Raw genomic sequence first — 144179 nt, 5'->3', positions numbered from 1 at the left:
AGATTTGAGAATGCTGCTTCCAAAATATCACCCATGGTTTGTTTGAGGTATGCTCATCTTTGAAAAATTGCCAGTCATCTTCAATAACGTTCCAGACTCAACAAAGCACTATAATCCTCCCCAGGAGTATTATTTTGGGAATCCACTCCCACATTTCTCCATCCCCAAAGGAAATGGTGTCATATAGGAATTGAGGTGACTTTTGTTCAGATGCTTTAGAGTCCTTTACTGGTTCTATCCAAGCTTTGGTGCCTATCATTTACCTTAAGTTCTTGACTTTCTTCATGGTTTAAAAAGCATGATTCCAAGAGATCTAGACCTATTATACTTATTCCCAAACCACATGTTTAACTTACTCTTTGATCTGAATTTTCTAGATGTCTGGCCTTTGTAACAAAACAAACATTATTCTAAATTGTATAGGCTGTTCAATAAAATCATCTTTTTTCCACCAGGGCACAATAATTACTTGTCTGTGGCTAGTCACATGTACATACATTCTATAAATTGACAAATATCAAACTGAATTGTTAGTGGTGTATCCTTTTTCCGTGATATTTATCCAAATCATAACCCAATATTTCCCATCTTTTGTCCTTAAATACTATTATAACAGGAGAGCCATTCAGATACTAGATAATTTGTGGTCCATTCACCAACCAATTCCAGATTTTCCTCCAACCAATGGGGACCAATGTCCTTTGAGGGCATGGGACAATGATCTCATTTTCTGTAACTACTTTCTGATGAGAATGGGTGTTGAGCTGGGCCATCTTGTAAGATCCCCCTTTTATTTTTTTTTAATATTTTTTGAGGGGGTGATAAGCTAAAACTGATTGAAGCATCCAATGAGTCCAGTCATACCTCTGAAGCTGGTTGATTAAGCTTTCTAGAATAAAAATCAAATCTAACAAATGGAGGTTAGGGGAGTCTGAGATAGAAAGAGGAGCTGTTTAGCCCTTTACCTGTGGGAACCTCCAGAAGTCACCTGTGTTACTGGAGCTACAGCTGTCCCTGTTACTGCTGTTGATTCAGTGCATCTAAAAGCTCCTAGTTTGCTGGAGCTCCTCTCACACCCAAATCTGACAGACCTTTCTGACTGATCTTCCAGGCCTTCCCAGATGTCCAAGGATGGAGAGGTCTGGATTGTTGCCCTTGCTGTGACTGGCTCAGTGGCTTCTGAGCTGTCCCCTGGGGGACTGTACTGGCTTGACCAGTGCCACAATTGTGCTACTGTCCCACTCCAGATTGACGGACCCTTCCTGCCACCTTCTAATCTCTCTTTGGCTGGAAAATTGTTTCATTGCATCTTTGTGGGGATTCTAATGCTCAAAAATATTTTATAGTCATTATTTAAAAGTATTTGGATAATGTGGGGGATGCTTTGGGGGAGTCTCTATCTTTGATCAGTAAATGGGGCTCTGTGTCCATACACATTTATAACAGGTAAATTTATTCAGTTCAGGGATATAATCTGACTTTATTTGTACCCTACCTCCTTAATTATTTATTAACATGGATCTTCTTTCTTTACCTTGGATTTCAGAATCTTTAGGAAGAGAATCAGAAAGAGTCAGGAAGAGGAAAAAAAAAAGAAACCAATGGTAAACTTTTGTCTTGGTGAATTTATCCTGTCCCAGGACTTCCGGCCAAGATGGAGGCGTGGAGGCAGACAGCTGCTTGAGCTCCTCGTTTTCTCTCAGAACTTACTTCATGACAAGCCTCTGACTTAATGCTTGACCCAGAAAGAAATCCACAAATTATCACCAAGAGAAGACATCCTTGAAAGTCGCCAGAAAAGGTCTGTGTTTGTTCGGGGGAGGGTCAATCAGACTGGGTGCAGACTGAGGGCAGACAGCCAGAGCAAGACAGGCAGCTCACACAGCTCAGACCGGAGGGGGAGGGGTGTGATCTCTGCCGTTTCTGCAAAAGGGCTTTTGCCCCAGTGTGGATGCTCCGTCTTGGCAGCAAGCCAGGAGCGGTGGAGAGGGTGTAAACACCAGAGGTGAAGATTAAAACCCCAGAAAGCCAGCGTCTCTCAGAGCTCAGCCACCCCCAACCCCCACCTGGACTGACTCGGTGCGATCTCAGAGCCTCAGAGCACAGACTCAGTACAGTCATTGCTGTTCTGTTAGTGGCTCTCTGCTGCCCTACCCCCAGTCTGTAGAGGAAGCCCATTAATAACATCCAGCCCTATCCCCCGCAAAACAGACCAATTGTTTCTCTTGTCAGTTTGTTTTCTTTGATTCCTACTCTGACAAAATGAATAAAAAATTCAAAAGGGCTCTAACCATTGACAGCTTCTGTGTGGAGAGGGAGCAGACTTCAAATGCTGAGGAGACTAGGAACAGACTGTCCCCAGATGTATCCCCTGGGAGGGATATAAGCTGCTCCTCAATACAAAAGAACCTCATAGAGGAAATCAAAAAGGCTCTCACAAGAGAGCTGGAAGAGAAATGGGAAAAGGAAAGGGAAGCTTTGCAAGAGAGCCTGGAGAAGTCATCCCATGCATTCAAAGACAGAATGGATAAAGAAATCAAATCATTGAGAAACAAGATTAGTGAGCTGGAAAAGGTAAACAACTCCAAGGAAAACAGGATTAGTGAGCTGGAAAAGGTAAACAACTCCAAGGAAAACAGGATTAGAGAGATGGAAAAAGAAATCAGCTCTCTAAAAAAATAAAATGGATAAAATGGAAAAAAATTCCATAGAAGATAAAAACTCAATTGGACAATTACAAAGAGATATAAAAAAAGTGAGTGAAGAAAATACATCATTGAAAATTAGACTGGAACAAGTAGAAATGAATGACTCAAGGAGAAACCAAGAGGGAGTCAAGCAAAACCAGAGAAATGAAACAATTGAAAAGACTGTCAAGTACCTTACCAGAAAGACAACAGACCTGGAAAACAGATCCAGGAGAGACAATTTGAGAATAATCGGACTCCCTGAAAAATGGGAGGAAAAAAAGAGCTTGGACACCATTTTCGAGGAAATTATCAAAGAGAACTGCCCAGACGTTTTGGAAACAGAGGGTAAAATAGACATTGAGAAAATTCATCGATCACCTACTGAAAGGGACCCTAAAATCAAAACGCCAAGAAATATAGTGGCCAAGTTCAAGAACCATCAGACAAAGGAAAAGATATTGGAAGCTGCTAGAAAAAAACAATTCAGATATGGAGGATCCACAATAAGGATAACACAGGATCTAGCAGCATCCACATTAAAAGAACGCAGGGCCTGGAACATGATATTCCGAAAGGCTAAGGAACTTGGTATGCAGCCAAGAATAACTTACCCAGCAAGAATGAGCATCGTTTTCCAGGGAAGAAGATGGACATTTAACGAAATAAATGAATTCCATCTATTTTTGATGAAAAAACCAGACCTACATAAGAGGTTTGATCTTCAAATACAGAACTCAAGAGACTTCTAAAAAAGGTAAAAAGAAATCTTGAGAACTATACTTCTGTCAAAAAAATATGTAAAGAACATATGTACAATTTGTCTTAGAAACTAGAGGTGGAAAGGAGATTATATCATAAAAAAGTATAAAGTGGTGGTACTACATCTCATGAAGAGGCAAAGGTAACCTATTATATCTGAGAGAAAGAAAGGAGGGAGATGAACATAGCGTGTATCAATAGACATATTCGATTTATGGTGAAACTTCTTCCACTTCATTGAAAAGTGAAAGGGAAGGAGTAAGCTAAGGGGAAGGGAATACAGTAATTTCGAGGAAAAGGGGTAAAATAAGGGGAGGATCTTTAAGGTGGGGGAGGGATCCTAAAAAGGGAGGGCTGTGAAAAGCAAGTGGTGTTTACCAGTTTAATACTGGATAGGAGGGTAAAAGGGAAGGAAAGGGGAAAAGCATAAGCAGGGGTTAATAGGATGGCAAGCAATATAGAATTAGTCCTTCTAACCATAAATGTGAATGGGGCAAACTGCCTCATAAAGAGGAAGCAGTTAGCAGACTGGATTAAAAGTCAGAATCCTACTATATGTTGTTTACAGGAAACACACCTGAAACAGGATGAGACATTCAAACTAAAAGTAAAAGGGTGGAGCAGAATCTATTATGCTTCAGGCAAAACCAAAAAAGCAGGAGTAGCCATCCTCATCTCAGATCAAGCAAAAACAAAAATTGATCTAATTAAAAGAGATAAGGAAGGGCATTATATCCTGCTAAAGGGAAGCATCAATAGTGAAGCAGTATCAATATTAAACATGTATGCACCAAGTGGTGCAGCATCTAAATTCTTAAAAGAGAAATTAAGAGAACTGCAAGAGGAAATAGATAGCAAAACTATAATAGCAGGAGATCTCAACCTTGCACTATCAGAATTAGATAAATCAAACCACAAAATAAATAAGAAAGAAGTCAAAGAGGTAAATAGAATACTAGAAAAGTTTGATATGATAGATCTTTGGCGAAAGCTAAATGGAGACAGAAAGGAATATACTTTCTTCTCAGCAGTTCATGGAACCTATACAAAAATTGATCATATACTAGGGCATAAAAACCTCAAAATCAAATGCAGTAAGGCAGAAATAGTAAATGCATCCTTTTCAGACCATAATGCAATCAAAATAACATTTAATAAAAAGCCAGGGGAAAATAGACCAAAAAATAATTGGAAACTAAATAATCTTATACTAAAGAATGATTGGGTAAAACAGCAAATCATAGACATAATTAATAACTTCACCCAAGAAAATGACAATAATGAGACATCATACCAAAATGTGTGGGATACAGCCAAAGCAGTAATTAGGGGAAGTTTTATATCTCTACAGGCCTACCTGCATAAAATAGAGAAAGAGAGGGCCAACGAATTAGGTTTACAACTAAAATTGCTAGAAAAGGAACAAATTAAAAACCCCCAGACAAACACAAAACTTGAAATTCAAAAAATAAAAGGTGAGATTAATAAAATTGAAAGTAAAAAAACTATTGAATTAATTAATAAAACTAAGAGTTGGTTTTATGAAAAAACCAACAAAATAGACAAACCCTTAGTAAACCTGATTAAAAAAAGGAAAGAGAAAAAGCAAATTGATAGTCTTGAAAATGAAAAGGGTGAATTCACCACTAATGAAGAGGAAATTAGAACAATAGTTAGGAGCTACTTTGCTCAACTTTATGCCGATAAATTCGATAACTTAAATGAAATGGAAGAATACCTTCAAAAATATAGCTTGCCCAGATTAACAGAGGAAGAAGTAAGTAGTCTAAATAGTCCCATCTCAGAAAAAGAAATAGACCAAGCTATTAACCAACTTCCTAAGAAAAAGTCCCCAGGACCAGATGGATTTACAGGTGAATTCTACCAAACATTTAAAGAACAACTAATTCCAATGCTATGTAAACTATTTGGAAAAATAGGGATTGAAGGAGTCCTACCAAATTCCTTCTATGACACAGACATGGTACTGATACCTAAACCAGGTAGATCGAAAACTGAGAAAGAAAACTATAGACCAATTTCCTTAATGAATATTGATGCTAAAATCTTAAATAAGATATTAGCAAATAGACTTCAGAAAATCATCCCCAGGATAATACACTATGACCAAGTGGGATTTATACCAGGAATGCAGGGCTGGTTTAATATTAGGAAAACTATTAGTATAATTGACCATATTAATAATCAAATTAATAAAAACCATATGATCATCTCAATAGATGCAGAAAAGGCATTTGATAAAATCCAACATCCATTCCTACTAAAAACGCTTGAGAGTATAGGAATAAATGGACTATTCCTTAAAATAATAAGGAGCATATATTTAAAACCTTCAGTAAACATCATATGTAATGGTGATAAACTAGAACCTTTCCCTGTAAGATCAGGAGTGAAACAAGGTTGCCCACTATCACCATTACTATTCAATATAGTACTAGAAACTCTAGCCTTGGCAATAAGAGCCGAGAAAGAGATCCAAGGAATTAGAGTAGGAAATGAAGAAATCAAATTGTCACTTTTCGCAGATGACATGATGGTATACTTAGAGAACCCCAAAGACTCTGCTAAAAAGCTATTAGAAATAATTCAGAATTTTAGCAAAGTCGCAGGATACAAAATAAATCCACATAAATCCTCAGGATTTTTATACATTACCAACACAATCCAACAGCAAGAGATACAAAGAGAAATTCCATTCAAAATAACAGTCGATAGTATCAAATATTTGGGAATATATTTACCAAAGGAGAGTCAGGAATTATATGAACAAAATTACAAAACACTTGCCACAAAAATAAAGTCAGATTTAAATAATTGGAAAGACATTCAATGTTCTTGGATAGGCCGAGCGAATATAATAAAGATGACAATACTCCCCAAACTAATCTATTTATTTAGTGCTATACCAATCAGACTCCCAAGAAACTATTTTAATGACCTAGAAAAAATAACAACAAAATTCATATGGAAGAATAAAAGGTCGAGAATTGCAAGGGAACTAATGAAAAAAAAGTCAGAGGAAGGTGGTCTAAGTGTACCTGATTTAAAGCTATATTATAAAGCAACAGTCACCAAAACCATTTGGTATTGGCTAAGAAATAGACTAGTTGATCAGTGGCATAGGTTAGGTTCACAGGACAAGATAGTGAATAAAAATGGCAATCTAATCTTTGACAAACCCAAAGATCCCAAATTTTGGGATAAGAATTCATTATTTGACAAAAACTGCTGGGAAAACTGGAAATTATTATGGCAGAAACTAGGCATGGACCCACATTTAACACCACATACTAAGATTAGATCAAAATGGGTCCAAGATTTAGGCATAAAGAACGAAATCATAAATAAATTGGAGGAACATGGGATGGTTTACCTCTCAGACTTGTGGAGGAGGAAGGAGTTTGTGTCCAAGGGAGAACTAGAGACCATTATTGATCACAAAATAGAACATTTTGATTACACCAAATTAAAAAGTTTCTGCACAAACAAAACTAATGCAAACAAGATTAGAAGGGAAGTAACAAATTGGGAAAAAATTTTTACAGTTAAAGGTTCTGATAAAGGCCTCATCTCCAAAATATACAGAGAATTGACTTTAATTTATAAGAAATCAAGCCATTCTCCAATTGATAAATGGTCAAAGGATATGAACAGACAATTTTCAGATGATGAAATTAAAACTATTTCCAATCATATGAAAGAGTGTTCCAAATCACTATTGATCAGAGAAATGCAAATTAAGACAACTCTGAGGTATCATTACACACCTGTCAGATTGGCTAAGATGACAGGAACAAATAACGATGAATGTTGGAGGGGCTGTGGGAAAACTGGGACACTGATGCATTGTTGGTGGAGTTGTGAAAGAATCCAACCATTCTGGAGAGCAATCTGGAATTATGCCCAAAAAGTTATCAAAATGTGCATACCCTTTGACCCAGCCATACTACTACTGGGCTTATACCCCAAGGAACTACTAGAGAAGGGAAAGGGTCCTGTGTGTGCCAAAATGTTTGTGGCAGCCCTTTTCATAGTGGCTAGAAGCTGGAAGATGAATGGATGTCCATCAATTGGAGAATGGTTGGGTAAACTATGGTATATGAATGTTATGGAATATTATTGTTCTATAAGAAATGACCAACAGGAGAAATACAGAGAGGCTTGGAGAGACTTACATCAACTGATGCTGAGTGAAACGAGCAGAACCAGAAGATCATTATACACTTCAACAATGATACTGTACATGGATGTATGCTGATGGAAGTGGATTTCTTCAACATAGAGAAGAGCTAATCCAATTCCAATTGATTAATGATGGACAGAAACAGCTACATCCAGAAAAGGAACACTGGGAAATGAATGTAAACTGTTATTTTTACCTTCTGAATCCAATTCTTCCTGTGCAACAAAAAATTCGGTTCTACACACATATATTGTATCTAAATTATACTGTAATATATTTAACATATATAGGACTGCTTGACATCTGGGGGAGGGGGTTGGGGGAGGAAGGGAAAAAATCTGAATAGAAGTAAATGCAAGGGATAATGTTGTAAAAAATTACCCATGCATATGTACTGTCAAAAAATGTTATAATTATAAAATAAAATAAAAAATTAAAAAAAAAAAAAAAATTTATCCTGTCCCTTTAACTGCAAAAGCCAAGGGTAATGTCAGATGTTGGAGTTGAAGCAAAGGACTTCTTAGGTTCATGTCAGGTCTCTAGGAGAGTATAGCATGGATTTTAATTAACCCTTTGAGGTATAATTATTTCTTCCCCTCCACCAATGGTTCTTGTTGCTTTTGCAACAAGGACAGTCTTCTTTTTTGGACTTGGGTCCTTGCCCCAAGTGCAACCAAGAAGGGCACTGGAAGAGAGCCTGCCCACGGACAAGCTGCCCCCCCAATGCCCTGCACTCCAGCAGAAGTTTGGAACTTGGTCAAACTCCCCCTCACTCCACCACAACAGCTGAATCCTAAATATCCTAAGATGTGGCCGGTAAGACCATTGAATTTCTTTTTGCTATGGGATCCTCTCTTTCTTTCTTGCTCTGGCTCTCTGGTCTCACTCGCCCCTCCCCTCATAGGATAATGGAGATTGAAGGGAAGCTTAAGAATTGTTTTGAGACCTTCCCTCTGCCTTGTCAGTTTGTTTAAACTGTTGTTTAAACACTTCTTTCTTATTATTCCCTCCTTTCTTGCTCCATTATTGAGGTTGATTTAATGGTGAAATTGGAGACCCAATTTTCCCTTCTCACACCTCCAGGTGACCTTTCTGTGCTTCTTTCAAAGCTCTCCCATATTCTCTCTGAAATATGGAAGAAAATAGATTTCTCTAGGACCAAAGAATCCCTGGACGAGTTGCCCTTGCTGTCCCAGCTTTAATATGGCTATGGGACCCCAGTGTATTCCCCCATGAATGCCAATACCCAATAAAGCAAGAAGCTAGGGAGGGACTGCATACCCTGATTGAGAAATTTCTTAAGCACAAACTTTTAGTTCCTACAAGTCTCCCTGCAACACTCCAATTCTTCCTGTTAGAAAACCAAATGGGGAGTTTTGCAGGACCTCAGTGTGATTAATAAGGCATTTATTCTGATTAACCCCTATACTATCTTTACTCAGATGCCATGGGACACAAAATGGTTTCCACTCTAGACCTTAAAGGTGCCTTCTTTTGTACACTTTTGCATAAAAACTCCAATTTCTTTTTGCTTTTGAATGGGTGAAGCCACAGGAGCATCCCGACCAATTGCCCCAGGGCTTCTGACATAGTCCACATATATTCACAAAGGCACTGGCTAAAGATTTAAGGGATTTGGAACTGCTTAACAGCAGTCTCATGCAGTATGTGGATGATATTTTGGTGTGCAGCCCACCTGAGAGGCTTCCTTAGATGCAGCTCTAAAAACTCTTTAATTTTCTGACCTCTAGGAGCTAGGATTTCCTTATCCAAAGCCCACATCCCCTGCCGATCTGTCCAATATTGGAACCACGAATTCATTTCTATCTCCCGTTCCTCACAGAGGAGAGAAAGCAGACCATCTTATGTCTCCCTGAACCTGGACCCTGAAACAGCTTTGCACTTTCCTGGGCATGGCTGGTTTCTGCAGAATTTGAGACTATTGCCAACCCCCCTCTATGATTCAATTCAAGGCCCTGACAACCTTCCCCTTGACTGGGCCCCAATCAGGCCAAAGTTTTTAAGACTCTGAAAGGCAAACTGACTCCTATCCCTTCCCTGGCTCTATCCAGTTTAGAAAAGCCTTTCACTCTGTATGTTGATGAAAGTCTGGGCCAGGCCCTGGGGGGTCTCAACTTAGGCCTTTGGACGTGATCCCAGACTGGTTGTCCACTTTTCAAAGAAACCGGATTCAGTTTCCTGAGGATGGCCCCCTGCCTTAGAGCAGTGGCTGCTAGGTCCCTTCTAATTAAAAAAGCCTCAAAACTCACCCTAGGGCAACAATTGGGGGTTTTTACCCCCCACCTTGTTCAAAGCATTTTAGAAGCCAAAGGGCAGCAGTGGCTTCTGTTGGGAGGCTTACTAGATCTAAGACTCTCTTACTAGACACCCCAGTCTGACTCTCAGGGTGTGTCACACTCTTGATCCTGCCATTCTGCTCACAGACAACACTCAGTCAGGAGACATTATTCATAATTAGTTGGAAGCTTTAGATTCTGTCTACTCCAGTTCATCTGACTTGAGGGACATTCCTGTTGACAACCCAGATGGTGAATGGTTTACAGATGGGTCCAGTTTTTTTGAAAATGGGGAAAGAAAGGCAGGTTTTTCTGTGTGACCTTCAATAGTAGCCTGTAAGCCAAATCACTGCCCCCTGGAACTTTTGCCCAGAAAGCTGAACTCATTCCCCTAGCCAGAGCTCTGGAACTGGGGAAGGGAATGAGAGTGAACATCTATATGATAAGGTTTAGATTCAGGGAACCAAAATGAGATTAGAGTTTCTACTGGTCAGGGAGTTAAATGATAAGGTCTAGTGGGAGGTTCGGGGTTCAGGGAACCAAAGGGAGATATTTGGCTCCCTTGCCAATCCCTTGGGATTCGGCCCAAGGGTAGGGAGTTTTGGGGAACTCCCTTCTGGAGGCACAGAGATTCTCTGTAAAAGAACTTACAGACATGAGAACCTAGATTGATAAAAGAGGTCTATTATGGGGATTGGAAGTAAGGTTAGAAATCCTGACAGAGAGGCATAAAGTCTGGTTAGGGAACTAGGTGAGGGTAAAGAGAGGATGGCACTGGAAAAGAATATTCCAGTGGACAGAGGTCCTTAGCATCCCAAGCACAAAGTTGGCATGTTTGGAACCTCTGCAAAGAGAGGATTTTAGTTTGGCTCTTTTATATTGAGTGTCCTAGTGGGGGCTTCAAGAGCTGAAGCAGATCAGAACCAGTGGGGGCTGGGCCAGCCCAAGTTGGCTCAGACCCAGTGGGGGCTGGGAGAGCCCAGATCTCCTATTGGAATTCAAAGGGATGCTTTTTGACCAGCATTTGTAATTGAATCAAAAGCTCTGGGATCCTGGAAAGAGAACTTGTCTGGGAGGATATGCCTCAGCCAGGACAGCTTGGGAATCTGAAGGGAATCACAGATCAATAGGAAATACAGTTTCTTAAAGCAGCCTGCTTCATATAGAGACTCTAAATATGCTTTTCATATTTTACATGCTCATGGGGATATGTGGAAAGAAAGAGGACTTTTGACAGCAAAAAAATTCTATTAATTATGCAGGGGAGATTATATAACTATTGCAAGTTGTCTGTAAACCTTGAGAGGTTTCTGTCATATTTCATAAACGACACCAGGAGCAGATTCACTTCAGACCAAGGGGGATAGGGTTGCAGATTCAGATGCTCAAGCTGCTGCTCATTTATCCCTGACTGTGGCACCTTTAATCCCCCAGCTCCCTGATTTTTACACCCCTTCATATAGCTCACAGGAACAAGCCCTGGCAGAAGAAAGGGTATAACACCCTTGCTCCTTCTGGATGGTTTCAAAAACTCTCAGTCCAGCTTTTAATTCCAGAGGCAAGTCAGTGGAAACTTATTTTTGGTCTTCACCACACTACCCACTTGGGAAGAAATGCTCTTCAATCTCGTGTGATTTTTACTGGTCACAAATCAACAATCAAGCAGGTCTGCCAGACCTGCCCACTTTGTGCCCAAGTAAATCTTGAAAGAGATGTTAAACCTCCCCCTCTCCTGAAGCCTGTTCAGAGAAGGGGCACATGCCCAGACCAGGGGCATATTAGCAAATAGACTTTAGGCATATACCCCCATGCAGAGGTTTCAAGTTGCTTTTGGTCTTTGTTGACACCTTTGCTAATTGAGTAGAAGCTTTATCCTGTAGGACTAAGAAAGCTCAGGAGGTATCAAAGTGCTTGCTAAAAGGAATTATACCTGGCTTTGGCCTCCCTAGCTCCTTGCAGAGTGACAGTGGCCTGGCTTCCCTTCTCAGGTAACCCCAAATGTGGCTGAGGCACTGAAAATCACCTACCACCTCCTCTATGCCTGGTGTCCTCAGGCTGCTGGGAAAGTGGAGAAAATGAATCACACTCTCAAGTGAGTCCTCACTAAACTGTACTTAGAGACTGGAGAGGATTGGGTGAAGAATCTCCCATTAGGGCTTCATAGGGTTCACATTGCACCTTTAAAGTTCTATATGGGAAGCCCTTCCTAACCTCTGACATTATTGTAGACCCAAAATAGCATCTTGTTACTCAGTTTGCCACACAGCTTGGTACAATCCAGAAAGCCCTTTCTGAATATGTAAAGGAGCATTACCCTAAACCTACAGATATTCATTCTCAGATTGCCTCCCCTGTAAATCCAGGAGACATGGTATATTTGAAATCTTGTTAGGCTCAAGGGGCTAAGCCTCTGGGTATAAAGTGGAAAGGACCATATAAGGTCATTTTGACTACTCCATCAGTCAAACTGGAAGGGTTGCCTAGCTGGACTTTCTTGAATTAAAAATGCTGTTTCTGTTACTTCTCATTTATTTCTGAATATTCCTGTGAAACCATAGAGAACCTGAAACACTTTGGAGAAAGAAGGGTGAAATTGTCTGTGTCCTTCTTTCCCTCACTCTAATCTTCTTTTTTTGCCATTTTCCACTTTAAGGATGAGAACTTTGCTCTTAGAATTTTCTCTCCAGCTTTCTTGATATCATCCTATGGCTCCTATGGTCGTTTAACTCCTTCTTAGCCTTTCAGGATAAAGAACTCCATGGGCAGTGGGGGCATTCAGGATTGTTGGGTGGGCTATCAGCACTTTCTCAGGTCAGCCCATAAATGGGACCTGATGCATTATTTGCAAAGGACTAATTCCCAAATGTCACCATCTCCACTCTGGTTTCCACCCCATTATTAACCTGCTTGTGAGATTTGTTTCCTCCAGGCTCCAAGATGCAAACTTCCTACTACTCATTCAGTCTGAAAATCATGAATTAAGTGACTCAGACACTCAACATCCCCTAGCTGCTGCTGCTGCTGCTGCCATCTCCAAATGGTGTACTTCCTCTTCCAGCCTGAATTCCCATTAAGCATAGCTCTACAGCCCTTGTCAGCCTGAAGCAGCTTCAAAAGATGAGACTCCATTCCTTTGTTCCAAATGAATTCGGGGTGACTGCTTGAGGGGGGAAAATGATATAATAGAATGTTTTGTCTCCTGATCTTTAGGGGAGGCGGGGGGGCCTGGGTCAAGAAACCTTGAATCTTCTGACTTTGGAATCTGTCTCAGAAAACTCTCCTGATTCTGACACTCCTTAGTTTCTAGACTCAGGAAAGTCCTAGGATAATTATCATCACCCTTAATTCACTTGGAGATAAATTACTCTAGTATTCCTTAACCTTGGGCTATACAAGACAGGAACCTAGCCTGATGAGAATCCTTAGTGTCAAAATAATCCTTTTTGCCAGTTTAACTTGGAGACTGGGACTTGTGAATTCTTTCACAATATCTGCAACACCAGCCTGGGGACCACCAAATGTTGTTAGGGTATCCCAAACCTCAATTCCAAGCAAGTGTCCAGGACCTACTGTCCTCTTTGTAGATATTCTTCAGAATTCATTAAGATAATTCAAAGGTCAGAATTAAATCAGGAGAGTTATCGAGTTCAAACCACCCTCCCTTTCTTAATTTTACTTGCAGAAGATTTCCAGTGAGAGTTATTTCCCAATTACTTGTTTGTCCAGTCTTCTCCATTTTCTCTGCTCCTTCCAGTCCAGGAATTTTTTTACCTTGGTATAATGAGTCCAACCATGTTTCTTTTTTTTTTTTTTTTTTTTAATTCATTTTTCAAAATTATCCCCTCCCTCCCTCCACTCCCTCCCCCCGATGGCAGGTAATCCCATACATTTTACATGTGTTACAATATAACCTAGATACAATATATGTGTGTAAATACCATTTTCTTGTTGCATATTAATTATTAGCTTCCAAAGGTATAAGTAACCTGGGTAGATAGACAGTAGTACTAACAATATACATTCGCTTCCCAGTGTTCCTTCTCTAGGTGTAGTTATTTCTGTCCATCATTGATCAACTGGAAGTGAGTTGGATCTTCTTTATGTTGAAGATTTCCACTTCCATCAGAATACATCCCCATACAGTATTGTTGTTGAAGTGTATAGTGATCTTCTGGTTCTGCTCATTTCACTCAGCAACAGTTGATTTAAGTCTCTCCAAGCCTCTCTGTATTCCTCCTGCTGGTCATTTCTTACAGAGCAATAATATTCCATAACCTTCATATACCACAATTTACCCAACCATTCTCCAATTGATGGACATCCATTCATCTTCCAGTTTCTAGCTACAACAAAAAGAGCTGCCACAAACATTTTGGCACATACAGGTCCCTTTCCACTCTTTAGTATTTCTTTGGGATATAATCCCAATAACAGCAATGCTGGGTCAAAGGGTATGCACAGTTTGACAACTTTTTGGGCATAGTTCCAAATTGCTCTCCAGAATGGCTGGATTCTTTCACAACTCCACCAACAATGTATCAGTGTCCCAGTTTTCCCACATCCCCTCATCATTATTTGTTCCTGTCATCTTAGCCAATCTGACAGGTGTGTAGTGGTATCTCAGAGTTGTCTTAATTTGCATTTCTCTGATCAGTAGTGATTTGGAACACTCTTTCATATGAGTGGAAATAGTTTCAATTTCATCATCTGAGAATTGTCTGTTCATATCCCTTGACCATTTATCAATTGGAGAATGCCAACCATGTTTCTTACAGCAGTTTCAGTAATGAGTAGAAACTGTAACTGCTGTTCCCAATTGAAATACAGCTTTTCTCCCTTCCAGGATTTTACCAGTACCAAATTCCCTGGCTTGAAGAGATGTACCACAATATCAAGAGATGGAGTCTGAGCAAGAACTCTGAAAGGGAAATGAATACTGCCAGTATTTTGTCAAGGAACCTGTTCTTTGTCTAAAGTGTTGATATCTCCCCTTCTCTCCCAGGATAAGGCATTTTATATAACATCTCAAATGATGCATTCCTATATTTCCCCCTAGAAACTGTCCTCATCCTAAAGAAGGGCTAATAGCAAACATTTAGTCATGATAATCTACTCTGGGATATCCCTAATTTAGTGATTTGAGTTTCTGATTCTTATTCATTGGCTCCACTCTTCTGGAATAGAATGGATACAGGGTGTATGAAGTTCCCATTTAATCTCTAAACAATTCATAAAATTATGTAATATTATGGCAGTGAAATGAGATTCATTTTCTGAATTAATCTTTTCAGTTAACCCAAACTAGGGAAGGATTTATATAAGGAGTTTTTTGTTAACCCTGCCTGCTCTGGCCAAGTTCAGAGGGTAGGCTTTCACCCACACAGTTAAGTGAAACTACTATTACCAACAAATATTTGAGTCTCCCATTCAAAGGCATCTCAGCGAGCACTTTGGAAAGACAGTGGTGAAATCTCTCACCCCCTACTTTATTTCCTCAAAACTTTCCTGTTGATTTTCTCAAATCACAGATATTTCTGTAATCTATTTTGCTACACATCCAAATTGTTCAAGAATCACATCACAAAAGTCTGTGTTCCTCGGTGACAACTTTTATGTAAAATCCCCATCAATTCTCTGATCATTCCTTTGCTTATCATTTTCCTCCCATATGGGAGAATCTATGCTCCCCCTTTTTATCTTTAATGGTCTCCAGTTTCAATAGCTCTTCTATTTCCTTCTGGCTAAAAACAGATACAGTCTTGGGGTGATCAAGTTGTGGGATTAGAATTAACATAGGAGTTTCCCTGCCTTAAACTAACTTCTTTTGCCACTTCATCTACCAATTAATTTCCCCTTACCTCCAATGAATTTCTCTTCTGATGTTCTTCAATACAGACTGCTGGTATTTCCTCTGAAAAATTCTCTAGTAATAGCAAATTCTGTAGTATTAGCCTAATTAATTTGTCATGAACCAAATCTTCTCTTTACAATTTGTAATATCCCCCCAAACCTTTCCAATGTTATATACTACCCCATATGCATATACAATATAATTTCATAACTATTCCTCCTCTTTCCCTTAATCATTGGGGAAGAGCAATCTATGAACAAACTCCTGTTTCAAAAGAAATATTGCTCAAGTCTGACTTAACTTTGATTTGGAAGTCTATCCCATTTGGACAATTGTGTTCAGATGCCATCTGACCTGATTCTCTTTTCTGGAGGAAGGTGGTTGGATTCACACAATTTTTGGTAATTAAAATTAAGTAATCCTTTTCTAATAATGATTCATATTTAAAAATTCTTTATTCAGTAAGCCAGTCACCTGCTCTTTGGTTCAGAATAGTCCTAACTTGATACTTGATTGCTCACTACCAATAGCTCTCATCAAAAGTTAATTTTCAGCTTTCTTCCACAACAAGGCAGTCTAGACTACTGTTTGTATACATTCAGGCCATCCCCTTGAGACTGGGTCAAGTAACTTAGATAGAAAGGCAACTGGCTGCCTCTGTATAGCACAAGATTAAGTTAAAATCCCCAAGATAGTTCCTTTAACTATAAGATTAACTTCTAAAAATTTAAGATCCACTGAGGCTTGAGATACTTCCTTCTCCTTTTTCTCCAGAGAGGTGTAAGTCATCTATATACAGTAATAAATGTATGCTCCTTGGCAATTTAAATTTTTCTAAAACACTCTAGAATCTGTCTAAAAAATTTTGGAGCTTCTGTAAATCCTTAGGGCAAAATTATCTACCTATATAGAATTCCAACAGGTTTCTGGATTTTCCCAGATGAATGCAAAGATGTCCCAGCTATCTTTAACCAAAGGGCAAGCCCAAAAGATATCTTTCAGATCAATGACTGTGAACCATCCATGGGTAACAGGTATTTGACTAAAAAGGGCATAAGGATTAGGGACCACTGGGTGGTGCCCAGAAACCAACTGATTCACTTTAACTCTTGTTGCAGACAATATGTTCTGACATATTTTCAAACTGGAAGCATCGGAGTATAAAAGGAAGATGTGTGGTAACTAGTTGTAGCCCCTTCCTCCTTTCTAATAGGATATTAGACTGGTTTGATTTCTTTATGGGTCTCTGTAGTTAACAAATATAACTTAATTGCCAATTATTCTGTATCACTTTTATCTCTTAATTCAATTTAAGAATTAAATCTCTTTCTAACAGGTTTACTCCTTCTTCTGGGACAAACAAAAACCTAATAGTGGCTATCTTATTTCCACACCTAAAGGTTCTCATTAAAAATTGGTATGTGAAAATTTTCTTCTTTTACTCTAGAGATCTTAAAGCTGTTCTCATTCAGCTTCATCCCCTTAAAAATGGGTGCTGAGGGAGAATCTCTCTGCCTCTGTATCCACAAGGAACAGCACATTTTCTCAGAAGCTTCCAACCTCTATGTTAATCCAGGGGCTCCCAGTCGTGTCTAAGGAGAAAGAGCCCCAGAATTCCATAGTCTTCCTCAAATCTCATGAGAGGTGCTACTCATTCTTCCCTTTGCAACTGAGGACAATTTTTCCTGAAATGTCACAGTTTTCCACATCTATTGCACTTGTTTTTTGTTTTTTTTTTTTCCATTCTATTCCCTACCTTTCCATTCTCTATATTTATCTCTTCCTTTCCTTCTCTGTTGATTGATATGTGTGCCCAGTCTAGGTTCCTGTTTAATTCCTTCTGATCTTACAACCTCCTTTACCAGAGAGGAGTAAGTCATTTAAATACACTAACAAATTCATGCTCCTTGGAAGTTTACATTTTTCCAAAAAATTCTAGAATCTGTCCAAAAAGATTTGGAACCTCTGTGAATCCCTTGGCCAAAACTGTCCACCTATATAAAATTTCTGTTTTCTGTATTTCCCCAGGTGAATACAAAGAGGTCCCAACTATATTAAACCAAAGGGCAAGTCAAAAAGGTGTCTTTCAAGCAATTTTTGTCTTTTGCCTTTATTTCTCATCTTCCCTTCAAACATATGCTTTCTGAGCTTCCCTTAGTAATTGATCCAGAGGTTTAGTGGTCCATTGTTCTAATTTTTGAAGTTTCCTATTTATATCAAGCCAAGAATTAGTAACAAAGTATGCCTTAAACATCTCCTCTCCTAGGAATCCTGTAGGTCCAAGTCAGAGTGTTTTCTAAAACTTTCCTTCATTCTAAAAACTCCCAAGAGACTCCTCCTTTTTCCAATGAATCTCAAAAACTTTATTCAAATTTTGAGATTTTGGTACAGCTTCCTTAATGACAATAACAATCAATTGTTTAACATCTTACATGTTACTTCGGTGAACTTGATTATTATGATCCCAGCCTGGATCCACTTTGGGATACTTGACCTCAGCTGGTAGCACTCTTATTGCAGAAGGTGCCTCCTTTTCCAGCCTGCCATTGGAGTTCTCATCATACTCTTCTCCACTCCAGTAAATAATATATTAAGCATTAAGCATTGACTCCAAACACATTTGGACTGGGATTTTTATTAGCTATTTCAGCTCCTTTTTTAAATACCCTCACTTCATTGGTACTTAGGGGAGCATTTACAAATCCCATTTTCCCCTTTCCCCCTGTCCTCCCATAGAAACTTCTCATAATGTATAATGCCAGAGAAACTGAGGCAGGATGGAGATTAGAGAACAATTTGATATTTTATTTAAAAGAGAGAGATTTATTGGGACCAAATGGATCTATGGTTTGGTCCCAGGGCTGAATGAGACTATCATCTCCAAGAATCCAGCAGTGAATGTTGGCTGCAAGATTCTTTTATAGGATAACAAGAATGATGACATAATAGGGGAGGTACCTGGATGGGGATGATCTAATGGGGGGAAAGCACCCAGGATGACATATTGGAGGATGGTAGCAGAGAGGCTCCTGATATTCTAATGTTATCTAAAAGATCTTTATCCCATCAAACACTAAGAGGGAATAAGGATAGCCTGAGATAAAAGACCTTTATCCTATCAAACATTAAGAGGGAATGGTTATAACCTGAGGCAGAGTAACTGAATAGAACAATTAGGGAAACTAGGTCAGGACATTAAAAGGGAACTGTGGCACAAGAAATGGAACACTGGGGTGGCAGTTGGAATAGAAATTAAACCTGACACTTTTGTGGTCTCTGTTTTTAACAGACTTAAACAGCCAATTCTGAATAAGTTGTTGGCACTGCTATAATTCCTTTCATAATCTAGAATATCGTTTTTCCTCCACCTTTCCCTCTACCAGAATTTAGGGGTTATTAGCTTTGGCTGTAGGGGATGGGAAGAGAGCAGAAAATGGGGGAAGTGGATCATTAGACAAAGGGGAGGTAAGGCAAGAAGAGGATTCCCATTAGAGGATATTTAATAACCTTCCTTTTCCTTTTCTTTTGTTTGATTTAGAAAAATTTCTTCTGCCTTTGAATTTTCAATAACCCAGCAGCTAACATAACTCTTCTCTTCTGTAACATTTTTCTTACCATTTACATACAGATTTCACAGTGGACAAATCTAATCCTCATCAAATGCAAATTTTCGTCAAAAAACAGAATTCCAAGATAGGTTCCTTTGTCCACTCTTGGAAACAAAATTTGATGATTTTTATCCTGTTTTTCCTCTTACTCCCAGGAATATCCTCTCAATTTCTCAGCATCCTTCTGAAAAAAAAAAAAAAAAAAAAAAAAAACTTTCAAAGGGAATATCTTTTGGGGGATTTTCCTTTTTTTAGGTTTAGAACCCACTCCATCCTTTAGCTAATCCAGCAAATCCTCAATTTTCACATGGCTCTGCAAGCCCCTCAGGGGCCTTTGCAAGGATCTCCCACAGTTTACCTGAGCTACCACAGGGGCTGCCACAAGGAAGAAACCATCCAATCAACAAAGGGTGATTACCCAATCCACCTATTCATGAAATAGCTCTGTCAAGTCCCAGGAAACTCAGCTGTTTATGCCACTGAGCTGGTCACAGGAACTTCCACACAGATCCACAAGAAATGACTCCCATGTATCCCTTACAACTGAGCTGCCAGCAGGATCCTCCACAGGGAAGGGACTCCATAGGCTATGTCTTACCTTTGTCTGATATCTTGGGTTGTGTAATCTGTGGGCAAACTTTCTTCCCCATATTCCTCTAAATTTTTCCACTCAATTTAAAATCTCAACTTTGTAACAGCAAATTCAATCCACAATACTATTGAAATTCAGCAGAAGCACTCTTCCCTCAACATTTTATCTAACTCCATCTGAGGCTCCACATTCAGCACCAATTGTTAAAAACAAGATGACCTTGAAAGTCAGGTAACAAAGAAATTTTATTGAAAAACAAAGTGAAAAAAAAAAAGTGCAGAGGAATTGGACATATTTTGGTCAGAAGCAGCTTCTATAATTCTACTGGCAAGAGGGAACACCAGGTATAGAAGCAAACAAGCTTTAAAATGCCATTAGTCTGTTGCTGTTCCCTCCCTCCAGAGAAAAATTGGTCAATTCCCCTTAGGGTTACATTCTGCTCCTAAACATGTTCCCCCTCCCCTGTCATATATCCCAAGTTCTGTTAATGAGATTTTAATTCTTTGCTGGGTGTGTCAGCTTATATGCATGAGACTTATTAAGCAAGGACAATAAAGAAAAGCCTTTTCCAAGTCTTGACCCTGGTCAATTTAAACTAGTTTCTAATCTAGACACATTTCTTCTTTTTCTGTGAGCTCCTTGTCAATGATACTTATTATCTTACATAACCTTGAGGCAACATTCTGTGGACATTTATCTGCTCAAGGTATTGGAAGAATCAAAACCTAACAATTCTTTAACTTTCGGTAGTTTCTCACAACTGAGGAATCCTGGAAAGATTTTATTTTACATTCTTTCAAGCTGTCTTTTATTTTCAATCCTGAAGCACAAATCTCTTCTGAATTTCCCATTGATTACAGAATGTGAATTTCTACCCCTCATTACACATCACAAATATCTCCTATTCTAATTCTTCATCCTTGATTACATCTTGTTATTATAGGCAGAACACAGTGCCAAACAAACACTGGGAATGTCAATACAAGCAAAAGGAGAGACAGTCCCTGCCCTTAAGGAGTTTATATTCTTATGTGTGTATAGGGCAAGACAAAACCAGAAAAGGGGAAAAGGGAAAAATCCAGCAAATTCTTTATCAAATCTAAAGCCTCCACATTCCTTTTTTGAGTCCCAATCTCCCATTCAGTTTTCTAATTTAAATTTCATTTTTCTGTATTTCTCCAATTCAATTTTCATAACTTTATGGAAACTAAATTCTCACAATGGTGTTCCATGAAACAGTCACAGGTGAGATATAACACAAATGCCCTCAGAGCTTCCAAATACTCAAAGTTTGTCATGATTTCTTTTTCATGTTCTTTTTCAATGGCTGGGAAGAAAATTGTAGAAAAAAGGTAGTCAATCCAAGATATAGTGATTCCTGCAATTTACTAAATGAGTCTGTTATGATTTTTATGATTTTCTGCCACCTAATTATTTCAATAAATCAAATCATATTGATGCAGATCTAGTGGTAGTGATTGAGGTATGAGAATCAATCCCGTCTGGTAGAAGACACAGATCCAATGTGAAAGAATTCGAGAACACAAAAAGTCTGAATGGCAAAAGGGATTTTTTGGGGCACTGAGAAGCCAGCTTTACTAGGAAGACAGACTTCTCAGTGGCAAAAGGTCCTGGCAGAGAAATAACAAAAGGTTATCACTGAGAAGAGGGTATCTTCATAGTGGGCAAGAGCCCTGGCAGGCAGCTGTGCCAAGAGATTCCTTGGCAAGGCATAATCCTGCTTTGGACTTATGCAGAGATTTGGAGTTCAAAATTGCCTTTTTATAAGAAGTCTGAGGCTGGGGCTTCTATTGAATAAGATTCCTTCAATGTTGGGCTTAGATTTCAAGTTGAAAAGAGTGTAGTTATCTTGGAGTTTCAAGCCACTCAGTAGGAATATCAGGCCTATATCTCCAACTGAATAAGACTACTTAAATTCAAACTACTGGGAGTGCTCATGGGCTAATCTTCAACTCAATGGAGGGGGCAGCTAAGTCCTCATCAAGATTTGCAACACAATGAAACTACTTAACTGCCCTGAAGGGTGGGTCTCTGTCAGAGACCCCCGCAAAAGTCAAGGGGGACACAATTTACATCAACATGACCATTATGAAAGACATATTAAATCCTATGAATAGGGATTCTGAAAGAAGGATGAAACCTTAGAATAAGGATCTTAAGAGAAAAAAAAATAAGATTTCTTTCTTTTTTGGGGGGAGGGGTGGAATTGGGAATCATACTGCAAATCATACATCTAGTTCTCTCTAGCATCTGCTATGGATTTGTAAATCTAATTGTCAGCTAAGAGAACCACAGTCCAAAATGGAATTGACAGATTGAGCATTCTGTGGTGGCCAAATATTATACTATACTTTTAGCTGGATGAGAAATGAAAAGTCAGGTTTCCACAGTATTTCAAGCTTTGAGATAGTGTGGGATAATGGGCACCACTGACCAAAGGATTTTCAGAATGTGAGAGCTTAAGGAAGGTTAAGATTCCACAGAACAATTAGGTAATCAATAGAAGCCTTGAGTAAACAAGAAATTGGGGAAGTAGGAAGGCACAGCTGGGTTCAGCCAATCAGAAAGAGTCTTGTGATTTTGAAGATCCACAAACTTAAGATAATAGCTGATCCAGCCCAAACTAATTGGGGCAATGATCTGATTTAACCATATCACTACTGTACTTACTTAATTGCCTAATTGAATATTAAACAACACACAGCATCAGTTTTGAACATGGGATGTATGATGAGAAGGGTGACATATTTGTTTGTACATACTTAGGGGAAAACATCTAGTGGGTGTATCAGAAAGATTGTAACTTGGAAGAAACAAACCAATCTGTTCTCTGAAGGAAGAGACTGTGCCAAACTAGCAAGTAAAAAGGTTCTTCCACTTCTGTTCTAGTGGTTCCTTCTTCCCAAAAAGGAGCGGAGCCTGCTTCTGGACAGAAACATTAAGATGATTCCCTAAGATTCTACTTTAATTAAGGTTCCTTGATAGCAGTTTTTCAGCATTAAGAATGTATTTCTAACAATTTTTGGCAACAAATATAAGTGATGTGAGAGATAGAAAATCCTATCCAAAAATGACTACTCAAGAGATCACTCATAGAAAAGCAGAATTATTTATTAGAATCTCGAGAAGTGGATCCCATCCTAGCTATATGCAGACCTCAGGTGGAGCAGGGTAAGACTCCTTGAAAGAGTACCTCTTTTGATTTCAGTGGTCCTGGAGGTTGAACCCCATACCTTTTGAACTTGAGCTTTCCAGCCATGAGCCTTGAGTTAGCCTGAAGAATCTTAACAGGGAGCCAGCTGGCAAATCATGCAAGTCGAAATATCAAACAAAGGTGAGAATCACCTTTTGTTGGTTGGATATGTTCCTTTCTAGCACAAAGCTGTGCTTTGGCTGTGCTGGCTTTGTAGAAACCATCTAGCAGGAATCCACACAGAACTTTTGAACAGGTAGCTTTGGGCTGTGCCAAAACTTGCTGCATTTGCAGATGGGAGGAATAGGTTCTAGGCCTAGGGAGAAAGGGAGGAATCTTCTACAAAATATTTTTTCCTGAAAGTCCTCTCAGGAAAATGTTAGGGGAATAGGAGTATGTTCCCAGGACTAAAGGAAAAGACAAGGTGGAAATAATCAAATTTTGTTGTTAAGCATCTTAGCACCCTCAGTATTTTGGCCAAAATTTGGATCTGATGAGGATTGGATTTGTCAATTACTAAACATATGTACATGATAAGAAAGGAGTCATAGAAGAAAAGGATCATGCCTTTTGTTAGGGTCCTGGGACTTCAACAGCTGCTAGAATTTTTCTAAATAGTAAAAGGAAAAGAATAAGGAAATTCAGGAGTCATTTTCTAAATGGAATACTCTTTTTGTTTTAGCGCCTTCATCCCCTCCTTATAATTTACCTCCACTTAATGCTGCTGGTTTTCCTGCTTCCTTCTTCCTTACCCTCTACTACTGCTACTATTGCTACTATACCAATTTCAGAGAAAAAGGAGGTGGAAGAGAAACTTTACTCAAGGCTAAGAAAGGAATTAGAACAGTGGAAACAAGACATTCAGAAGCTTCCTTTTAAGTGTAATGAGAAGGGTGGGATAGAATCAAACTCTTTTCCATTCTTACTCCTAATCCCAGCCCCATGTTTCCCTTAAAAAAGGTCCCAATGAGAGGCCCAGGGGGAGATATTGGATTTGTGAATTCTTCCTTAAGCACTACTAAAGGGAGAGTATTTAAGAAAGAAATGAAATCTTTGATAGAAGACCTGGTAGGGTTGTCTGAACAATTAAAACAGTTCTTAGGTTCAAATTTCTAAACTTGGAATGAATTAATATCAATCCTCAACATTTTTTTAACTGTAGAGGAAAAGAGTATGATAAGAAGAGCTGTGAGGGCAGGATGGAAAGGAGATACCCTCCCACAAAAGGAGTGGTTTCCAGTGGAGATCAAGTATCCCAATGTAGACCCTAGCTGGGATCATAATAACAGGCCCACTGGACTGATATGAAGGCCTTAGGGAATTAATTATATCTTTCATTAAAAAAGCAGTACCAAAATCTCAGGATCTGAACAAGGTGTTTGAAATTCACACACACACACACACACACACACACACACACACACACACACAAATAATAATAAATAATAAAAAAAAAGGAATCAATTTTTTGAAAGTTTGAGAAAAATATTTAGAGGGTATTGTGGCTTAGACCCACAGGATCCCCTACCAGAAATGATATTCAAGGCACATTTTATGACCAACTCTTGGCCAGATATAAATAAAAAACTCCAAAAATTGGAACAATGGAATACTAAGCTTCTAGATGAACTATTGAGGGAGACTCACAAAGTTTATGTCTGAAGGGAAGATGAGAAATAAAGACCGAAAACTAATATCATGGTACAAACAGTGAAGGAGATTGTAAGATCAGAAGGAATTAAGAGGGAATCAAGATCAGAACAGAGATACCAGCAGGGGAAAGAGAGAATAAAATAAGGAGAAATAATGGAGCAGTAGGAGGTGTTTAGTGATGAGGAGTAAATTGGGGCTCCAAGCCGAGGTGGATCAGCTCTTCAACTGGTGGTCTAATTATCTCTCTCTTTCCCAAAGTACCTATTCGGTATTCCATGCTGTATCAAAACAATGTCTTTATTGATAGTAAAGGGATAGATAGGCATTTGGCCTCCAGAAAGGCCAAACTGTCTGGCAAGGGGACGCCAGTTGGCAGGCACAAGGCAGGTATAAACCGAGTGTGAGGATTCCATTTTTAGAACTTCCTTTTATACATAACTAGGGTCATAAAATAACGTTTGCACAGAAATGTTATCCAAGAGGTTCCAGAGATATTTGTAAATAAGACAGGAATTTCTCTTAATCATTTGTATCTCAAATTATCTCCTTTTAACCTCTCCCAAGACAAGAATTTTCCTGTTAATTATTTTTATCTTGAACTATCTCTTTTTTTTTTTTTTTTTTTTTTTTTTGACCTTATCATTTCGGAGAGAATAAGTGTTATAGTTATGGAAAACCAAGGTACTTCAAGAGAAATTGCCCTTGAATGGGAAAAGGAGTGAATAAGCACCCTTTATGGCATTTGAGCAAGAAGACAGGGAATTCAGGGTTTCTTTCTCCTTATATCCAACCAAGAATCCCTACTTAATAGAGAGGTCAGGAACTCCAGAGAAAATATGCCATTCCTTGTAGATCCAGGGGTAGAAAAATTCTCACTCAGCACAAAACCTGAGGGGATGAAGTTTGAGTGGGGACACCCTTAAGATCACTGGAGTGAAAGGAGAACATTTTCAAGTATCAATTTTTAATGAAACAACTCTTTGGTGTAAAATTAAACAAATTACTGCCAAATTTTTATTTGTCCCAGAAGCAGGAATAAACCTGTTGGGAAGAGATTTTAATTCTTAAATTAGATCTAGACATAGAAGTGGTACAGGAACATTTGGCTGTTAAATTACATTTGTTAAGTACTGAAACTTATATAAAGATATTAGATCAGAATTTTGAGTAGGAGCAAGGAATCATGGAGGGATGAAGGTTAATCCAATGGAAATTAAACTAAAAATCCTGTGATAGACAGTATCCTTTGCCAATGGGGGGAAGGAAACTGCAAGCTTAAATGTTAAAAAGACAGGATTTTGGAACCATGTATGTCTCCCTTTAACACAGTGCTCTTAGTCCTAAAACCTTATGGGACATAATGGCTGCTACTAGATATGAGGGAAGTAAATCAGTTGGTTTTAGTGCATCACCTAGTGGTTCCTAATGCTTATACACTACTTAGCCAAATACCTACAAAACAAAACAAAACAGTTATTGAATTGAAGAATGCCTTCTGGTTTTGTCTGTTAGCTGAAAATAGTAGTGATTTATTTGCCTTCACTTGGGAATACCCAGGGATGAGTGGGAAAGAGCAATATAAGTGGATGGTTCTACTCCGAGGAGAATTCACTGAGTTCCAAATCTTTTTGGGCAAATTTTGGAAAGTCTTCTGAAAAAATATGAACTCCCAAAAAGGTCTAAGTTCATTAAAATATGTAGATGAATTGCTGGAAAAAAGAAGAGGGAAATCTCTAAAACCTTAGTGAATCTTTTAAACTTTATAGGAGATGTGGCTTGAGAGTATCACCCAAAAATTAGTTTTTGGAAAGAGAGGTAGAATATCTAGGACATCTGATCAATAAAGGAATTTTAAAAATTAATCCTGACACAATTAACAGAGATTCCTATGTCCACGATTGAGGGAATTGAGAAAATTTTTGAGATCGACAGTCAAGGAATATAGCTTCTAGAGGAAACAGCAGTAAGGAGGTTCCCTCTTCATCCTTCATCCTAGAGTGCTTTTGTTTTAACAATCTGTCAATGATTCAAAGTCTTCAGGACTTAGAATAGTGCTACAAACATTGCTGACTGTCAATTTGTTGGTCAGTGATAACCAAATTTCTGAGACCATTCCTCAGTTCTACTTCTAGGCACAAATTAGCACATCAATGACATAAAAAACTGGATAAATATGTCTCCTCTTTCTTGGTCCTTTGCTAAATTCTTTTGGAATTTAGTCCACTTCAATTGGCATTACAATTACAATAAACGTTGTCCCATGTCTTGAATATGGGTTCAAGCCTGAAAATTCTTTTGAGATATCTCATGGACCCCAAGCTTTTGGGATCCCTTCCCAACATGATATTGTAGCCTATGGATTGACTCACATGTACAATTTAAAAAGAACTTGTAAAAGAAACTGTAGAGGAAGAGTCAGAGCAATTAGAATGGTTAAAAGAGGGGAAGGAAATGTTTCAACAGGTAAAGCAAGCTCTGGTTACAGATCCAGTACTAGCCCTGCCTATACTTAACAAATCTTTCCATCTGTTTGTTACTGAAGATAAAGGAACTGCCTTGGGGGTTTAAACTCAGTTATGGGCCAGACAAAAGCAACCAGTTGTCTTCTTATCCAAATTACTTGATCATGTCTCAAAGGGATGCCCTGAGTGTACACAAGCAGGCTTTTAAGGGAGCATTGATAATAAGCATGCCACATCATGTTAAAACTATCCTAAATCAAAGAGTAGGTTGTTGGATGACTTAAAATATGGATCATTATTGTTGAAAAAAAAAAAGACTTGGTTTTAAACACTGAGAACTATGTCAATTCAACCACCTTCTTAAAGAAAAGTGAATCAAATGAACATAGTTATCTGAATTAATAGACTTCATGGCCCTAAGTGTCTCAAAAGAATTTGTAGACTTAAACCCATCTCCAAGTCAAGGGGCAAAGTTTACTGTAATGCTGTGCCACAGTTCTCTTTTAATGTCCTGACCCAGTTTCCCTAATTGTCCTATTTAGTTACTCTGCCTTAGGTTATCACCATTCCCTTTTTTATTATTATTATTATTAATTTTTATAATTATAATATTTTCTTTGGCAGTACATATGCATAGGTAATTTTTTTTTTTTTATGACATTATCCCTTGTACTCCCTTCTGTTTTGAGTTTTTCCCCTCCTTCCTTCCACCCCCTCCCCTGGATGGCGGGCATTCCCATACATATTAAATATCTATAGTATATCTTAAGTACAATATATATGTGCAGAACCGAATTTTGTTGTTGTTGTTGTTGCAAAGGAAGGATTGTATTCACAAGGTAAAAATAATCTGGGAAGAGAAACAAAACAAAACAAAAAAAAAAAAAAAAAAAAAAAAAAAACAATGCTCCCAGTTTACACTCATTTCCCAATGTTCCTTTTCTGGATGTAGCTTATTCTGTCCATCATTGATCAATTGGAATTGGATTAGCTCTTCTCATCAGAATACATCCTCATACAGTATCATTGTTGAAGTGTATAATGATCCCCTAGTTCTGCCCGTTTCACTCAGCATCAGTTGATGTAAGTCTCTCCAAGCCTCTCTGTATTCCTCCTCTTGGTTATTTCTTACAGAACAATAATATTCCATAACATTCATATACCATAATTTACCCAACCATTCTCCAATTGATGGACATGCATTCATCTTCCAGCTTCTAGCCACTATGAAAAGGGCTGCCACAAACATTTTGGCACATAGAGGTCCCTTTCCCTTCTTTAGTATTTCCTTGGGATCACCATTCCCTTTTAATGTTAGGATAAAGGTCTTATATCTTTTTATTTTTTTATTTTTTTTAATTTTATTTTATAATTATAACATTTTTTGGACATTACATATGCATGGGTAATTTTTTTACAACATTATTCCTTGCACTTACTTCTATTCAGATTTTTCCCTTCCTCCCCCAACCCCCTCCCCAAGATGGCAAGCAGTCTTATATATGTTAAATATATTACAGTATATTCTAGATACAATATATGTGTGTAGAACCAAATTTTTTGTTGCACAGGAAGAATTAGATTCAGAAGGTAAAAATAACAGTTTACATTCATTTCCCAGTGTTCCCAGGTAGAACTGAGGAGTGGTCTTTTCACTATTGTCTTAGGAATTTGTTCATCACTGACTAGCAGATTATCTATTTGACATTCAGCAATGTTTGTAAGACTATCCTAAGGCCAGAAGACTATAGAATTAGACTTTGTTAGAACAAAAGCACTCTAAATTCAGAGGACCCCATCACTGCTATGTTTCCCCTAGGAGTTGTACCCCATGAGATCCTCACGAGTGTTTGAAGGAAAGAGAAGGAATGGTTATGCAATCATAAATGGGAAGGATTGGTTAGTACAACAGTCTGGATCTCTGCCAAAGAATTGGTCATCACAACCATGTGAACTCTATGCTCTAATTCAGGTCCTTGAGTGGGAAAGAAGGAACTCTGTGTGTGTGTGTGTGTGTGTGTGTGTGTGTGTGTGTGTGTGTGTGTACATACCTAGGAGATAGTAAATACTTTTAGAAAAATTTGGGAGGAACAGGTCTCATAAATAGCAAGGGAAAGGATTTGGCTCATGGTGAACTAATTAAACAAGTATTAGAAAATTTACTGTTACTGTCAGAAATAATGGTGATACACATCAAAGGGCACCCAAAGGGAAGTTCACTAGAAGCGAGGGGAAATAAGCTTGCAAATGAGGAAGCAAGTTGGGCTGGGTTAAGTGACAGGGAAAACCCCATGTAAGTCTTAATACTTCAGATAGGTCATTTCAAAGTGATCCCTGTCTTTCATCAAAGAAACAGAAGAGTTGTCTAAATTAGGGGCTATTAAAAATGAGAAATGAGGGTGGGTACTCCCAAATGGGAGAAAATGTTAAGCAAAAGGATAAAAAGAATTGATGGGAATTCTCCATAGGGGGATTTATTGGGGAACCCAGTCACTGTGTGATGTGATTCTGAAACAGTTTGGGCATATTGATATTTCTACAGTGGCAAAACAAATCATAGGAAAATGTGTGATATGCCAGAAGGTTAACAAAAGGTCCTGAGGAACAAATGAAGGGAGGAAGGGAAATCTCACTAAGACTTTTCCAAAGTCTTCAGGTGTATTTCACTGAATGCCACTAATGGGCAGACTTAAACATTTACTTAAACATTTTAAACATTACTTAACTGGGGGGGAAGAAACCTATCCTCTGAGCTTAGCATCTGGAAACAGCAAAATCCTCCTTAAATGATCATTTCTTGTTTTGGATTAGCTGAAAGGATTGGCTCAGACAATGGGAACCCATCTTACTGCTAGGGTATTACAGAATGCCATAATATGTTTAGGAATTAAATGGGAATTCCATATCCTTTGGCATGCACCTTTCTCAAGAAGATTAGAGCAAATGAATCAAACTTTGAAATAACAAACCAGGGCTTGAAACAAGGTTATTTTGGGGCAAAATTTGAAGATTTTGGAAGGATCATATGTACAGCTGGTTGATTTATTCATCTCAGGACCACTCTGCTCTCAATAGGAAGAAGGAATGAGACAGTTATAGGTGAATAAAACTTTGGCAGCAAAATACTTTTGTTTCTATCACCACCATCCATACCAGCTAATCATTTCTACTGTAAGATAGTTTTTTAAAAACCTAAACATTTCTTATTAGGTTGTAAACATTTTAATGATTTGTCAAATGTCAGGAAATAATACTTTTTTTTTTTTTTTTGAGGCATTGGGGTTAAGTGACTTGTTCACGGTCAAACAGCTAGGAAATATTAAGTGTCTGAGGCCAGATTTGAACTCAGGTTCTCCTGACTTCAGGGCTGGTGCTCTATCCACCAAACCAACTAGTTGCCCCAAAATAATATAACATCTATGGAGTCCAGGTTCTTGAATCATTAGTAAAAGGACAAAAACAAACCTAATAATGAATTTCTCAAAATATAAAAACAGTATTGTGGCAGACTGATGCAGATGAGCATCAAATTAAAAAACTACCAAAATAAAGTATAAATGAATAACTCTGAGGTATGAAAGTATGCTATTAATTGATGAATGCTTATTAGCAGTTTAATTTTCACCAAAATTTAAGAAACTCATAAAGGAAAGTGAATTTCTTCCAAGATAGCCCATTCTCTATAAACCCTCACTGTTGTGTATAACGCTGCTTGGGCTGCCAACCTTAGGTTGGCATTCCTATGCAAGGGTGATGGTGGTGGCTGCACAAATGAAAACCAAACATGGGAGACAGATTACTTTCTCTCTAAAAGTAACTGGAATTTGAATTTAGCCTCTTTTGTGGAAAAGAAAAAATCTGTATAGTACAGTAGCAAAATGTTCAAGCTTGAAGTTAAAAAACCTGCATTTACCTACCTACTCTGCCACTTCTTACCTCTGTAACCTTGGGAAAGATCCATTACTCTTGTGGAGCCTCTGCTTCCTTATCAATAAAATGAAAGATTTCATTGAGAACTTCATTGAACTCTAACTTTATAATCTAATTATGTCCCTAATAGTTCATATGATATGCCAGAAAGAATTTGGGCAAGTACTTATAATCAAGAGCTTTAAAGCCTATGAGTTAAATTTCATTTGTGATGATTCTTTCAAGACCTCTTTTTATTAAAGTCCAGGATTTTCAAAAGCCAGTTGTGATTCATTAATAATTATAAATTAATAATTACTTGGGTTTAAATTGAATGACTTTGAGTGGCTTGCTGAAATAATAAGTAATAATCTCCATGATAAAAAGGAAAGGGAAGTAAGGTAGAGATTGGAAGCAGCAGAATTATCCTATGGGGTCTTCTTGAAACATTTCATTTAGCTACACTAAGTGAAAATATAGCAAATCTTTAATTATCATGTGATTAAAAATTTAATGGAGGGAATCCCAAAATTCTTACTACAGGTTTAGGATTAAAACACACACACACACACACACACACACACACACACACACACACACACACACACACATTTTTAACTTGAATAGTATTTTTTTTTCCCTTCTAGATACAATGTCAAATTTTTGCATAGTAGAAAAATGAAAAAGATCTAATCTAAAGTAGAACTTTGAAAACTCTGGAGATAAGTGAAAATACCATTTTTGATTCTATGCAAAATCTCTTCCAAATTTAATGCAATTTTATTAGGGTAGAATTTCTACAACTTAAAGGATCCTTTATGGGTCCTCTGAAATGTGTATTCAAAGATTTAGGGAGTAATAGATAAGGATCAGGATAACAATACCCATTCTGAAATAAATTTAAATTTAAACCATCATTAACTGGAATGAATGAAGACTGAGTATTAGAATATAAGCAGGACCTCCAAAATTTTGGGGTTCCAGACAAATGTCACAAGGTACAAGAAGGTATATTTACAGGGAAAAGTGGGAAGGACCTGTGTTTCATATCACTAATGTGCTATTTTTATGGCTTAGAGGTGAAGTTGTCTGGTTCTAGCTTTGTGCTCAGGTTTGATTTGGGGGAGTGGGGTTGCAGAAGAGGAAGAAGGGGAAGAAGAAACCTTCAGGAAATGTGTTTTTAGTACTGAACTATCACCAGGTCAAGTTGTGAACACCCAATTTTGTTCTGCACCTGTGTCAACTTTAAGCACTTCATTATTGTTACTCATTAGTCTCACAAACCAACAGACTATTATCTGACAACCAGCAACATTTGTGAGCTCAGCATCCTGGTCATATAGAGTAAACTAGAATGGGATAGCCTAAGGGAAGAAATATATAATTTCTAATTTAGGGAGGCTTTTGTGTGTGTATGGATGCATTGAACTTTGAGTCAGGAAGACAGGTTCAGATCTTGTTCTTGGTGACACAGACTGACTTTTTAGTAGTTAACTCTTTAAGACTGTAAGTTTCAGAGAAAATGCATATCTGCTCAGGTACGTGTAATGGGCCAGAACTCTGAAGAAATATCCTTGAGGAAAGGATTCTTACAACAAGGTGTTAACTCAGTGGAATTGATTAGACAATGGTTATCTAGTTTAGCATGGTGATTAATAGTTCTCTAGTTCAGTATGATTGATTTAATCTTACAACAAATAATGGTTTCCTAATGATATAATTAATGACTGGCTTATACTCTGTATGATGAATGAATTAATTGTAATGGAGTATGTAAGAGATCAGAGTCAAACCTAGAGAAGGACTCAACAAACTAGAAGACAAAGAGCCTTGTGGTGGCTGGTCTGTCCTCCTTCACTTCTTCACTAAGATCAAGGCCCATCTGAAGATCCCCCAGAAAGCTAACCTGGCCCCCAGCAAAGGAGACAGACTATGAAAGAGATAATAAAGACATTGGACTTTATTCCTGACTATTTTTGTGGTGATTATTCAGCTGAAACCAAGGCCCATTCGGAGGACCTCCAAAGAGCTAGCCAGAACATTACAAGTAGAAATTTCTGAATCCTGAAGTTCTCTCTATCAATAAAATCAGAGACCTGGTTTAAAAATACACACACATATAATGCATATGTATATACACATATTTACATATATATGTGTAGAGGCTAGGAGGTAGGAATCTTACAATAACTTGGCTCATCAAAACTCCCTTATTGAAATAGACTGCTTGTCAATATAATAAATTAATAATCTAGCAACTAAAGTAAAATGCAAACATTACTCTTTGGATTAAAGGCAAATCTTTGAATTTAAGACAGGAAAAAGAGCCAACAATGGAGACTAAAGGCATTTGGGAGAAAGATATTTGAGACAGTGGAATGATAAACTTTATCCTGATGTGTATCTCAACTATTTGCAGAATTAATTAATTCTGTAATTAACCAAGCTCAGGGCTTAATCATTTACATTTCAATAGATCTTGTTTGTTAGAGAAAACTTTAGGAACTTCAAAGAGTGTATTTTGTATGAACTCTATGAGCATTTGAGGTATATATATATATATATATATATATATATATATATATATATATATTTGTCTCTCTGATCAATAAAGTGAGAAGAGTTCATATTCAAGACTCTTTCTGCCTGGCCCTGGTAAAAGTCATACCCTTCATCTCACTACAGGAGCTGGACTCCCAACACACACACACATACATACACACAAACATATATATATGTTTAATGCAAACATATATATATATATATATATATATATATATATATATATATGTTTTTTCTTTGAAACTTTGTTTATATATATTTATAGAATTTCTATATATGGCATATGTATATAAAGTTTCCACAAAAATATATAATTTAACTAAATTTTAAATTTTCTTTAAAACTATATATGTTAAAACTATATATATATGGTACAACATGTATATGACCATAAATTGATATATGTGTATCTATATATGTATATGCAAATACATACATATATAAATATGGAAACTATGTGCATGTGTGTACAATATATATGTGCATATAATACACAGTATATGTGCATACATATGTACATATGCACACACATATACAGTTTCAGATAATGTGTTCTATAGAGATTATTTTTTTCACCTAGAAATTTCCTATATCCTTGAAATCATAGGTCCCATTCCTTTCCTGACTTATATTCTAGTTCCTTACTACCAGCATGCAAATACTAATATAAGCTAGAATTTTTCAATATGTTGGTTAATTTTATGAAACTGTTTTGCTACCTCTTGTTATAAAGGATCATGTTGTGGGAAGTGGAGAGTAGAGAGATATATTAGGAAATGTAGATTATGTAAAAGCCAAAGATAATTTACTAAAAAAAAAAAATTAAAAAGAAAATGAATGTCAGAAGGTGGAGAAACTTTGCACTTTGTTGCTGAAGTTAGAGATCATATTTTCATTTTATATCTAGAAATGGAAATAGAATATCGTTATTCCTTCCACATCTCAAGGCTAGGGACAGTTTCCCCATGATCTGGAAAATCCACATAAAATATTTTTAGTTTTCCCTGCATGTCAGAGAAGAAGTCTGAATTTGTTCTTTTTCCTTTATGGGGTGTTTATAGAACCTTATTGTAAAATTTGGGTTATTATTCTACAATATTATGCATATATTTTATGTATTTCTAAACTTTTTTGGTGTCATCTGCTGGGCTTTGGGCTTTATGTGTCATCTGTATCTTCTGTGAAACCTCCCCAAAATTCCCATTTAATTCCTTATGCCAACCTGTGATATGTCAATATAGGAAATATATATATATATATATATATATATATATATATATATATATATATATATATATATGAATCTGCAATATACGGGTAAAGTTGCAATGTGGACAGGATAACCATTTTCATAAACACAATTGAATCATTTAGAGCCAAAAGTTGCTATTATTTGTCATCTCCAAAAGACAGAATCATAATCAAGGCAATATTTTTGTTTCAGGGAAATAACGTGCAGCTATGTGAAGTCCAGACTAGTTTCCTGAAGGCCTCAGAATCAGACAGAGTCAGGATAAGTAAAAGTCCTTGGTCATCGGGGAGAAGTGAAAGAAGCACGCAAATTGCTTTGATGCTCACCAAAGATGTATCCTGGATTCTTGAGACCAAAGTCACCAACTTCTCTCCTCCTTGTCCTGCCACAAAGTCACTCTCTGGCCCCTCTCTCACTCTGCCCTCAAATCCTTGTCTATGATTATCTTAACACAAAATATTTAGTAAGCACCAAACAGTGAGAAGAGCCATTTATCCAAAACATATGCCAATAGAGTCATTGTCTCACGTCTAATAGGTAATTAACCTTAAGTATTCAGTTGTCTGATTCAAGCACACCTTTTTCAGAGTTTCAGCCCTTTACACAGATGTGTGTGTGTGTGTGTGTGTGTGTGTGTGTGTGTGTGTGTGTGTGTGTGTGTGTGTGTGTGTGAAAGAGAAATATGTTGCTTTGGGTCATCATTCCTATAAGGGACTTCACCAATGGGCTCTTTTACTCAATCTTACCCATAGAAGTCTGTTGACTACGACATCTCTCTCCTGGAGCCTGCCTTATCTCTTAATTCATACAGAATTATGAGAATCTTTTTTTTGGGGGGGTGGCAGGCTACATCCTGTTCCAAGTAAATGAACATACATTTGACAGTCTCATGCACTTGTTCTGGCAACCTATTTTTGCTCTAGGAACCCTAGTTATAGTTCAGCAAAGGATTACAAACTTTTCTAAAATATCACATCACTTGGTTTTATTCACAAAGAAGTCCAAATATTGTTACATGCCTTATGAGATGGGGTAATGATCAACATCTCCCTTCCTTCCCCCATCTTCCATCCTTCAATTCTTACTAAGTTAAAAAAACCCCAAACTTGCAATGCTGGACATTCCAGAGATTATAATTTCCTCATTGTTTCTGTCCATGAATAATGAAGTATTAGATTGTGTTTTCTGAGGTTAAATTTTGAGGATAAATGAAATAGAAAGTTAGAAGCTTAGAATCATAGATCCAGAAATAAAAGGGATCTTAGAGATCATATAGCTCAACTTTTGCATTTTACGGATAGGAAACTGAAACCCTAAGAAAGGACTTGCCTAAGATCATATAGGTGCTGAATAAAAGGCAAGGAATTCAAATCTTCTGACTCTAAATTCAATGTGCTTCAGCAACTATATGAATCAATAGATAGAACACAGGACCTGAAATCAGGAGAACTTGAGTTCAAATTTGACCTCAGACACTTACCAGCTGTGTGACACTGGGAAAGTCACTAAATCTGTCTAACTTAATTTTCTCAACTTTAAAATGGGAGTAATAAGATTATCTACCTCCCAAGATTGTTGTGAGGATCAAGCAATATATTTGTAAGGTGTCTGGCACATAGTAAGTGCTTAATAAATACTTGTTTCCTTCCTCTTTCCCTGTCATCATAATGAATATTTATTTTCAGTTTTGTCCAAGTAGTATATTATTTCTTAATTTCATTTATTCATTGGAAAATTGAATAACATAATTTTAATTATCTCAGAGGACTGCTATGAAGATTGACTAATGAAAATGGCAGGAAACACCTTGAAAATACATAAGCTGATTTTTCCTGTGCCCAAGATCTTTCCCTTATAGTAAGATATTAATTGTAGGATTGAAATAATATAATTTTAGAACTGAGAAGAAGATTTAGAAATGACCTAATGTAATGTCTTTATCATATGAAGGATGTGAGGCTCAGGGAAGTTAAATAATCTGCCCAAGTGATGTGGTGTATCCCTTAGGAAAGATGTGGCAATGACCCCAAGATCACCTGGCCTTGGGACTGATATAGTTAGAAATTACATATTTCTTCCCTTAGGTTATCCTGCTCCAGTTTACTCTATATGACTAGGATGCTGAAACCACAAATATTGCTGGCTGTCAGATAACAGCCAGTCAGTGATAACAGGTTTCTGAGACTAATAAAGAAGAAGAATGTGGTGCTTGAAGTTAATGCAGACACAGAACAAAATTGAATGCCGGCCACCTGACTTAGTAAAATTCCAGGCCTAAAACACACATCTCTAGATTTCTCTCCCCCATCCCTCCCCCAGCCATACCCCTGAGCTATGTGCACCTATGCACAAAGTCAGAACCAGACCACTCCTCAACTCCACCTCCAAGGCATAAAATTAGCATATCAGAGACTTGAAGCACCTGTTTCTTTTACTTTTCCTAATAAATGTACCTTCAGGTTCCTGGCTCTTGGCTAACTTCTTTAGGAATTTAGCCTACTTTGATTGGCTTTTTAATTATAATAAATTTTGCCCCTTGACCTGGAGATGGATCTGAGACTACAAATTCTTTTGAGACACTTGTGACACCAGTCTGGAATTTCAACGTTTTTGGGATTCCCCTTGAAGCTCAACAAATATCATAGAACAATTTTTTTTTTATATTTTTATACACTATACACATCAAATAGATTTCTACAGCACTCCAATGATTCTTTAAAATTCTTTAATTATGAAAGTAACAATATACAAACACAAACATTCCAATATACAAAGTACAAATATATGATTACATTTAAAATCATAAACATGTTTTATATATTTATATAAATTTAAATCCAATAAGATAATAGCTATGGTGAGCTATGTTCTTCATTGTTAGAAGGAACATTGGAATTGATAAGATAGAAGATTCATTTGAGTATTAAGATATTTAAAAAGTTAGCCTACTGGTGCCCTCTTCTGAACAGTTTTTTTTTTTTAAATGGTGTTTTTTGTTTCTTGTTTGTCTTCATTACTATTCACTAACTCATTCTCTCCTTACCCAAATAAACTGATAAGCTAATAATAATGTGTCACCAACTAATTAATACTGAAGTACATGGGAGAAGGTCAAAAGTCTTTCTCTAGTTAGTATTTGTAGCCATAGTTAATGTCTGTAAAGTTGTAAATTTTCCATTGTCAGTGTTGCTGTTATTCTAAGATAAAATAGGAGAATATTTTGAGTATAGGATTAGTGCTTGCAAAATAAAGATGAATTCTAGAACATATATAGGACTTATGTTGTCTTTGGCAGTCTAGAAATTTAAGTCTGTAGCCTATGAATCTAACCATTCACTATCGAAATCTATATAGAGATAGATTCTGGTTCAACTGAGAAATACAAGCTTTCAGCATCCTCTATATTATTGAGTATGACTTGTCATAATACCATTACACAAATGACTATGTTTAGCTCTTTCATACAGACTGAGATTTTGAATACATAAAATATTACAAGGTGATAAAGAAAGGGTAGAATATTTTCCTTGGACATAGATTTCCATAATTTCAACCAAGGAATATATTGTATGGTTTTATTTTTCCCTCATTCAATAGTAATTTTTTTCAATTATGGGTAAAGATAGTTTTCAAAATCATAGAGCATTTTGTTGACACAATTTTTTAAAGTTCTAAATTTTAATGTTTAAACAAATATGAAGAAAAGAATGAAACAAGAGTTTGGGCTCTATAAGGGCAAAGACTGTTCAGTTTTTGTCACTATATCCCTAGTACTTAGTTAGTAAAAGTTTAATAGATCTCTGCTAAATGAAAGAATTGCCTTCAATTTATATAGAAAATCTTATTTAATAAAGCACTTTATTTCATTCAGTTCAGTCCTCACAGATCTTCTCATTTTATCCCATTTCTTTTTCTACAACATCAAAGGAAAACACTATAGTAAATTTTCACTTAATTCCCTACCAGTATGATATAGAATAAGTATTTTCTATATACATGGAATATATATATCTGCACACAGATCAACATAGATATTTATATATCTATACATGATATCTACATAGCTATATGTATAAAGTAGATAAATAGAAAAACAGATTTACATAGTAAGATATATATGTATCTAAAGATATAAATATATCCTTACTGACATAGATATCTGTATAGATATATGTGTCTATGTAGGCCTGTCTTTATCTATCCTTCATTGGGATGGTAGATATACAATACATTGTTGAAAGCAAAGTCCAGAGTCCATCTATATATCTCAACCATCCCTTGAATTATAAATGAACTCTGGACTCTTATTCAGTCAAATGATTTGACACAAAGCATAATTTCTTCAAGTGTCAATTCTGGCCAAACAATCAGGTCTTCCATAGCTGGCTAAACATGAGAGTTCATTTAGAAATGCCCAGTCTCTCTTCTCTTTACCCCTCTATGCCTATCTTGGTTCTAAATCTGTTTAAACTTATCTTTTAAACTTAACTATCCTACACTAGGCCTTCCAGCATGGACACCCAAAACAAACAGAATGAATGTCTGGTATAGACAATTACATAAGATCAACATTTGCATTTCAAATAAAGGAACAGGATGCAAAATAGAAAACCTTTTCTTCTGGCCCCAGAGCCACTCTATAGAGATCAGACTATAAAAAGATTTGTGCAATTATATTTTGTGTTGCAGAGCAGGTGGCGTCTATTTTACCCAATTTTTTTCTGGTTGGATAGGTATGCTTCCTCTTCTCCTCACCAGTCCCTCCTTCAAGCACACACACCTGGCATGCTTTTTGTTTGCACAGTCCACCTATTTTTCTTCTATTTTCCAGGTCATTTTTCTTCTGTGACTTGCAAACTAGGTGAAGACTTCTTTTGCTTAGAGATTTGGTAAAATTCTGTCCTGCTACACAAAACCATCAGTATATCCTCTTGGATACCAAAATATTACATTTTGCTCTCCTTTCATCCTCAAAGGTATAAACTGAGAATTGCGACATCAGGGACAAATTCATCTTGATATTGGTTGCCTTGTTGATCCTGAACAACACAGATATGTTAGGTCCTTAAGGCAATTCAACGAGATCAGTTCCAATGCAATAATGACAAAAGGAATCACAAGGACATTAGAGAGATGATGCAATTGGAAGATTATGGCTGTTTGTTGTTATTTGTCCTCTGTTCTTGAAGAAGACCATGACATCAGGGAGATGATGTCATGACATCCAAATGAATTAGATTTAAGTGAGGTTTTGCAAGCTGATTTGCCTCATTTTATCCTCCAGAATCATATGAGTCCAGTGGCCATATATAAATCAAGATGACTGGAGATGGCCTTGTGTGACTTCTCCAAAGTTATATAGTAAACCAGTGATATAATTGGGACTAGAATCCAGATTTTTCTCACTACCAGTCCAATGTCCCTTTCCCCCAAGTATTATAGCTCTGTTTCTCACTTTTTCCCCTTCTGCTGTAGAAAAATCCTTGGATTGGGGGAAAGTCTGTGAGTTTATTTACTATGAGATCTATAACAAATGAACTCAAAGATCTAATCCATCTCCCTCTCCACTATTTTTTTCTCTCTTTTTATGCCCTTTATTTTGTGTTACCATTTTAGAATATCTAGGTCTTATACCTATACCCTAACTTTAGGGCTTTGCAAACAGAGATGACCAGATTCCTTTTCCTCATTTACTCTTAGCTTATCATCCCCTCCTATCATCCCCTCCTTTTTTTCCCCTTCTCATTGCCCATTATCACCATATTCACTTTCAGTGGTTCATCTCTGCATATTATTTAGCTAAATGTTCAAGTTGAAGACTTAGGTGTAGAAAGACATGTGTCAGAAAACTTAAACCACATCAAAGACCCAGTAACACACACACACACACACACACACACACACACACACACACACACACACACACAAACAAAAAAACCTGATTTTACCTTCGGGAGTATGAGAGACTGAAAATTGTCAGATCTAGTGGCTGCTATAAGAGCAACTTTATTGCTGATCCAATGCAATAATATACCTGATGCCACATTGTATTCTTGAAGGTTCTACTTAGAGTGTAGTTTTTCTCTTGTTTTCTCATAGAAGATGTGTAATATGCAAAACAAGGAACTCTCAAACCACGTCCTCCCATGACCACTGAAATTAACCACAATACAGACAATCTGGCCACATGGTCAGCTTGTCTGTCAGCCATTGGTGAGCACCCAACATTGATTGCTCATGACTTGGAACAGAGGGCTGCTTGTGCCTAGCTACTGTCTTTGCCACTGAAAAAAAAATGCCTGGTTAGTCATTTTATCAGGAAACAGTTTCAAGTGACAGATGGCAAGGAAAAATACTGGCTATGTGAGCACAAAAAGTCATATAATCATGGCTTCAGAGACATATAAAGAGATTGGTGGTCACCTGGTTTAACTCTCTCATGCCTAAGAAAAGGGCAAGAGTGGAGGTTGTATCTGGCATGTCAAGGGCTATGAACATAATCCTATTGAAGGAGAATCTGTAGGTAAAATAGAAGTAGGAGAGTAGTTGAATGTGAATGTGTGAATGGCTGTTGGGAAGGAAGAATTTTTCCCTTCTTCTCCAGATTAAGAAATGTTCAATCTCTGACTTCCTATCCAGAAAACAAGACTGATTATTTCATACTGCTTTCTTTGCTTTTCCTCTTTTTCTATTCAAGAGTCCATCCTTTTGAAGCCCACAGGGTATTTTGTGCCTGGTGTAACAGGAAGTATTCCCACTTTAGCTCAAGTTTTAGTAACTTTCTCTAAAAAAGAGATCTACTGACTCTACTGCCAGCACAGGAAACATCAATCCATTTTCAGACCTGAAAAAGACGGGCTTTTTACCTTAATTTCTTCACACTCACCTCTTATGAGTATCAGCTTTGCCTTTTTGGCTCACATACCATCCTTAAAACAAACTTTCCTGCCTTTGCAAACAGGCCCGGCTGACTCCAGTTGACCCTTCCCCCTGTCCACTTGACATTGATCGGCCTGACAGTGTCCTGGCAGAGAATAAACTTTCCCTTCTGGTCTCTGAGCTATCACTGAAGAGTGTATTTTTACCTAGGAACTTCCTTAATTTCTGATGAAACTCTTTAGAGGCAAAGTAGTAAATGAAGGGATCCAAGCAGTTGTTGAGGCAGCTGAGACAGAGGGTAAGCTTATAAATGTGGTAGTAGCTCTTGTTGAAATATAGGCGGCTGACCATGTGCACTAAAAGAATGAAGTTATTAGGAGCAAAACAGGTGACAAAGGCGAGGAGGACAATACCAGCAAGACAGATGGATCGACTTTTCTGTCCATTTCCATACCTTCCAGAAGTCCGGATTAGCTTGAGGATGGTGGCAATATAGCAGGCTACAGTCACAATGAAAGGAATAAGGAAGAGAAAAATGAACAAGGTGAAGAGGAAAATGCCCCACATTGCAAGGCTAGGCAGCATATTCCACTTGAGGACGTCAAAACAGGTAATGATCTCCAGGGCTTTTACTTCATAAGTCAAGTCTGTGATAGCCAATGGAGACAGGGAAAGCAGTAAAAGAAGCCATATACCTACACAAGCTAAAACTGCATATCTCTTCCTTCTCCACCTGGTAGAGGTCAAGGGGTACACAACCCCCAGGAATCGCTCTACACTAATGCAGGTCATGGTCAGTATGGAGGAGTACATGTTGGTGTAGAAAACGACTGTCACCAGGTTACAGAGGAACTTTCCAAAGGGCCAGTTATTGCTGTTCAAGTGATAGAAGATCTGAAAAGGGAGAGCTACAGCTAACATGAGATCAGTGATGCAAAGGTTGATCATAAAAATGACAGAAGGTGATTTGGGTTTGGTGTGGCAACAGAGTACCCAGAGAGAAAAAAGATTCCCAGGGATGCTGATAAAGGCCACCAGTGAATATACGATTGGGAGGACCACAGCAATGGTTGGGTTCTCAAGCATCAAGATTGTTTCATTATCTGGTTGGGATATGTTGCTGATCATAATTCATAAGATTGTTGATCTCTCAATAGCAGAAGAATCATATCCCGAATGTTCAGTTGAAAGTCTGAAAACAAAAATAGAAATAATCAAAAACACATTGAAAGAATGCTGAATGAATTTGATCCTGATTTATTTTGATTTTTATTAGCATTTATGTAGCACCTTAAAGTTCACAGAGAACTTCCTGAGTATCATCTTACTTTAACCTCACAATAGCCCTCTGAAGTTGGTATTATTATTATCTTCATTTTACAGATAAAGAAACTGTGGCAGACAGAAACTAGATTTGAACTCAATCAAGTCTTTCTAATTCCAGTTCCAGATCTTTATCCATTTCCCCCTAGCTACATATTTGGGATTATCTTTGTTAATGCTTTCATGTGTATAAAATAAATTATATATGATTACAGAAAAAAATTTGAAATGTTAACAATTTTTTCAAAGTTCATGAATTGTACAAGATATATGTATCCTTATTGCAGAATAGATATGCCGATGTATTAATAAAGGGAATTTCTTATGCCAATGATATAATATTTTTTTAATTTTGTGGGAGGGGGGGATGGAAAGTAATCAACACCATTAGGCCTGCAACTGGCTTAAACTCTACAAAATTTGTTAAGTAGTGAGTGAAATACTCCCTTACTTTCCTCTACCTTCTTTCCTACTTGTAAATAATCCTTGTTGCCCAACCCACAACTTCTCAGGCTTCCACACTGCTGTAATTCACAAAGACTACTTTCCTTTATAGTATCCCATTGCTCATATATGATTCATGTTCCTAAGAAGCTTGCAATCTATTTAGAACTACATACATGAAAAGCTCAACTAGCAATATTAGACAAAATTCAAAAATAGAGAGAAATTTGAACTGGTACTTGCAGTAGGATTTAGTTAACATGAAGAAGAGATACAACATTCTAGATAGAAGAATGGAAAATTTATTGGGATTTTTTTTTTTTTTTTAGGTGAGACAAATGGGATTTGTCCAGGGTGGGCACTTAATTAGTAAGTGTGTCTAAAGCTAGATTTGAACTCCTAACTATAGGGCCCATGTTTTATCCACTGTGCCATCTAACTGCCATGGAATCTTTTAAAAGAGTATTTTTTTTCCCCCGATTACATGTCAAGACATTTTTAACATTCATTTCTTTAAAATTTCTTTTAGCTGAGGCTATTGGGGTTAAGTGATTCACCAAGGGTCACAGAGTTAGTAAGTGTCAAGTGTCTGAGCTCAGATTTGAACTCAGGTTCTCTTGACTTCAGGGCTGGTGCTCTATCCATTATACCAACTAGCTTCCCCCTTTAACATTCATTTTTACAAGATTTTGAGTTCTAAATTTTTCTTACTCCTCCTTTCTTCCCCTCCCATCTTCCTAAAATGATAGGCAGTTTGCTATAGATTATACGCTATCATATAAAATGTATTTCCATACTAGTCACAGTTGTGAAAGAAACAAATTAAAAATAATAAGGTAAGTGAAAAAAAAAAGTGTTTCAACCTGTATTCAGAGTCCTTCAGTTCTTGTCTGGATGTTTTCCTTCATACCTAAATTATTGTGTTGCTAAAAAGAGTTGAGTCATCCATAGTTAGTTGATCATCACACAATGTTGCTGTTGTATATACAATGTTTCTTGTTTCTGTTCATTTCACTTTGTATCAGTTGATACATGTCTTTCCAGATTTTCCTGAAATCTTCATTGTTTCTTGTTGCACAATAGTATTTTCATTTACTGCTATACCTCAACTTGTACAGTCATTCCCAATTGATGGGCAACCCCTAAATTTCTAGTTCTTGGCCATCACAAAAATGACTGGTATAAATACTTTTTTTGATCTCTTTTGTATACAGATCTAGTAGTGGTATTGCTGAATCAGAGATTATGTAGTTTGGTTGCCTTTTGAGTATAGTTCCAAATTGTACTCCAGAATAGTTTGGATCAGTTTACAACTCTACAAACAGTGCATTAGTGTCCTGATTTTCCCATATCCTCTCCTGCATTTATTTTTTTATCATATTGGACAATTTGAGAGGTGTGAAGTAGTACCTCAGAGTTGTTTTAATTTGCAACTCTCTAATCAAAACTGATTTAGAGCATTTTTTTTCATATAGATACATTTTCATATAGCCTTAGATAGCTTTGATTTCTTCATATGAATACTGCTTGTTCATATCTTTTGATTATCAATTGAGGAATGACTTGCAGTCTTATAAATTTAAATTTTTTTCTTTATATATTTGAGAAATGATGCCTTTATCAGAGATGCCTGCTGTAAAGACTATTTCCCAGCTTTTTGTTTTCCTTCTAATCTTTATTGTATTGGTTTTGTTTGTCCAAAACCATTTAAATTTAATATAATTAAAATTACCTATTTTCATTTTATAATGTTCTCTTTCTTTTTTAGTCATAAATTTGTAACTCATTTTAATTCATTAAGGACAGAAAATGGTAAAGCATGTCAAGGATACCATAGATTGGCCCATTTGGTTGGATCAAAAGTTTCATAGAGATGGGAAAATTACTCTTGAAAGGTCTATGTGAAGCCAAGAAATTCTTCCCAAAAGTTGAGTAATTTGTTCCACCTAGCCTATAAGAAAAAGTCAAAACATAGAAATCCACCATTCTATCCTTTCCTATGGGTCTTTCAGATTAGTTATAAAGGAGATTGAATGAATGTACGTAATTTCATTGTATCAGAATTACCCATAGAAAATATGAAATCTCAACAACTTATACATTATTCCCATTTCTTATTTGAAGCCTTTTCTATTACTCAGAGCTGCTAGTTCAATCCATCTCCATTCCAATTACTTAATGTTTGTTTCACATTTATTCTGAATATAATTCTATGTAGACAAACTGTCTCCTTCCCTTAGTAGAATTTCAATTCCTTGAGAGCAGATAATATTTAATTTTTGTCTTTGTCTCTCCAGTACCACGTACAGTGTCCAACACTACTTGTTCAGTTGTATCTAATTCTTCATGGCCTCATTTGAGGTTTCCTTGGCAAAGATACTACAATGGCTTGCCATTTCTTTCTCCAGTTCATTTTACAGATGAGAAAACTAAGGCAAATGGACTTAAGTGATTTGTCCAGGGCACACAGCTAGTAAGATGACATTTGAACTGGGGTCTTCCTAACTTCAGGCACAGTGCTTTATACATTGAGCCAGGTAATACTTAGGAGAAAATTAATAAATGTTTCTTGATTAATTGAAGTCATCAAAATACACTGCATTTAAAGTTAAAAACCAGAATGAGAAAATTTCTAGCAGTTAAGGCTTGATCTTGCTTGCCTAAAAGGAAGGAAGTTGCTTTGGGAAGCAATGATGACTATCAGAATACACAGATTTACTTAAGAAATTATCTTCTCTCACATATTAGATGTTACATAAGCTGATGCAAGGATACATATATGAACACAAACAAATGCAAAAATATGTGCATTGGGCAGATAAATCAGAACAGAAGAACAGAACCCAGAAATAATAGAATATTTAGGATGTTAGCTTCTATTCTAAAATTATAAAAAATTGTTTGGAGGATTAAATAAGATCACACATCTAGATACAAGAGGTCAATGTTCAGAAAATTACAATCTGAATGCTGGTTTTGCGCACAAACCATCTACAGAAATTACTTGTACTATAGATCATGGCAGGGGTGGTAAAGGGTTAACAACCTGCTCTATTGGGGGGGGGAAGCCCAGTATATATTGTCACACCTTTAAGTTTCATAATTACCATTTTCTTTATCATTAAGTCTGGACTTAATCAACAAAACAATAAATCAAGCCCTGGTATACAGTACTTACTGATTTCTAAGGTGTGAAAATTGTAGGACACCCCTGAGTAATAGGTTATAGTTAAAGGTGGAAGAGACATTAGAGACTAGACTTAGCCTCTTGTAAATGATTGAAACTCTGAGTAGGTGCACTGGAATCAGACTAATTACTCTATTAGCATATGCTTGGAAAAATGGCCCTTCCCACTATTCTGTGCTGGGTTGATTTTTGGGGGTATACAGCTAATTGTAGGAGGAATTAGGGGGTGGAGTAAAACAAGCCAGGGTCACTTTTTGCAATGGACAAAGAGAAGGGAGGTTGTGGAGAGCTTGTGTCCATTTCCTTTCACTTCTCCCCCTAAAGACAAAGAATAAAGACCAAGGACTTTTGCTTATCCTGACTTCAGCTGATTCTAAGGCATCCAGGGTGCTAACCTGGACATCACAGCCTCTCATTTACCAGATGAGTAAACTGAGGCACTGAGAAGCTAAATTCCTAACCCCAAATCACAGTTAAAAGGGACAGTTTTAATCTCAGCATATTTGAATTCCAAATACAAGATTACTTCCACCAAGATAGTAGTCCAGATACCTTTCACTATATATTTCTTATCCTCAAATACTAGTTCTGTGACAAGATTTTTTTTTTAATTTTTCCCTGCTTCAGTTTCATCATCCATAAAATGGAATAATAAAAACATTTAACAGGGTTGTTAAGAGACTCAAATGTACTAATCTATGTAAAGTGCTTTGCAGACCTTAATGTCCTAAATAAAAGACAGGGTGGCTTTTGTTTTTGTTTTTTGCTTCTATTTTTACTAATTTTCTCTTTTTCCATTCATGGCCCTGATTCTAAATCAGACCTCTCTCCATAGATGAACTCACATCCTGACCCAAATAAATACTTATTGATTTGACTGGACTTGGATCCTCTAAAATCTATCTAAAATTCAGTTATGGCTATTTCTCACATTAAGGATATTCAGAGACATTGTCCAATGTCCCTTTACTCTTCCCTACCCTCCCAACCTATTTATTTATCCAAGTGACATGTCATACAGAATCTTGGCTCTTAGGACTTGGAGTGAAAAGGAACTTCCAGCTTTCACTTTAAACCTTCTGACAACCTGGAACTTGTAAAGGAGCTCATTTCACTTTTATGTCATTGAGGTTGTTATGAAATTTTTTTCTTATATAAAATCTCTCTATTTTCCCCCCACTTTTATCCCACGATCACCCATTGTATCTAGTTCTGCCCTCTGAGACCAAACAGAGCATACCTAATGGTTCCTCAGCCTTCAAATAGTTTCATACAATATACAGTTAGAAAAGAATCTTACACAAACATTTTTTTTTAATTTACAGATAAGGAAACTGAGACCCAGAGAGGTTGAGTGAATCCCTTGAAGTCACAGAAGTCATTAGTGACTGAGTCAGAATTCAAATCTAATCTTCTGACTCCAAATTTAATATTTTTCCCCTACTATGTCCCTAAACCTTCAGACTAAACATCTCTATTTACTTCAACTGACTCCTTCATATCATAGTCTCCTCTGGTTAGTCTTTAGAAGGGAACAACAAAGTCCCCAAAAATCATCATATAGCTTTAAGGACTTTTATCCATAATTTCCATAGTTTAATGGTACCCTGAGAAGTCTGTAGATTGGTTGTATGAGTAAGAGGTACCTATTTCAATTTGAAAACCTCAATGACATATTTTCATCTCCCCACTCCTTAATTTTCTCAATTATTAAGATTTCCTAGGAGAAGAAAGTGTACCATAAATGATTTTCTCTTCCCTAGACTTGTCCCAACCATAAAAATCATCAAGTTACAATTGTTTAATTGGATTAACAAGTTCCTTTTGGTGGGGGGAAATGGGAACATCTACACCTTTGATTTCATTGGTGAGGAACTCTACAAGTTGAAAATTCCTTCCACTAATGCAGATCATAATTTCTCTGTAACATATATATATTTTAGGATTGGGTAGAACACTGAGAGATCCATGGTCACATGACTAGTATATATTAGAGTATATGTAAAACTTGAATCCAAGTATAATGATTCCAAAATCAGTTCTCTGTCCACTATGATCTATTATTTTTCATTTAGACTTGTATAAGTTATGTAAAGTAATTAGATTACACTTACAATTATTCATTTCTTTACCTACATTTTCCCTTTCTCAACCTATTTCTTTAGGTTTATTTCTTTAAGTTTAGCAACTATTTTTACCAAAATTTTCAGGACAGGTGGCATAATCAGTAAAGAAAGCATACTTCTAATGAGATACTGGGCATATCAAGTACTTCATATAGCATTGTTTATAGGATCAAAGAAACATAGATTTATCTATTTGTCCAAACATATTTCCACTTGTTCCCAGATATCATGCAATAATGTTATAAATTCTTTTAATTCTCTTGCTATTTTGATTATGTAATTCCTTTATTCAATAAATATTTATTAAGGAATAATGCACTGTGACAATGGAGATACAAAGAACAAAATCCCAGTCATCCCTATTTTCAAAATGCTTACATTCAGAAAATAAATATAAAGTAATTTCAATGCACTAACAACTTAGGATGGCTTTTTGTAAAATGAAGTGACATCTGAGCTGAGACTTTAAGGGAGCTAAGTATAAGAGACAGTTGAGATAAAAACATAAAAACAAGAGATGAGATGCCAAATAAAGGAAAAACAAGGCACTTTAAGGCTTTGGAGAATATCTCTGAATATTTTCCTCTTGATTAAATTACTTGAGACTCTTAGCTAGTCAGATAGCACTTTTTAGCTAAAAAGAAGTCAGGTCTTACCTTTTTATTCCAGCTTTTCTTTTGAACCAGTGGTATGTGTTAAAGACACCTCTCTGTTGTTTGGTTTAACAAGGCATGATTTTTCATGCAAGAATGCAAATGCAAAAGACAGTTCACAAATGTCCTGAACCAATGAGCAGAGAAAGAATGAATTTGTGGTTTGATGCCCTGAATTCATGTCTTCAGCAAATGAGTAAAAAGACAATTCTGTTTTGACAAGTTTTTTTTGTTTTTTTTTCTTCTTCTGATCAACATAAGATTGTCAGAGAGACCCTAAGAGAGGCAGATAAAATCATTAATTGCACCAGATTAGTATTCAGAACATAAAGAAAACTAAACTGGTTGATCCCTGGGATCTAGTATTTCATAGGGTGGAGTTTCCAAGTCCAATCTTTAGGACTTTGACAAATTTCACTCACAATATAGTTCAAAACTATGTGGCTAGAGAATCCACATGATGAGCATTGTTAGAGCATGGAAACATTTTTGATCCATTTTATTTTTTTCAGTTATGGAATTCCACCCCCACCCCCATCTTCTCCTAACCAGAAAAAAAGAAAAAGAAAAGTGACATTCTTGTAACAATTGCAGTGAAGCAAAACAAATACTATGGTAACATTTTGAATTGTATGACAATGTAACATTAGATAAATCATTTCCTTTTGATTCAAGACAATTCCAATAGACTTGGAATGGAAAATGCCATTGGATTATCTAGAAAAGGAATTATAAAGACTGAATTGTGGATTGAACCATAGCATTTTGTTTGTTTCTTTGTTTACTTTTTCTTTTTGGTAGTTTTTTCCCCTTCCAATTTTTCTTGTACAACATGACAAATATAGAAGTATATTTAAAAGAATTGTACATGCTTAATCTTTATCGGATTGCTGGTTTGGGGCGGGGAGAGAGGGAGAAAAAATTGTAACACAAAGTCTTTCAAAAATGATTGTTAAAACTATCTTTACATGTATTTGGAAAAATAAAATACCACTGAGAAAAGAAAACAAAATGAGGACATTGGCCTAAAAATAAATCATTATCTTTGAATATTTTGTAAGATATTCCTTTTGCAGTTAGTATAACTGGCCAATATTTTTCATAAATTCTACTTTCTGGTTTTGATCTTTCAACAAACTAATGTTGATTGACAGTAAGAAAGAGTTAGCTGCAGAGCCTTAAGAAAGGACACCTGGAGCTTTGTCCTGGGGCAGGAAATTTAGAGAGTAGCAGTTTTGCCATTGGGCTCAAAGTGAAAGTGGTGATAATCATCCCAGAAGATCTTTCCTCTCTTATTTATCCCTTCCCCAGTAGTGGCAGAAATGCCCTGGGCTATCTTTCCTTCCTCCTACCAACGGTATAAAAGGCTTTTTATTTCCTAGGAGAAGAAAATACATCCCAAATAAACCTCTCTTCCCTAGACTTTCACAAGCAAGCACAAACATTGTCAGACAAACCCAAAGACCCCAACTTTTGGGATAATCACTCACTGTTTGACAAAATTGCTGGGGAAATTGGAAACCAGTATAGCAGAAACTAGGCATTGAACAACATTTAACATTGTACACCAAGATAAGGTCAAAATGAGTTCATGACCTAGGCATAAAGAATGAGATTATAAATAAATTAGAACATAGGATAATTTACCTTTCAGACCTGTGGAAGAGGAATGAATTTATGACCAAAGAAGAACTAGAGATAATTATTGATCACAAAATAGAAAATTTTGATTATATCAAATTGAAAAGTTTTTACATAAACAAAACTAATGCAAACAAGATTAGAAAGGAAGCAATAAATGGGAAAACATTTTTACAGCCAAAGGCTCTAATAAAGGCCTCATTTTCAAAATATATAGAGAATTGACTAATTTATAAGAAATCAAGCCATTCTCCAATTGATAAATAGTCAAAGGATATGAACAGACAATTCTCAGAGAAGAAATTGAAACTATTTCTAGCCATATGAAAAGATGCTTCAAGGCATTATTAATCAGAGAAATGCAAATTGAACTGTGAGATACCACTACACACCTGTCAGATTGGCTAAAATGAAAGGGAAAGATAATGCGGAATGTTGGAGAGGATGTGGGAAAACTGGGATTTTGATACAATGTTGAAAGAACTGAACACATCCAATCATTCTGGAGAGCAATTTGGAACTATGCTCAAAAAGTTGTCAAACTGTGCATACCCTTTGAACCCAGCAGTGTTACTACTGGGCTTATATCCTAAAGAGATTTAAAAGAAGGAAAAGGGGCCTGTATGTGCAAGAATGTTTGTGGCAGCCCTCTTTGTAGTGGCCAGAAACTGGAAACTGAGTGGATGCCCATCAATTGGAGAATGGATGAATACATTGTGGTATATGAATGTTACGGAATATTATTGTTCTGTAAGAAATGACCAGCAGGATGATTTCAGAAAGGCCTGGAGTGACTTACATGAACTGATGCTGAGTGAAATGACCAGGAGATCATTATATACTTCAACAACAATACTATATGATGATCAATTCTGATGGACATGGCCATCTCCAACAATGAGATGAACCAAATCAGTTCCAATAGAGCAGTAATGAATTGAACCAGCTACACCCAGAGAAAGAACTCTGGAAGATATCTATGAACCTCTACATAGAATTCCCAATCCCTCTATTTTTGTCCGACTACATTTTTGATTTCCTTCACAGGCTAATTGTATACTATTTCAAAGTCCGATTCTTTTTGTACAGCAAAATAACTGTATGGACATGTATAGATATATTGTATTTAACTTATATTGCATATTTAACATGCACTGGTCAATCTGCCATCTGGGGAAGGGATGGGGGGAAGGAGGGGAAAAGTTGGAACAAAAGGTTTTGCAACTGTCAATGCTGAAAAATTACCCATGCATATATCTTGTAAATAAAAAAGTATTTTAAAAAACAAACAAGCAAACATTGTCAGATTACAATTGTTTAGTTGTATTAACAATTAAGTTCATTTTGGTGGAGGGGGAAGGGAAGAGAGTCTGGACCCTTAATTTCCTTGGGGAAGAACACTACAATTCTTTCCACCTATGCAGATCTGAGTCCTCTGCAACATACATTCTTAGAGGATTGGGTAGGACACTGAGAGGTTAAGCAATTTTCCCAGGGTCACAGGACAAGATTTGTCAAAGCATAATCTGAATCCAAGTTTTCCTGATTCCAAGACCTCTATGCTCTGTTACTTTTCATTTAGGTTTATTATAAATTATATAAAACAATTAGGTTACATTTATAATTACTCTTTTCCTTTCCCATGTTTGCTCTTTCTCACCCTGTTTCTTATAAATTTAGCAACTATTCCTCCCCAATTTTCCAGGACAGAGACCATATTCACTAAGGAAAATATATTTTTAATGAGACACTGGGCACAATCAGGTACTTCACACTTTATAGAAACATAGATTTAGAGCTGGAAGTGATTCTAATGGCCATGTAGTTCATCCTCCCCATTTTATAGAGGCAGAAACTAAATTCATTTTGAATCCAGGTCTTCTGAGTTTTAATCCAGTTTTTTTTTCTACTGATTCAAGAATGTTGTATGAATTTATGGATACAACCTTTAGAAACCTGCCACCCAGAACCTTTGGTTAACAATTTAAGCAGAAACAGAAGGCAAGTGTCTCTGAAAATGTATTGTAAAGGTTATTTGGTCCTCTTTCTGTTAGAATTCTTACACTGCAATTGATAGAGACAATAATTATCTTATTTAGCATGGTACTTAACAGTTCTCAGTTCCACAAGACTCACACCTATAAGGAAGAGCCCAATAAAGGACAAGCCCACTCTTGGAAGATGAGACAGATTCATACCAACTCCCACCTTTGTGCTGGCTAGAGACATTGGGAGGACTAGAGGCAGAAGGTGGCAGAGGCAAAGGACTAGCAGCAAGAGCTCTTGGAACCAAAGAGAGAGATAGGCCTCTAAGAAAACTAATCAGGACCAAAGAAGGAGACAATACTTGAAAAGAGAAAATAAAGGATCTGAACATTAACTCCTGGCTGCATTTGGGATGATTACACTGAGCTAAAACTAAGACTGCTCCAAGAAGCCCCCAAGAAACCTGCTCCCAGAGAATATAATATTTTAGAGAAGAACATTACATCTTTCCTTCTCTTTAGAAATATTAAGAAAGTAAAGTTAACCTAATTTAAAGCCTAATTTTAAAGAAGAAAGCATATCTCTTTAGCTATCCATTCCAAAACAATATCCAGATCTCATCTCTCTGATAAATTCAAGAAAGACTTTTCTCTCTAAATAAATAGGACAGGGATTAGACAAAAACAAAGGGCATTTAATTCTACCTACGAATAGCAGCCTTCATGCCCTGAAGGATTAGAGTAATCTCCAACTTTACCTAGAGTCCATGTTCTCCAATAGGTACATGGAAGAATTCAGGGGATTTGTGACTTTGGAGGAGAAAATTTTATTTTCACCTAACTGCAACTGAAAATTGGTATTTCCTCCAATAATGATATATTAAAAAAAAAAATTCCAAGGCATTCTTGAATTTATCAACTGGCCAAAGGAGTCCATGAAACATAACACACACACATACACACACACACACACACACACACACACACACACACACACACAAAGTTAAGAACCTCAAAAAGAAGGAAGAATTCTTTTTAATTGCTTTAGTTAATGGTGGTATTGACTAGTTGGAGAGTGGAATCTTTGAAAGGAAGAATCCAAGAGAGATTTAATGATTTTAGGGGGAAAAAATAAAATGGAAAATAAAACAAATGAAAAAAATAATTCTTCAAGGATGACTAATTGATGAAAAAAAAAATAGCTGAATTTTTGCCTGCCCTCTGTTAAGATGGTTTATAATAATGTCAGATTTTGTCTGTTGTTCAGGAATGCTATAATTGGAACTCTGAATTTTCATGGGAAAAAGATTTCACTTATATAATGGCTCTATCCATCTTTGGTTCTATCTCTAAGCAGAAATCCTTAGATTAGGATAATATAAATTAATTTTTTAAAAAGCATTTCTGATAGGCATATTATATATATATATATTTCACACCTTATGATTATTAGGGTTGTGGTTTTTGTTTGTTTGTTTTTTTGAGAGGATCATAGGATTAAAGAAGTAGACGTATCTTTCAGGTTATCTAATGACCAATTCCCTCATGTGTGCACACTTTGGTGATGCCAGTGAATCTTAAGACAAATATATGTCAGTTTTTGGTCTGAATTTATATATATATTTTGGTTTTGGTTTGTTTTTTTGCTTCCATTTTTTATTTTGCTGTGATAGCATAGATATGAGAGAAATTGTATTCATATTTGTTTTGATGTCAGAAATAAGGACTTTGAAATTTCATTTGCCAAGAATATGATAAATATTTTTATAATATTCAGAGAAGTTATCCAAATTTAACTCAGTCACATGGTAGTAAAAATGGAAGGGAAAAACCAAGTATAAAAAAAACTTTTATGCACTTAAGAAGTAAGCCCAGTATATTCCATGTGATTTGAAAAGTTCCTTGCTTTCAAGTAACTTACAGCTCCTAGGAAACCACATAAATGTTACTTCTTAAGGTTGAACTGAAAATTGACTTTTCTGAGAGTTAAATTATAGTAGGTGTTGATATTACATTGCTAGAGAGAGCTTCCCTGTAGGGAGTTGCTTATGCCAATAAACTCTCAAATCAAGTATTAAAAAAAAAAAAAAAAAAAAAAAAAAACCCATGAAGCAGGAATCACTAGGGATTGCTAAAGGTTATCTAAAGGTTGGAAAGGACCAAAAATCTCAACCAGAAAAAGGATCCCCATTTAATGGGACTGATTAGATGAATTTTTCTCAGTTTGAGATTAAGTCACATGATCCCTATTCCCAGAGCCAGAAGATGAGGTCTTGAACCTTAGGTGGCAGGGAGTCACATGTCTCTAAAGGTCAGACCTTCAGGAAGTGATGTAACCCAGAGGGAGCAGAAAACATTGGTGACCATTGGTCAAGTATGATTATGTCCTTTTAGTCTATCTAATGAAAAGGCTTGGGTCTTTTGCTTTTTAAACCTCTGACAAGCCAGAAGCTAGTCAGGTTCCATGAGCACATGGTGGGAGTTGGGATGGCTCCCAGGAGTGTGCGTGGGCCTCTCCCTCCAGGGACTAAATAAATGCTTTATCTTTGTACCTGAAGATGTCTCTGATTAGTTAATTTGGAAAAGGGGGTCTAGCACCCATCCCACATACCATTATAACATACTCAGCAGTATGATGATTAAGATTTAACAGCCAGATCTCTAAAGAATTGACACAATATTAAGTTTAATCTTCACAATTAACATTTTCTCCATCACTTTAATCTAGACAATCAACAAAATAATATGTCAAGCCTTAATTTTTACCATTTGATGATTTCCTAGGTATAAATATTTACACTGAAAATTTAAGTCAATTCTGCTATATTAGTTTACTTTAGTACATTATTAGTCTATTAGTATTAAACTTTCACTCAGGTTTTTTATTTCTCATTTTAATAATATTTTATTTTTCCAATTACAAATAAAGATAGTTTTCAATATTCATTTTTATAAGATTTTGTGTCCCAAATTTTATTTTCCCTCCACTCTTACTTTTCCCCTTACTAAGACAGCAAGTAATCTGATGTAGGTTATGCCTGTATAATAATTTTTTTTAACATTTCCATATTAGTCATGTTGAGAAAAAAAGCAAATTAAAAGGAGAAAACCATGAGGAATAAAAAAACCCAAAACAAACAAAAAAGGTAAAAATAAGATGCTTCAATCCATTTTCAGTATCCATAGTTCTTTTACTGGTTGTGGATGGCATTTACCATCCAAAGTCAATTGGAATTGTCTTTGATCACTATATTGCTGAGAAGAGCTAAATCTGTCATAGTTGATCATCATATAGTTTTTCTATTACTGTATACTGAAATTAGCCTGCTTATAATTTCTTATAGAACAATAATACTCCATTACATTCATACACCATAATTTATTCAGCTATTCCCCAATTGATAGGCATCCACTCAACTTACAATTTTTTGTTACCACTAAAAGAACTGCTACAGACATTTTTGCACATGTAGATCCTTTCCTATTTTTTATGATCTCTTTGGGATAACAGATCCAGTAACAGAACTGCTGGATCAAAGGGTGTGCAGTTTTCTAGATTGGATCAGTTCACAACCCCACCAGCAATACAATTGTGTCCCAGTTTTCCCACATCCTTTCCACTATTTATCATTATCTTTTCCTTTCATCTTATCCAACTAAAAGGTGTAAAGTGGTACCTCAAAATTGTTTTGCTTTATATTTCTCTAATCAACAGTGATTTAGAGCATTTTAGATAATTTTAGATGGCTTTAATTTCTTCATCTGAACATTGTCTGCTCATCTCCTTTGACCACTAATCAATTGGGGAATGACTTGTATTCACCTTTGTTGGTGGTATATAGAAATGTTGATTTATATGGGTTTATTTTAAATCCTGCAACTTTGCTAAAGTTGTTAATAATTTCAAGTAGTTTTGTAATTAATTCCCTAGTATTCTCCAAAAATACCCTCATATCATCTGGAAAGTGTGATAATTTGATTTCCCCATTGCCTACTCTACTTCCTTCAATTTCTTTTTCTCTTCTTAATGCTAAAGCTAACATTTGTAGTACAATATTGAATAATAGTGGTGATAACAGGAATCCTTGTTTCACCCCTGATCTTATTGGGAATGTTTATAGCTTATCCTTATTAAGTATAATGCTAAGTAATGATTTTAAATGAATCCTGATTATTATTTTATTAAAATTCCATTTATTCCTATGTTCTCTAGTGCTTTAAATAGGAATGGGTGGGCGTATTTTGTCAAAAGTCTTTTCTGCATCTATTGAGATAATCACATATTTTCTATTAGTTTTGTTATTGATATAGTGAATTATGCCAATAGTTTTCCTGATATGAAAAGAGCTCTGCATTCCTGGTGTAAAAACCATTCGGTCATAGCGTATTATTCTGTTGATAAATTTATGTAATCTCTTTGCTAATGATTTATTTAAAAATTTTCAATAATACTTATTAGGAGCATTGGTGTATAATTTTTGTTTGTTTTAGCTCTTCTTGGATTAGGTATCAGCATAATAATTGCATCTTAAAAGCATTTGGCAGTATTCTTTTGCCTATCTTTTCCAAATAGCTTATATAATTTTGGAATTAATTGTTCTTTAAATATTTGATAAAATTCACTTGTACATTCATATGGCCCTAAAGATTTTTTCTTAGCATGGATGGCTTGTTCAATTTCTTTTTCTAAAATAGGGTTATTTAAGTAGTTTTTCTAACTTCTGTTAACCTGAGTAATTTATATTTTTGTAAATATTCATTCATTTCAATTAGCTTGTCAAATTTATTGACATGCAATTGGGAAAAATAGCTCTTAATGCTTTAATTCCAACTGCATTGGTGATAAGTTCACCCTTTTTATTATGCTGATAACTTGGTTTTCTTCTTTCCTTTTTTTCTAATAAAATTAACCAAAGATTTATCTACTTTATTGTTTTTTCTCATAAATCCAACTCTTATTTTCATTTATTCAATAGTTTTCTTACTTTCAATTTTATTAATTTCTCCTTTGATTTTCAGAATTTCTAATTTGTTTTTTTTTTCTAGCTTATTTATCTGCATACTCAATTCATTGATCTCCTCTCTCTATTTTATTATCTCTACTGATAGATATTTAAACATCTCTATATTATTAATTATAAGCATTTAGAGTTATAAAATTTTCCCTAAGACCTGTTTAGCTGCATTTCATAAGTTTTGGTATTTGTCTCATTATTATCATTCTTTTGGATGAAATTATTGATTTTTTCTATGATTTTTTGCTTGACCCACTCATTCTTTAAGATTAGATCATTTAATTTCCAATTTAGTTCAGCATATTTTGTCTCTGTCCCTATTAGATCTCAATCATAGGATCTCAAAATTCAAAGGGTCCCAGAAATTATCTTGTGTAGCTCCTATCCAAGTAGTAGGTAATTTTTTTTTCTTTTCCCAGACAAGGTATATGGCCTCCATTTGAAGCTCTAGTAGTGAAGATCTCATTATCTCTCTAAATTCCACTTTTTTGGATAGCTGAACATTGTTAAGAAAATTTTTCCCTGATAACAAGCCTTCTCTACAACTTTCAAAAACTCATTCTAACTTTATTTTTTGAGGTGGGGAAAAAAAAAACAGGCCCAAACAAGACTAATTTATCTTCCACTTAACAGTCTTTCAGATACTTGTGACTAGAGTAGGAATGAGTATAGGGAACCTACAAGGTCTACAGCCATAGCACCCTTCTCAAGGGGTTGCCTTCCCATTAGATTATATTATTCCCTTCTCCTCCCTCTCAATTGTACTGCCTGTCCTTTGGGTTGAGCCAGATTGTGGTGGAGCTGGCATTAGTGGCAACATTTCATCACACACACCCCCCGGCTCCTAATTAATAATGCTTAATAAATGCTTATTGATTGATTGATTAATTATAATTACCACTTACAAATTATTAGCAAATTCTAATTTCCTGCTTCACTAAACTCTTAAGATTTAGAACCATTTTCTTCCTACTTCCTATTGTCTCTCCTCATAGTTTCAACTCTATTTAACTAAACCCTAATGCTTCCCAGTTCTCATTCTTGGCTTTTCATCTTTTCTACTATGCCTTTCTCTATTAAAATAACATCCACAAACTGCTTCAGCTTAGATCTATTTTTCTCATAGGCCTTCCAATTTCTGGTACCTACTGAGATACAGCTTTTTCTTGGCATCATATCTTCCCAAGGTGGCTTCTATCCTTACACCATTTTATACAAGGCCAGGAGGCTCAATTGCCATATCCTTTTTCCTTATTTCCAGATCTTCCTTCTGCTACTATCTCCTAGCAACTACCTTTTCATTTTTATAGACCTTGATATGATTTTCTCTCTATCAAAATAAGTTCAGGATCTGGTTCACAGTTTTCTTCTATATCCTAGCCCCCCCTCTCCTTTGAATACTTTAATTTCTCCATTTCTCAGCTTATTTATCTACCATGACCTTTGTTTCCAGTCTATGTAAACCAAATGAATAGTTGCTCAGTTTTCCTCCACATTCATCTGAATTTTTCCTGGGTATTAAAATTAATAATTACTCTTCTAACATAAAGAGGCACTGTGGTATAATGGGAAAAGTACTGGATTTAGAATCGGGAAGATCTGAGTTCAAAATCTGATCCCTGTCCCCTAATAGTTGTATGATCATAGGCAAAACTACCCTTTAATTTCCTCATCTATAAAATGATAATTATAATAACTTAAGCATTTAAGCATTTTCTTCATAAAATTGTTGTGAATGTTAAGTGAGATAGCATATGTAAAGAATTTTCTAAACTTTTAAGTGTTCTATAAATGCCCATTTATTTATTTATTTATTTACTTTTTTCTCTAGGCTAAGCAGTTCCTAGCTTTTTGGATCAATTTTAATGTGACAGTTTATAGTCAACTCATCACTAAGTTTGCTGCACACATTCTAATTTGTCAGTATTCTTCTTGAATTGTGACAATCAGACATGAACATTTTACTCTACAGTCAGCATAATATTGGGGAGAAGTGTTGGATTTATAGTCAGAGAACCTGGGTTCAAATCCCGCTTTTGAAACTAACTACCTGTGTGGCCTTGGCAAATCACATCATTTTTCTGATCTTAGATTTATTTTCTGTAAAATAAGAGAATTAAACTAGAGGATTCCCAATGTCCCATTTACCTCCAAATCTATGAAACTCTGAAAGGTATGAATATAATAGAATAGTACAGCTGAACTAAAAGAATCTTCCTCATCCTGACATTTATGTTTCTGTCAGCACTGCCTAATATCTCCTTAGTATTTTTAGCTATCAGATCATGCTAGTAATTTATATTGAGTTTGTAGTGCATGAAAACCCCTGGTTTTTAAAAAAGAAAGTTTTGTTGATGTTCTTCATTTTTAATACCACAGCTACTCCCCAGAGATTCCCCTCCTGTTCTCTACCATCACCTATTCTTCTGGTTTTATAACCACTAAATCTTTTGTAAAGAACTAGTACAGTATAGCAAAACATATCATTTGACAATCAATTCATCAATAAACATTTATGAAATGGTGCTAAAGCATGCCTGATTCCAAACCAAATCTATTACCTCTTTCCCAAGAAGTGGAAATTATGCTTTTTATAGTCACCAGAACTTTTGTCTTATGAACTATCTTCTAGTTATATTTCCCTAAACAGTCTTGGGTGATTGATTTTTTCTTAATTGGCTTTACATAATAAGACTTTGCATTTATTTCTACTAAATTTGACCTTAGTTCTTGCTCTAATTCAATCTGGCTCGCCATTTTTTTCTTAAAAATCTTTTTTAAATGCTGATTTCAATTTGCTATTTCTAATCTGTTGTAGCCTTGAAAATCAAGAAGTTTTTAAATTGTAGGATATTGTAAAATAAATAGGAGTAATTGGGGTCTGAATGAGAGCCTGAACATCTCATGAAGATTCCATATCAAGGGTTTAAGGACTTCCTGCTCTAGATCATCTTTCCAGAAATTCCAGATCCTTCTTGGAATAGATTCAAATACATTTGCCCTTTAGTCCCTAATCCTGTTGGGCTACTTGAATTCAGAGACACTGGCCTCCTTGTTTTTTTTTCATGTACAGGACATGTCATTTTGTGGCTCTGAACACTGTCTCTGGCTGTTCCCCATTTTGGAACACTTTTTATCTTGTTTTCACTACTGACCTCCCAGGCTTCCTTTAAGTCCCAACTAAAATCCCACCTTCAGCAGGAAGCTTAGGATGGCTAAATTTCACAATGGATAAGGTCTGAGGTCAGGAAGACTCATCTTTCTGAGTTCAAATCTAGCCTTTGAGAATAGATTTGTGACCCTGAGTAAGCAACTTAGCCCTGTTTGCCTTAGTTTGTTATCTGTAAAATGAACCTGAGAAAGAAATGACAAACTGCTATCTTTGCCAAGAAAGACCCAAATAGGATCATAGAGATTTTGACATTAATTTGAACATTTGGACTAAACAATAATAACAACAGAAAGCCTTCCATAATTCTTCAATTCCAGAAAAAGTTTTCCTTTGTTATGCTATGCTTTCCTTATGTTAATTATTTCCTATTTTTCTGTATATATCTTGTTTACAATTATTTGTGAGTCTCTGAGGGCAGGGACTATCTCTTGCCTCTTTTTCTATCTGCAAAATTCCTCATAGATCCTAGCACATCTTAGAGATATTTAATAAATGTTTACTGACACAACTGATAACTAATTACCATTTCCTCTTCCTTCCCCCATTACTAATATTACTGGCTGCTCAAATTTTGCATCCAGATTTCCCCACTGTCCTTATTTCCTTGCTATGATGAAGATATAAAAATAGATTTCTAATGGTTTATTAAAGGCAGTTTAAATTAAGGCATTTACCAGAATTATGAAGGATGTCTTGTGTAGAACTCAAACTGGTTATATTAACAGATGTCCTTGTGTTTATTTGCATTGAGCACTGGAACACTACAAGGCCCTCTCAATAAGATCCACAGTTATTCAAAAGAGATTGCTCTCTCCATTTATACTGGAAAATCAAAGAAGTGGATGAAAATAATTTATTGCCATATTGGATATTTTGGATTAGAATTTTTGGATAAGTGCTTTTTGAATTTGTCTTTCAGTATGTATACTTGAATAGGTAGTAAAGACAATAAGTTGATCTTAAAATTGAATAGAACAATATCACTATGTATTTTTTGGGGAAGTTTCTTAATCTCTGTCGCAGTTTTCTCAGCAATAAAGTGGTGATAATAGCACCTATCTTCCAGAGTTGTGAGGATCACAAGAGATAATGATTGTAAGACACATTACAGTGACTGGCATTTAGTAAGTACAATATAAATGTTAGCTATTACTATTATTGTAGTTGCTTAAAAAAAAAAAAAAAAAAAAGAGGGGGCAGCTAGGTGGTGTAGTGGATAGAGTACCAGCCCTGAACTCAGGAGGACCTGAGTTCAAATCTGGTCTCAGACACTTAACACTTCCTAGCTGTATGACCCTGGACAAGTCACTTAGACCCAGCCTCAAAAAAAAAAAAAAAAAAAAAAGAAAAGAAAAAAAGAAAAAAAAAAAGAAAGAAAGAAAGAAAGAAAGAAATCGTTTAAGGCTTTCCCCCATTCAAGCTGCTTGATGTTAGAAAAGTACATCTTTTTTACTATATTTCAGGCAAATAGCTCTTAGTTTCCCAATATTTTTCCAGTGAATGGATAACTGAAAATCACAATTCACCATAATCTCAAACAAATAAAAATGCAAGTAATACAGAAGACAATGACAGATTCAGGGTGGGTGAAAGTATATCATAAATTTCCTCTGGATTTGCATACCTAAGACCAATTTTAGATTTTGGTAATAATTTATTTATTAGCTGAATCCCAAAGTCCCAGAGCCTATACTATCACTATGTTGCCACATTCTATTCTCTGTAGCCTTGATGAGCCAAATGCTAATATGCTATTTAATATTTTAAAATTTTGTTCTTCCTGGCCAATTGAAAGGTAAAATATCCATTATCAAAAGGTAAAGTAACATCACTGATGGTAGCAATAGTCAAGAATGATTAAATCTAATCAAAGTTCATCTTTTAACTCTGAAACTATCAAATTTCTGGTGATAACCAATACATTAATATATATTAAACAATATCATCAATGATATGTATTATCTGAAGAGGAGATGAACTACCTATATAGCAATGGTAGGACAACCAAACTATTAGTATCTGTCAATATTAAAAGAGAAGTCCTTTGGAGTATTAATTAGATCTTCTTTGGAGGAATAAACAACAAACAAACAAACTCATAAAATAGGAAGGAATGAAGACAAGGTGGAACAGCAAATAGAGCATTGGCCGGTCACCCTAATCCTCTGGACTCTATAACTCTTAGTAAAAATCATTTATTAGTCCTTGGCCTCAGTTTGCTTATCTATAAAATCTTATCTATAAAATGAAAGATTTTGACCACAATGAAAGGTCCTTTCCAGTTCTGTAAATATAATATTATATGAGGTTATAATTCATATCAGTAGAGAAATTACCACTTATCAACATATCAATATATTAACATGTCAACATATTTATCAAAATAAAATATATAAATTCAGAAATAATATAGCAGATAAAATAATTAGAAGTATGGGTAAAAAAAGTTATAGTTCTCTGAACCCTTATATCTCAGCTCAAACATCATCTCATTCAAAAGGATTGAATTTGCTACCATAGTTTACAATGTTCTCCAAATCTAAAATTAATTTAAATTTTATTTGTAAGTGTTTGATATTTATTCATCATTTTTATTGTCTGTGTTTTCCAAGTGCCTAGCACATAATATATACTCCCAGTGCCAAGTGCATGGTAGACAATCAAATACTGCTTGCTAGTTTGAATTGAATTGAATTATAAACTAAACGGTACTTAACTATTCTAACTATTCTAGGTATTTTCAGTTTTCTGGGTCCAATTAGCTATATGTTATCCATGAATTTCTAGCTTCTTTGTTATCTCCCTTCCCCAGCCCCTCCAGAAGAAAATGTCCATTCTCTATGAAAGCATACTGGTATGCTACCTGGAGATTTGCCTGCCACCCAGGGGTTCTGGGTGTAACCCTTTCACTTGTTTTATAATCCCTGACTCCCTGTCAGTCAAGCAGAAATTCTTCTGTTGGTATACTAAGCTTGGGGAATATTCCACATGCATTACTACCTACTTAATAATTATTCAACTTTCCCTTGTTTCAAAGAAGGAAAAGACAAAAATATATATATAATTTTTACACACACACATGCACACACACACACACACACACACACACACACATATTCTTTACATAAAGTATTACCATAACTTCAGAAATAGAATACCACTCACTCCATGCCCCAAAGGCAAGACTATCCATTATAATGCTATTTTATGTATCATGGGTGTAAGCTTTAGCAATGGGTTTTGTCACATATATTTTGACTTCTCAGAGATCATTACATTATTCCACTTCTCCTCACCCCCTACCCCTGGTTTTTGTCTATGTTTTGATTAGCTTAGGAGGCAAAAGAATTGGAGATCCAGGTAAATGAAGGGTCATAGTCATTTTAATTACAGTCACAAAAAGTACAGATTTTAGGAGATAGATAAGATGAGAAGAGCCCTTGTAGAAATCTCACTAATTTTAGCAGGTTACTCACTCTTTATTTTGTATCTTTTCATAAAACAGACCATACTTCATTCTTTCCCTTTCACTTAAGATGACAGTTACCCACAGGGTTGCCTTGTTGTGTGATATGACTCATAAAGGTTTCCCCCAGTGGAAATTGAATGGACACATTAAAATAGATCAACACTTAAGATTAAGGCTTACCTCTGGAATATGAGCCATCTTTAGTCAAAGTGCATTGAATTTCTCCATCTTTCTCCGTAACTGTCCTATTATCTGTTACAACTCTGATAACTGTTTTAAGGAACCTATGAGGAAGCTTCCTCAAACTAATTTTAAAATGTTCAAGGTTTCACTTTGAATATGGATTTTCTGCCCAACTAGTTAATACCCAGGTGTAAAAGCTACCATAATTGATAACTGACCAACATCTTCAAGTTGTCTTGGCTTGGAGCCTGCATTTTTTCCTTATTTTCAGCATACATAGCTCATAATTAGCATGCCTTGTTATGGATACATGGTTCAAGGATGATAAATCTTTTTCCTCTTCTTTCCATATATATTTTTTCATTTCATTTTATTTCAAGAACTTAAATATTAGACTAGAGGCTTCAGTACATTTTGAATCAGTTGTTAAATCCTTTCAGTTTTGCCTCTGCATTTTTCTGCATTTCTTTCTTTCTTTCTTTCTTTCTTTTTTTTTTTTTTGCATCCATCCTCCATTCCATTTTCTTTGTCACTACTCTAATTCAAGCAGAACCCAAATCTTTCACATGGGTTATTATGATGGCTTCCACACTGTTCCCTCTCCTTTCAGACTTCCCTCTTCAGCCTATATTTTCTGTTTTGCCAAAAGAATCTTCTCAATCAACAGGTCCAATCAAGTCAATCCTTTACTCTGAAAGCTATAATAGCACCCACTACCCCAAACTCTTTAACATGGCATTCAAGGCCCATCCTAGGTTTATGTTCTTCAGATTTATTTCATGCTACTTATTTTCATATATTTAACATTTCAACCAAATTTTCCATTCCTCAATATCATCTTGTCTGTTCCCATTAGCTGAAACTTCTCTTTTTCTTACCCTCCACTCTCAGCCTGGGACCAATTTTTTTTGGTATCTTCTTTTCTATAGATTGTTAGAACTAAAAAGTACCTTAGAAATCAACCTCTTTATTTACACAGATGAGAAAAGAGGTCTCCAAGTTAGGGTTAGAAGTGCCTTTTCTAGATTCATAGAGCCAGTAAGTGGGAGAAGCACATTTCCAACTGAGGTCTTCTCACTCTTCTCACTAGTGGTCCCTCACATTGATCTCTTCCATTTGTGGACATGAAAACTTATAGCTTCAACAGCTCTTTCTATGGGCTTCAAGTTAACAAAGTTTTCTGTATAAAAACGCAATGAAATTTAAAAAATTCAGATATTCCCTCCCCTGAAAGCTTTTTGGTGGCACAATGGATAGAGCACAGACCTTCATTTAGATATAGCCTCAGACACTTCCTAGCTATATGAGTCTGGAAAAGTTGTTTTACTTCTACCTGTTCTACTTTGGGGTAGCTAGATGGCAAAGTGGATAGAATGCAGATCTTTGAGTGAGAAGAATTCAAATTCAGCCTCAGAAACTTGCTGTATGACCTTGGACAAGTCACTTAACCTTATGTGCCTCAATTCATCTTCATCTAATTCTTACCTGTGGCTCCAAGAAGTTCTAGCACATAGAATGGCCACAACCTCGTAAAACTATCTCAGTGAACAGGGTAAATTGAATTGAGGATAAGTTAAAGGTCTAAAACCTGTCAGTGAGTTAGGGGGATGACTATACCAAACAAGTGAAGATGTACCTAGTGGAATGATGTAAAAGAACATTTTGTTCTAGTGGCCATGAAGGTGGCTGAAGCAGGTGCTGTGGAACACTTAGAGCATGGTCAAATCAAAAATGCTAAGATCACCTACTGGATCCAGGACCATCACCTGTCATTCTGACTTAACTTCTATTACTCTGGAAGAGAGAGGCTGATGATTTTGTGCAACTCTGTCTCACTATAATTCAATTTATGTATCACACCATAATATCATTGCTCCTCTTCAAAAACAAAGAGAGAAAAACAACATTAAGTGCCTACTTTGTGCTAGGAAATGTATTATGTGCTCCTAAGTATTATGCCTTTAATAATCTGTAAACTTCGAAAGGACAATAATTAGTTATAATAATTTGCAACTGATCTTCCCTTCATCCCTCACACATACCACCATCTTTGTGCTTGCTTTTGCACCAGTTATTTTCTATGCTTGAAACTTCAGCTCATAGGATCTCTCACTTCCTTCAAGACCTACCTCAAACACTACTTTCTATATGAACTCTTCTAATCCCCTCAATAGCCAGTGTATTTTCTCCCTAGCTTCTACTTAACTACCTTTCGTTTCTTTTATATTTATTTATATGTACATATATCTAAACTCATTTTCTCTCCTGTAGCTCTTTAGCTCTTTAGGAGCAGGAATTAGTTCATGTTTTATCTTTTTTTTTTTTTTTTTTTTTTTTTTTTTTTTTTTTTTTGGTATCCCCAGTGCCTAGAACATTGCTTGGGACATAATAAATTATTTATTATTATTATTATTGCTTTTTATTTACAGATATATGCATGGGTAATTTTTCAGCATTGACCCTTGTAAAACCTTCTGTTCTAACTTTTCCCCTTCTCCCCCCTACCACCTCCCCCAGATGGCAGGTAAACCAATACATGTTAAATGACATAATACATTCTTAATAAATGATTTTTGATCTTTTGAGCACGTAGAGCAATATCTTGGACGTAACAAAGTTTCATGAATATTTGTGAAATGAAAAGGCAGCATGATGTAGTACATAGAAAGGTAGCTTTGAAGCCAGTAATACTTGGGTTCAAGTCTCAATTCTGACACACACTGGCCATATGACCCTGAACCTTTCAGTGTTATCACCAATCTCTAAGATAATACATCCAAGAAAAAGTACATCAGTAGAAGGGTTTTCCTTGTTTCAAAGTTCCCTGTACTAATATAATCACAAGTCTGAATCCTGCCTTTTGTTAAAGTAAAATTGAAATACAGAAAACATACAATTATTTCCTCTTAGAAATCCACTTCATATTACTACTTTTAGTAAAACCCTCCCATAGTTAAGAATTATCTTTCCTTCTTTAGATTTTGCATAGTATTCTGTACCTTTTGAAATTTCATCATGGTCTGTTCTACTCTATTATTGTTATCGTGAAACTATGGCATTGTGATAGCATTTTTGCGTATGTGTCATAACCCTCTTTCTAGACTCTAAATTGTTGTTGCTATTTGTCCTTTGTTTTCAAAGAACACTGACATCATGGACTGATATCTTGAGTTGCACACAAATTGGATTTAAATTAAACAGAACTGCATTTCATTAGCTTCATTCTTTCTTCCAAAAGTCATTGAAGTTTAGTGACAAAAGAAAAGTCAGGATGACTGGTGATAACCTGGTATGCAGTGTATGACTTGGCATTTTTGATTTCTGATAAAGTACTAAGTGCTCCATCGTACCTGTTCCAGCCATTTTCATTGCCATTGGAACAAATTGTTCTCATTCAGTCGTACCACCAGGAAAGTCTTCACATGCTTGGGATAGACACCCATCTAATTCACTGACAGGTTTGAAACCTGTCCCTTACCTGCAACCTGACTTAATCCCTGAGAGATAGTTTATCAGTTTACCAGGGTATAGCCACTGCACATGCCATAGCTTCTTGAAATCACAGGTAAGAATTGGATGGGTTTAGACAACAAAAAAGAATGAGCAATCTTGAAAAGGGCTCAGTAATCCCTCCCACCAGAGTTGCTAGTCTTTCCTAAACAGACTATAAATTATTTGAAGACAGATGACAACATTTTAACTGTTTTATATTATTCCTGTATTTTTTTCTTCCTCTTCCACTCTCACATACATACATCCACTATGGTGTTGTGCTTTTAATAAAATGGCCATTAAATAAATGGCCATTGCATGTATAAATGATGAGAAACACTGTAATGAATCACTTTTAACTCATAAATCAAGGTGATCTTTTAACAAAACAAGACAAAAGTCATATAAAACTTACCCCTCCCTCCAAAAAAAATACCAACAACAGCATTTTCACAAATGACTAATATTAACTTAAGTTTTTTCTGAATATGTCAGTACCATATGGTACTATGAGCATTAATTGAGAGATAAGCAATTGTTAATTATTCCATTTGTGTAACAGTTCCCTGACCTAGGTATTAGTCTTTAAGTAGAGGTTTTCTTTTGTATAAAATACTCACCTTAGTCAATACATTATCATTTTTATCTGTTAGTACATTTTATCATCAATCTGTAGGACAAAATGCATCCTGGCAAGCATCTAGCTTGTATTTAGCTTGTACTGTCTCAGCTAGCAGAGTCTTATCAATTATTACTATTTTCCTCAGCAACTTATTCAAAAAAAGTTGAATTTTGATCTATCAATAAACATGAGTTAAGTTTACACTAGCCCTATAGTACCAGAGATATAAACATTAAAATGTGACAGTCTCTTCTCTCAAGGAACTTACATTATAATGAGAGAGACAGAAAAATAGATTAGATGGATTGACATATAAGTAGATAGATAGATAGATAGATAGATAGATAGATAGATAGATAGACAGCTAGATAGAGACATAGAAATAGATAGATTTAAAGATGGACAGAAGAAAAACAGATAGGTAAAAATAGTTACAAGGTGATTTTTTTTTAGGAGAAAGGCAATAGCAGCCAAGAGATCATGGTAGCCCTTGAGCTAGGCCTTGATGGAAATCAGCATTCTAAGAGGTGATTACTAAGGAGGGAGAATATTACAGGTATGTGGGGAAACCAATACAAAGAAAGAATATCACAATACCATTTTCCATTAACATTTTACTTTTTCTAATTAAATATCACACAGAATAAAACTATCAACTTAAGATTTATCAGACTTTTTTTTCTTTTTTAAACACAGGCTAATGGGATTGGCTAGTCCCTTAAATTAGGGAGAGTAAATATTGATTATCTAAAATTGAGAATAGAGATTTTATTCCTGTCATTTTATACATGTAGGAAAAGCAAGGAATTTTCTTTATCAATGCATATCAGAATATCTTCTATATTTATAATCTTAGAAAGTGGCATAAAGCATTGAAAGGATAAGGGACTTCTCTATGGTCACACAGCCAGTATATATCAAAGGTAAAGCAAGACTTGTACCTACATTATCCTGGATTCATCCACATCTGGCTGCCTTACTATTTAAAGTGACATTTAATGAAATTTAGTGCCATAATTTTGATAAATTTCATTTGATTTAACAAGCTTTTATCAAATACCTGATACATATGCAAGACATTATGACAAGTCTGGGAATTTAAAGACAAAAGGAAAAGTGGCCTCTGCTCTCAAAGAATTTACATTCTCCTGGGATGTGTTAGTTAATCTGCTTTAAAGGTCTTCCCCAAAATCTTAGTGCAGTGTGTAGCTTTAAACTTCAAAAGTTTAAAATTTGCAGTAGGACTTCTGGAACATTCTATATGCAAAAAAGACCTTATTCCATTGTACTAAATGATAATAAAATATTTTCTTATTGAGAAAAACAGATGATTAATAAAGAAAATCATGTTGTTAACTGTCACCAACTTCCCCCAGCCCATGCAGTGCTTGTGGTCAGAAACTGTCTGACGGAAATCACATTATGAGATGATTGATCTCTATTTCCAGCTGTTTCAGCAGCCAGCATGGATTGCAACAGAGCTGATCGTAAGCATTGTGTAACTTAAGGTGACATTCAAATGAATCAATTGAAAATAGTCAATTCAATTATTCTGTATAAACAAGATATGGTTAAAAAATTCATGCTCACAAAAGTAAGTTAATTAAATTAAACTAGTATTGTTTCTTTACCCCACTTCCCCACTCCCAATTCTCCAATAGCTACATTTATTTATTATAAGTCATTATGGAAAAACTCAGCAAGAGCAGAGGGATACAAAGCCAAATGATAAAAACAGAATAAAAAACAAAACAAAACAAACAAACCCTCCTTTATATCTAAAATCAGAAGCAATCATAAACTATCCAGTCCTCTCATTTTATAATTGAGGAAATTAAAATTTAGAAAAGAGAAGAGTTGGAATATCACTTATATATCATCTTCTATTAATATTGTGCTTTTTAGTTTTTCTTTTTTCTAAGTGCTATCACATATGAGAAAAACTGTCAAATAAGGTTTGTCTTAAGGTTTAGTTAGTAGGAAAGGGCAGCTAGATGCCACAGTAGACAAAGTACTGGGCCTGGAGTCAGAAAAACTTCTTTCTGAGTTCAAATCTAACCTTAAACACTTTTTAGCTCTGTGATCCTGGGTAAGTCACTTTGACTCAGTTTTCTCATCAGTAAAACGAACTGGAGAAGAAAATGGCAAACCACATTCCACTATCATTTCTGAGAAAACCCCAAAGGGATCATGAAGATTTGGACATGACTGAAAAATAACTAACAACTAAACAAGTATGTAGGAGAGCCAGAATTTGAGCCCAAGGTCTTTGACAATAGATTCAATGAGCTTTCCATTATATTATAGCTATGATGAGGTCATACAATTTCAAAGTTGAAAGGAACTCTAGTAGTCACCTAGATTAATCCATAACTAAACAGGATTTCCCTCTCCAAGATTCTTGACAAATAATCATCAAATCTCCAGTGATAGGGAGCTTATTATTTCTCATTACAAGCCATTAAGTTACTCTTGGAGCAGCTCTATTTGTGAGGGAATTGTGAAGATATTTAACTGCCCATTTTGAACATCCCTTCCTCCTCTGTTTCTAATTGTACCCTTTGAGGTCAATCCCTCTTTCCCCTAACAATTCCTTGATATCTGTTGCTATTTTATATAGCAAGTCTTTATAAGGAAGTAAAAACTAAGCCCTAATCCTTTCTATCATTTTGCTCATTTATCTTGATAATAAGCCCTTTAGACTGATTCTTCTTTTTTAACTTCAGGGGTTTCTAATACTATAAATCCTCTAAAGTAGAAAAAAATATTTAAATCTTCCATATGCAGATTCTGTTTTAAAGAAGATGTTGAACCATGTTTAGATGGCTTCACTGAACTTTAGGTTCTGGTTCACATAAGAGAGATGTAGACTATCTCAACCAGAAGGGACTCTTTTTGTTTTGTTTTGTTTTTCTCAAAAGCATCCCATTTTAAAAAACATGCAAAGACAGTTTTCAATATTAATTTCCACAAGATTCCACATTACAAATTTTCTCTCTCTCCTGTCTTCTTCCCTCCCAAGACAGCAAGCAATTCAATATAGGCTAAACATGCACAATCCTTCTAAATACCCATATTTATCATGTTATTCAAGAAAAATCATACTAAAAGGGGAAAAAAAACACAAGAAAGAAAAAGCAAATAAACAATACCAACAAAAACAAAAGGTGAAAATACCATGCTTTGATCCACATCCAATCTCCATAGTTCTCTCTCTGGATGTGGATGGCATTTTCCATCCTAAGTATTGTAATTGTCCTGGATCAGTCCATTGTTGAGAAGAACTAAATCTATCATAGTTGATTATCACACAATCTTACTGTCATTGTGTACAATGTTCTAGTTAATATCTGAGATTGGATTTGAATTCAGGCTCTCCTGAGTCTAGGGCCATGCTCTATCCACTCAATCACCTATCTTCTTCCTCAATTTCTTTAGTTAACAAAAAGTACATGTTGAAGATCTGTTTTGAAGAAGGCCCAATAAAACTGACCTTGTTGTCAAGAAGACTGAATTTGAATCCTGCTTCTGTCTTTTACTAGTTATATGTTGTTGAACATATAGTCCTCATCTATGTAATAGAAATAATAATAGTACCTTCCTCATAGAATTGTTATAAAGGTCAACTGGAAGAATGTAAGTACTTTATAAACATTAAAGACTACATAAATGCTAGCTGCTATTATTATTGTTTTTTCTGAATAATAGGAAAATTCTAGAAAGAAATACCTTTTATCTACTTCTTCCTTCTTTGGGTCAACACCTCTGTTACGATGTCATCTATTTCTTTTCCTACTTGTCATCCAGAGCAGTACAGTAGGCACATATGGATTCAGTATGGGATATTTAATTGCCTTAATTAAGTTTATTTTCTTAACAGCTGCATACTTAATTATTGATGGAGTAAGACATTTGCCTTGTACTCTACGTGGAAAACTGCACTTTTTGTTTTTAAAAAGATTCAGGGAGAAAGGGAATTTATTCAATTGTCTCATGGAAGTAACCCCTTAATAAACTAAGGCAATAATATAGCCTGAATATTATTGGCCTTCATATTATCCATTTCTGATATCACTCAGTGAAATAACAACAAATTCTGTTGAATGGAGAACTAAATTTGTAGGATCCATTTTTAAAAAAGGAAGCAATTTATAAACCACTTGAACTATTGCTCTTAAGGACATAATGAGTCTGGGTGGTACTTGGGGGAAATGGAAACTAGGAAGCACATGGCCATAAAGGTGGGGTCATTATAGTTAAGGCAAGTCGGGGCCAGGAAAGTTGTAAGTGGCTTTGGGCAACACACATTAAAGGAAGCTCATTTCCAGCTGGTACTTAATTGACTTCTATTTCAGAGGGAGCTGGCACTGATGCCCTATGAAATGTAAGCTCATGGAAAGCAGAGACTTTGTTTTTTATCTTTTTATTCTCCTGAACATAAGAAGCATTTGATAAATATTTATTTAATTCCTATAGGAAAGATACCTGCTAGAGGAAAATGATCACAAGGCCTGAAGTTAGAAGATCTGGATTCAGAGATTCCAACTCTGCCACTTCTGATTGTGTGGCCAGAGGCAACTCAATTAATTTCTTTGATCCTCAGTTTTCTCATATGTAACAAATGATATTTCTAATTATCTCTTAAGGTTGGTGTGAGGATCTAGTTACATATTACATAAACTTTGCATAGGTTTACATAATGATGGTAAATTATTATTTTTCATTTACCTTAAATCTTCTCATTTCTGAAATTTCAGTCAAATTGACATTCAGTGTAACATAGTGCCTTATTTATGCCAGCTATATAAGTTACAGATTTTTTTTTTTTGAAGCAGGTGCTGATTCTACTTTCTGTCTCACATCTCTGTTTCACATCTTGGCATGTGCTGTTCATAAAGACTACAAAGGAAATTTAAAGCATGAAAGAGATGAGCAGATTGCAAAGGAGAATGAGAATATATCCATTTGAGGCTCAGCATAAACTTGCGATTACATGCCAAATACCCTTCTCACACAGATAGGGTAAATGTACATGAAAAAAGTCCTTATCTTTTTCACCTGTTAAATTCTCACTTATTGCAGAAGTAAAGCTTACAGTAAGTTAGGGTTGATTTGCATATAATTGTGTATTTTTGAACTTTTGATCTTCTCAAGTGAGAAAATATTGAGAGTTGCCTTTTTTAAAAAATCTTTTTCCTTTTTTTAGTGTCACATAAGTCAGCACAGTTTTAAGACAGGTTTCATGCATTTCAGTTTCCATATTTGTGATAGAACAGACTCTACTAAAATTATACAGCATAATTTTTCCATTATAGTTCCATAAGATTTGACATCTTTTGAGCAGCATTGATACACTATTAAAAAAGTTTTTTCTTAATGTAATTGTGAAAGATATAGGCAGGATCAATAAGCCAAGAACAATTAGTAAATTCATTTATTGATAGTTTATTCCTATGTCCTTTGGGAATAATGATTCCTTGTTAAACACACATCATGCAATAGAAAGAATTCTGATCTTGAGTTAAAAAGTTGGGATTTGGGAGATTGAAGATCCTTTTTCTTTACTTTCTTTCCTTTTGTATGTGTTTTCTTTCACAGTATAATTGACATGGAAATGTATTTTGCATGACTATACATGTATATTCTATGTCAAAATTGTTTGCTTTCTCAATAAAGGGGAAAGTGGGGAGGCAGGGAGAAATTTGGCAATCAAAATTTGAAAAAAGAATGCTAAAATTGTTTTTACATATAATTGGGAAAAATTAAACAGCAAATTAAAATCTTTTTTTTTAATTAAAATCTTTCAAAAATGAAACAAACAAAAAGAGATTAGAATTTGAGTCCTAGTTTTCAAATGGGTTACCTGTGTGTCCTTAATTTTTTTGGAGTTCAATTTCCTCATTTGCAAAATGATAATAATATCACTTGCATTAATTAACTTATAGGGATGTGAAGAGAGTAGTGTTAAATCCTGCAGCCACTCTATAAGTAGAGGCTATTGCTAACTTACGTATTTCCTGAACACTATTATTCTGTGAAAATGCCTATTGAAGTTGAGTTTTATTGTTGTTATTCAGCCATGTCCAAATCTTCATGATCCCATATGGGGTTTTCTTGGCAAAGATGTTAGAGTGGTTTGATATTTCTTCTCCAGCTTGTTTTATTGGTGAATAAATGGAGACCAACAGGGTTAAGTGACCTACCCAAGGTCAGAGCTAGTGTCTGAGGCCAAATTTGAACTCAGGAATTTTAGTCTTCCTGACTTCAGGCTTGACACTTGCCCTTCATACTGGAAAGTGAAAAGGAGGAGATTACCTTCAAAGACCTGTTGTCTAAAACAGAAAAATGACAAGCAAAGTCTGAAGGGGAATGAATGATTCCAGGGGCTGGCCTAAGCTCCTCCTCAAAATGGAGATCCTGGGAGGTATTCAAGATCAAGGATTGTTACAGGATGAGGAGGCCCCAATAGCTAAGGCACCCAAAGTCAGGAAAATCAGAAACAAAGATGGGAAGGGAGTAAAGGATGACAGTTTTGGAATAGTTGAACAAATTATTTTTAATGAATATAATGGAATGCAATCATAATAGCATGAGATAAATTCAGAGAAACTTGGGAATACTTGTATGAATTGATACAGAATGAAATGAGCATTACAAGGAGGACAATTTATAGAGTAAAATCAATTAGAAAACAAACTACTTTGAAAGCCTTAAGAATCTAATCAACCTAAAGATTACTCATGATTCCTTAGGCTCCATGATGGAATATGCTACTCACTTTTTTCTTGATAAAGAGGTGATTGGTTCAGGTGCAACCTGAGATATATTTTTTTCTGAACATGGCCATGAAGGAAATTGTTTTGCTCGATTATGCAAATTTATTATTTGTTACATTTGTTCTTTTTTTTCTTTTTTTAACATTTGGAAATGGGAGGAGAGAAATCTATTCCTCTTTATTAAAAATATTATTTATTTAAAAATTGTAAGCATTATGTGTAAATATGTGTATATATACATATATATACAAACAAGAAGTTTTCATATATATGGATATATAAAACACGTATATAAACACATACATACAAAATGTATATATATAAAATTTTGCTATGTAATTATATACATACATACACACAGAATTGTGGGGGGGGTGTATACCACATCTATCAAGACCTTGCTTAGAGAAGTTTTTTTAGTTTTGTATGGCAGGAAAGGAAGGTTACATTGAGCAGAAATTCACAGAAATTTAAATCATATACATTTCTTTTTTACTTTCTGTACCAGCTACTATACAAAGTTCAAAGAGTACATATATAAAATTGAGACAGTTAAAGTTACTTGGCAAACACAATGTTGATCCTTAAATATATGTATGGGTGAGAAAAAAGGAAAATTATGTGAAATGTTATTTAAATGTTTCTTTCAAGCATTAGAAAATTCAATTTGGAACAGGTATATTTAGTAATCAACTCCAAAGTAGCTATTCAAAATTTAGCTCTAGAGTTTTTTTTTTTTTTTTAATGAGTAGACATTTTTCCAGCCTCATTTTGACAAAAATACTTTTGTCATCAAACCAATAGAGAACAAATCTGTTTAAAGAAGAATGTGTAAATTTGGCATTTCCTAGTTTTGGTTTTGTGACACCCTAGGGTGTATCCAGTTTTTCCAAGGAGAATCACAGATATGAAAAAAAAAAAAAGCAAAAACTGAGTTTAATTCATCTATTAAAAATTGATTGTATATGACAGTATATTGTGCTGATGAGGAAAGTAAATTTGTCTTGAAATCAGTGACATAACATCACAGTTCTCAAAGAAACTGCAAATTATTGAATCTTTAATATGTGGAGCCATACTTTACCTTTTTTAATAAGTAGGCATGGCCAGTATAGTGGCATTTGCCTATAGACTTTGCTGCTCGAGAGTTTGGGGCCAGTAGATTGCTTGAGTTTGGGAGTTTTGAGCTGTGGTAGGACTAAAGCAATCAGGGATCCTGCAACAGTGCAACACATTCCCCCAAGAGGTAGGGATATTGATCTGGTTAAGGAGATCAGCACAGAGTAGCAAAATGGAGCAGGTTAATGCTTTTGAGTCAATAAGTATTGATATCTGATCTGTGAGCATATAATTTTAAGCATCAGGGGGAGGAAAATGAAAGAGGGAAGGGGGAAAGAGACAGAGACAGAGAAAGACAGAAACAGAGAGACAGAGAAAGACAGAGAGAGAGACAGACAGACAGACAGAAAAAGAGAGAAAGGGAGAGGGAGGGACAGAGGAAGGAAGGGAAAAAATAAGGAAAAGAGGGAGGGAGGAAGGGAGGGAGAAAGAAGGCTTATATTAACTCTTAAAATTAAATGAACATTTGTTCTATCTTCCCATCAACAAGTCAGAATTAACTTTGTGATGTATAATTTTATTCTAAATATGTTAAACAGTCTTTATATTAGCAACTCTTTCCACATGTTTTAAGATCCTCTTACATATAATACAAGTTTTCTGCCTTGATGTGTACCACATTTAATTCAATTCAGCAAACTTACTTAACTCCTACTATATGCAAAATATTCTAATAGAAAAAATTTCCTAACTCTGATCTCTGTAGCCTGTCCTTGATGTTTATGCTCCATTCAGATATACCATTCCTTTAGATCTGCAAAGTCTCTAAGCCTCATTTATTATGTTTACCTGAAAGAGGATAACATACTTCTTTATCTCTATTACCTTGCACACAACTATAGTGAGGGACTGTTTCAGGTTAATGTAATAGAGCATTATAGCACAGACATTCCTGTTTTGACTTTACTGAACTTGTTTCACTGAAGTTTTGGTCTGTGGTTGGGATTAACTGATTTATTCTCCAGTTGTGCTTGAATCAAGAGGAAGAGATGTCACAGACTATTTTGATTGATTAGTTAACTCCTTTCATTCAGGAAATGACAGTTTACTGGTTGAAGATATTCAGAAAGATATCATTTTCCTTAATTTCATTATTTTTTCCCCTTCAATTTGTGCATTTTAATTTGAACTGGACTTAAATCTGCATACAGGTCAAGCTCCCTTTCTCCCTCAAGTACTGACCCGTCTTATTTAACTCTTGCAGAGATTCATGTTGGAGTATATGGAGGGAAAAGAGTGGGGCATAATAGCTCTGACAATAAGAGAAAAGGGGACATGTATTAAGATAGAGTATATTAAAAAAAAACATTTTAGAAGGATTACACAATTTACATTTGTGCAATTTAACTACCCTCTTCCTTCCCCTTTCTTTATCTAGGTTTATGTAATTAACTCCATTTTATGGAGCTGGGCAGCCTTCAAAGAGGCAAGCAACTCCCTGTAAAAGTGTACTACAAAGCAACCAAATGTAGTCCTGAAGATGCATTATGAAGCTTTGAAAGTTTGCTCCAACATACTTAGACTTCTCATTTCCTTCACTATTCTATTTTTGAAATTTTTGAAAATTTTTTGGTTTGAATAGCTCAGAGTAAGTGTAAATAGTAGTTGTTTCTGCTCTGATAAGAAACTCTGAGAGTCTTCTTCTCCCTGATGGACTTTTTTTTGTCAAAACAAAGTAGGCCATCTTTTATTTCAATTCTTACCTACCCCTAATCAATAATCTGGGAACAACTTTAGGTTAAAAAATACAAGGTCTCTCACTATACCGGGGACTCCAATAAGTCTGAAGTAGAGAGTGGGGCTGATGATTTTCCATGACCCTGCCTAACTTAAATCCAATTTATTTGAAAGTCAAGACATCACCAACCTGATGTCATTGGTCCTCTTTGAGAATAAAGGATGAACATCAACAATTTAAAATCTTGGTTAAAGGGGGGGGGGAAGGCCCAAAGCCAAAAATAAATAAATAAATAAAGCTATGCAGATCTCATCTCTTTTGGAACAATTATTGTGCCATGTTCTTTGATGAAAAAATAAAAGCAACCTCTTCCTACCCCTATCTATCTATTTAGACGCATTTGTGATAGAAAGAGGAGATCCCAGATTCATCATATTCTTACTTGTTGATCCACATCTGCTGAAAGGGAGATAGGAAGGAGCTAGACTGGAACCTCCCTTCCAGATATCGTACTCTAACTGATATGGATCAGTGATCTTGATTTTCATTGTTTTAGGGTTGTAATCTTCTGTGTTCTGTCAACAAAGTCTAGGTATGTAACTGTAATATCAGACAATATAGTCAGGTCACTGTTAGGGTGAATAAGAAATTCCATGAAATTACTGAATATTTGTACTACTGAAATTATACTCATATAAAATATGGTAATTTGTTCTATTTCAATGGAAATATAAAGTGTTCATTTGAATAGGGCAGCTGCTTCAGGGGATAAATTATTGGCACTAATTGTGACCTAATTACTGGCTTTTAGGCCGTTATGGAAGTCAGAATCACATTTCACTATTGAGTTGTATATAATTACTTGTAGTACAACAGGTCTCCACACTTAAGAAAGAGAGTTGGAAAAGAGCTTCTGAACATCTGAATCTTTCATTGTCATTGAATGAATTGTCAGTAAATGCCATTCATTGTTCAAAGAGTTAGATGCAGTAGTTTCCACATTCTGTTCTAAGTTTAGAACAACATAGTACAAAGCTTCTTGCTGCCAGATACAATTTCCCCCTCACTGTGTTAGTGAAATAGCAATCTCTCTTCTGGATCTTCATGAAGTAGTCCATCACGCCAGCCAGAGCCAGATGAAGGATGCCATAGGGAAGACCATAACTTTAATAGATAGGCACAGAGTGGCACTACCACTGAAATCTTTTATAATACCAATGATGTGCTTAGATGAATGAATATAGCAAAGTCTGGATGGTTACATCCATGTCTGAAACATTGAAGTTCTCAAACATTATCTGTGTGATTTTTTTTTCTCTAAAGGCTTTGGAATTCTGAAAGGAACAGGATGCTTTTGGATAGAATCATCACCACATTTCAGAAGTTTCCCCAAACTTATGTACCTCTGCCTATATTCTTTAAACAGGTTGACACTGAGAAGGCAAAGAAGAAGACAATTGTGTTATGATGTTAGGAAAACTAACACAAGAAGACCCCACAGTTCAACTAACTTTCAACCAATTACTGATGCATGAGCTCTCAGTATTTTTTAGTTTAAGGCTCTGATACAGAGTATGCTAGTTAATGTGTTACCACCAGTTATTAAAATAAAATAAAATAATGTATCCAGGACATTATTAACAATGTTCCCATTATTGCAATTTTGATACTTTTCTCATCTTTTTCTTAAATTGACACAGTCATAAAAACAATAAATCAAGTTCTGATTTGTAGCATTTGCCCATTTTTGAGGTGTAAAAGAGTGAACTTTGAAAATATAGCAATCAATTCCATAGCTAGAACTGATTCCATCTTATCCCTGCTTCACTCACTGTTACAATACAAATACTTTCAGATAGATTAATATTCAAGGCTATGAGTTCATTTATAAGACACACTTCATATGATTGAATAAGTACTGGGTACTTATGAGGATGGAAAGGATTCTGCTCCACAAAAGGAAAGAGGAATATCAAAGACATTTCATATATTTCACAATTCTATCTTTGGCTAATCCCCACCCCTAGCTTCAAGGTTGACTCTATTGTCATTTCTTGGAGTCTAAAGGACAGACGAAATTAAAACCGTTTATACCGGACCTGGAGAGACAGGGTTTAAAGTCAAGGTCTAGAATTGTGTGTATGACTCTACTCCTAACATAATAGATTGTCGCTACCATCATTCTATAGTTTTTAAGGGTCTTAATTTGGAAACTGTGAACTTGTTTTCCATTTTTTATAACTACATTTCAATATAATTATCTTCCTTTATAATCCTATGTATTCTATTTTATATATTTACAAACATTATTTTGAAAAGGATGCATAGGGTATCAAAGAGATTGACAGCACAAACACATTCAGAGAGGAAAAAAAATCACTGAGACTTCTTGAGAGAAATGATTATTAATAACTAATGATTTCAGGAAATTCATATTTCCCTCTTTTTCTTTTATCTTCATTTCAAGACATGGGTCTCTGAAGATAGAGCTAATATTTTCCTCTATCCATATCCCATCTAGGTGGGGTAACCTTTTTGTTCTACTGCATTTTGGATGGAGATAAATTCTTTGAATAGATTACCCAAGGCTAGTGTTAATTTAGAAGTAAATGTCATCTTGGAACATTCTTCTTCTAATGGGTACATAGTGAACCCACCCCACTCTGATTGCTTTTGGTCTAAGAGAGAGTCAAATGATCATCCTTTTATTCAAATGTTAGCATTAATAATAAAATCATTAAATTATCTAGAAATCATTTCCTTGAACTTTGTTGTTGTTGTTTTGCTGAGGCAATACAGGTTAAGTGACTTGCCCAGGGCCACACAGCTAGGAAATATTAAGTGTCTGGACCATATTTAAGCTCAGGTCTTCAGGGCTGGCACTTCTCTTGAACTTTTTAAAATGCCACTGTCTAGATTAGAGGAGTCAAATACACAGCTCCAGAACTACATGCAGTTCACAATACTTCTGAGTGCAAATGTAGTTTCTATTTGATTTTAATGCATTGATGCAGTAATATATGCATAGAGAGAGAGAGAGAGACTTACAGTTTGCTAAATCAACATGCGGCCTTCAGGGATATGTAATATACACAAGTATGGCTTAGTCATCCTTGTTTGTTTTTTATTATATTTTATCGGCTTAGACTATTGTATTGGGAAGAGATTCGTTGTGAAATTCTTTTTAGTGCTGAAGACTCATTTGTTAACACCAATTTGTTCTTAATACCAGTGTTGCTAAGTCATTTCAGTTGAGTCTGACCCTATTTAGGATATTCTTGGCAAAGATACTGGGATGTTTTGACATTTCCTTATCTGACTTATGAAACTGAGACATTTTAAAGATTGCCAGGTATTTTCTACTGCTTAAGAACCAGGGATTGTGCATTTCTGCAACAAAGTTGTTTGAAGTTAAGGTGTGAAATGTCTAAGAAAACGGACATGGTAGTTTTGTTGCTTACCTGTTCAAACATCTTAAGATGCATGAAAAAAACCTCTCATACAGAAACCTCAACTGAAGTCATAGGTTTACCAAATAAATTTTGTACCCGCTTTTCCACTTCTTTGTCTGGTTATCTCTCAGCTTTTCACAGTTAGTATTTAGGTTATATGAATAAATTAGAGTTTACTGGATGTGCATATAGAGTATTAAAAAAAAACACTTTAATTTGGGACTAGCATTTAGACTATTTCCCCTCAAATATGAAAACTATTTTCTTTCAAATATATGTCCTTAAATGATGAACATATTCTCCATATTCTGCTTATACTGTTCACTACAATTAAGGTTACATTATCTTCCTTAGATTAGAAGTCAATATGGTGGTCAGCTCTAGAACTTATCTGAATTTCTGTGAAAGACATCCAGAGAAAAAGCTTTAGTGGTTCAGTGGCTATATTTTTGGCAGTATAGCCAGATTCTTCCATGTGTGGGTACTTAATGGCTTTGTATCCATTTAAAATCCATTAACTAATGAGCTTACACTGAAATACATTCTTACTAGTCTAGTAAAATCAGAGGATATATAGGTGAAACAAAGTATATTTACTTAAACTGCCTAAAAATGAAATAAAAAAAAGAAAGAAAGAAACCCTCTGTGACCACATGCAAATACACTCTCCTTTAGTCTACTAGGCAATGAATGAGAGGCACACATGTAGAGAATACACACCTGGAAGGTATATACATATTTATGTTTATGTGTGTATGTATATTTCATGCATGTATGTGTGTATTTAGATTTAGTAACTCCAACTCCCTTCTTAATCACCATGATTTAAAAGGAATGGGAACGATAAGAAAATTTGTTGGTCCTGTATTATTTTTTAAAAGTTTAGTTTATTAGTTGAAATTATAATTTTGTTTCAATTTAATAATTTGTGATTTTATAGTTCATGTTCATTTTAAACAATGAAAACAGTTCTTTCTAAACTGGAAAAACAAAACTTATCTTAGCTCTAGCTCCATGGTAGGAAAAGTGGTATATGGTGTAGAGCAGAAAGAAAAACTTTCCTTCACGACCACCTTTGAACAACTATAAAATAATTGTGTTATATACCAGTTGGATATCTAGCCTCTAAAAGAATACAGTGAGGGCATGACTAAGGCAGAATCACTAGCCTGATGACCTGGTTATTTATTTATTTTCTTAGAACTTTTTAGAGTGATCGTTATACTTATATTTAATGACAGAATGCCTCTGTTGGAGACTACTTAGATCATTGGGTAGCTGCTCAATAAAATTCCCCTTCATTTAAGATTGTGGTTCTTAATCTTTTTTTAATTCAGAGACTGTTTTAGTAGTCTAGTGAAGGAAATAAAGCATGATATCAAGTATTTATTAGTTTCCGACTATGTGCGAGGCACTGTGCTAAATTTTAGGGATACAAGGAAAAAGAAAGATAATTCCTGCCCTCCATAAACTTATATTTTAATGGGTGAAGACAATAAACAAAGATTGGATTTAGAATTTTGAGATTGAGAAGACCATAGTATACTTCTTACAATAAAGTTGGGCATCATATGACATCTTTTATATTTAGTTCTTTTTCATTTTGCTCTATTTGATGTCATTTGGCTTATTAATTAATATTTGTGTATATATATATACATATATATGCATTTGTATATATGTATATATATATATTTATAAAGAGAGAGAGAGAGAGAGAGAGAGAGAGAGAGATGTGTTTACATATGCTCCTTTAAAGCAGATTCTATTATTTTTCTCATACTGCATATGAGGAAATTGGAATTGAGCAGAATTAAGTCACACAGCTATGTTTCTGAGACAAAACTTGAACTTAGGTCTTCTTGATCCCAAATCCAATCACTGAACTACCTAACTATATACAAAGTCAAATTAATTAATTTGTTTTTGATCTTACAAATTTAAACATACAAATATCTTCATATTGAATATGGAATTAAATTATATTTTCATTGTGTGATTTTTTAAAGTATAATGAGAAGATTAAGGCACTTTAGGGGAGTTGATAGGTATAAAGGGAAAATAGGAATATTTTGTGAAGTGTACTAAGGTTTACTTTGAATGTTTCTAACTCTGAGGGGAGCTATTCAGGCTTTCCCCTGGTCAATTTAAGGAAATCATAGATTAGGAATGGGGATGATAAACAGTGGTTTGATTGTATGTAGAGATTACCATATATCTGGTATGAGAGAATGTGGTAGTAAGTGTTTGATAGGATTCAGTATAATTCCCATTTAGAAGAATCTTGTTCAGTCTGGGATGCAAAAAGTATGTGTAGTACCTACTATGTCTGACTCAGTTCTTCTTTCCCATATTATTGTGGTGTGTGGGAATGAGACACATGACTGTGATTCATGTTGCTCCATTGCTCACACATAATAGGCTCCAGAGTTGGGGAAATAAGTAATAATGAGATATGGGATCAGATACAATATTATGCTGTTTAGCTGAATTTTATTGTCTATTCATTTCTGGTTTCCCATATCTCCAGGAGATCAGATCATATAGAAGAGCAGATTCTCATATCCAAAGATTTCCACACCAAAGTACTGGAAATACTTTCAGAAGAGGTGACAATAATCATCTAGAGGTAATGACAAGAGTTACTCTCAGTGGCTTAAAAAGCAAATAAATATTACTTTTAGGTGATTTCCAGAAGGATCCCTTATGTAGTATTAATGGAAATGTCACATTTCCATCCTAAAATGCCAACTAAGTTTTAAATGAATCCTAATATGCACATTAACTTTAAGGTCCCTTTCAGCTCTTTCAGAGCTTTGCATAGGGGAGAGTGAAATTTCATTTATATATATATATATATATATATATATATATGTGTGTGTGTGTGTGTCATATTAAATATATGATATAAACATACATGTTATTTGTGCTGTATTTTCTACACAATCATATATTATTATGTCGTATAGCATATGGTTATACATATATAATCCAATATATAATATACATTATACATATAGATGTATGTGTATATAAAAATATACATATATATACACAAATACATACATCATTAATTTATCAATCTATCATCTAACTATCCATCTATCCACCCATCTGCCTATGTATCCATCTATCTTTTACATGTCATATATGATATATTTTAAAATAGGTTGCTATATAGTTATAATAAGATAAGACAGTTAGATGGCACAGTGGTCAGAATATCAGCCTGAAATCAGGAAGACTTATCTCCCTGAGTTAAAATGTGACCTCAGACATTCATTAGTTAAGTGACCCTGGACAAGTAATTTAATTTTTAATTAATAATAAATAAATATAAAATAAATAATAAGCAATCATTATTAATTAATTAATTAAATTTGTCTCACTTACATCTGTAAAATGAGCTGGAGGAGAAAATGGCATATCACTTTAATTTTTTTCTTAAACGACAACAACAACAACAACAAATAAATCCAAATAAGTCACAGAAGTCAAATGTGACTGGAAAATGACTGAACATAAAGGATATGAACAGATAATTTCTCAGATAATAAAATTGAAACTATTTCTACTTATATGAAAAGGTATTCCAAATCATTATTGATCAGAGAAATGCAAATTAAGACAACTCTGAGATACCTCTACATACCTGTCATATTGGTTAAGATGACAAGAAAAGATAATAATGAATGTTGGCAGGGATGTGGGAAAACTGGAACACTGATGCATTGTTGGTGGAGTTGTAAACAGATCTAACCATTCTGGAGAGACTATACTCAAAAAGTTATCAAACTGTGCATACCCTTTGATCTAGAAGTGTTATTACTGGACTTATATCCCAAAGAAATTTTAAAGAAGGGAAAGGGACCTGTATGTGCAAAAATGTTTGTGGCAGCCCTTTTTGTAGTTCTAGCAACTTATATCAAGGTGGATCTTTCCAATGCTCCAAAATTTATGTGAAAATGTTCAAAAGAGGAAAATAATAATTAACTCTTACTGTGGAGGACTAGTAATCCACATCTTTCTCCTTTCAGTAATACTCTCAGTAATACCTCAGATATTTATATAACACTTCAGATCTTAAAAGACATTCTTTACACATTAGTTCATTTAATTCTCATAATACTTCTGTGAGATAAATGCTATAAGTGTTACTAAACCCATTGAACAGAAGAGGAAACTGAAGCTGCAAATGACTATGACTTGCATATTCACCTGGCAAATTCAATGGGGTTATTAGGAAATAAAAATAGTATAAAACATTTTTAAAAAACATTGTATTTACAATATCAAGCTGACAAAGTACAAGAAACTTATTTTTTCTTGAGTATCACCAACTGTCATACAGTTGTCCCTACTGTTTCATTTCCCCCATGCCAAAGTCAAGGTTTGAAGTGGCTTTTGGGGGAGGTGTCCATAAGACATTTGTGATGGTGGTCTATGCTGTTAAGTCATAGGTTGTCCCTCAAAAACAAAACAAAAGAAAAGAAAAAAACAAGATGAATTTGAGGTATTTTTAGCTCTTTGCAAAAGGTTGAAGTGATTCATTTGGAGAAAAAAACCTATGCACAAAACTTAACTCAGATGGAGAACCAGAAAAAAGGAAGCAAACCCCACCCAGGGATTCCCAGCCTTGGCTTAGTTTGTTTACTTGGAAAAGATCATAACCTTTAGAACTAGAAAAAGGCTTTAGAAATCCCCATCTCTTTTATTTTACAGATAAAAAACCTGAGATGATCTGTAAAGATAAAATCTCTTTAGTTTTGCTTAGGGTCACACAAATAATAGTAAATGGCAAAATAGAATTCATACTCAAACTCTCTGATTACAAATCCAAGACTATTTTCATTTCATAACACTTGATTTTATTTTTGTATCCCTAGTCTATAGAATATAAGATTAAGAGTTAAGGAAAACAAAAATTGTATAGTCCACCCTCCCCACCTTTTAAACATATTTTATAGAGATATAATTGAGTTCTGGACATCTGATTTCAAATTTTGCCTCAGAAATTATTAGTCTATGATTTTGAGCAAAACACTTAATTTCTCTTGGTCTACTTCACAAGTGAAGATCAAATGATATAATATATATAAAGAGCATCCTAAACATGCCAGTTATTGCTATTATTGTTGATGAGGAAACTGAAGTTAGAGAAGTCATGTGAACTTCCCAAGATTAGAGAGGTAGTCAGTAGCAGAGCTGGTATTCAAACTCAGCACCTCTGAATCTAATGGCTGTGCTTTTCCATTATAAATTATCTGAGTATTGTAAAAGCTATATTTTTTAAAAATTCATTTTAATTTTAATTGAAAATCTACATTTTTTATACAGTATTTCTGTCTAGCTCAGGTCTAGCTCAGGATGCAACACATCAAGATTGAGTATTATGTCTTCCTTCAAATTGGTAATTTTTGATCCCTTGACAAATATCTGCACCCAGAGTAAAAAAAAAAAACAAAACACTATAGTTAATCAATTGATCAATTAATTAACAAGCTTTGAAAATCAATAAAGCTAAGCAAGTGTGGTTCTATATTCTCTATCAATCCCCTTCACCTTTATTATTAATCTTGTCTACACACAGATTCACTTAATTGGTTACTAAAGACATGTCATAATTAAAGCCATTTCTAGTCATATGGAAAAAAATGCTCTAAATCACTATTGATAGAGAAATGCAAATTAAGACAGCTCTGAGGTACTATTTCTCACCTTTCAGATTAGCTAAAATAATAGGAAAAGATGATGATAGATGTTGAAGGGGATGTGGGAAGACTGGGACACTAATACATTGTTGGTAGAATTGTGAACTGATCCAAAAATTCTGGAGAGCAATTTGGAATTATACCTAAAGGGCTATCAAATTGTGTATACCCTTTGATCTAGCAGTATCTCCAGTGGGCCTGTATCCTAAAGAGATCACAAAAAAAGGAAAAAGACCCACATATGCAAAAATGTTTGTAGCAGTTTATTTTGTAGTGGCAAGGAACTGAAGACTGAGTAGATACCCATCAGTTGGGGAACAGCTGAATAAATTTGGGTATTTGAATGTAATAGATTATTATTATTCTATAAGAAATGATCAGTGTGATGATTTCAGAAAGGCTTAATATGAACTGATGCTAAGTGAAGTGAGTAGGACCAAGAGAACATTGTACATAGCACAAGATTATGTGATGATAAATTGTAATGGACTTGGCACTTTTCAACAATAAGGTCATTTAGGGTAATTTCAATAAATTTGTAATGGAGAGAGTTATCTGCATTGCGAAAAGAACTATGGGGACCAAATGTGGATCAGAACTTAGTATTTTCACTTTTTTTTTCCTGTTGTTGGCGTTTTTTCTCTCATTATTTTTCCTTTTTGATTGGATTTTTCTTTTGCAGCATGACAAATAGGAAAATATGTTTAGAAGAATTGAACATATTTAATCTATATTAAATTACTTGTTGTTTAGGAGATGGGGAAAATGGAGAGGAAGGGAGAAAAATTTGGAACACAAGATATTGCAAGGGTAAATGTTGAAAATTTATCTTTACATGTGTTTTGAAAAATAAAAAACTGTTAATATTATGTTAATATGTCTTTTTAAAAAGACATATAATGGCACTTTTTGTCTGCTTTTAATATCTAAGTTCTTTTGCACCAGAATTTGGTACTCAAGTTATTTTTTATTCAAGCCAATTGATATTTATTGAATACTTGATAGGTATAGGGTAATGTGTTGTGAGACATACTGCCCCTAAGGGATGTCTAGAATCATGAAACAGCTGAGTTAGGAAGGAGATCAGAGGGAACTAGTTTAGTTAATCTGTAGTTGAACAGAAATCTCTACAAAATCTGTAAGAAGTGGTCATTCAGTCTCCTCTTGAAGCTATCTAGGAGTGGGGAACTCATTTTCACTCCAAGGTGATTCATTACACTTTTGAAGAGTCCTAATTGTAAGAAAGGCATTTGGTTATGTTGCCTTGTTATGATTAGGGTTTAGACAGGATTTCCAATTTGGAATTTGGAAGTATTCCAGAATAATGACTTGTGAGTTGATAAGTTGTATGAATATAGTATCCTGGACCAAGACTGAGAATAGACTTCAGAGGCCATCTCATCCAAACCCCCATTTTGCGGAAGAGAAAACTGAGGCCCAGGAATACCTTAATCAGTTGAATTCTGATTTATTTTTTAAATCACTGGAAAGGCAAGAAGCCCTGAAAGACTCAATTGTAATGTGAAATCAAAATGAATCAAAGAGTTCACAGTAATTCAGAGGGCTGGAATGGGTAGGTAAAACTTGATGGGGGAAATAGAATTCTTTATAGGAAAAGGGTGTTTGGATATAAGTCTGTAAGGAAATGCTGAGTAAGAGAAGCCAGTACCCAGGAAGTAGGCAAGAGCAGAGGAAAATTAGGGAAGCTTCCATGTGTTTTGTCACTGAGGTAGAAAATATAAAAGTTGACACTTGAGCAGAGAAATATTGAAACTATCTGTACTGGCTTCTTTTGCCCAGCACTGCTAGCTGAGTGAAGAAATTTTTGAAAGAGGAAAGGGAGAATATTTTATTGCTCTCAATAAAAAAACAAAAACAAACAAAAAAAAAAAAAAAAAAAGAAAGAAAGAAAAAAAAAAAACCTTATGTCAAAAATGTAGCTATTTTGGCTGTGAATTTTCTTTTCTTGCTTCCAAGGCTCATGTGGGGGGAGGGGTATGCAAGTGCACTCATATCTGTGTGTTTTCTGGCTTTATTAAACATGTAATCATTTCACCACTTGGGCAAAGGATTTGGTTTTCTCTCATCAGAAATGGAATAACTATTTCAAGAAACCACAAACCCAGCTCGTCAACTAATCAAACATATATTTAAGCAGGTCAAATACTCCAATTAAAGCTAGATTTTGAAAAGGCTTAGTGGTTAGAATTGAACGTTGTTTGCATAACCATGTCAATGAATGAAGAGGAGATAGGCAAAGCAATTACTAAAGGGAAGCAGAAGTAATAACTCAAATTCTTACATAATCTTAAAAATTATGAAATATTTTTCTCCTGATAAAATGAATTGTATGAGCATTATTATCCTAATTTTAGAATGATATAAATTTTCCCATGGTCACAGAGCGGATAAGTGTTGGAGCTAGTAGAACACAGTTTTGGGAGGTTTTTTTGGACATGATTGTTCTAGCTACTGCTTTCATAACAGATATAGGGAGACAACAAGTTTTTGTTCTGGCCATGCTATGGTTTTCTTTTTCTTTTTTTTAATTTAAAATGGGGGTTTGGATGAGATGGCCTCTGAAGTCTTTTTTAAATTTAATTTTACACATATGTACATGTATATTTATAAATGTGTACAACATAGACATATATTAAAATATAGTAGTATATTTACTAAAGTGTGTGTATATATGTATGGTAAATATATACAGCATATGTATATATATATACATATATAGAGTATATGTATATACATACTATATATATATATATATATATATATATATATATATATATATATATATATATATATATATATATATATATTGTGTGTGTGTATAAAATCTATCTAACCAATCATCTATGAGAAAGAAGGTGCACCACAAAGGAGAAGGATAATAAAGTTGCCTTTTTGAACTAGCTTTTTTTTTGGGGGGGGGAGCTGAGGCAATTGGGGTTAAATGACTTGCCCAGGGTCACACAACTAGGAAATGTTAAAGTTTCTGAAGTAAAATTTGAACTCAGGTCCTCCTGACTTTATGGCTAGTGCCCTATCCACTGTGCAACCTAGCTGCCCCTGAACTAGTTTTTATAATCCAAGATCTTGAACTGAACTGGAGCATAGAGTCTAATCCCCTCTTATATCTGAATAGCTGAGGTTCAAAAAAAGTCACACACATAGTAAGTGATAGAGCTAGGATTCAAATTCAGATGTATGACTTGAAGACCATGTTATCTCAACTGGTATTACTGATTAAATTCATTTGCATGCACAAGATTACAGGGAGAGTAAATTGGGCATCTTAGCCTTAACCTTCACAAAGCTTTTGTTTATTTGGGAGTGGAGGTAGGAGGAGGGATAGTTTTTCAAAATGAACTTTAGAGAAATAAGATGTTCACAGGACATTAAACAAGAGTTACAAATAATTTTCTAAGTTACATAGCATTTGGAATTCCAATTTTGAGCTGAACAAAGCAGCTAAAATAACAGATAACCATAGTTTGGAAGAACTTTGGTTAGCCTATATTTAGCAATTCTTACCTAAAGAGCTTTACCGTTGCTCTAAAGAGTCATCAGTCTATCTATCCTCAAACAAAAAATATTGTTGTTTTCTTAAATTATTTCAATAATTGTACAACAGTAATAGCAATAATAATAACAACAATATGTTAATATGTAAAAATGATGCTACATTCTATTAGCAGTGAGTTGCTTTTTTTTTTTTCTTTTATCCTGAACTTAACAAATACAAGAGGCTAGGGCATGTTGTGTGTGTGTGTGTGTGTGTGTGTGTGTGTGTGTGTGTGTATGTGTGTGTGTGTGTGTGTTTAACAAACACTGGTGATGGCTTTTTATGAACCGTCCACACACTCTCCATCCCTCTCTAACTAATGTTATATATTTCTAGGGTAGCAATTGTGGAAGAATAATCCAATTTACAACCAAAGACAAGAATTTTTCTTCCTAGAAAACTAACAGACTTATGAAGGGACTGAACCTGTGATCTCAACCTCATAAAGCAGCTGACTTGTAGAATTGCTGACATTATTGTCTAGCATGAAATGTCCACGAGGAAACTGTTTTTCTTTAACTCCCTTTGCTGTACAGATAACTTCCTTTTGCTATATACACAGGCTATCTTTCTTTATTCCCATATTCTCATTAGCATTTCCTTCTAGAGGTAATAGAATTCAGAGCTGGAAGGCAGCTTAGAGTTCATTTTTTTTTTTTCTTCGCTCTCCCTGTGTTTTATAGATAGAGAAGGAAAAAAGATATATGATTAGTTTAAGACATGAAACCAGCAAGGGATAGAGCTGAGATTTGAACCTACATTTTCTGATTTCAAATCAAGTACTCTTTCAACTATATCAGATCATTGTCTAATCTTATCCAAATCATGAATTCTTTTCTTGTTTTTCTCTATACTCACTCATTTTCTCATGCTTCTGGATGCCCATCTATTTTTGCTGTCTTGCTCTATAAATCACTCTGATTCTCTGTAATCAAATCTATAACATTAGAAATCATATTTAGATTTCTTTTATCTGTCTCTTATCAGAGAGAATAATTGATCTATTGGAAGAAACTTCAGCAAAACAAAAAGCCATGACTAAAATATATGCAATCTTCTCCAATGTACCCTCCATCTCCACCCTTTCCTAAGCTATATTATTTCTCCCTGTGACTTTTCAATATGATTCTCTTTTCCTCTGTTAATGTTATTTTGTATTTTATGCTATCAGGGAACTTAAAGGAATATAACCCTGTTTCTGTGCAACCAAACCTGGAATGGTTTTGCAGAGGGACACACCCTTAGGTTGTTTGCTCTGTGTTTGAAGGTAGGCCTAATTCTTGATTCATTGAGAGAACACTGATGTTATTACTATGCATATTTATGTGAAATATTTCTTGAGTTTGATGAAGTTGCATAGACATATATGAAGAAATACTGATCTCACTTGGAAGAAGTCTACTCTTCGCATTCTCTGAAATTTCAAACCCTAGATATCAAGGAAAGTGATGGGTCTGATTCTTATATACATTTGTGTCTCAGAAAACTCTATTACAAAATAAAAACCACATGTACCTCTTCAAATTACCACCCTGAAAGTTTCTTAAATGACATGTACACCAAGTCTCTCAACAAACTGAAACATTTCTCCCAAACTTTATTTTTTATTTTATTTATCTCACAGATAGATAGTGTTGCACTAAGCTTTTAATCAGCCAAGAGAGTCACATACCTTTTTGCAAAATCTTCCACAGATTTGTGGAAGCAGGATTACATTCTAAAAAGATAAAAAATTATTTACTCAAGAATTCTTACACACACACTGACAAAAAGTTTTGCACCACATGTTCCTTGTCCAAGGTGTAATGTGTGTAGTGGTCACTGATTGGGGAACTAGGCAGGTCAGATAAGCTAATTAAAGGATAACAGAGCTAATGCTTAAAATAAAAAGGGCACATAAGTGAGATTGGGAAGAGAAGGTAAGCAAACAGAAGGAAAAGGGAGAAATTGAGAAAGGAAGAGAAAAGGATAGAAGGGGAGTGGATTACTGAAGTTTTCAGACATTGAGTGACAAGGTCACTTGGCTCGGGTTCACACATTTAGTTAGGATAACTATTTCTTGTTAATTTCCTTTAATTTCAGAATAATGAACAAGATCTCTAAAAAGTATACATAAATCACTTTATTGGTAGGATAAAATGAAGATGTCCTAAAATAGTGTCATTTTATAATACCTAGCTGTTCTGCTAAAAACAAATTTCTGATACAGAAGTCATCTACTAATGACTTACAAAGTATTCCTTTGTTTCAGTACATATGGGGTGTGACCTTGTTTGTAGTCCCTTTCCAGACTCCAGTGAAGACAATCTTTAGTTTTTGGCAAGAATACCTTAGTGATATTCTATCAAGGTTTCACTTGGCTTGAATTGAATGCTTAAATTATGATCTTAAAAATTATATCAACCTCTTACATTTGGCTAAGCTGCTTCAAAGGAGGCAACTAGTGGGTTCACCAGATAGAAAACTGCTTGAAGTTAGGAAAACTTGAATTCATATCCAGTCTCAGAAACTTATTAGATGAATAACTCTTGGCAACTTATCTAACTTCTATTTGCCTTAATGTACAGGAGAAAGAAATAGCAAAGCACTTCACCAAGAAAACCATATGGTACATGGGGTCATGAAAAGTCAAACGTGACTGAACATCAAGCTGCTTCAAAATGACTAGATATACTTTCACCTTTTTTTTTAATAATTGAAAATTATATATTTTTAATTAAAGTTTTTTTTTTAATTTTCAAGACATATGCAAGGATAATTTTTTAACATTAACCCTTGCAAAATCTTGTATTCCAATTTCCCTCCCTTTTCCTACCCCCTCCCCAAGATAGCAAATAATCCAATATATGTTAAACATGTTAAAAATATATATTAAATCCAATATATGTATATATATATATATATATATATATATATATATATATATATATATTTTTTTTTTTTTTCCCCCGAGGCTGGGGTTAAGTGACTTGCCCAGGGTCACATAGCTAGGAAGTATTAAGTGTCTGAGACCAGATTTGAACTCGGGTCCTCCTGAATTCAAGGCTGGTGCTCTATCCACTACGCCACCTAGCTGCCCCTGTACATAATTTAAACAATTATAGATGAAGAAATTAAGGCCTTGGAAGGTAAATAATAATAACAATAATAATAGCATTTCTACCACTATAAAATGCTTTACAAATATTATTTGGTTTTTATCTTTACACCAGCTCTGGGAGGCAGATACTATCATTATTCCTCCATTTTTATAGATAAGGAAACTGAAGTAAAAAGAAGTTACATTTTCAGTCATACAGCTAGCTAATTATGTGAGGCTAGAATTAAATCAGGTCTTTCTTACTTCCAGCACAGTTTTCTATCCACTGTGATACCTAAGAAATTTGCTCAAAATAACACAGTAAGTGCCAGAGGTGATACTTGAACTCAGAACTAGCACTCTTTCAATTGTATTACATTATCTTATCAATCATAAGAAAAGCATATCTCTTTTTGTTGGTAAATGATGTATTAATATAATATCTACTATATTTACATAAATCAAGATTATTATTAATTTATATGATTGTTTAAAAAGTGCAACCTCTTTGAAAATTAAAAATTAAAGATAGAAATAGGGATTGCAACAGCAACCACACAGGCTATACCACTGGGATTTTAACTGGCTTGTTGTGGCTGGTATTTCAGAGAGGCCACCTGCCTTGCTTCCTGTGGGTATGAGTCAAAACCAAAGGACTTAAATGGCTTTGAAAATGAATTGTGCAAAATGGAATTGAAGTGGGTTTTAACCTTACCTAAAATTGCTTTTGTGTTAATTATGCTAGTTGAAGGTAATGAGATTACAAATACTGATGAAAACCTCAGGTTATGAAAAATCATCAAATAAATTCAAACACCAGAATCAGTAGTAGGAAAAACCATTATTTGTTTTGAATTACAGAATCGTTTTCTAGCTTTTTTGAGGCATGTATTTACATTAAGTCAAGTCAACAAGCACTTATTAAATGCTTTCTTTGTGCCAAACAATGTAGTGAGTACTGTAGGTACAAAGAAAAATAAAAACAGTCCTACTCTCAAATAATTCACAAAATAATGAAGGTAGAAAACATGCAAACAACTAAGTAAAGTAGACATACGTAACATAAATTGGAGAAACTCTCAGAGGGAAGGCATTAATATTAAGAAGAACTGGTTAAAGCTTCTTGTAATAAGTGTGATGTGAAATGAAGAGCGGATTAATTCTAGGTTTATAAAATAGCCTGTGAAAATGTAGTGTGAAGAAAATTAAGGTAAAAGAAGACTTGAAAAATAGAAAGAGACCAAGCTCTGAAGGGTTTTAAAAGCCAAATTTACTCATATGCTGCCGAATGGAATTAGAAAAAGTTATAAGACTGATGATACTGAGTCTGCTACAAATTCATGTTATTTAATTTCAATCAGGTCCTCACTTTAGCAAGGCAGTCCTTGTATTCTTCCCTAATTTATTCTTTATCCTACACCTACTGTTATAGTTTCAAACTTTCACCTGTCCCCTAAATCTCCTACATCTCTTTTTTCTCTCATTTTTTTCTGTTGAAAAGCTCAGTTTTGACTTTACTTGAAGTAAAATAGAGGCCAGTGACTGTTAGCCCCCTCTTCTGTCTCAAAACTCCTTAATATTATTAATATTATAATTTTTCTTTCTCCATTATTCCAGTCTTTCAAAAAGATGAACTTTTTCCCCCATTAGGCTAGATTATGTTTTTAAATTACATTCCTTCTTTTCTTCTCCATCAGATTAATCCCCTAAACAATCACTGTTGACATCTTTCATTCTTAGTTTGCCCCTATCTAATGATTCTTTTCCACTTTCAAATCTTCCCAATACTTAAAAAAAGAAAAAAAAAACACCTCACAAGATCCATTCCCTCAATATGTGTCCTCTCTTTTGCTTCCACATTCTCAGGGAAAAGTTGTCACTGTCAAACTTCTCTTCTCTTACTAATTTGCCAGATACTTGCACTCTAATTCCCAATTTCATAACTCAACTGCAACATCACTTCAAATTTTTTAGTGATTTCATAATTATCAAATCTGATAAACTTTTCTCAGTTCTTATTTTTTAAGTCTTGAAGTATTTGATACAACTTACTACCTTTTTTATTCTCTCCTATTTCACTTTTCTTGTCATTGCTCTCTGTTGATTCTTCTACCTTTTTGATCATTTTTAAGTCTCCTTTGCTAGTTCATCATCCATATTATACCACCTGCCTGCAGGTGTTCCATAAAGCTAGGTTCTGTGCCCTCTTCTTTTCTCTCTGACAGACTTTTATTTGGTGACTTAATGAACTTAATTATCATCTCAAATGCAGATGACTCTCAGATCTATATATCCAGCTTTAGTTTTGCATTAGACATTTCAAACTAAATGTACCATAGATATTCCAAATTCAAATTATACAAAACAGAATTCATTATATTTCCCCCCAAATTACTTCTTTTTTGAACTTCTTTTTCCGTTGAAGTATTCCCATCCTTCTAGTCTCCTAGATTCACTACTTCAATGTTATCCTCAACTTCTCAATCTCTCTAACTCTATACAGCCATAACTGAATTTTGTTTCAACTTTCTCATCTCTTACAGTCTGACCACTTTTCAAAACCCACAGCCACTACTCTAATTCAGATACTCATCTCCTCTTGCCCAAGTTATTACAATAGTATCCTCATTGATCTCCCTGCTTTAAGTCTCTTCCTCTCCATTCCATCCTTCATACAATTACCAAGGTGATTTTCCCAAAATGCAGGTTTATTTATTGTCACTCTGTGACTCAGTAAGCTCCAGTGGCTCCCTATTGTCTCAAAAATAAAATATAAACTCTCTTTTGATTTTGAAAGCCCTTTGCAACGTTGTCAGCTTTACTATTATGTTACTCTCCTGCCTTTGCTCTATAGTGCAACCAAATTTAATGCTATGCTAACACACACTCTTTCTATGCCTTCACCTAGCTATCTCATGTGCTTAGAATGCTTTCTTTCCTCATCTCCACCTCCACTATGTTTTCCTCAAGATTCAGTTTCAGTGCCATTTTCTATACGTCTTTCCTGATGACTTCATTGATTAATGCTCTTCCCCCCAAAATTATCTTGCATTTATTTAATATATATTCTATAAGTATTATTATTTGTTTCTATTGTCCTATATCTCTTCTCTCTTTCTTAACTCCCTTAAAAATGCAGTCTACATTGGGTGTTTCTATTTCCTCTCTTCTCACAGTGTTCAAAACCATTATCATTGTGGCTTTTGATTTCTCTCATTTACTGATCTTTAATTTCTCCTGTTTATTGGCTGCTTCTCAGCTTCCTAAAATAATGCCCATGTATTCCTTAATCTGAGAAAATATTCACTTGATGCATCCATCCCCACTAGCTATCACCCCTTATTTCTCTCTTTTGTGGCTAACTTCTTCCTTTCTTCTCACTCTTTCCTTAACTTAAGGTTTACAGCTTTATCATTCAACCAAAATTACTCTTTAAAGCTACCAATGATTTCTTAATTGCCAAAGTTAATATCCTTTTCTCTATCCTCACTCTTCTTCATTTCTGAAGTATTTGACACTGTTAATCATCTTTTCCTCTTGGGGTTTTTGTGATATTGTTCTCTTTTGGTTTTCCTCCCAACTATCTGATTGCTTCTTCTAAGATTCCTTTGCTGAAACAATTGTTTGGACACATATGCATATATTGTATTTAATTTATACTTTAACATATTTAACATGTATTGGTTAATCTGCCATTGGGGGGGGAGGGAAGGGGAAAAAGTAGAACAAAAGGTTTGGCAATTGTCAATGTTGTAAAATTACCTATGCATATATCTGGTAAATAAAAACTATTTAAAAAAAAAAGATTCCTTTGCTGGCTCTTTAATTATATCACATCCACTAAACATAAGTAGCCACCAAGACTTTATCCTGGCTCTCTTATCTTTTCCCCTTACACTATTTCATTTGTTAGATAGATAACTTATTCTCATTAGCTCCCATGAGTTCAATGTAGTCTGAGGTTTTCTCCTTAATTATAATACATTACTAGTTTCTTTTTACACATGTGGAACAGGATGTCACGTAGTTATTTCAGTTTCAGCATGTACAAAGCAGAACTCATTATCTTTTCTTATAACCTCTCTACCCTCTTTCCCAACTACTCTATTATTATCAAGGGCCTACCATCTTTTTAGTCATCCCAACTTGGTTATAGTATGTTATCATCAATTTCTCATTCTTCTCTACATATCCAATACATTGGTAAATTTTGTCATTTCTATTTTTACAACATACATGCATGTTGTCATATACACACATGTTTCTTTTCTATACATATGCAGTCTCTTCTACTCACCTTTTGATTGGACTTTTGTAATATCCATCTAGATGGTCTTCTTACTTCAAGTCTCTCCTCATCCAATCTATTTTTCTTTTCTTTTCTTTTCTTTCTTTTCTTTTTTTTTTTCCTGAGGCAATTGGGGTTAAGTGACTTGCCCAGGGTCCCGCAACCAGGAAGTGTTAAGTGTCTGAGGCCAGATTTGAACTCAGATCTTCCTGACTTCAAGGCTGGCGCTCTATCCACTGGGCCACCTAGCTGCCCTCCAATCTATTTTTCACTCAAGAACCAAAGCCACTTTTCTAAAGCCATAGTCTGATCATGTCACCTTCCATTCAACACACAATAAATCCTAGTAACATTTATTATCTACAGGATCAAATGTTAAGTTTATTGTCATTTAAAGCTCTTTATAATACATCCTTCCTACCTTTTAATTCTTCTCATACATCACATTCCTCCACACACTCTACAATCCAACTACCCTGACCCATTTGCTATTCCTCTTTTAGAGTATTCCATCTCCTGTCTGTGTATATTTTTATTGGTTATTCCCTTCATAGAAAATGATCTGCCCCCTCTTTGTAGTGGCCAGAAACTGGAAACTGAGTGGATGCCCATCAATTGGAGAATGGCTGAATAAATTGTAGTATATGAATGTTATGGAATATTATTGTTCTGTAAGAAATGACCAACAGGATGATTTCAGAAAGGCTAGGAGAGACTTACATGAATTGATGCTGAGTGAAGTGAGCAGGACCAGAAGATCATTATACACTTCAACAGTACTATATGATGATTAATTCTCATGGACGAGGCCCTCTTCAACAATGAGATGAACCAAATCAGTCCAATAGAGCAGTAATGAATTGAACCAGCTACACGCAGCAAAAGAACTCTGGGAATTGACTACTAACAACTACATAGAATTCCCAATCCCTCTATTTTTGTCTGGGGGAAGGGGTGGGGGAAAGGAGGGGAAAAGTTGGAACAAAAGGTTTTGTAACTGTCAATGCTGAAAAATTACCTATGCATAAATTTTTTGTAAAAAAAAAAAAGAAAAGAAAAGAAAAAAGAAAATGATCTGCCACCTCACTAACACCTCTTAGCTCTCGAGGTTTCCTTCAAATCTCAGCTCAAATCTCACCTGCTGTAAGATATTCTGCCAATAACCCCAACTCTTAGTGGCCTCTTCTCTTAGGTCCCCGTTTACTCTGTATACATCTTGTAAATACCTTGTTACTTACATGTGCTATAAAGTCAGCTCCTTAGTTTTTCCTTTCTTTGTATTCCCAGAACTTGGGATAGGCTCTGGAACATAGTAAGCTCCTAATAAATGCTCTACTTTAATGTCTAACATCATCTTTCTGAGAGAATGTAAGTTCTTTAAATATACAGATTGATTAGTTTTCTCTCACTATCCCCAGTGTCTACTTTATTTTCTGGAATATGGTAGAATTAATAACAAATAACTAATTTAAATTAACTTGTATTTTAATTTCAAAAGAGATTTACCTTCTCTCCCTCCTACCTTTCTTGTCTTCCACTGAGAAGACAAGAAAAATAAAACCCCAGTACAAATATGTATAGTTTAGCAAAATATATCCTTGCACTGGCCATGTTTCTAAAAAACGTCTTAATGTACATTCAGAATCTGTCACTAATCATAACACAGATAGCATGTTTTATCATGAGTCCTCTGGAACTGTGGCTATATCTTGTATTGATCAGAATTCCTAAGGCTTTCAAAGTTGTTTGCCTTTACAATACTATTGTTATTACATAAATTGGAGTGATTTTACTTAATTTACTCTGCATCATTTCAAACATGTTTTCCCCTATTTCTCTAAAATCATACCCTTCCTTTCTTATATCACAATATTAGCAGATACATGTTGATTGACTAATTATCTGATTCTATTCTCTCTTTTACTTTATATCCAATGATCACATCTTCTGCAATTAACCTCTACATCATTTCTTATATCAGAGCTCTCTTGTTATTTTTTCCACGGTGACGGTAAAGGTCCTTATTATCACTCACAAAGATCTTTGCAATAGGTTCTTTTTTTTTTTAATTTTAATTTTATTTTATAATTATAACATTTTTTTTGACAGTACATATTCATGGGTAATTTTTTACAACATTATCCCTTGCACTTACTTCTCTTCAGATTTTTTCCCTTCCTCCCCCAACCCCCTCCCCCAGATGGCAAGCAGTCTTATATATGTTAAATATATTACAGTATATTCTAGATACAATATATGTGTGTAGAACCGAATTTTTTGTTGCACAGGAAGAATTGGATTCAGAAGATAAAAATAACAGTTTACATTCATTTCCCAGTGTTCCTTTTCTGGATGTAGCTGGTTCTGTCCATCATTAATCAATTGGAATTGGATTAGCTCTTCTCTATGTTGAAGAAATCCACTTCCATCAGCATACATCCTTGTACAGTATCATTGTTGAAGTGTATAATGATCTTCTGGTTCTGCTCGTTTCACTCAGCATCAGTTGATGTAAGTCTCTCCAAGCCTCTCTGTATTTCTCCTGTTGGTCATTTCTGCAATAGGTTCTTAATAAGAGCTTCTTCTTACTGCTAATCTTTATCTACATTTCATTCTACTCCATTCCCCCCCCCCCACCAACATCTCTAGTCTTGAATCATCTTTCTATCAATGTTATAGATTTGATCACATTAATCTTCTAATCAAAAAATCTTCAGTGGCTCTTTACATGGCCTACTTTGTACAAACTGGAATGATTCTACCTTTGTAGCTTTAGTTTACATTACTCTCTTTTAGATATTCCATACTCCATTGATAATGTAGGACTCCACTTCTCTGCCTTTATTTATATTCTTGTCAATGCCTGAAATGGCTTCCTTTTGGTTAGTCTACTTAATGAATCCATTAAAATACTACTCACATGATCTTAAAGAAGGTAAAGGGACCTGTATGTGCAAGAATGTTTGTGGCAGCCCTCTTTGTAGTGGCCAGAAACTGGAAACTGAGTGGATGCCCATCAATTGGAGAATGGCTGAATAAATTATAGTATATGAATATTATGGAATATTATTGTTCTGTAAGAAATAACTAGCAGGATGATTTCAGAAAGGCCTGAAGAGACTTACATGAACTGATGCTGAGTGAAATGAGCAGGACCAGGAGATCGTTGTATACTTCAACAACAATACTATATGATGATCAATTCTGATGGCTGTGGCCATTTTCAATAATGAGATGAACCAAATCAGTTGCAATAGAGCAGTAACGAACTGAACCAGCTATACCCAGCAAAAGAACTTTGGGAGATGACTATGAACCACCACATAGAATTCCCAATCCCTCTATTTTTGTCCTCCTGCATTTTGGATTTTCTTCACAGTCTAATTGTACACTATTTCAAAGTCTGATTCTTTTTGTACAGCAAAACAACTGTTTGGACATGTATACATATATAGTATTTAATTTATACTTTAATATATTTAACATGTATTCGTCAACCTGTCATCTGGTGGGGGGGGTAAGAGGGGAAAAATTGGAAGAAAAGGTTTGGCAATTGTCAATGTTGTAAAATTACCCATGCATATATCTCATAGATAAAAATTATTAAAAAAATACAACTCACATTTTGACTTTTCTACAACATTTTCCTATGGAGAATTTTTAGTGGCTTTGGAACTTCACATATTCACTTCTCAAGTGCACTTATTTTGTAATTCTATAAATTCTAGTTATCTCTATCTGCATCTTATCTCTTTATTGAACTGAAACCTTTATGAGAGTATAATTACCTAAATTTTGCATTTTTCCCTCTATTAAGTACCTTGAAAACAGCAGTTGCTTTAATGTTGGGTAAATAAATATTTTATCTCCCCAATGAACATGTTAACTTTTTGATCATATGTTATGACTCTACTATGCATCCATGATAAGTGCCTCTTGATGTTAAATAAATATATATTAAGTTGAATAAAGGAATTGCTGATCTCAGAAAAGATTAAACATACTTTTTAGTTTAATCTGCATTTTTAAATATGTTTCAATAATCAGCAAAACAAGAAATCAAGCCCTGATTTATGGCTTTACTGATTTCCAAAGTGTGAATGTTCACGTTGAAAATATTACAGTAAGCTTAGGTAGTTTGAGCTGGCTACAGAATACTCCTTGGATATAAATTTAACTCTGGTTTAAAAGCATATTTGTATAGTAATCTTATTATTGGAAATGAAAACATTGGCTTGTTTTGCGGGGAGGGAATTATTGAGAGACAGAGAGCACAGCTCTTATCACTTCCTCTTTGGGAACTATTCAACTGGAAGTCCTCCTTAAGGACTCTCCAGGGCTTCCTTGTCTACCATCTAGATGGCTTCCATCTTTAAGAAAGAACATGTAATAAGACAACCCTACTTCAGATTACTAAGAGAAAGGACTTGGAAGACTTGAGAGGGCAGGCAGTCTCCAAAATATTCCTCCTCCCAGCTTGCAAGTCCAGAGACTTTAAGGAAATTCCCCTTGGATAAGATCCTAGACTCTCTTTTAGCTGAGCTAATTTTCTTGTTTCCAATGGGAGAGCTCCTCACTCTATATTATTTGGTATATACTCACCTACATATACCTTTTCTTATTTTTGTCTTGCTATAATTTGGATAAATGGATTTCTTTGCTATTTATTATGTGTGTTCATTATGGAACTGGTATTTGGTGGGAAAGGGATTAAACCTTGGTTATACAGCTTGGTATCCCCCTGCTTCCCAAAATGACAGTAATCAAAAGCTAGCTTGAATCCAGTCATATTCCCAAAATGAACAATATTTAAAGAACAAATACATATATTCTAGCCCAGTACCCCCTCTCTCTAAGGAGAGCTGTGTGGTGGGCCTTAACTCCAATCTTTTACTTCCCCCTTCCTGGAAGGAGTGAAATTCTCCTTTGGAAGTGGAGAGATTCTGCTTCCTTTCAAGCTACACATGTGACCTCCCTCCCATGTGGATCCTCTCTACACATATGATTCTCACTCTCTTACTATTGTAATTCTTTGTTGTTCAGCCTTCATTTTTGAAGAGAACCAATGGCATCAAGGGGGTTACTTGAAAGTGAATCAGATTAAATGAGATAGGGTTCTTCTGCAAAGTCATCAGCTTTACTTTCTCCTCCAGAGTAATCAGTCATGATGACTGGCTATGGTACTTTGCCCTTTTTAAACTCTTTCCTAGGTTTTAGTTTTACTAACATGAATAAAACTAACTAAAACATCCTTTTCCACCTCCCAATTGTCCATCATTACCTAAAAATGCTGCAACATGAGAACTGCTAGAGATTTGAGAGTCCCTCAAAAATACAATGGAAAATATGAGTAATCTCAATATAATAGATACCACCAACTGAGCTACAAGGAAACCATATAACCTTTGTGTTTGCTTCAAATTTAGCATATTTTTAAACTGAATATTATTTAAAACATCTTCTAGTGCAGTTTTCAAGTAATCCCTTGTAAGATACACATTTTCAAAGGCACAAAATTATTGATGTTGCTCTATCTTCTTTATAGAGATAGTAACCAATATTGTCAGAAAAGCAAAACTGATTGTAGAATAATCTAAGAAAAATGAAGAAAAAGCTTAAGTGTTTGGGCTTTTGCCAATTTTCTTTTGAGTCTGAGAGGAAATAGGAAGTTCTTTCAGACAACATTTCTGAAGTTGTGCAATAAAAGTCAATGCTCATCCTTACATTTAAGACAATGATCTTAAATGATCATTTTGCAAAAATTAGAAGTAGCTAAGTGATACAGTGGCTATGACACTGGACATGGAATCAGGAAGACCTGAATTCATATTCCATCTCAGACACTTAATATTTATACAACCCTGGGAGTTATATGACCTAGTCTGCCTCAGATTCCTCAGATATAAAATGTGGATAATAATAGTGACCTACTTTACAAGGTTATTGTGAGGATGAAATGAGATATATTTGTAAAGCTCTGTGCAAGCCTTGAAGCACTATATAAATGCTAGCTACTAACATTACTTGTAAACAGGTCATTCTGTTACACTGGGACTCAGTTTCATTGTCTGTAAAATGGGAAAAATTTTACTATTAAAGTACTTTTTATTTTTAAATTGCATTTTGATTTGACTTGTTGAGGTTACAATGAGAGAAAGATCAAAACCAAGAGTAGGCCTTAGCAATACTTTCTCACTCAGGCCCAGATGCTTTCAATATACTATCCTTGCATTTCTATAAAGCAGAAAGAATATTATTGCTCTATAGGTACCTTTATCATGAATCTCTTTGTGTCCAGGCCCTCACCTTAAGTCATATTTTAAGTCTTTCCAGCTTGGCAGGACTTCCTGGAGTTTATGCTTACTGAAAGGGATTTTTGAGAACTAAGATCCATCTTCAAGCCATGAAGAGACACCTAAGTAAAATTGTAATGAAAGTATAAATAGACAATAAATAATATAGAGACAGTGGTATTAACAGTTAATAGTGTAATCACTTGCTATATTAATTTCGACATCCATCCCACCCATTCCATCCATCTATCTATCATTTTAGCTCTCTTCTTTCTCTGTCTGTGTCTGTATCTATCTGTCCCTCCCTCCTTCTCTCTCTCTCTCTCTCTCTCTCTCTCTCTCTCTCTCTCTCTCTCTCTCTCTCTCTCTCTCTCTCTCTCTCTCTCCTCCCCCTCACAACCTCTATACTTTTTTTTTAAACAAAATTCAGACTCTTACTCCGATTTACATGTTGATACAACCACAGAATCACCATGCAAATATATGTCTCAGGATAAAACAAATAATTTTTTCAATCCTTTTGTTTCCACTTAACAGAATGTAAATATCTATACTAGGAATACTCCACTCTTCTTCAGAATCCTCATTGATTTACATCGGACATTTTTCCCTGACTCAAGTTTGTGCATAATTTGTACACTTGAGCTCATCCTTGGACTTGAACTTTAAAGACAGAGAAATGCAGAGAGAAAGGAGATGGAGACATGTACAGATATGGGTTCTAAGAGATGCCTTTGCATTTGTGCAATTATACCCTTTAGAGTGCCATGGGTATGGAGGAATTAGAGTTATATGGAGACACAGAAAAAGGAGTTCTATTGCTAGATAGACAGGGAAAAATGGATCAGCATAGCAGGAAGTCACAATGTGGAAGAACAGAAAGGACATAACTCTTTTTTAGTACTCATGAGTCATGAATCCTGTGTACATCCTGATGGAACATGGGACTCACATCAATATTGATTGGCTGTTTAGAAACCCCAAATTCTTTCTTGCCAAAAGTAGCACTGTTCTCAGGGTAGTAAAATGTCTGGAAGACTACATGAGTTATCGGAAAACAGAGGTTCTCCAGAGGGCAATAAAGAGTTGCTTGGCTCCCTAAGCAACTGAAATACTTTCTCTATGTGATTGGAGATGGCCTGAAGTAATCTTACAGGTCCCTAGAACCCATCAGATGGGCTTCAAGCTTATGGTCTTGAGTATTTTATCATGTTAAATAAGGCCTAGCTTATATTCATTATTTTGTTAGCTTACATCCTTGCATGGAAAAGAAAAGAAATTTTAAGGAAAGAAATGAAGACAAAAGCTGAATTATGAAATGCCCAGAAGACAACCCAAATACAATTAATATAAGCATTCAGAAATTGAATTGAGACTGGCAGTCCAAGAACTGTGCTGCTTAGACAATGATTGCAACAAATATATTTTGACCAAACAGCAATACCTGAGAAAAACCCACCTAATAGACCTTGGGCATTTATTTAGTGGATTATTATTTTTTTTTTGAGGCAATTGGGGTTAAATGACTTGCTTTGGGTCACATAGTAGGAAATGTTAAGTGTCTGAGGCCAGATTTAAACTCAAGTCCTCCTGACTTCAGGGCTGGTGCTCTAACCACTGCACCATCTACCTGCTTATACTGGATTATTCTTTATTTAGAATTATAGATTGATAGAACATTCCACTCCTTAACTTTACATATGAAAACACTGAAGTTCAGAGATGGTAAGTGCTTTCTTTACAAGACCTCAAAACTGCAAATCTTTATATCTTTAAACAAACCTTTTAGGTTTCATTGGTTACCCATAATCAGGAAATGACCTAGTGCTTTGAGTTCTTTCTTCACATAACAGTGAAAATACCAACATGCTGATTGGGTTGATGTTAAGTAAACAAAATGAGTCATTCAATATAAAAACTATAACATGGGATTCACAAACTTGCTGAATAGCTCTGGATTATGTTTTTCAGTCTACCATGTTTCAATTTTTTAAAATTTTTTTTCAAGGATAAAATGATACATATGTCACTTTCAGTCATATTCAGAGTAGATAGAACTTTTAAAATGCAAATTATTATATTGCCACTTATTTCTTCTTCTTGATTTCTCTACGTAGCTCCTTATTCTGGAGATGCTAGGTCTATAGCATCCTACTCTTGACATATTTGGTTCTTTTGAGAATGAAGGATGAACAACAATTATATCCAAACAGCACTTTTTAAGTGTAAAACTTTTGAGAGAATATTATTACAAAAAAGATATATCATTTTAAAGTTTGCAAAGCCCTTTTTCTATGCATTTAAGCTTTAGAAACTAAAAATGTCAGTAAGACTTTGGGGACATCCTATGTCATTCCATTTGATCCTTATAATAACCCTGTGACATAAGTAAGACAGATATTGTCTTCCTCATTCTACATGTAAAGAAAATGAGACTCAGAGAAGTTAAATAAAAGAATTAATAAGTATCAACTATAGAACTCAAATTCTTCAAATCCTATCTCCTCTAACTCCAAGTCTGAATCTTTTCCTACTACATAAGGATACTGAGTTAATTTTTAAGAAGGGATAATATTTTTATAGTCTTTAAAGTTCTGAAACAGAAGTAAGATTAAGTTTTTTAATCAAAATAAAGAATTAGAGCAGGATTTCTCTGATTCATTTAAAAAATAGCAAAGCTTATCATCACACATTTAGTGAATACTTATTTGAATATTACATTAAGAACTTGGTTGAAATAGTTTTTTTTTTTTTTGTTTTGTTTTGTTTTGTTTTTACCAATGGATATGATATCTACACTACAGTCCCAGAAGTCTGCTTTGCTGGCTCTTGAAAATACCTCTCAGCATAAACAGCATCTATATATGTCAGATTTTTTTTTGTTTAAACTTATTTTTTGTTAAAGGGATGATTATGTTAAAGAAATAGTAATGGATGGTCACTGGAAGGCAACAAAGTTTTTTGTTTTGTTTTGTTTTGTTTTAAGCATTGCTAAATGAGTTTTTTTTTTAAGAAAAAAAAATGACATACCTCTAACTACTTGAAGATACATTAAAAATCAACCAAAAATATGAAATCTCAACCCATGATTTGGAAAAATAAAAGTATGTAGTTTTGTTTCATCAACCCCTATTGAGACCCAAATCTATGCACATAGTCCCTTTTTAAATTATAAATTTGCAAAATTAGGATCTAGTTATCTGTAGAATGTTCCTATTATTCTTTGTGGAATAACTACAACTGATAAAGAGACATATGTGACACAAATTTATAAACCAAATTATTATAGAGAATTTTGGTCTCAGATTAGATACCAGCTGAAATGTTTGTATCATCTTTCCAATCTTTGTATATTTGGCTTCATTTGTCTATCTTCAAGGAGTGCAATATTTCTTCAGGAGAAAATCCTTCTTGCAGATCAGTTTCTTCAAAATATTATAAAGAAATGTCCCTAGTGACTTAGTGACAACTCACAGACCATTGCATGCCTAATTTATGCATTCCTTCTAATGCTTTTAAACTTTTATTAATTATGAGCTCTCTTTTAATGCACCCCTAAAGAAAGATGGAACTTTCCCTTCATATTCAACTTCTCTAATCTACTTCTTCCATCACCTTTTCCCACCAATACTCCCCTACCTCCATACATGCAGAACTGTTCATACAAGGCATAGGCAATCCTTACACATTCCCAATTAAAAATATAAAGAAAATAAAACTTAGTCTGCTTACCTTCATCTTAGCATGGAATTTCTTTAAAGTCAGAAAATATTAACAGTTACTTATTTGTCAAAGCACTTTACCCAGGAAGTGATCTTGCAGGAGTCAACAGTTTGAAGAGTCTCTTAATTTGACAGTACTTTAGTCTTCATTTCAGAATATGTGACGTCCCTCATTTGTTGTGAAGTCTTTCTAATATTTCAAGTTGATGGATGTGAATCACATTAATCTAATTGATTTCATACTTCAGAAAAAAAAATGCTAATCTCAACACTAGAGCAGAATACCATGACTGGTACTAACATATAGTCAGAGATGAAACTATTTTTGAAATTTCCTGTTTAACTCTGTGCTGACAATTACACGGTGCCAAGTTCATCAGAGCAAAACATGTCCAGAATTGGTGACATGCCACTTGCTTCTCTTTTATAAGCACACTTCCTCTCTGCACTGAATTCCTCAAATCATATCTTGGATAGCTATAGACTGTTCAAAATTATCTGAAGCAATTTGGGCAAAACAGGTTTCTGTACCCTTTCTTATTTGAGTAGTGAAAGCCCCTGTAACAAGATTTGAAAGAACCCATTTCCTTAAGTTTAGACTATAAATGTTATGCACCCAATTTGAATTTTGTGTTAGGTAGAACATTAATTCTTGGGCTTTTTTATTTTTGTCTTTTTTTTTTTCTTTAGAGTTTAGAGTTCTGAAAATGTCCCCATTACAATATCCTTTGGATGTGTAGAGAAACATCATATCTAATTTGCAGTATAATTTTTTTTTTTTTTTTACAAATTGAAAACTAATTCTCTTTTTAATTATTTTCCTTCAATTAAATGTAAATAATTTTTAAACATTCATTTAAAAAGTTTAATTCAAAATTCTCTTCCTCCTTTCGTCCTTCCCCCCTTCCTTGAGAAGGCAAGTAATTTTACATAGACTATACATGTACAGTCATGCAAAACATTTCCCAGCATTAACTATAATGAAGACAAACCCCCCTCCCAAGAAAAATAAGAAAGTTGTTTGTTTGTTTGTTTGTTTGTTTTGTTTTTAAATCTGATTCTATCAGTTCTTTAATAGGAGTAGATAGTATATTTCATCACAATTCCTTTGAAATTGTCTTGGATGATTGTATTGTTGAGAATAGCTAAGTCATTCATAGTTGATCATTTTAATTGCTGTTATTATGTTCAATATTTTTCTTGGTTCTGCTCACTTTGTATCAGTTCACGCAAGTCTTCTTAAGTTTTTCTGAAAGAATTTTGCTTACTATTTTTTAAACCACAATAGTATTCCATCACAGTCATATACCATAATTTTTTTTAGCTATTTTCCCAATTGATGGCTATCTTTTCAATTTCCAATCTCAATGCCATCACAAAAAAAGAGCCATTATAAATATTGTTATGTATATAGGTCCTTTTCCTTATATCTCTTTGAAATACAGATCTAGTATTTCTGGGTCAAAGTTTTATATCTCTTTGTATATAGTTCCAAATTGCCCTCTAGAATGGTTGGACCAGTTCACAACTCTATCAAATGTGCATTAGTGTCCCCATTTTTCTACATACTCTCAAATGTTTGTCATTTTCCTTTTCTGTCACATTAGTCAATCTGATAGGTGTGAAGCAATACCTCAGATCTGTTTTAATTTGGACTGTTCTAATCAATTGTAATTATAGCATTTTAAAATGATTATAAATTTGATTTCTTCTGAAAACTACTTGTTCAAATCCTTTCATATCATTAATCAATTGTGGAATAATTCAGTTTTATATATTTGTTCCCTACATGTTTGAGAAATAAGGTTTTTTTAATCAGAGAAACTTAAGGTAAAATATTATTTCTCAGTTTCCTACTTTCCTTCTAATCTTGGCTGCATTGATTTTATTTGTGCAAAATCTTTTCAATTTAAAGTATCTATTTTACAGTCTTTAATGGTTTCTATCTCTAGTTTGGTCATAAATTCTGCTCACAACAGATAAAATTTTCCATGCTTCCCTAATTTGGCTATATCATTACTATTTTGACTATATCTTGGTATAGAGTTTAAAAGTTTGGCCTATACTTAGTTTCTACCAAAGTGTGTTCCAGTTTTTCCAATTACTTTTTTGGAGGGTGAAATACTGAGCTCAAATTTCAAAACCTTGAATCTTCATGTTTCTTGAACATTAGATTAATAAGGTTACTCACTACTGTACATTATGCACCTAATATATCCCATTGATACATTGTTCTATTTCTTAGCCAGTATTAGATTTTTTTCTTTTTTTTTCCCTTTTTAAAAATTAATTTTATAATTATAACTTTTTTTGACAGTACATATGCATGGGTAATTTTTTACGACATTATCTCTTACACTCACTTCTGTTCCGAATTTTCCCCTCCTTTCCTCCACCCCCTCCCCTAGATGGCAGGCAGTCGGATACATGTTAAATATGTTACAGTATATCCTAGATACAATATATGTGTGCAGAACCAAATTTTTTTGTTGCACAGGAAGAATTGGATTCAGAAGGTAAAAATAACCTGGGAAGAAAAACAAAAGTGCAAAAAGTTTACACTCATTTCCCAGTGTTTCTTTTCTGGGTATAGCTGATTCTATCCATCATTGATCAATTGGAACTGAATTAGATCTTCTCTTTGTTGAAGATATCCAATTCCATCAGAATACATCCTCTTACAGTATTGTTGTTGAAGTGTATAATGATCTCCTGGTTCTGCTCATTTCACTCAGCATCAGTTTATGTGAGTCTCTCCAAGCTTCTCTGTATTCATCCTGCTGGCCATTTCTTACAGAACAATAATATTCATAACATTCATATACCATAATTTACCCAACCATTCTCTAATTGATGGGTATCCATTCATTTTCCAGTTTCTAGACACTACAAAAAGGGCTGCTGCAAACATTTTGGCACATACAGGTCCCTTTCCCTTCTTTAGTATTTCTTTGGGATATAAGCCCAATAGTAGCACTGCTGGGTCAAAGGGTATGCATAGTTTGATAACTTTTTGGGCATAATTCCAGATTGCTCTCCGGAATGGTTGGATTCTTTCACAACTCCACCAATAATGCATCAGTCCCAGTTTTCCCACATCCCCTCCAACATTCATCATTATTTTTTCCTGTCATCTTACCACTTTATAATGAGGAAATTGTGGGAATTTAATGAATCATATTAACTCTATGTTGTGACTCAATTCTTGATCTAGATCAGTTCTCATTCTATTCAATAATAAGTCTAGTTTAATTTCCTTCTTATGAGAAAACTTTATTCAATTATGGGAATTATGAGAAAATGTTACTGCATTGTTTAAACCTCACCTTGCATGATTAGGACATTAGATCACTTCTTCCTATTGCTTAGAGATCTTTCACTAAGGACTTTGGTTATGCTATTCAGAAACCAATCAGATCTGAAGATTAATACACAAGGATTTTCTCACAATTATTTATCTCAAGCAACACATGTGTCTTATTTGAAAATTGGCCTTGTATTAGTCAATCAGTTATTGTTTCTATATTCCTTTGATTAACTACAGACATTTGAATGGAGTGAGATACCTCTAATTTCAAGGAATTACACATTTGCTATCTTTCTCTCAACTTGGAAAGTCCATAATCTTTCCTCTAATTAGAAATCAGATCACCTAATTTTGTATTTGATTATTTTTTTTAATTAATTGGTCTTATTTGATTATTTGTTTTTAATACATAAAACCCAGTTTCTGCCTGTATTCAGGATCCAGTGCCAAGCTAAGGAGGCTTGTCTTTATTTCTAATGAAATTGACATGTGTAGTTAATAAATTGATATGCCCTGAAACTTAGATCTTTCTTTCCTTAGTTATATCAGATTTCAACTTTGACAGTAATATAGTTTGAGATCTCATACTGCTGGCCACCTTCCTTCACATTATTTTTTCATTGATATTCTTGACCTTTGTCTTCAGACAAATTTTGCTATTATTTTTTTCTTGCTCTCTAAACTGTTTTTTTTTGGGGGGGGGTAATTTGCTTGATATGGCACTGAATAAGTAACTTAATTTAGGTAGAATGGTTGTTTTTATTACATTATTCAACCTATAAATGAACAATCAATATTTCTCTAATTATATGATTTGTCTTTATTTGTGTGAAAGTATGTTATAATTACTTTCTTGGATTTTCTTGGATTTATTTTTATATTCTGCAACTGGCTGAAGTTCTTATAGTAAGTATTAACATAATTTCAGTTGTCCTTTCACTTTGAAACAAAAAATTCAATTATTTGTTTCAGTAACTCAGGATCCTCCTTGATATGTGTCATGGTTACAGTATAACCCTCATGATCTTATGGTCTTCCTGTGGCAGCTCATCACATTTTCTTCCTATATTGCTCTCACAATTTCATGTAACATTTTCTCCTGATTCTATGAACTCTGGCTGCTCCTCTGTTTTTCACAATTCCTTCAGCCAGGATGGTGGATCTATGAGTCACATCAATATTATTCCACCAACCCTCAAGTTAGAGCAAATTCATTAGAAATTTTGAGAAAGAGAAGGAATGGGAAATTAACAAGCATCTTGATCTTCTGATTCAGATCACTTGATTTTCATGAAAATAAAACAAAATATGGTGGCATTTTTTCCAAGACAAGGTTTTGATCATGCTGAAATAGGAACATATAGCTGTAATTGAGATTTTGAGATGTTCTTGCAAAAGCTAAAGGCTTTGTATTGGCTAATTATTGTGTTAGGGAGAATAGGACTTTCACCAATTTCAGTTTGAGAAACTTAAAAAACTAATTTCCATCCAAAGATTTCTATTCCTATTTTAGAAATGGGTAATTTGGAATTCTATCATTTTCCTTTTTATGTAGGCACTAGAGAGAGAGAATTTAAATTCTAAAAATAGGTTTTTAAAAAATCTATGTTATAAACAAATTTTGAAAAGAAAAAGAAAAATCCAGCAAAGTAACTAACATATCAGTGTTCTCTGACAATATAGTAAGTGTTCTAAAATGGAAGGAAAGGTATTTTCTCAATTCTTTTCTTGGGTATGAACTTTTATAAATAACAAAAAATAGCAAAATCCTGTTCAATTATAACAGCATTTCACTATTTTTTGTCATTTATAAATGTGGTCAGCATATATATGTGCACACATTTTATATATATACACATGTATGTATATGTATGTGTTTGTGTATATGTATGTATATATGTATGCAGATATATAGATATCTATATATCTAAATACATGTGTATGTGATAGAGATAGATAGAGAGGAGAAAGAGAGACAGAGAGAGACAAAGAAAGTCAGTCAGGAACATCTATAGCTGTGGCTATAACAGCCATGCCCACATCTTCACAACAGGCTAGTACAACCAAATTAGAGCAGCAACTGACACCTCTAAATTAGAATTCTGCCACTACACCCCAAAGAAGTTGGTGTTGGATTTGACATAGTCATGTGTAGATTTTCAAGATTTCCCCCTTCCCCTTAATTTCTTTTTCTGTCTCTGTCTCTGTCCCTCTCCCTCTGTCCCCCTGTCCTTCTCCCCCTCTCCCTCTCCCTGTCTTTCTCCCTCTTTCTCTCCCTCTCTCCCTCTCCCTGTCCCTCTTCCTCTTCTTCTCTTTCTCCCTCTTCCTCTTTCTCTCCTTCTCTCTCCTCCTTGTAAGAGAAGGAACTGATATTATGTCTTTAAAGAAAAGGTTCCCTCAGTGTGCACCAATTTCTTAACAATGATACATGCACCTTTTGCTGCTATGACATGAATTGAGGGAACATTAAGGGCACTGTTTTATCACTTCCAATGCCCCAAATCCTTGAGCACTAAACCAGCACAGGCCTAGCAGAGGTGTCCAAGGGGGACTCAATTCAGTACTATGTGTGTTTCATAGAATGGGAGGTGGGGCACCAGTTAAACAATAATCATAATGATAGACTATAATTACTAATGAAAACTACTATTTTCTTACATTTTTCCTCCCTCAAAATTCCAAGTCCAGCTTAATTATGGGTCATCTTAAGAAGGAATAGGGCTCTTTACACTCCAACATTTATACTGAAGTGTAGAGAAGCCTCATTCATAAGAAAATAAAGAGAAAAGATTAGAAACCTAAATGGAATCAAATTAATTATAACAATGTTGGGGAGATGAAAGTAGTTTTAAGGAGTTTGCTTAGATTGTTCTCAGATGATCCTTGTCTTTTTCAGAACTCTACACAACTGTTTTATTTATGAACCATCTTCTTAGATAAGCCAGAAACAAACTTCTATCCATTCTATCCAGTGCCACCTTCCTAAGTTAAACTCTACACAAACACTAGCAAGAGCTCCTTGCCTAGAAAAGCTTAAGCTTAGCTTCTCGAATTTTACACATTCTTTAAAACTTACCTATTTATTCTTTGAAATAAGAAACTCCCTACCCTCCACCCTTTTTAAAAAAATACTGAGTTTAATGAGCTGCACGAAAAAGGAAGTACCACACCCTTCATCTTCATTTCTCTCAAGCTAACAGTTCTTTTGAACATGATATGATTTAATCTCTTCTAAAGGTTTTTTTTTGTTTGTTTGTTTTTGTTTTTTATGATGCCATTTCCTCAAAAGATTTTGTATTGGTGTGATGTTGAAAAATAAGCAAAAAGAAAAAAAGGCCAGGAATTACTGGAAAATTATTTATTTAAAAAATTGGTTTTTCAGTTTAGGATATTGGCATTACATTTTGTATTCAAGCATCAACAAAAGCCCCAAATGCTAGATTAAAGTAGGGTGAAGTAATATCGGTTTTTTTGGAAATGTTTCTATAGCAAAAAAAAAAAAAAAAAAAAAAAAAAAAAAAGATATGCAGCACATTAATCTAAATGTATCGAATAGAATTTTTTGTTTGTTTCTCTGGTACATACAAATAAGAAGGGGTAAGGAGGGGTATCTGAGTTTATCAGAAAAGAAATCTCTTTGTCTAATGATATTATTAGAAGAAAATTTGTATCATCATTTAGTCTTGTCCTAAAGGATCTTGGCTAGAGCATAGAGACTTCTTTGGGTGCAGCCTATATTATCTCTCACTTCAGACCATGTTATCTCATCCATCCACTGTTATCTCTGTGATTTTGCATAGGCTGGTTTTCATGCTTGGAATTCACTCTCTTTTCATTCCCACTTTTAGAATACCCAATTTTCTTCAAAACCCAACTGAAATACTACTTTCTTCATGAAAACTTTTCTTATCTTCCTACCAATCTTTTCCCCAAAAATTACCCTACATATTTATTCAAATCAGATGCTACTTGGTATAGTTCCTGGAACATAGCAAGTAGCTGGTGCTTAATAAATTCTTCTTCCCTTCTCCTCCCCTTGCTGCTTCATACATATTTAAATAGGGTGTCCCAAAAATCATGGTGTATTTTAAGGAAATATGCAATTTCAAATTATTAACATTTAAAACATTTAGGTATATATGAGGGTAGGAGGAAAAAATAATTTAGCACCTATTGCAATATGTTAGAAACTATGCTAAGTATTTTATTAATATTATCTTGTTTGACATATCTTCTATAGGTATATGCATATTTCCTCCAATATGTTAGAAACTTCTCCTAGTCAGGGACTTTTAATTTTTGTCTCGGTATCTCTAGCATATAACTGGCATGTGATAGATGCCAGGAGAATGATTGGTTAATTCATAAAATAAATGGTCCTGAGTCTGATGAATAGCAACTGCTACTCATTCTGCAATAAAAGTTCTACAATTGATTCAAGCTTCTTAACAGATAGACAATGTAAAATTCACCAACCCCAGCAAGCATTTGTAGACTGAGCTGTAGTTTCTGTTTGGGTTTCCAAGAATACCTAGGAGATAATTATTTGTGTGAAATCAAAACTGTAGTACTATGATATTCATTAAAGAAAGACATGGTTTCTAGGAATCTACTGGTGATTTTCTTAACAGTACTCTAATCTCCTCAGACCTCTTCTGAGTATCTGTATTCTGTTTTAGGTTTAAGAAAGGCATTATTATGTTAGAGAATATCCAAGTAATGGATATAATGGAGTAATGGAGACAGTAAAGGTCTTGAGTTCATACATGCAAATAGATTGAAAAAATTGGGAATGTTTAATGTAGGGGGAAAAACTCAGGGAGACATATTAGAACTCTTTTCAAGGATTTGATGAGCTGCCATCGAAGGTAGAAAAACACTTATCCTATGTGACTCCAGAGGGAAGAATGAATAGAAGTTACAAAGCTTCCTAGGAACTAAAACTGCTTTAGAAATGGAATGGATGCCTTGAAACATGGTGGATTCTTTTTCATTGGGAGTCTTTAAGCAGAGGTTGGGTAATCATTTGTTAAGTATGTTATATTGGGATTCTTTTTGAGTAAGGAGTTACAGAGATCTTTTCCAATTCTCAAATTCTGTGACTCATTGACTCTAGAACACTATAACAAAGATCCATATAAATACGTTCTGGAGCCATATAAACAGGAATCCTATAAACCAATATGAATGTTCAGTTGCTAGCTGAACTAGAGAAAGGTCTGAAGAAAGAATCTAATTTATACATTATTTACTGTGAATGGAGGAGCTTATTAGAAATAGCTGATATTTAGATTCTGCCCATTTACCATTTTTAAAAACTAGACCCATGATATTATTTGCACAGGTAACTCCTAACATAGGAATTTTTTTGGAACTTATAGAATTTTCTGGGGTACTGAGACATTAAATGACTTTCCTGGAGTTACAGAGATATAACTCAGTCCTTTGGCCATATTTGTTTCCATTGTGATTTTTCATATTGTTAAATACATTCATATTCAATTACTGAATCAGTCATGCAATGACCATTTATTAAAAGCTTCTCATGTACCTAGCACTATACTAGGTGCCAGAGACACATAGAGAAGAATAAAATAGTTTTTGACCTCAAGGATTTTATGTTCTATTAGGTATGGACAAGAAACAACATGTGCATAAGTAAGTATATGTGTGTATATGTATATATGTGAACACACACAAACATGTATTTGGAAACACATATGTTAATGTATTCATATATGTATATGTGTCTGTGCATATAGATACACATATAAAAATCAGGTGTGTAAATTGTTCATATGAACTAATTGTTTAATTTTCTATGTGAATATTTATACCTTGGAAATTAAGGAAATAAAAAATGCAGGCAGACAAAAACAGAGGCATTAGAAATGTTATGTAGTGGTTCACACTCATTTCCCAGAGTTCTTTTGCTGGGTTCTAGCTAGCTAGTTCTATTCATTTTTGGTTCATCTTATTGTTGAAAAGAGCCACATCCATCAAAATTGATCATCATACAGTATTGTTGTTGAAGTTTATAATGATCTCCTGGTCCTGCTCATTTCACTCAGCATCAGTTCTTTCTGAAATCATCCTGCTGGTCATTTCTTACAGAACAATAATAGTCCATCACATTCATATACCACAATTTATTCAGCCATTCTCCAATGGATGGACATCCACTCAGTTTCCAATTTCTGGCCACTACAAAGAGGGCTGCCACAAACATTTTTGCACATACATTTCCCTTCTTTAAAATCTCTTTGGGATATAGGCCCAGCAGTAACACTGCTGGATCAAAGGGTATGTATAGTTTGATAACTTTTTGAGCATAGTTCCAAATCCCTCTCCAGAATGGCTGGATGTAATACAGATTAAATTTAGGTATGATTTGCATCATTTTTTTGGCCAAGGAGCCAGTTGTTAACCATTTACCACCATATTGTTTTGTGTAATACATACAAAAGAGAATATAAAATAAATTTTGGAAGGGGTGGACATTAGCAGTTGAGGGTGAGACCAAAGCTTTAAGCTATAGAATAGAATTCAATACTATGAAGAAAAGTCCCAATGAACCACTTTCTATACATCATGATGGGAAGAAAATTATCTTCTACCCATGGAAAATCCCTCTATAGATAGACAGGAAAGTAGTGGTATTTCTATTTTCAGATGAAGAAATAGAAGTACAAACAATGAAAGTATCCATAAGGTCATGAAAATGATCAAGCCAAACATGATGTTCAATGTCTGTAATCTTTGTAAAGCTGGTGGATCATTTGAGTATGGAAATTTTGAGAAGCTGCAGTGCACAGTAGAATACCAATATGGAAAGTCCCAAGGGAGTAGAGAGCAAGTAGACTACCTAAGGAGAGATCAACTGGTCTAGGCTGGAACAAGGCTGATCAGTAATGGCCTGTGAATAGAACCCTTTGTATGATTTTTTGGCAAACCTGAATAGCTAAGTCTTTTGGATATGCTTATTTCTATTCATATACTATTTTATACTTACTTTTAATTTCTATTTCTATTTAACTTTCTATTTATTTCTATTTCTATTTAACTCCATTAATTTATTTAATAATTCACTCAACAAGTATTTGTTAATAAGTTAAATTGGAGGTGGCAGAGAATATTATCTCCTGGGGAAGAGATAAGGACTTTAATTTCTTGGAGAGTATCTCTTGATATTTTAAGAAGTGGCCTTTCTCTAGACATTGTGTGAGTATTCAGTAAACTCATTAAATTCAGAAAATATTTATTGGCAGTCTACTCTGATCTCAGCCCCTTTGTCCCTACCCTAATTAATAGAGAAATTCATCTTTATTTCAATTGAATTTAATTAACAAACATTTATTAAGCTCTCAAGGTGCTTATGGAATCCTAATATTCTTCTGGCTTTGTTTAATAGCTACTATTCCAGAGGCCACATGTAACACTCTGTATAAAACACCATAAAGAGAGAAAACAGAATTTGCTCTCATCTGGCCTCATCTTCATTGGTCATCTATTCATTATTGTCACTCTTGCTCTAGTATCACTCTGTCACTCATTAATGATACTCTACATTAGTGTCACTCTCTAAACTTCTGAATCTAACTCACCTAAGTCTTCAGGACCAGCCAAATTATATCTGGTCAGATAAACTTCTGGTTCTGACTCCATACAACTATTTTAGTTTTTTTGTTGTTGATCAGTGTTGACATGATATTTACTTGATAAAAATGTTTAAGATGTACTTTCTACTTTTGATGAGTTCATGGATGTATAATTTACCCAATATATCCTATCAGTAACTGAAAACTTCTTGCAAATATTTATACTACTGCTTTTCAAGTATATGTAGGAACTGTTGTGACTAATAAATACAAATTCATTTAAAAGTATTCCCAAAGGCGAGTAAACTTTCCAATTAGTCCAAGATCTATTCATAAGTGCACAAAACTGAGCTTTTATGAAGCACATTTAAGGAATTTGAAAGTTCTTCGAATTTTAATATCAATCATCTATGTTTCTATGGGGCTTTAAAATTTTCAAACCACATTCATGTCTATTATCTTCTTTGATCTTCAAAGTACAAATCTGTGAGTAGGTAGGTGTTAGTTTGGGGTGATAGATATGTGGGGGAAAAGAACATCAATAAAACACTTTTTAAAAAATTTATGGAAGAAAAATAAGTGCAGAAAAGAATGAGAAATTATCATATTGTTAAGCTTATATGTTTGTCTATCTATCTACCCTAAGTTCATAATTTCTTTTATATTCCTATACCCTGATTTTCTTGAATCTTGAAATGTTTACTGATGATTTTTAAGTTTATAATTCAAAAAAAATAAATTTTTTTAAGAGACCATATTCAAAAGCTTGAGAATTAATTCTAGTTCAACTTCCCTCATTTTTATAGTTAAGGAAGTAAAAACCCAGAGAAATTTGACTAGTTCAAGGTGACAAATCTAGTTATTGGTTAAGAAGAGAGTGGGCTGGGCTCAGGGATAAGCTAGAACCTAGGTTTCTTCACTTATTTGTTTAACAAACATACTCCACTCCAATTTTCTTTCCACTAGACCATCCAGTGGATGGAAAATAGATGATAGGGGCAAAGTGAGGATTTAAATTCCCAAAGAAACAGAAAAATAATAAAAAGGAAGGGTGATGTGTCATATTTAAATAACTCTAAATACTTTTTTTTTCTTGATACTGATCTGATATTTCAGTTGTATAAGTAATTTTTAGTGAGAAAACTTCAGAGTCTAGGATTTACATCAAAGCAAATGGGTACTTGCTTTGCAGTTTGTGGTCTAAGAAAGTTGCATGGGGACGTTAAAAGGTTAGGTGAATTATTCAGGATCACATCATCACAATGGGTCAGAAATGGGACTTGACTCACCTTGCAGTCTAGTAGTCTATGCTACCTTTTATGTAATTCTTAGAAAGTCATATGTAGTAGATATGTCCCAGAAAAGATACATTGGCCCAATTCATGTGACATTTTGCCAGCATGTTCTTCCTTTTTGTTTTAAATAGTTTCTGTTTTCAGTTAGTAAACAATCAATATATTTTTTTCTAAAGACTTTTAGCCTCTATATGCTTCAGATTCTATAGGAAATGAGATGATATCACTGAAGGCCACTATAATATCCAGTCTGCAATGTCACACTACAACCTTTCCAACATAACCCTGGAGGTTATATATAATGATTTGCTCCAAAAAATATAACTCATCTTTACATGATCATCATCCCAATCAACATACCAGTGTATACTTTCTGTTTATGGATCATATGCTATGGATGGATCATGTGGATCTTGCTACTCCATCCCTGAACTCCCTGTGTTTGCCATTTTTTGTTTTTTTAATCACAGAACATTTATAATTGTAACAAAGAACACTTTTAAGATTTATAAGATGCTGCACACTAGTTACTTTGATCTTTACAATTGTGTTATGAAGAAAATGGTGCAGTTTGCTATTCCCAATTTACAGATGAGGAAACTGAGACTCAGAGAGGGTAAGTGGCTTGCCCAAGATGACTCAACTGGAAAGTGGTAAAGTTTGAAACACAAATTTTTTACTTTAAATTCATATCTCTTTCTACTAAACTGCCTTCTTCAGTCACAGGATGCATAATAATCCTATTGAACTTCTTCATATATATTTGTATAATAATAGTAGTTTTTGCTGTTATTTCAAATTTCATTTTAATTCTTTAGAGATTAACCACTCAAGATAACTTACTACCACCTGCAAATTTGGTAAACATAGTCTTAATTTTTTTGTTTAGCTCATCAATAAAGTTTCTCTGTCTCTCTTTTTCAATTTCTGTTTCTGTCTCTGTGCTTCTTTCTCTTTTTCTTTCTGTCTCCCTCTATATCTTTTTCTCTCTCCTTCTCCCTTTCTCCCCTTTCCTTCCTCTCTCTCAACAAACATTTATTAAGCACCTCCTATATTCCAATTATTATGCTAAGTCCTGAAGAGGCAAAGAAGGTAAAGATGGTTCCTGCCTTTGAGTAACTTATAGACTAATGAAGGGGAGAGTATATAAACAACCATGCACCAGCAAGCTATTTATAGGATAAATTGGCAATGATCAATTGTAGAGCTAGATATAAAATACCATAATTAAGAGGGATTGGGAAAGATGTCCTGGAAAAGATAGGATTTTAGCTAGAACTTAAAGAAAATCAAGGAGCAAAAGGCAGAAATAAGGAAGGACAGTATTCCAGAAATGGGGGACAGTCAATGAAAATGTCCTGAGACAAGAGATAGAATATTTTGATCAAGGATCAGAAAGTACTCCAGTGTTATCAGATTCAAAAATAGATAACTTTCATGTAAAGTGTAAGACAAATGGACAGTAGCAGGGTAGGTTGTGAAGGGCTTTGAACACCAGAATATTTTATATTTGATCCTGAAAGTAGTAGGAAGCCATTGGAAATTATTGAGTAGAGGGCTGACTTGGTCAGACCTGCACTTAAGGGAAATTATTTTAGCAACTGGATGGAGAATGGACTGGAGAAGGCAGACACTTGTGGCAAGGAGACAAACCAGCAGATTATGGTAATAGTTAAGGGAAGAGGTAATGAGGGTGGTTGCAATATCAGAAGAAAGGAGGCATATATAAGAGATGTTACAAAGATAAAATTAACAGTCCTTGACAACAGATTGGATATAATGTTGTACATGATACCTAGATTTTTTTATTTAGAATTTTTTCCACAGTATATATGCATGAGTAATTTTTTAAATAATATTATCCCTTGTATTCATTGTTCCAAATTATCCACCCCTCCCTCTACACCCTCCCCCCGATGACAGGCAATCCCACACATTTTACATATGTTACAATATAACCCAGATACAATATATGTGTGTAAATACCATTTTCTTGTTGCACATTAAGTATTAGATTCCGAAGGTATAAGTAACCTGGGTAGATAGACAGTAGTGTTAACAATTTACATTCACTTCCCAGTGTTCCTTCTCTGGGTGTAGTTGTTTCTGTCCATCATTGATCAACTGGAAGTGAGTTGGATCTTCTTTATGTTGAAGATATCCACTTCCATCAGAATACATCTTCATACAACATTGAAGTGTACAGAGATCTTCTAGTTCTATTCATTTCACTCAGCATCAGTTGATGTAAGTCTCTCCAAGCCTCTCTGCATTCCTCCTGCTGGTCATTTCTTACAGAGAAATAATATTCCATAACCTTCATATACCATAATTTACCCAATCATTCTCCAATTGATGGACATCCATTCATCTTCCAGTTTCTAGCTACTACAAAAAGAGCTACCACAAACATTTTGGCACATACAGGTCCCTTTCTGCTATTTAGTATTTCTTTGGGATATAATCCCAATAACAGCAATGCTGGGTCAAAGGGTATGCACAGTTTGATAACTTTTTGGGCATAGTTCCAAATTGCTCTCCAGAATGGATGGATTCTTTCACAACTCCACCAACAATGTATCAGTGTCCCAGTTTTCCACATCCCCTCCAACATTCATCATTATTTGTTCCTGTCATCTTAGCCAATCTGACAGGTGTGTAGTGGTATCTCAGAGTGGTCTTAATTTGCATTTCTCTGATCAGTAGTGATTTGGAACACTTTTTCATATGAGTGGATATAGTTTCAATTTCATCATCTGAGAACTGTCTGTTCATATCCTTTGACCATTTATCAATTGGAGAATGGTTTGATTTCTTATAAATTAGGGTCAGTTCTCTATATTTTGGAGATGGGACCTTTGTCAGAACCTTTAACTTTAAAAATATTTTCCCAATTTGTTACTTCCCTTCTAATCTTGTTTGCATTATTTTCTTTTTCCAATTCAGAAATCCTATTTTCTTGAGACTTTTTTATCTTTTCCAATTCAGCAATCCTACTTTCTTGAGATTTTTTTATCTTTTCCAATTTAGAAATCCTACATTCCTATGATTGAATTAATAAACAAAACTAAGAATTGTTTTTTATGAAAAAACAACAAAATAGATAAACCTTTAGTTAATTTGATTAGAAAAAGAAAACAAGAAAATCAAATTGTTGCATCAAAAGTATAAAGGGAGAATTTTCCACCAATGAAGAGGAAATCAGAATGATAATTAGGAGTTATTTTGCACAACTATATGGAAATAAATATGATAATCTAAGTGAAATAGAGGAATACTTACAAAAATATAAATTGCCCATATTAATAGAAGAGAAAATAAATTACTTAAATAGTCTCATTTTACAAAAAGAAATTAAAAAAGCTATTAATCAATTCACTAAGGAAAAAAAAACGAAATTGGGCATATACAAAAAGAACTAAAAACTGTGAATGAAGAAAATAACACCTTAAAATTCAGGATGGAACAAATAGAAATGAATGATTCATTGAGAACCCAAGAATCAGTCAAACAAAAAAATAATAAAAAGCTGTAGAAGAACGTCAAATACTTACTGAGAAAATCTATAGACCTGGAAAATAGATCTAGGAGAGATAATCTGCGGATCATTGGACTTCCCGAAAACTATGACCAAAAAAAGAGCCTAGATTCTATTTTATAGGAAATCATCAAAGAGAACTGTACAGAGATAATAGAAACAGAAGGGAAAGTAGATGTTGAAAGAATTCATCGAACTCCTTCTGAAATAGACCCTAAAAAAAGAACACCACGGAATATTGTGGCTAAGCTGCAGAATTACCACACAAAGGAGAAAATCTTTCAAGCAGCTAGAAAAAAACAATTTAAATACCAAGGTGCCACAATAAGGGTTACTCAAGATCTGGCTGCTTCCACATTAAAAGATCAAAGGGCCTGGAACCTGATATTCCGAAAGGCAAAAGATTGCAACCAAGAATAAACTACCCAGCTAAGTTTAGCATTTTATTCCATGGAAGAAGATGGTCATTCAATGAAATAGAGGAATTCCATATGTTTCTAAGAAAAAAACCAGACTTAAACAAAAAATTTGATCTACATCCACAAGACTGAAGAGAAACAGAAAAAGGTACACAGAACCCTTGGGAACTGTATCTCTGTTGTGGATATATAGAAAGTACGCATGGATAATTTGATTTTACTGATATATAAAAAAGGGGGGGTAGTAAAGGGAAGGGGGTAGTATCAGAAAAAGGGGAAGGAGTGATAAAAAGAGGGAAACTATATCCCAGGAAGAGGCATAGAAAATATACCATATCTGAGGGAATTTAGAGAGGGGGAGAAACATTGTGTGAATCTTACTCTCATCAGAAGAGGCTCAAAGAGTAAATAATTGACATATTTGTTGTTCAGAGAATTCTCTCTCACCTCATTAAAAGGGGGGAGAGGAAAAGGGAAAAGGAAAAGGAGAATAAGGGAAGGGACTTGGAGGGAAGAAGGAGGGATACTAAAAAAAAGGGAGGGCTGCGCGTCACAAGGGGGGGTCTATAAATTAAATATTGGGGAAGAGGTTCGGGGGGGGTCAAGGGAAAAAGCATAATCTGGGGATAATATGATGGCAGGAAATACAGAATTAGTAATTTTAACTGTAAATGTGAATGGGATGAACTCTCGGAGACAGATAGCAGACTGGATCAAAAGTCAGAACCCTACAATATGTTGTTTACAGGAAACACACTTAAAGCAGGGAGATACATACAGAGTAAAGGTAAAAGGTTGGAGCAGAATCTATTATGCTTCAGGTAAAGCCAAAAAAGCAGGGGTAGCTATCCTTATCTCAGAATAAGCAAAAGCAGAAGTGGATCTAATTAAAAGAGATAAGGAAGGAAACTATATCCTGCTAAAAAGTAGCATAAACAATGAAGCCATATCAATACTAAACATATATGCACCAAGTGATATAGCATCTAACTTTCTAAAGGAAAACTTAAGAGAGTTGCAAGAAGAAATAGACAGTAAAACTATAATAGTGGGAGATCTCAACCTTGCACTCTCAGATTTAGACAAATAAAACCACAAAACAAACAAGAAAGAAATTTAAAAAGTAAATAGAACATTAGAAAAACTAGGTATGATAGACCTTTGGAGAAAACTGAATGGCAATAGAAAGGAATATACTTTCTTCTCAGCAGTTCATGGATCCTATACAAAAATTGACCATACATTAGGACATAAAGATCTCAAAATTAAATGTAGGAAGGCAGAAATAATAAATGCCTTCTTCTCAGATCACAATGCAATAAAAGCTACATTCATTAAGAAGTTAGGGGTAAATAGACCAAAAAGTAATTGGAAACTGAATAATCTCATCTTAAAGAATGACTGGGTGAAACAGCAAATTATAGAAACAATTAATAATTTCACCCAAGATAATGACAATGACGAGACATCATACCAAAATCTGTGGGATACAGCTAAAGAGGTAATAAGGGGAAATTTTATATCTTTAGAGGCTTATTTGAAGAAAATAGAGAAAGAGAAGATTAACGAATTGGGCTTACAACTTAAAAGGCTAGAAAAAGACCAAATTATAAACCCCCAACCAAAAATTAAACTTGAAATACAAAAATTAAAAGGAGAAATCAATAATATTGAAAGTAAAAAAACTATTGAATTAATAAATAAAACCAAGAGTTGGTTTTATGAAAAAGCCAATAAAATAGATAAACCTTTGGTAAATCTGATCAGAAAAAAGAAAGAGGAAAATCAAATTGTTAGTCTTACAAATGAAAAGGGGGATCTTTCCACCAATGAAGAGGAAATTAGAGAAATAATGAGTTACTTTGCCCAACTTTATGCCAATAAATTTGATAACTTAAGTGAAATGGATGACTTCCTCCCAAAATATAGGCTTCCTAGATTAACAGAGGAGGAAATAAATTGCTTAAATAGTCCCATTTCAGAAAAAGAAATAGAACAAGCTATTAATCAACTCCCCAGGAAAAAATCCCCAGGACCAGATGGATTTACATGTGACTTCTACCAAATATTTAAAGAACAATTAGCCCCAATGCTATATAAACTATTTTAAAAAATAGGGGATGAAGGAGTCCTACCAAACTCCTTTTATGACACAGACATGGTACTGATACCTAAACCAGGTCGATCGAAAACTGAGAAAGAAAATTATAGACCAATTTCCTTAATGAATATTGATGCTAAAATCTTAAATAAGATATTAGCAAACAGACTTCAGAAAATCATCCCCAGGATAATACACTATGATCAAGTATGATTTATACCAGGAATGCAGGACTGGTTTAATATTATGAAAACTATTAGTATAATTGACCATATTAATAATCAAATTAATAAAAACCATATGATCATCTCAATAGATGCAGAAAAAAGCATTTGACAAAATCCAACATCCATTCCTACCAAAAACTCTTGAGAGTATAGGAATAAATAGATTATTCCTTAGAATAATCAGGAGCATATATTTAAGACCTTCAGTAAGCATAATATGCAATAGAAATAAACTGCAACTTTTACAAGTAAGATCAGGAGTGAAATAAGGTTGCCCACTATCACCATTACTATTCAATATAGTACTAGAAATGCTAGCCTCGGCAATAAGAGCCGAGAAAGAGATTCAAGGAATTAGAGTAGGAAATGAGGAAATCAAACTATCACTCTTTGCAGATGACGTGATGGTATACTTAGAGAACCCCAAAGACTGCTAAAAAGCTATTAGAAATAATTCAGAATTTTAGCAAAGTGGCAGGATACAAAATAAATCCACATAAATCCTCAACATTTTTATATATCACCAACAAAATGCAACACCAAGAGATAAAAAGAGAAATTCCATTCCCAACAAATGTTGAGAGTAAACGTTCTTAAATGAAAAATTTCCAGGGCCAGATGGATTTACATGTGAATTCTATTAAATATTTAAAGAAAAAATGAATTATTTTGCTCTATTGAATTTTTTTCCATTTCCCTAATTTTTTTTAGAGAATTATTTTCCTATTCCTATCATAGCTTCCCTTTCCTTTCCCCATTTTTCTTCAAACTCTCTTAATTTTTTAATAGTCTCTTCTAGGAGAGAGTTATGTGATGGGGGGCAGGAATTGTTCCCCTTTAGGCTGTTATCTGTTGACTCTCTTCTGTTAACTTCCTCAGGGTTGGATACCTGCTCTTTCTCTGTGTAGAAGGAATCAATGGTTCTTTTTTGCTTTTTACTCATATTTTAAAAATCTTTTGGATCTGTCCCTGTCTTTACCAGCTTCCTCCCAGAGCAGATGGATGCTGCGGCTCCTGCGCCTGAGCTAAGAGAGAGCTCTGGGAGAGAGTTCCCCTCCCCTTCCCTGGAAGTGCCTCAGAGGTGATTAGCAGGGCTGTGCTTTGAGGGCGCTGTGTGTCCTGGCGACTTCCCTGAGGTTTAAGACTGAACAGTAAAGGCAACACAAAGCCCAGCCTATGAGTCCCGGTGGGGCGTGGATGTCAGCAGCTGAAGTGAAAAGCCCTTGCGCTCAAACTGGAAGTGTCTGCCCAGAAACCGTGGTCCATATTTCAAAGGTTCTGTTTCCCTGGGACTTCCGGGGCTGAGTTCCACAGCCTCCAGCTGAGCAAGGCACTATGTTGCCTTAGGCCGTATCTGCCTGCTTTTCAATCTCTTAACCACCCCCAGGTGAAAGCCCGGACAGCCTAAGTCGGCCACACCCACAGTGCCGAGATCTGTTGAGTCACTTCCAGATTGGGGAGGTTCTAGTATCTGGCTTTATATTTTAAATGGCTTGATTTCTCTTCTGAGCTGCTGTTTTATAAGCAGAGAAGAGCTAACAGCCTGTGCCAGATTCTTCTATCTCAGTGGCTTCTCTGATCCCAGAGCCCTCCCCAGCACAATTGGCACAGTGTGCTACCACCCAACCGTCTGTGCTGGACTCTTTTTTTTTTCCTCCCCTGGGAACCAACCTTTTCTGTTGAAACTCCAGTTTCTCTTCAGCTGGTAAGTCATGCTTCCAGTCCTTGTGGTTTCTATCAGTCCAGCGCTATTTTTGAGGCTGATTTAAGTAATTGGTAATGAGGGAAGAAGGGAGCTCACAAAATCGAGTGTATCTTCTCCGCCATCTTGGCTCCACCCCCCGATAACTAGATTTCTAATGGGGGTGTTTTTTAATAATAAGGAAGTTCAGAAGGAAGGAGGTTTGGGGGAAAAATAAACTAACCAAGTTTCATTATTTTTGGGGGGGGAGATTTACATCAATTCTATTTATGAATATGCAATCTGTTTCTTTTTACTGCTTTCATTACCTTATCCATTATTTTCTCCTCTAGACAACCTTTGGAACCCACAAGATCAAATTTAGCCTATGTCTCAATGTCTCAGAGACTTGTAGTCAGCAAGCAATCCTATAGAGGAATATAAGGGGAAATGAGAAAGGAAAGGGAGAGGCTAACAGAAGGGAGAACAGAAGTAGAAAGAGAAATGTACAAGAAAGGGCAAAAGACTGTAAAGGGGGAGGGCTGTTTGAGGGAAGTAGTGGTCAGAAGCAAAATACTGAGGAGAAAGGAAAAGGGGAAAGGAAAAAGAAAAGTATAACCTGGGGAAAACAAGGTGGCAGGAAATACAGATATAGTAATTTTAACTATGAATGTGAATGGGATGAACTCTTCCATAAAACAGAAGTAAATAGCAGATTGGATTAAAAGCCAGAATTCTCAGATCAAGCAAAACAAAAATCAATCTAATTAAAAAACATAAGGAAACTATATCTTGCTACAGGATACCATAGATAATGAAGCAATATCACAAACAAGTCATTATTTATTCCTGTAAGAAAATACAAAAATGAAAATGAAACCCAACTAACAATATCACTTTTTTAGAACCTATAATTTTTCTTAAAAAACAAACAAAAAAACTTCCAACAAAAGAACCTACTCATCTCCCCTTGTTGAGACCAGTTCTCAGGGAGAGAAAGAGTCGAAAAAATAAGTTAAATGGCCTTGGAGTGAATCCTTGGATTTTTCTAGAGTGATGTCTTCTTGGAACCTTTGTCTATAGTAAATATAGATGCAACAAATGGTATAGCATCCAAATTCCTAGAGGAGAAGTTAAGTGAGCTGCAAGAAGAATTAGACAGCAAAACTATGCTAGTGGGGGATCTCAACATTGCTCACTCAGAACTAGATAAATTAAACCACAAAATAAATAAGAAAGAAGTTAAGGAAGTAAATATAATTCTAGGAAAGTTAGGTATAATAAACCTTTCAAGAAAATTGAATGGAGACAAAAAGGAATACACTTTTTTTCTTGGCAGTACATGGAACCTATACAAAAATTGACTATGCATTAGGGCATAAAACTTCAAAATCAAATGCAGAAAGGCAGAAATAAATGCATTTTTGAAGATTATAATACAATAAAAACTACATGCAAAAAAAAAGGCCAGGAGAAAATAGAAAAAAAATTTAATTGGAAACTAAATAATCTGGTCCTAAAGAATAAGTGAGTAAAACAACAAATCATAGACACACTCAATAATTTTATCTAAGAGAATAACATACCATGAGACAACATAACAAAGTTTATGGGATGCATCCAAAGCTGTTCTTAGGGGAAGTTTTATATCTCTAGATGCTTACTTGCATAAAACAGAGAAAGAGAAGATCAATGAATTTGGCATGCAACTAAAAAAGCTAGAAAAAGAACAAATTAAAAACTCCCAATTAAACACCAGATTTGAAATTCTGAAAATAAACAAGGAGATTGATAAAATTAAAAGTAAAAACTATTGAATTAATAAACAAAATTAAGAATTGTTTTTTATGAAAAAACAACAAAATAGATAAACCTTTAGTTAATTTGATTAGAAAAAGAAAACAAGAAAATCAAATTGTTGCATCAAAAGTATAAAGGGAGAATTTTCCACCAATGAAGAGGAAATTAGAATGATAATTAGGAGTTATTTTGCACAACTATATGGAAATAAATATGATAATCTAAGTGAAATAGAGGAATACTTACAAAAATATAAATTGCCCATGTTAATAGAAGAGGAAATAAATTACTTAAATAGTCTCATTTTACAAAAAGAAATTTAAAAAGCTATTAATCAATTCACTAAGGAAAAAAATTTCCAGGGCCAGATGGATTTACATGTGAATTCTATTAAATATTTAAAGAAAAATTAATTCCAATACTATACAAACTATTTGGGAAAATAAGGAAAGACGTCCTACCACATTCCTTTTATGACACATTTATGGTGCTGATACCTAAGCCAGATAGGGTCAAAACAGAGAAAAAAATTATAGACCAATTTCTCTAATAAATATTAATGCAAAAATCTTAAATAAAACATTAGCAAAGAGTTTATAGTAAGTTATCCCCAGGATAATATACCACGACCAAGTAGTATACCAGGAATGCAGAGCTGGTTCAATATTAAGAAAACTATAATATAATTGACTATATTAATAACCAAACTAACAAAAATCATGATTATCTTCAATAGATGCACAAAAAGTATTTTACAAAATCTAACTCCCATTCCTATTAAAAAACACTAGAGAGTATAGGAATAAATGGAGTTTTTCTTAAAAATGATCAATAGTATCTATATAAAATTATCAGCAAGCATCAGATGTAATGAGGATAAACTAATACTATTTCCAATAAGATCAAGGGTGAAATAAGATTGCCCACTATCAACATTACTATTTAATATTGTATTAGAAGTGTTAGCTTTGGCAATAAGAGAGGAAAAAGAGATTAAAGGAATCATAGTAAGTAATGAGAAAACCAATTTCTCTTTGAAGATGTTATGATGTATACTTAGAAAATCCTAGAGAATCAACTCAAAAACTACTAGGAACAATTCACAACTTTAGCAAAAGTTGCAGGATACAAAATAAATCCACATAAATCATTAGCATTTTGATATATTGCCAACAAAATCATCACCAAGAAATATAAAAAGAAATTCCATGTAAAATAACTGCAGATAATATAAAATATTTGGGAGTCTACCTTCCAAAACAAAGTCAGGAACTATATGGAACATAATTACAAAAAACTTTCCACACAAATTAAAGTCAAATCTAACCAATTGGAAAAATATCAAGTACTCACAGGTAGGCTGAGTGAATATAATCAAAATGACAAGATTACCTAAATTAATCTACTTATTCAGTGCCATACCAGTCAAACTCCAAAGAAATTACAGATCTAGAAAAAATAAAAACAAAGTTCATCTGGAATAAAAAAAAAAATCAAGAATTTCAAAGGAATTAATGCAAAAAATGCAAATGAAGGAGGCCTAGTTGTATCAGATCTAAAACTATATTATAAAGCAGCGATCATCAAAATCATTTGATATTAACTAAGAAATAGAGTAGTCAATCAGTGGAATAGGTCAGGTTTATAGAGCAAAGTAGTCAATGACTATATTAATCTTTTAATTAATCTTTGTAATTAATGTTTGATAAACCCAAAGACCACAGCTTTTGGGATAAAAACTCACTCTTTGACAAAAACTGTTAGGAAAATTGGAAATTAGTATGGCAGAAGCTACACATTCATCCATACCTAACTCCCTATACCAAGATAAGATCAAACATGAGTTCATGATTTAGGCATAAAGACTGATATTATAAGAAAATTAGAAGAACAAAGGATAGTTTTTCTCTCAGATGTGTGGAAAAGGAAGGAATTTGTGGCCAAGGAGGAGCTAGAGTACATTATTGAATATAAAATGGATAATTTTGATTATATTAAGCTAAAAATTTTTTGTACAAAACAAAACTAATGCAGACAAGATTAGAAGGGAAGCAATAAAGTAGGAAAATATTTTTACAAAGGTTCTGATAAAAGGCTCATTTCCAAAATATATAGAGAATTGACTCTAATTTATAAGAAATCAAGCCATTCTCCAATTGGTAAATGGTCAAAGGATATGACCAGACAATTTTCAGATGAAGAAATTGAAACTCTTTCTAGCCATATAAAGAGATGCTCCAAATCATTATTAATGAGAAAAATGCAAATTAAGACAACTCTGAGAAACCACTACATATCTGTCAGATTGGCTAAGATGACAGGAAAAAATAATGCTGAATGTTGGAGGGGATGTGGGAAAACTGGGACACAATGCATTGTTGGTGGAATGATGAACAGATCCAACATTCTGGACAGCAATTTGGAACTATGCTCAATAAGTTATCAAACTGTGTATACCCTTTGATCCAGCAGTGTTACTACTGAGCTTATATCCCAGAGAGATTTTTTTTTCCCCTGAGGCTGGGGTTAAGTGACTTGCCCAGGGTCACACAGCTAGGAAGTGTTAAGTATCTGAGACCAGATTTGAACTCTGGTCCTCCTGAATTCAAGGCTGGTTCTCTATCCACTGCGCCACCTAGCTGCTCCCCAAAGAGATCTTAAAGAAGGGAAAGGGACCTGTATGTGCAAAAATGTTTGTGGAAGCCCTTTTTGTAGTGGCTAGAAACTGGAAATTGAATGGATGCCCTTCAATTGGAGAAGGGCTGAATAAGTTGTGGTGTATGAATGTTATGGAATATTATTGTTCTGTAAGAAATGACCAGCAGGATGATTTCAGAAAGGCCTGAAAAGACGTGCATGAACTGATGCTAAGTGAAATGAGCAGGATCAGGAGATCATTATATACTTCAACAACAATACTATATGATGATCAATTTTGATGGACATGGCTCTCTTCAACAATGAGATGAACCAAATCAGTTCCGTTTGTTCAATAATGAAGAGAACCAGCTATACCCAGTGAAAGAACTATGGGAAATGAGTATAAAACCACAACATAACATTTCCACTCCCTCTGTTTTTGTCTGCTTGCATTTTTTATTTCCTTCTCAGGTTATTTTTACCTTATTTCTAAGTCTGATTTTTCTTGTGCAGCAAAATAACTGTATGGATATGTATACATATATTATATTTTACATATACTTTAACATATTTATTAACATGTGTGGGTCTATCTACCATCTAGGAGATGGGGTTGGGGGAAGGAGGGAGAAAGTTGGAACAGAAGGTTTTGCAAGGGCCAATGCTGAAAAATACATATGTATTTATCTTGTAAATAAAAAGCTATAATAAAAAAAAGAAAAAAAAGTTTTTGTACAAATAAAAGGGAAGCAACAAACTGTTGATAAAGACATCCTTTTTTGACTAAAATTTATAAGAATTCAAGCCATTCTCCAATTGATAAATGGTTAAAGGATATGAATAGACAATTTTCAGATGAAGAAATTAAAACTATTTCTATGCATAAGAAAAGATGCTCTAAATCACTATTGATCAGAGAAATTCAACTTAAGACAATTCTGAGGTACCACTACATAACTCTCAGATTGACTAAGATGACAGGAAAAAAATAATGACAAATTTTTAGGGGATGTGGTTAAACTGGGACACTAATACATTGTTGGTGGAGTTGTGAACTCATTCAACCATTCTAGAGAGCAATTTGGAACTATGCCTAAAGGGCTAACAAACTGTAAACTCTTTGATCCAGCAGTGTTTCTACTGGCATTGTATCCCAAAGAGATCATAAAGGAGGGAAAGGGACCTGTATGTGCAAAAATGTTTGCGGCAGCCTTTTTTGTGTTGGCAAGAAACTGGAGACTGAGTGGATACCCATAAGTTGGAGAATGGTTGAATAAGTTATGGTATATGAATGTTCTGGAATATTATTTTTCTGTAAGAAATTATTATCAGGATGATTTCAGAGAGGCCTAGAAAGACTTACATGAACTGATGCTGAGTGAATGAGCAGAACCAGGCGATCACTATAGATGGTAACAACAAGATTATACGATGATCAATTCTGATGGACATGGTTCTCTTCAACAATGAGATGATTCAGGCCAGTTCCAATGGTTTTGTGTGCAAAGCCATCTGCATCCAGAAAGAGGACTGTGAGAACTGAGTGTGGACCACAGCATAGTATTTTCACTCTTTTTTTTTTTATTGTGGTTTGATTGCATTTTGTTTTCTTTCTCATCTTTTTCTTTTTTGATCTAATTTTTTTCCTTTCTTTTTTTTTTTTTTTTTGGTATAGAAGCATATTTGTGAAAATATATATAGGAGAATAGTACATGTTTAACATATATTGGATTGGGGGCAGCTAGGTGGCACAGTGGATAGAGCACCAGCCCTGAATTCAGGAGGACCCTAGTTCAAATCTAGTCTCAGACACTTAACACTTACTAGCTGTGTGACCCTAGGCAAGTCACTTGACCCCAGCCTCAAAAAATAATAATAATAATATATATTATATTATTTGCTGTATAGGGAAGGGCATGAGGGGAAGGGAGGGATAAATTTAGAACACAAGATTTTATAAGTGTGAATGTTCAAAATTATCCGTGTATATATTTTAAAAATAAAAAGCTTTAATTAAAATAAAATAAAATATTTAACTTTATTTATTTAATCTTTAATATATGGATTTAAACAATCATTTGTACAATATAGAATGATAAAAAAAGATGATTGTATCTAAATCTGCTATGTTCAATTTGCAATTCTTTTTAAAGTTATCATAAGTCTAAACCAGTGGTCTTCAAACTTTTTAAATAGGGGACCAGTTCACTGTCCCTCAGACTGTTGGAGGGCGGGACTACAGTAAAAACAAAAACTCACACTCTGTCTCTGCCCCTCAGCCCATTTGCCATAACCCGGCAGGCCGTATAAACATCCTCAGCCGGCCGCATCTTGACCGAGGGCCATAGTTTGAGAACCCCTGGAGACTCTAAAGCAAAGAGTAAAATCATCCTACAGGATATCTCCTTGGATTCCTTTTTTTACCAGGTTGATTATACACTTGGCACTATCTTCCTAGACACTGAGGAGCTGGCTTTCAGCCCAGGCAAATACTTCAAAGTAAGGGGTTGTAATTTGGTTCATCATTTGGTGTATCAAAAATTGTCCTCAAAATAGTAGGTGTTTTTAGAATTCTTATTCTCTTTAGGTGATGGGGAAATATTTCTTCCAAAGGAAAAAACATGTCTAACGACAATTGTTAAGCGGAGATGTCCTGATCTCACACCACTTCAGAGAAGCAGCACATCTAATACTCTTCATTCTAGGAAGGATTCCCAGACAATGTGGGCTAGAGATAGATGGTCTCTGAAACAATGGTAAGAAACTTTTCATAGCCATCATGGGCTGGAGAATGACTGAAGAACATGGGCAAGAGAGAAGATTGTCTTGGGGGTTCCTCTCATCTGCTGAAGAATGTAGTTGTTAAAAGTTCCCTAAAAAGGAACATAAAGGCAAAGTCTACTGCTTGGAAACAGCTTTTTTTGAACATTTGGCCATAATAGTATAAGAAAAATTAAATAAAAACTTGACTCGAACTGATAGAATATGAAACTAATGATTCATCTCTATAGCTGTAAATGCCAGATCAATACTGGGTTGAAGTAGAGTTGAGCTGAACAGATATAATAATCTCCAGTTGCTGAAGGGAAAAAGAGAGGAACCATCAGGTGGGGTCCTCAACTTTGCCAGCTCAGTCAGGTGACAGCTCTTAGCCTACTTCAATTAAAAACAAAAACAAAAACAAAAGCAAAAACAAAATATCCCCACATTTTTCTGGGAAGGAGTCCACAGATTTCACTTGACACTACAAAGTCAATTATACAAAAAAAAAAAAAAAAAAAAAAAAAAAAAGTCAGGAAGACCTAAGTTTAAATTTGTTTTCAGACTTATTTGCTATGGCTCCTACTAAATCCTTTAATCTTTCTATTTCAGTATCCTACTCTGTAAAATGGAAATAATAATAGCTGTATTTTAGGGTTGTTGTAACATTCAAATGAGATTATATTTATAAAGCTCTTATTATAGTGCTTACTACATGGTAGAAGCTATATAAATGCTAGTTATCATATACATATATGTGAAAAATATAATGTATATATGTTAGATATTAATTTTTAGGAATTCCTAAATTAAATAATCACCAAATCCTCTTCCAGCTCTAAATTTATGATACTAATTAGAACTTTCTGAAAATAGATTGACCTGTTTTAGGGAGCTTGGAATTCTGTTATTGGAGGTTTCTTGTCAGGAAAGTAAAGGATCAAGGAGATTCACTTACTTAGTTGGTTGTTGTTGTCCTTCATTGTCAAAGAGAACCAAAATGACGTCACTCTGTTGGGGTCAAGGTATAGTGTACCTGATTAGAACAATTCAAGCTTGGAAGGTCAGGCACAAATAGTTCATGGGAACATTTGGAGTGGAGTTGCCTCTAAATTTGCATACCTGACTTTCTTTGAGCTATTGCAATTCTGCTTTGTTCATAAAGCAGTGAATTGTTTGATGTGAGTATACCATACCAAAAGGTCCCTTGCCAGTGTCTTCCACGTATCACAATCAATTCCAAAGTTTTTCAGAGAGACCTTGAGAATGCTCACTTATCATAAATGATCTGGAAGATATTCATGTTTCACTTTATCTGTAAAATCTTTCCAACATTTCAATGAAAAGCTTAGAAAAGTCTAAAGCTAATATTTCAAAAGCTGTGTCACTGAGTAAAATCTCTGAGTCTCCCAAACAATAATATTACATTTGATAATTGGTTGCCTAGTAAAGGAACAAGATGAAGGCAGAAAATTACATGCTCATCACCACTCTCACCTCCTTCCCACTAACCTCCTAAGAATACACATACACATACTTCAAATATTACATCTCCTTCAAAATATTGGGAAATTTGGATTTGTGTAAAGCTGTGCCACACATAAAAGGCATGACTACTGTAATGATACTTAAAGGTTGAAATTAGTAAATTGAAATATAAATAATTGCCAACTTTAGTTGTTTATACTGGTTTTAATAAAACATTAAGAAAAAGGACAGCAGTATTATTACTAAGATATCCATATTACTCAATTGCTAGAGGAAAATGCTCTAAATGTCCCAGGAAGTAGAGTTGAGAAAGTCTTCCTGTTCAGTTTGCAAAATGTTTCCTAGGAAGAAAAATACAAATGCATTATCTTAATGAAAAAACTGTCAAATTCTGGTAAAAAACTAGATTTTTGAAGATAATCAAGTAACAATATTAACTTCTAAAAAGGGTCAAATCTTAGAGACTTCATTTATTTAGACTGGCAATATGGTTTTCAGAGTTTTTATTTCTATTTGTATTAAAGGCTCTTATAATTATTAATTACAATTTTTAGCTTTTAATGTCAATAATTAATTTCATGCCTCAATAGATATCATAAAAAGTTATGGACAGTTCTTTTTAAAAGTATTTTTTATTCTGAATTTAACAATCACCACATAAAAATTAGTATTTTCATGCAAAAAAGAACAGAAAAAGAAGATTTTACATGCAAAAATTAATTTCCATTATGTATGGGTTTCTTTCCCTTTTAAGTACAGAATAAATTAATGTGTTATTTTAAAAACTATCCTGCTTATAAATGCTTCCTTCTGGTCCTCATACATACACACACACACACACACACACACACACACACACACACACACATACATACACACCCAAGCCTGTTCAAATCTAATAGAGAAATGTAAATTAAAACAAGTGTAAGCTAGCAACTTCCACCTATTAAGTTGGCAAAGAGCATGTGACTAGGAGGAGGTCAAGGAAGGTTTTTGTTCTTTAACTGAACATATCTCTCCATAGAATATATAAACATTCCAATTCATACTGCCTTTGAGACTTTGTTCTGGTAGTGAAAAATTCTTTCTGTTGGGTACAAAGCAAATATCCTTGTTTAGGTACCATCTTTTCCAGGAAGTTAAGTGGCTTCACAAGAGGAATATACCATAAGATGTTGCTCTAATTTTTTTTTTTCACAATGTTGCCATTACTATATTTTTGTGGAACTCTATTCTCTGTGATAGAATTTCTATGTGATATTTTTGTTCTTTGGTCCATTAGCCAATACCAAGCTGGCATTATTTAATGCTGCCCACACTGACCATATCCCATGTGCCCTATTTATATACATCTTCCAAATCAGGGCTCTGTATCTGCTGATGCTCTTAAGTATAGACATTACAAAAATAATAAATATAGAAAGAACAGAAAGTATTATAAAGAATGCAACTGTCATTGACCTATTAATATAGAGTCATTACTATTGTTAAATGATTTGCTCAGGCTCACATAGCTACTAAATGTCTGAGGTTAGGTTTGAACTCAGGAAGATGAGTTTTCCTGACCTCAGCCCTGGTACTCTATTTTCTGTGCCATCTAGCTACCTCTCCTTTTTTTGTTTTTTAAATTAATTTTATAATTATAATATTTTTTGACAGTACATATGCATAGGTAATTTTTTACAACATTATTTCTTGTATTCCCTTCTGTTCTGAATTTTTCCCCTCCTTCCCTCCACCTCCTCCCCTACAGGAATTCCCATACATATTAAATATGTTATAGTATATCCTAGGTACAATATATATGTGCAGAACTGAATTTTGTTGTTGTTGTTATTGTTGCAAATTCTTATTGGATTCTTATTGGAAAATGCTAACAGTTTACACTCATTTCCCAGTGTTCCTTTTCTGGGTGTAGCTGATTCTGTCCATCATTGATCAATTGGAATTGGATTACTAACTACCTCTCCTAATTAGCTTTAGATCAATAGAAAGGAGATAAGGAATAAGGAGAACAAGATGGATAGCATCTTTTGAAATATTTTCAGTGAAGTAAAAAGAATTGTGTATTTGGACTTTGAGAACCTGAATTCAAATATTGTTTCTGCTAGTTGCTACAGTGTGACCTTGGACTCCTTTGGGCCTCATTTTTTCTCCTTGAAAAATAGAGGATTAAAAGAGATAACCTTTAAGATCTGCTCTAGTCCTAAATTGAGACATCTAGGTGCACAGTAGTTAGAGCACTGGGCTTAGCATCAGAAAGACTCATGTTTATGGGTTCAAATCTGATTCTGTGTGGCCCTGGGCACCTCACTTAATTTTGTTTGCCTCAGTTCCTCATCTGTAAAATAAGCTGGAAAAGGAAATGGCAAACCAATCCAATTTGTTAACAAGCAAATGAAATCACCAGGAAAAGTACTTCAGTAGTACTTTTCAGTACAACTGAAAAATGTCTGAATTGGTCCCACTTTAGTCATATGCAGAATCTATAAGCCACAACTTCAAGTTAAGAAAATTTTAATCCACATGCAGTAAATGCTTCTCCATCTACAAGACCTCTATCTCTTGAAATTAAATGAACTAATAAAAGCCCTTATTAAGATATTACTTCATGCAGAAAGCTGCCCTAAGCACTGGGTATACAAAATAGAAAAAGCTAGAAAGTTCCTGTTCTTAAGGCACCTATTCTAATGAATAAGTTAGGTAGGTAGAGAAATGTGTAAAGGTCTAGCCCATGTCTCAAGAGTTAAAAGTTAAGATATTTACTATGTGATCTCGGGTAAGTCAAACTCTGCCACAATTTCCTCAACTGTAAAATGGAAATAATAATAATACCTATCTCCCAGAGTTGTTGTGAGTACCAAATGAGATAATTTATAAAATAGTGGGGTATAGAGGCAAAGCATATTATAAAATTGCAAAGTTCTTAATCTATGTCAGCACAAATGATAAGGCACGGTAGTCCTTCATATCAATGAGAAAAGTTGATTTCCATCTTATTCAGAGGTGTAAGTAGCCAAACAGTACAGTGGAAGGGAAAACTAAGGATAAGATGTCCTAGGTGGTGACTCTTCCCATCATCTGTCTTAGAAACCCTAGATTCACTTGAAGACTCAGCTGAAATGGCATTTTCTGATTTCCCTAGTTATTAGTGACCCATTCACAATAACTGTATACTTATTCATATCTCTTCTCCCTCCTTCCCTCCCTCCCCCCCCCTCTCCTTGTCTACCTTTCTATCTGTTTGTCTATGCCCCATCTGCATTTTTGATCAGAGAGAACCAGATTTGGAGCCAGAATATTGAAGTTGAATTCTTGCTCTAAAATCAGGGTACCTAAGTTTCAATATGAGTGTTATTATTTAATATCTGTTTGACAATTGGCTTTGTCCTTTAACACAGACAAAGGCAGTGTGATTATAATAGAAAAAACACTGGATTTGAAATTATAGGATCTGTGAATACTAGTACAGTGTAATATTTACTGGGCTCAGTTTTCTTATCTATAAATGAGTATGTTGTACTAAATTCCTTTTAAGATCCCTCTGAAAATTAAATTATATGATCCCAGGATTCTTTAACTTCATTGGTTCTCAGTTCACTCACATATAAATAAAGGAATTGGGCTCTGAGTTCCTAAAGAGAAATAAAACATATCATCCTATGTTTGGTTTTGGCAACTCATGAATTCATTTTATTTTTTTTTTATTTTATTTTATTTTTTTTAACTGAGGCTGGGGTTAAGTGACTTGCCTAGGGTCACACAGCTAGGAAGTGTAAGTGTCTGAGACCAGATTTGAACTCAGGTCCTCCTGACTTCAGGGCTGGTGCTCTATCCACTGCGCCACCTAGCTGCCCCTCATGAATTCATTTTAAATATTTGCATTTTAAAAGAAATCTCTGAGCAAAAGAAGATATTTAACCCAAAGGAATATAATTTCTCTGGTGGGATTCAGAGACCACAGTGCTTGGCTGGAGAGGGCCTTGGCCATTTTTGAGATTGGAGGTGGAGCACAGAAAGAAATTTCAGAGGCTCTGCATATCATAATACATCCTACTTTGCATTGTCTATACTTAAATCTCTCTCCTTTCTTCTTTCTTTACCCACCTTTCTCCAAAATATAGTCTGACTGTTTTAGTTAGTTATTTATATCAAGGAATATTGTCTAAGTGAGACACAGTTTAAGGATCCCTTCTTGATCCTGCACCTTAGCTCTCACATTTGCCTTCTTTATCCCAATCTGCCTAATTTTTAAACCATCTTTTGCATGCAGAAAACTACACAATGTAAATAAATGTTTGCTGAAAAAGCCATTCAGACATGATTAACCACTGATGGTTCAGTTCCTATTATTCTGTGTCAAGGTCGGGGCTAGCTCCTCTGAAGGGCTCAGAATAAGTCTTTGCCCCACGTTGGGTGCCAAAATGTAATGTCTTGTCAACTCTCAATTATAATCCTTCTCTGGCAGGAGCTTTTCTGTATAATCTTTATCTCTGTGAGCAGATTTCTTGGGAGGCTTCTGGAACCTCCAGCCAGAGAGAAGGTAGAATCTTGAATCCTCTTCTTCCTGAATCTTGGCTCTGAATCTCCTCCAGCTTCCCTGAAGTTCTCCCCAGAAGTCTTGTTCTTCTCTCAGCCTTCTTTTATCCTGGAAGAGAATGGGTTTGTGAGAACTCCTACAGTCAATGAACTTGCTTTTTTTAAAGATGTAAACTCCTTTAAACGTGTGAACTCCTTTTCAGAAGTCTAAAGGTGTAAACTCCTTTTAAAGGTTTGAACTAAAGGTGTGAATTCTGAGCTAGAGAATTGTTTAGATAACCTGAGTTAGCACCTTAAAATCCTAACAAGTCTGTGAAAGCTAAAAAATTAATGTAAATGATTACTTTTTCTTGTATTAAAATGTGAGGAAGGGAAAAGATGCCAGTCCCTTAGAGCCACTAAATCAGTGTTGCTATGCTAATGTTGAGCAAAATTGTTTTACTTTCTCACCCAAAGTAAGCAACTATCATTCCAATACTAATGATATCTTAATATTACATACTTATTTGATTAATTAGTTATATGAAGAGAAGAATGAATATTGTGAATTTTGGAGAAATTTCATCTCCCTAAATAAAACAATCTCCAAATCCTTCCAAATAGAATTGTAGACTTGTATCAGTTGATAGATTGTATTTTATTTTCCTCTTACTGACAATAATAGAATATGCAAAACTGATTTTATTTTTAAGAAGAAATACATAGAGGATAGCTAGTTTGGTGTGGTCAAAAAAACTTGAGTCCAAATATAACATCTGTTGTGACCACGTTAGTACCCTGGATATCTTAGAATCAGCTAGAGTCAGGATAAGCAAAAATCTTTATCCTTGGTCTTTTGAGGTCCAAGTCAGGGGATTAGATATAAGAATCTACACACCTCCTTTCTCTCTCTTCACCTCCAAAGAATGATCCTGCTTGTCCCACCCTCTGATTCTCTTCCTCTTCTTTGTCCACACCCACAGATGGAGCCAGTACGGAGAGTTGAGTAGGGCCATCCTTCAAGCATGTTAATAGAGAATTCTCCAAGTGGTAATTAGCCCTAAGCACTAGGTTATCTCGGTTAAGTGCATCTGCTCAGTTCTAACCCTTTACAAACATCACAGACTAGATGTGTGAGCCTGGGCAAGTCACTTACCTTATGTGCCTCAATTCTTCATCTGTAAAAGGAGCTAGAGAAGGAAACCACCTCCAGTCTATTTGCCAAGAAAATCCCAAATGCTGTCCCAGAGTCAAACACAACTGAAAAATGAGTGAACAAAAATTCATCTACATGATTAGGATTTGAAAACAGGTGCCCTGAATAGTGAAGATATTTAATAAGGAAATAACTGTTAGAAGAGAATTTCAAAGAAAAAAACTAGGCCTAAGTACATTCATTATTTAAGGGAGAGCATTCTGCACTTTTCTCTAAGGAACTTAACTTGCTGAGAAGTGGAGAATCTGAATCAGGGAGGTGAGAGACCAAGATTCTGAGGCAACAAAAAAGGAAGAAAGCTTTTACTGATCTTAATAGAAGGTTTTTCCCCCTAACCAAAATGTTACAGGAAAGCTGAGAAAGCAAGGCACTATTCACTGAGAAAGAGTCAGTAAAGCATTTCACCTGAATTAGAAGCTGCAGGTCCTGTGAGTAAAAGAAAGTAGGTCCTGGAGGCAGAAGAGATAAGCAGGTCCTGTGAGTAAAAGAAAGTAGGTCCTGGAGGCAAAAGAGATTAAATGCTTAGCTGAGCAGCATCCTATATAGACAAATGTTATGGCCATTGGTGAGCAGGCCTTCCAGGAGCAATACAGGGACAGCATTAGCCCTGAAATGGTATGCTTATGCCCTGACCATATGCATTCCTTTCCATGTC

At 34.8% G+C, this 144179-nt stretch overlaps 1 protein-coding gene across 3 annotated transcripts; it reads right to left on the bottom strand.

Annotated features, from left to right (window-relative positions):
• Positions 1 to 38081: 38081 nt before the first annotated feature.
• On the bottom strand, positions 38082 to 109308 carry P2RY8 (P2Y receptor family member 8). 3 transcript variants are annotated; one of them, XM_074300241.1, is made up of 3 exons: positions 108947 to 109308; positions 105193 to 105336; positions 38082 to 43124 (listed from the first exon to the last, which is right to left on the bottom strand). In XM_074300241.1, exon 3 carries the CDS (start codon positions 43058 to 43060, stop codon positions 41984 to 41986), a length of 1077 nt encoding a protein of 358 aa, XP_074156342.1. In that variant the 5' UTR covers positions 43061 to 43124; positions 105193 to 105336; positions 108947 to 109308; the 3' UTR covers positions 38082 to 41983. The 3 variants fall into 3 exon arrangements, with proteins under 3 accessions (XP_074156342.1, XP_074156343.1, XP_074156345.1); XM_074300242.1 differs by having other exon boundaries at positions 105228 to 105336; XM_074300244.1 differs by lacking the exon at positions 105193 to 105336.
• Between the last annotated feature and the right edge of the window lie 34871 nt (positions 109309 to 144179).

Source organism: Sminthopsis crassicaudata, chromosome 3, assembly GCF_048593235.1.
Source record: "Sminthopsis crassicaudata isolate SCR6 chromosome 3, ASM4859323v1, whole genome shotgun sequence".
Taxonomy (NCBI): Eukaryota; Metazoa; Chordata; class Mammalia; order Dasyuromorphia; family Dasyuridae; genus Sminthopsis; species Sminthopsis crassicaudata.
This window is presented reverse-complemented; position numbering and strand designations above follow the sequence as displayed.

Coding starts and splice junctions, on each gene's coding strand:
- P2RY8 (XM_074300241.1), bottom strand. CDS start 43,060: ATGATCAGCAACATATCCCAACCAGATAATGAAACAATCTTGATGCTT.